We start from the raw sequence: 135,437 nt of genomic DNA on the forward strand, positions 1-135,437 counted from the left end.
CTCTTCCTCCAGACTCTGGGACCGCGATTTCCAAATGAAATGCAAAATTTATTTTCATCTGAAATCTCACCTTGGACCACTGAGCAACAGTCCAGTTCTTTTTCTCCTTGGCCCAGGTAAGATGCTTCTGACGTTGTCTATTGGTCATGAGTGGCTTGACATAAGTACTGCGACAGTTGTAGTCCATGTCCTGGATACATCAGTGTGTGGTGGCTCTTGAAGCACTGACTCCAGCAGTGTCCACTCCTTGTGAATCTCCCTTGAATTTTTGAATGGCCTTTTTTTAACAATCCTATCAAAGCTGCGGTTATCCCAGTTGCTTGTGCACCTTTTTCTACCACACTTTTTCTTTCCACTCAACTTCCCATAATATGCTTGGATACAGCACTCTATAAACAGCCAGCTTCTTTAGCAAAGACCTTTTGTGGCTTACCCTCCTTGTGGAGTGAGTCAATGACTGCCTTCTGGACATCTGTCAAATAAGCAGTCTTCCCCATTATTGTGTAGCCTACTGAACCAGACTAAAGGCCCCGTCACACACAACGAGATTGCTAACGAGATCACTAACGAGATTCTTGCGGCGTCACCATTTTCGTGACGCAGCAGCGATCTCGTTATGTGTGACACCTACCAGCGATCAGGCCCCTGCTGTGAGATCGCTAGTCATTGCTGAATTGTTGGGACCATTTTCTTCAAAGGCGATGTCCTGCTGGGCAGGACGCATCGCTGTGTTTGACGCCTACCAACAACCTCCTAACACAGTCCCAACGCCCGCTGAGATCGTTATACAGGTCGCTGATCGTTACTGCGTCGTTGGTAAGATCTGAGTATGAGACATCTCACCAGCGACCTCCCAGCGACTTACCAGCGATCCTTATCAGGTCACATCATTTTCGGGATTGCTGGTAAGACGTTAAATGTGACGGGGGCTTAAGGGACCATTTGAAACACTTAGGAAGCCTTTGGAGGCATTTTGTGATAATTATTCTAATTTTCTGAGATTATGACTTTTTGGGTTTTCATTGCCTGTAAGCCATAATCAACAATATTAATAGAAATACACAATTGAAATAGACAATTGAAATAGATCACTCTGTGTGTAATGACGCTATATAAAATGTGTTTGCCTTTTTGAATTGAATTACTGAAATAAATTAACTTTTTGATGATAGTCTAATTTTTTGATGTGCACCTGTATTACAATAAGATTGACCATAAAGCATTATGAAATGAGCAATAGCTGTTCAGCTCCTTCATCTTATTTAGGGCTTCATAATATTCTGTATAGTATTTTACAGTTTGTTGGTAGTGAAGCATAGGGGGAGTTGAATTCTACATATTTTTTGTTTAAATTGGTAATTCCACAGATGATATCTGACCCACAGCTCATAGCAGTTTTATGAAGAAACTATCCAGAACAAGCCATACAGACAGCAATGTATTATTCACCACGTTCCACTGATGCACCATTGGCATACTTACTCTTGATTTACTTGTACATCTGGAGAAGTCACTGCAAGAGGAATAATAACTGTAAAGGAATGTTTCTTGGGTGTTCACAGGTTAGTGGGATCATAGACCTGCGAATATTCTCCCTAACAGTCATGTGTCAAATAGATTGTTCAGTTTCTGGGAAGAAAAGTTATAAGATATACAGAAACACTGTTTACCTCTTCGATGCTTTGCCGATCCAGGCAGTAATTACCAATTTTTGTTGATTTGCTTCAAGCATGGGACAACTACAACAATCAGTGGTCACAATGGTCCAGGCTCAGATTGGCCCACATGGGAACAGGGGAATCCCCCGTGGGCCCTGTGCTGGATTGAGCCACTTTTACATTTTCCTTGGGGCTTCATTAGGCCTCATGCACACAGAATACTTTAAAAAAAACTTAAGTCAGATAACAGTCTATGATGTTTCATCATCCAGAGTTAGAAGCTTTCTGCTATAGGAAGCTTCCTCCCAGCTTGAGTTAAAAGTGTCTTTGCCCTGTGCATTTTCTCAACCATATTAGGCTACTTTCACTCTTGCGTTGAACGGCATCCGTTGCATTGCGTTGTGTGACGGCTGCACCGGATGCGTTGTGAGTCGCCCACCACAGCACCGCAGTGGTCGCTTGCAGGACACTGGGGGAACTTCTCTGTAGGGACCCTTCCGGCAACAGGTATGTCAGGTTCACTTTCATAGGAGTCGTGACGCCACTCTCGGTTTTGCGGTCAGGGTGAGGGGTGACCGCCACTGCAGTTTAGCAAGCGTCTGGGGCTGATGGTAATTGTAGTTAGATGGTGTGGCCTCCCGAGAGTGAGGCTGGCCCAAGGGGCTCGGGTATATATGTGTCGAACTACAGGTCGCAGAAGAACGCACACACAGTCCAGAATGTCTTTCACGGTTTTTACTCACGTTCAGTTGTTCACTGTGAGGTAACCCAGGCGATGCTGAGACAAACTGCAGGGAGGACCAGGTATCCTTCAGGCTGGACTGTCAACTCGCCTTCCTAGCCCTTCTTGTTTTACATGATCCCTGACTTGAAGTATTCCGGAAATCATCCAGGGAAGTTGCATCTGCCTTTTCTCCCCTTTCTAGCGTGTTTGCTGTCAGCATGGACCAAGTAAAGATAGCTTCTTGCCCTGTCTCACTTATGGGCCCCCTCGTTGATGCTGATGCTGCGGACTTTGTATTAGTTGGTGAAGCACATCCAGCACCCTCACCGGCAGGTTTAGCAGCTCGAATAAATGGATTGCTGCTCTAGGGACCTGTTTCCCCGTGCGGGCCTGGTCTACCAGGAGTCCCCGTACTCAATCACCTTACTTCTTCCTGAGGTGTCTTTCAGGCTGACTGTGTGGCAACCGAACTCCCCCGCCGACAGCCACCACACGTGCAGGGTCTGACTAGTGACACCGAGCACGTCCTCCTTCTGCGACTGCACACTGCAATTCCTCACTTCAGACTGGTTCACTACTGCTTCCCCTCTGTGCCTGCCACTGCAACCTAGCAACCAGCTTCTCTACCGCACCCCATGAATGGAGATAAAGGCCACGCCCCCTCCTGGGTCTGCCCAGGGATCCCTTCAAGGTATGTGTGAGACCTAGTCACTATGTGTCTGTGTGTCAACACACTATTCCAGCCCTCAGGATTACCTGTTTGCACTCACCCAGCGTGGGTGTAGTACTCTTTGGCGCCTGACCAGGTCAGGGGCGCCACATTCCCCCTTAGTTATCAACAGCATGTCCTCAGGCTGTAAAGACAAGAAAAATTTTAAAGTGCAAACTTTTAAAACAACTTTTCCACATAGAAGAGCATTCACATAAAAACATCATAAAACATTATAAAACATTATAAAACATTATACCAGGTACCATTCTTCACCACCCTCCACCCACAAGTCCGTAACCCACCCAAAAACCTCTCAGAAGGCAGGTCACCGGTCCTTTTAGTGACCAGGTCTGGGCCAGCTCTATCCCAGCCTTTCCTCCAATCTTCCTCTCCTGAGGATGGTGGTTAAACAGGCGTACCCGCTTCCGCATAGTGGAGAGCCGGGCCCCATAAACAGGCATGCTCTTGGCTATTGGACAGCAGGCCCCTTCAACAGGCGTGCTTCCTGGTGGTGCAGAGCCAGGCCCCATAAACAGGCGTGCTCTAGGTAGGTACCTCTGGGGTAACTTCTTACACTGCGAGAGTTTGTGGTTATAGCCAGTTCATAACCTTATGGTCCAATTTCAAAGTGCACAAAAACCAGGTGCTTAAACAGGTGGATTCTTAAAATAGTTCTCACAACAGTTTTTGTGGGTGCATCTTCTTAAACATTTCCAACGTTGCTGTAACTTTAAACAGGTTAACTTTCTTCTTCTCTTTAAGACACTTAAATGGAGTTTCTTCTCTCAAAACTAGGGCTGACACTCTCAGTGTTCTGGATTCCTTCATTTTCAGCTGTCTCTAGTGCTTCATCATGAGCTCCATCAGCATCTTCAGCATCCACTTTTACATTTTTAGCATTCCCTAGTGGCAGTAACTCTGGGGACCTCGTGGAAGCTGTAAGGAAGTAGCTTAGGCTTGCCATTGTAGGCTTCGGGCACTGCATAACGTCTAAGGCATACCAGCCTTTTTCACCCAGGTGTCTGGTGTACTCAACAGCATCTCCCAAGGTGGGACTGCACATCCCGCCGGGACACAAAGATGCCCTCCTTGACTCCAGCCTCCACTATAAAGCTGTACCCCGTTTTGCGGTTGAATTCTTCTACCACTCCACGGTGGAGGGGACCTCTGACCTGGTGCTTGGCTCGTCGCAGGGACTGTTTTTCTTCCAGATCTCGAGCCGCCACCAGCTCCTTCTCAGGGGGGGGTTGCACCGGGTGATGCCTTGTCCTCACGTGGCACTGTCCTCTGCGGGCTGGCCTTCGAATCACCACCACCTGGTCATCTGCAGGCTCCCAGGTCACACGCATGCAGGGCATAAAGGCTTTTAGTTCTTCCTCTTCCTCTGGTTGCGTTGACAGCGGCTCCGGGGATGAGCTCTCATCAGCTGGCCAGGGTGGTGGACTCTTCCCTGACACAGAGGGTGCCGGGACCGCTCCAGGTCCGGATGGCAGCCTGGGGACCAGGTACTTGTCCACCAGGTGCGCCGGGAACTGCGTTTTGAAGTCCTTTTTTAGTTGAGCCGCCTCTTCGGCCGCTTCTGACAGGAACCTATGGGCAGCATCCCCAGTCTGCAACTGGGGCGCTGTGACCGCTTCTGGTCTGCAGGCAGGGGTAGAAGGCATTGCTGCAGCCTGGTCTGGTTTGGCCGGACATGGCATTGCGGCAGGCATCACATCGGCCTCGGGGGACAGCGCCGGCGGGGTCAGCACACCCGATCAGGCAGGGGCAGTGTGAGACTCACTCAAGGGTAGCAGCAAGGGTGTCTTGGTGGTCACCTCTTGGCACGGCGCTGGTCGCCCGGCCCACCTCTCGTGGGCCCGAATCGCCACAGCCATCTCCCGCAGCTCCGAGCGCCACTCCCTCACTTGCTGGAGGGACTGTGCCTGCACCCGGTCACAGAACTGGGCGAGCTCCCAGTCCCACCAGGCGGCAGTACCTGGTTCTGGTGTGGCGCCCCTGACCTGGTCAGGCACCACTGAGTACTGCACCCATGCTGGGTGAGTACAAACAGGTAATCCCAAAGGCTGAGTAGGGTATGTACGCACAGGCACACTTTACCAAGGTCACACACACACATTAGAGGGGACCCCTGGGCAGACCCAGGATGGGGCGTGGCCTCCACATTCCAGCTAGTGGTGCTGTAGTGAAGCTGAAAGAAGGAGTTGTGCAGTGGCAGTCAGAGGAGTAGGAGTGGAGCAGCCGAGTCTGAAGTGTGGGTTAAAAGAGCGGAACACTTTCAGACCCTGCACGTGTAGTGGCTGCTGGCGGGGGAGTACATTGCCACACAGTCAGTCTGAAAAACACCCGAAGAAAGAGAGCAGTAAGGAGTTGAGTACGAGGACTCCTGGTAATGAAAGTACGCACGGGGAACAGGTCCCTAGAGGCAGACATCCATTTAGTGGTCTGCTAAATCCTGCAGGTGGTGGGACTAGAGGTTCCACACCAACCATCACAGAGCCCGAGCATCAACAGCAACGAGAGGGCCCATAAGGAGGATCGAGCCTGGAGCCATCTTTTCCTTGGTCCACGCTGTCAGCAAATGGGTCAGAAAGGGGAGAAAAGGCAGCTGCAACTTCACTGGATGAATCCCACGGTACTTTATGTCAGGAATTGACCGAACCAAAAGTGCTAGGAAAGCGAGTCAGCAGTCACCCCTATATCAGCCTGAAGGATACCTGGTTCACCCAGGTTCATCTCAGCATCGCCCGGGTTGCCTCACTCTACCTGCAAAAAGTGAGTAAACAGCTTGGAAGACACTTTCGACTGAGACTGAGTTATTCTGCGACCTGTGGTTCCACAGACATACACCCGAGCCACTGGGGCCAGCCTCACTCTCGGGAGGCCACACCATCTAACTGCAAGTACCATCAGCCCCAGACGCTCGTTAAACTGCAGTGGTGGTCCCCTATCACCCTGACCGCAAAACCGAGCGTCACGACTCCTATACAAGTGAACCTGACATACCTGTTGCCAGAAGGGGTCCCTACAGAGAAGTCCCCGCAGTGTCCCGCAGGCGACCGCTGCAGCGCTGTGGTGGGCGACTCACTGGCTCACCGCTTGCAGAAGCCATCTTCTCCCCGTCGCTGCTCACCAGGCTCTGGTCACGCTGCAGCCTTTTTTTTTCTTTCTCTCTCCTCTCATAGGACTCGAATATTCCAGCAGTCCAGGCACAGATCCGCCCTCATCTTCTCTGTGCACTCGGTCAGAGCGTTCAAGGGGCCTCTGGGTAGCCAGACCCATTTGTGGGCGGTTCCTTATTTTTGCGCGGGCTGCTGTCGTTTCTTTAGTGCGCTTTCTGCGGTGGCAATATGGCGGCGCTTCAAACTTTTCAATCGGACCGCCAAGGCGCACGGTCACCTGTCTTAACAGGTCTAATCCTTATCCTGTTCATAATGCCAGAAGAGGAGTCGTCCACCACTGTCACCTGCGGGACACTGCAGGGACTTCTCTGTAAGGACCCTTCCGGCAACAGGTATGTCAGGTTCACTTTCATAGGAGTCGTGACGACACTCTCGGTTTTGCGGTCAGGGTGAGGGGTGACCGCCACTGCAGTTTAGCGAGCGTCTGGGGCTGATGGTAATTGCAGTTAGATGGTGTGGCCTCCCGAGAGTGATGCTGGCCCCAGGGGCTGGGGTATATATGTGTGGAACCACAGGTCGAAGAAGAACTCACACACAGTCCAGAATGTCTTTCACGGTTTTTACTCACGTTCAGTTGTTCACTGTGAGGTAACACGGGCGATGCTGAGACAAACTGCAGGGAGGACCAGGTATCCTTTAGGCTGGACTGTCAACTCGCCTGACTAGCCCTTCTTGTTTTACATGACCCCTGACTTGAAGTATTGCGGGAATCATCCAGGGAAGTCGCATCTGCCTTTCCTCCCCTTTCTAGCCCGTTTGCTGGCAGCGTGGACCAAGTAAAGATGGCTTCTTGCCCTGTCTCACTTATAGGCCCCCTCATTGCTGCTGATGCTGCGGACTCTGTATTAGTTGGTGAGGCACATCCAGCACCCTCACCGGCAGGTTTAGCAGCTCGAATAAATGGATTGCTGCTCTAGGGACCTGTTTCCCTGTGCAGGCCTGGTCTACCAGCAGTCCCCGTACTCAATCATCTTGCTTCTTCCTGAGGTGTCTTTCAGGCTGACTGTGTGGCAACCGAACTCCCCCGCCGACAGCCCCCACACGTGCAGGGTCTGACTAGTGACACCGAGCACGTCCTCCTTCTGCGACTGCACACTGCAATTCCTCACTTCAGACTGGTTCACTACTGCCTCCCCTCTGTGCCTGCCACTGCAACCTAGCAACCAGCTTCCCTACCACACCCCTCGAATGGAGATGGAGGCCACGCCCCCTCCTGGGTCTGCCCAGGGGTCCCTTCAAGGTATGTGTGAGACCTAGTCACTATGTGTCTGTGTGTCAACACACTATTCCAGCCATCAGGATTACCTGTTTGCACTCACCCAGTGTGGGGGCAGTACTCAGTGGCGCCTGACCAGGTCAGGGGCGCCACACGTTGCATATAGTGGTACAACGGATGCAACAGATCGTACAAAATAACGCAATCCGTTAGTGTTTTTTTTTCTTGACTTTACACATCTGGGCATGCGCAGTTGTGTAAAGATGGTTGCGTTAACGGAATCAGTCAAATGATGGATTCTAACGGAATCCGCCACCATAGGCGTCCATTATAAAAACAATGGACGCCGACGGAAACCTGCAGGTTTGCGTTTTTTTCACACTCCGCCAAGCGCAGAAAAAAGCTACATGCAGCGTTCTATCTGCCAGGCGGATGCAACGCAGCGTTGGCTAATGGATGCAACGCAAGGCCATCCGTTGCTATCCGTAGCTAATAGAGATCTATGAGGAATCAAACGGTTTCCTGCAATGGTTAACGTAATTCCTCAAGGTGGCGGATAGCAAAGGAAGCCATTCAACGCAAGTGTGAAAGGAGCCTTAGCAGCACCTGTCCATTTTTTTAGATTTATGGTGGGTGCCTAAAAAAGGTCACCAGGCCATTTTTATTGTCCTATTAAGACCTGCAACCGGAGATCACTCAAATGACAATACACTCAAATACTTCAAGTCCGCTAGGGCGACAAAAATATTTAAAAAAATATTTTAAGAACCGTTTGCAAAATATATAATGCACGACATAAAATATTAAATCATGCCGTTTACCATTCTTTATATAAATAAAAGAAACTAAAAGAAAAAAGAAAAGTTGTATGTATTCAAACAAATAGTGTAGCCTTGCAAAAAAAACCTCACAGTTTCATCAACAGAAAGGTAAAAAAAAGTTATGTTGCTTAAAATAAAGAACAAAAATACAATAGTGAAAAAAACTAGCTCCAACAATAAGGAGTTACAGGGGATTTCCACTACACTAATATTGATAACCTATTCCTTGTTTCCACCACTGCTTTCCAAGCGCATCATTATCATTCCTCTTTCTTTACGATACAAGATACTATCATAAACAAGGTCCAGATGCACCAAAATGTTTTCAGGAATTTTGCTATCACTCATAAAAATACATTTGCATGATAATTACCAACATTTTTGCATTGCTACAAACAATGTTGTTGTTTATATTATTTGTATCTTCTTTTCAAATCAAGAACATTCCTCTGCAACTGTATATGCTTTTAAAATAAGTCACGTGATTGGACTGTGTTCATTAAAACACCACTCCAGCATTTTTTATTGCACCACTGGAGTGGGGCTATAAATCTAAGTCCCCTGACTCATGTCTGATACTCACCTTCCGGTGGCTTCAGATTCTATCACCACCACTCTGGACGGTCTTAGCAATTTGTGATCTGCTAGCAGCTCCAGTGTTTCATAGAGCATGCTGAAGGTCACAAATCAATGTAAAAGCTACTTTACACACTGCGATATCGGTCCCGATATCGCTAGTGTGGGTACCCGCCCCCATCTGTTGCGCGACACGGGCAAATCGCTGCCCGTGCCGCACAACATCGCCCAGAGCCGTCACACATACTTACCTGTCCGGCGACGTCGCTGTGACCGGCAAACCGCCTCCTTTCTAAGGGGGCGGTCCGTGCGGCGTCACAGCGACGTCACTGAAGCGTCACTGAACCGCCGCCCAATAGCAGCGGAGGGGCGGAGATGAGCGGGACGTAACATCCTGCCCACCTCCTTCCTTCTGCATAGCAGCCGGGAGGCAGGTAAGGGGAGCTTCCTCGCTCCTGCGGCGTCAAACGCAGCGATGTGTGCTGCCGCAGGAACGAGGAACAACTTTGTTACTGCTGCAGTAACGATTTTGAAGAATGGACCCCCATGTCGCCGATTAGCGATTTTGCACGTTTTTGCAACGATGCAAAATCGCTTATCGGTGTCACACGCAACGGCATCGCTAATGCGGCCGGATGTGCGTCACAAATTTCGTGACCCCAACGACTCCGCATTAGTGATGTCGCAGCGTGTAAAGCCCCCTTAAGTCTATGAGAGCCTCGTTCTGGCCTCATTCTGGCTCTCATAGAGATGCATTGAGTGTTTGTGACGTAACTTCTGACTTATGGCCAGTTAGAAGTTACTGTCACAAGATGGTGCCGCGGGACCAGAGTGATGTCGGTAAATGGTGACGCTGCCGGTAGGTGAGTATGAGACAGGGGATAGAGAAATTAAATTTAAAGCACTACTCCAGTCCAGTACTGAAGCAAAAAAATTGGCTGGAGTGGTGCTTTGACACATCATGAGCACTGGATTTTTCCAGAATTTTGGCCATAACCTACCCTGTTCTTGGGGCAGAATATTAATAACAGATTAGTGTGAGGCAGAAACATGGCACCCAGCTCTGTTAGCTCCTAGCTACATGAATGGAGCGGATCTCTAGTTCCCTAGAGCCATCACTAAACTGTGTGAAGAAGCGCTGGTGTTCTGCTCCATCACACTGTTTACATACAGCCACTGCTGGAGCTGCTAGCAACTAATTGTGTATGACGCCAGGAATCAGCCTCCTGCATCTCTGATATTTATGACCCCATCGATTATTAAAAACTAAAATAAATTGAAATAATATATGTAATTGATCTTAAAGGGAAGCTTACCCTCAGAATATAATCTACTGTTTAAATCAAGTTGTTGTGTTAGACATATTTTTAAAACACTTTAAGCAAATTTTGTTGTTTTTTTTTCATAACATGATCTTTATTTTAAAAAAAAAATAAATAAATAAAATATAGTAGTCCTGCAGTCTTTACACTGGACACAAGAGCTTTTGTAAAGTTTTTTAACAAGGTTCTATAAAGGGAATCTGTCACCAGGTTTTCACTGCTTCAACTGAGAGCAGCATAATGTAGGAAAAGAGACAATGAATCCAATAATGTATCACTTCATTTACCAAATGAAGCAGTTGTGACATAGAGTTCTTAAGGTACCGTCACACTAAGCGACGCTCCAGCGATCCCACAAGCAACCTGACCTGGCAGGGATCGCTGGAGCGTCGCTACACGGGTTGCTGGTGAGCTGTCACACAGGCAGATCTCACCAGCAACCAGTGACCAGCCCCCAGCCAGCAGCGACGCGTGGAAGCGATGCTGCACTTGGTAACCAACCCGATATTTACCTTGGTTACCAGCGCACACCGCTTAGCGTTGGCTCCCTGCACTCTTAGCCAGAGTACACATCGGGTTAATTACCCGATGTGTGCTCTGGCTATGTGTGCAGGGAGCAGGGAGCCGGCACTGACAGCGTGAGAGCGGCGGACGCTGATAACGAAGGTAAATATCGGGTAACCAAGGAAAGGGCTTCTTGGTTACCCGATATTTACATTGGTTACCAGCGTCCGCAGAAGCCGGCTCCCTGCTCACTGTCACACACAGCGATGTGTGCTTCACAGCGGGAGAGCAACAACTAAAAAATGGTCCACGACATTCAACAACAACCGGCGACCGCACAGCAGGGGCTAGGTTGTTGCTGGATGTCACACACAGCAACATCGCTAGCAACATCGCTGCTACGTCACAAAAGTCGTGCCTCAGCAGCAATGTTGCTAGCGATGTTGCTTAGTGAGACGTGGCCTTTAGATGTAGCATGTAACAGAGCTCAAAAATCTAACTCTGACCACATTGCAGCTCTCTGCATACATTGTCTATTGACAGTGAGCTGCTTATCAGAAGAGTGGTGTGGTTGGACCAGGGCTTCTGTGCTCTGTGGTCATGACAGTGATGACATATGACCGAAGCATCAGAAGTTTGGTTCGGAGGGCACAGTTGAACCATAGATAAGGTTCGGTTTTTGACCATGACTTGATCCGAACCTCCATAGAAGTCAGTATTTGGGCAGTTTGTGTCTACACCCATATTCAGGCAGCCATAAGCAGAACACTTCTGGGGGAGGGAGGGCAGAGTTTTTCTTTTTGTTTGTGTGTGTACACATTACATCAGATCACGCTGATTTTACCCTCAGTATGAGCCTTTCAAACAATGCACATGACTCGCACAGGGCCAAGCATCACTCGCACCTAAGCATAGGGCTGCTCATTTGAGTGGTTTGCACTCATAACTCACTCGAACTTCAAACCCGAACTTTGTCTTTTGGTAGTCGGTTTCCAAACCCGTACTTTAAACCTCGAACCTCAGGTTCACGCATCTCTAGTGATAATCGCGTGGTGATAAAACCTTTGTGGCATGGAAATAACAGTACACATCCTAATAAGTGACACACCAATGATTTCAGTGTTTTAACCATTACTTTATGTTGTTCTTAGACTGCATAGTGTGAGATGGCATCTGGCTACATCGCTAACGGGCGGTATGTACCACAGAAGTGGTGGGAGCCTCAGGAATGCTGGCACCTGTAGTGCCAGAGTTTATTCATTGCAGTGTTCAGAGGGTGAGGCTTTCAGGTAACTAAAGAGATGGGTGGGGCTGGTTACCTGCATACCCCGCCCATGGGTGTGTTTGACAAGGGGCTGACAGACCACATGGCTTTAGAATGGAGTCAGTCTATTTGGCACATGGTCTGTGTGTGGAGTTGGGTTGAAACCTCCAGGAATGAACCCATGAGTGAGGGTTTGATATACTGACTGGGGTCAGGGTGCAGAGGTGAGGAAACCTCTTCTGAGAAGTCAGTCTCTGCTGGGACTTATGTGCTGGACTGACTCTGAAGGGCTGATGTTTATAAATGTGCCTGTTTTCCTGCATGTAAATGCCATTAGTTTTCAGTACTGGCGATATGCTTTAGGCAGTCTAAACAAAGCAACCTGAGGTTTTAAGCAAAGTGCCTCCCATGTCTACCTGAACCCGCGTGCTGAGTGAGTACCCCCACGTTGCAGGGTGCAACGTCACAATAGCAAAAACCTGCTGACAGATTCTCTTTAATAGAAGGATTGCAATAAAATCTAACACCTCTTATACAAAGCTGATAAACAAAAGCTCCACAATTGACAACAACAACAACTGATCCTGCTCCCCCTCTTTACACAATGACCTTTGCACATGCTCATTAAATGCTTCAATACAAAAGATAGGCCAGGGGTCTAACAATTGTGGCTTTATACATGTGTTGTTTCCTAAAACAACAAAAAGTTAGACTCTACAAAAGTCCCACTGAGCACTGTGTCAATTGCAATACAGATTGTGATGTGAAAAAATTTTTGTCAAAATGTAAATATTTATTTAACGCAAAAAATCTAGGTCATTTAACAAAAGGAAAGTAATCCCAGCAAGCAGCGAGAACTGTATTGTGATGACGTACCAGGAGAAAGAGTTAAATACACAAAGGAACGCAGCCCGCAGGTGCTGAAGTCCAATCTGTAAATCCTTTGCCTTCAGGATACAGCTTTGCGCTCTTAGCAATTCACACTCCACATTGTTTGCACCTCCTGCAATCTTGGCAGTGGTATAATACTAGGAAGGAATTTGTGAAATGTTCAGAACTATTCGCGATTACTGCTTAAACCGAAGGAGATACATATATCAAGGCTTTTAAAGAATTCATAATCTTCTATATCGGTAAAGCTGTGCGTCTAGTCTTTGACATGCTGTTACCTGTAGACACAGAAATGCTTGCTTGTGCCAGAAACCTTGGGCGGGACATTGAATAACAAGTGGAGGGCACTTCTTCGCCACATAACCTGCCCCCTTCGCTCCTCTTGTCCTCGTCACAGTTGGGTGGAGATTAAGAATTGCTGCTTACCTGAAGTGTTTGTTCCTGTTCTCATTGGAATTCAGGTGGACACAGAATTGCACCGAAAAGAACACAGGAAAACAAGGTGAGACCACTTTATACAAGCCCATGACCACACAATACTGGAAACAAGGCTTCCAAGGTATATAGAACTAGTCTTAAGGTAAGAGGGTCACCTTATAAATATAGATCACTTGCGGCACTAAGTTTTAATGGTGCCTTAGCTTTGCAATTTATGGTCACAGGTGTTTAACATGTTTTAGTGTTACATTATACGTATATCTTTTAGCTTATTTTATTTCATTTTATATTGTATTCATGTTTACCATTCACTTCTATATTTGGTTTTACTATTTACTAATTTCCTCTTAAATTTACAAAGGAGGAAGTATTTTTAGATAATATTTTGATTTGGGTTTTATGAGATATTAGGGTTAATAATGGAAAAAGTGTCAAAAAAAATTAGCAAATCTGGCACAAAAGTGAGGAATGTTGGATCGGTAGGGATCTGAAGTCTGGCAGCTCAGCTGGGTGCAAGAATACAGAATCTTCTGACTGCATTATTAGATTGTATGGAGCAGTCACTATACCATATATCTTAATCAGCGTTGTGGAAACCACCATATTATTACAACTTATACAATGCCTAGGGCAACTCATTTAATTGGATTTTCCTATCTCAATAAGCAGTATCATATCACTAGGATATACCATTATTTCATGATCATTAGACCGTCACTGATCTGGTGAAAGAACGGACCACAGCAATGTCTTACAATATTTCCTCTCCATAGACTCAATTTCCAATTGAAAAGTTTTAGAGCAGCTAAAAGGGTTTGCAAAGGACAGCAATACTGATGGTTCTTTTTTTCCTTACCATAGGTCATCAATTTTAGGATTTGCACAGGACAGGAATACTGATGTTTTTTTTCTTCCTTACCATAGGTCATGAATTTTAAGGTTTGCATAAGACAAGTATACTGACGGTTCTTTTCTTCCTTACCATAGGTCATCAATTTTAGGGTTTGCACAGGACAGGAATACTGATGGTTCTTTTCTTCCTTATCATAGGTCATCAATTTTAGATAGGTGGGGGACCAACAGCCAAAACCCCCACAATAAGACTTTAGCAGATTCTTGGACCACCAAATTTTTACTATGTATGGATCTGGAATACCAGAGGTCCGGACACTGCAGTTGCCGCCTCCAAGTACTACAGATCAGCTCCCATTCACTTCAATAGAAGTTGAGTTGCAGTACCCAATATTGCCCACTCAACAATGTACAGTGATGTGGTTTTCTGGCCCTATATGATGTGTACTTCAAGCGAAAGCAGGATCTCCCAACACCTAATTGGTGGGGGTGTTGTATAGTGGATTCCACCAACCTGATATTGGTAACCTACCCTATGAATAAGTGATCAATGTTGTAGTCCTGACAAACCTTTTAGAAGGAATATGTCAGCAGATTTTTGTACCTCATCTGAGAGCAGCATGATATAGGTACAGAGATTTTGAATCCCCAGAGTTATCACCTAGATTACTGGCTGCAGCCCTTCTGACACAATCTGCATTTTTAGCTTTACTCATGTAGCATGTAGCACAGTCCACAAAGCTGTCCCCACCCACACCAGGCTCCCTATAGAGATTGTACATTGACTGTGAGGTGTCAATAACACCAGGGGGTTTACCAGACAACATGGCATGAGCCAGCTAGCCAAACTAATGAAAAGGGACCTGTTGCTAAAGCAAATAAAGCAGATAAACAAAAGATATGACTGTAACAACACAGGCATGCCTGAACTTTCTGTCTTAACCCTTACCCCATACTGGCATCAGTTTATATGACAAAAACCTGCAGACAGATTCCCTTTAAATTCAAATAAAAACCACAAACTGCAGATCCTTTCACAACTGAGTGGCAAGAAGTGAAGATAAAAAATAGTGAAAATAGTATTGCATAGCGGCCCCATTATCCTCAGGATTAGTGGGGGTCCCGGAGGTTGTAGCCCCATTATTCTCTAAATGAATGAAGATACTAGCCATGGAAGCACCACATTAAGTTTCAGTTTTTACTATTCTGAGTATATTCTCCATTACATATATACACAGTTGTATTGTAGTTCTAGCATATAGTTTTATATTTGTCATTTCATGCTTTCACCTTTAAGGTAGTCACTGACATTGTTGAGGCCTGAGGCTCCCGTTAGCTGAGATATACCAATAAAACATCTGCAATTTTCTACTAATTACGGTATATGGTTAGGAAATGTCTGTAGCAATTGCAGACATGACAATAAGCATTAAATTTGGTATTACCCAACAATATCCTACTTCCAAGTCAGGACCTTGTATGTGCAGCTTACTTTATTACGTAGCTACAGGAAGGATTCTCTAGAGGCCAGAATTTATGGAGTAGCATTGATGACATGAGCATGACACATTGCATTGTGTACTGTGAGATTATACACCCTGTAAGGGCATTTGTACCGGAAACTCATGTTGTGCTATAATTAAATAGTGAAGGACATGGTTGTCTACTGCATTCATTAGGCACTGGGCCTAATCTGCATTTATTAAAGGAACCGTTAAACAGCCGATTGAGACTTTTCACTGTGTTATCAGAAATGTGACAGTAGTCATCCGAACCAGGAAATTCATTAACTTGTAAATACTGTATTTTTCATTTTATAAGATGCACCCCAAATTTGAAGAAAAAAAAGGGGAAAAAAAATATGGGGCACATATTATAATCCGGTGGTGTCTTACCAGGGAGGGGGACCGACACCAAAGCTGGGGTCACAGGAGGCAGAGGCGATACTGGAGTACTGTGATGCTACAAGTGGTACAGAGGGGGGCCTAGATACTCCCCGCAAGTGCTGCTTTGTGCCGGCGCTGTGAACGCGGCTCTGCTCTGTGCGGGGCTGGTCAGTGCAGCACGACGCTGCTCTGTGTGGTTCTTCTCTGCTTTGTGCGGGACTGCTCTGCTCTGTGCGGAGTGGTGAGTCATGGGCCATTCTGAAGATGTCGACGGTGAGTGTTTCTTCAAATAATGGTGGCTGGAGTCGGTGCATACGCAGATGAGAGTTTGAGCAGAGAGCTCCATCTGCGCACATGCCAACCCTAGGCGCCATTATTTGAAGAAACCCTCGCCACCAACATCTTCAGAATGGCCCGTGACTCACCGCACAGCGCAGCCCCCACACAGAGCCCTAGCCTCACCGCACCACACAGAGCCGAGTGAGCCGAACTTCTTCGAAGTAAACAGAAAGATCTTATTTACTCATGCACAACAAAACACAAATGTGCATTTCACGATTTGGTCCGTTTGATAGACATATATTTGGACTCTAGAAAGAATCTGAAATAAATCAAACAGAACACAGGGATAAGATTGCAGATCCACAAACCCATAACTGAAGGTCTAGATATCAATACATACAGGGGCAGACATATCAATGGTAAAACCTGTGTAGCCGCATGGAGGCCCAAGAGGTCAGAGGGCCAGTTCTACCTCGAAAGCAGGTGGAATTGTTTATTATGATGAGCTACTGGGCTAAAAAGTGCCATATGCTGTTCTTGTACAGAGGCCCTTTTCTCTCTTTGTCCACCAGTGAATACATACAATCCAACACTTTAATCAGCACATCTTGTGAAGTGTTGGGTATTTTCTATTTACTCCAACCCAAAAATATTAACATTTGAGAGTTCTCAGTGGTTGATACCTAATAATGGCTAACTGAAAAGATGGCAATAATATCAGGTTTTCGAGACTACTCAGGTCTCTTCATCAGGCTCAGTATAACACAAAATCTGAAGAGTCACATATTTATACACAACAAGACATAGAATAGTGCAGTAATTAACACAGGTGACATCTATGTAGTGTTGTGTATAAATATGTGATCCTTCAGATTTTCTGTTATACCATGCCTGATGAAGACACCTGAGTAGTCTCGAAAGCTGCTATAATTGCCATCTTTTTAGTTAGCCATTAAAAGGTATCAACCACTGAGGACTCTCATATTTTATTATTTTTCTATCTACTGGCTAACATCGTACAAAGATATATTTCCTGTACTCTAACCCAATAACTCTAGAATTGGCCGTTTTCTAACATAGCATTATATCCTTTTTTGGGCTCCAAGAAAATAAAATATGTTTTGGATGATATGACACCATTACGAGACCACAGTACTAACCATTGTCACCCCATATTGCTATGGTATGACAGGCATCAGAAGTAAGTACTTTATGTTATGGTGAAAGTTTATTTTTCTGAAAAGTAAACCTTACGGTCTGGAAACCTTCTAACTTGATTGCCGGCCCCTAACAAGTTCTTGAATCTACAGATTTTGTATTGCAGACACTAACAGAGCTCATCCAGGATATATGTAAATGTAGAATCATGTAATTATTAGAAATTGCAGCAAAATTATAGTCAGGGTAACTTTCCTGCCCAAGGGGCTGCCACTAAACGTTTAAAAGTCATCTAAGGATCAGTGTCCGGGCAAGTTACATAGAGATATTCCTGAGATTGTAAGCCAACCTCATAACTTACATGCCTGTGGACCTAAAATAACAGCTACTGAAAACCTAAACGCTAAGTGTTATCAGTGATTGATGATATACTACGGCCAGCCGGTATAGACAGGTCAAGATCAGCTATTAGAACTGAACTTATTGCGCAATATGTTAATCAACGAGTTGTCTAGTTTGGGTCATAATGGTTTTATTAGGTACAATATTAATAAAGTACTGAATTTGTAACTAGTTGCAATAAAATCAGTAATGTCCATAAAGTATAGATTTATTTAGTTTACTCATTTTTATAACACAACATATTTCACAGCTCTTTACAAACATTATCATCACTTTCCCCATTGGCCTCACAATCTAAATTCACTATTTGTATGTCTATGGAGTATAAGAAGAATCCACAGTACAAAAAGGAAACACACGCAAACAACATACAAACTCTTTGCAGATGTTGACCAGGGTGGGATTTGAACCTAGGACGCCAGTGCTGTAAAGCAACAGTGCTAACCACCAACCTAACAAGCAGATGCTCCATGTTGGAGATCACTCCAACCCAGGTGGTCATACTTGTCCTGGAACCTCCAATTTAACCTTGTGACTTTCATGACAAGAATCACAGTAGGGCAGTTTAGAGACCTATCTCCCTGATATAGGGCCTAAACATGGCCGGGTACACCTTATCAGGTCCTTTATTATAACTAGTTACCGGGTACACCTTATCAGTTAGTTATAGTTAGTTATAACAAAATTAGTTAGCTATAATGAAGGACCTTATCAGGTCCTTTATTAGAACAAGTATTATGTAAAGCAAGAAAATTAAACATGTTTACTTTGGAGCTCTCTTCTTTCAGGAAAGACCAGTAATTCCTTTTTTTTTTTTTCGCTTCAACTATAAAAACCCAACTTAAAAAATTACATGTACTAAGAAACTTATTTAAAGCGTTTTTCAAAAAAAAATAACTTATTCCCTATCTATGTGATAGGAGATAACTTGCTGGTCAACGGGGAGGGTGGGGGGGTACAAGAGATTGTACTTACAGCCATTGTCAGATTGTGGCTTTGGAACTCTGAGAAAAGGGCTCTGGAGTCCATCCTGAATGGAGCAGAGGTGCACATGCTGTGCCTCCGCTCCATTAAGATGTTGTCCATGATTGACATGGAGGTCTGTTCAAACTTATGAATCCTCAGTGTGTACAGTCCGTTCTGTCAGGATTCTCCAGTGTTGGTGGCGGTTAGACTGGACGGTCATGCGATGTTCATACTTCAGGCCTCATTCCTATGACATGTGCATGGCCTCATTCAAATCACTTCAAGGTTCGGCACATCTAGAAAGAATTGGCTCAGGAGTATGCAGATCGCATACTTGCGGTCACATGACACCCACTCCCAACACTGTGATGCCTGACAGCATGCATTATGCGCACTGTGAAGATTCAGCAATCTGTAATTACATAGAGTGACTGCAGACTTTTTTTCCAAACCTGGACAATGCTTTACACCCCTTCACCACTCGGCAATTTCTCGTTTTTTCCTCCCCTTCTTCTGAGAGCAATAACTTTTTGTATTTTTCCTTCAATCTTGCCATATGAGGGCTTTATGTTCTGCGGCACGAGTTGTACTTTTGAATGAAATCAATACTTTTACCATACAGTGTACTGAAAAATATTCCAAGTGCGGTGAAATTATAAAAAAAGTGAAATTACAAGATTGCTTTTTGTTTTTCTTTATTTACCATGTTCACTATTTGGTAACTCTGACCTGGCATTATAATTCCCCAGGTCAGTACGAGTCCATAGATACCAAACACGTATAGTTTTACTTTTATCTAAGTGGTGAACAAAAATACAGAAGTTTGTCCTCTCCAAAAATTGTGCGTTTGTCGCCATTTTCTAAGCCCGTAGCGTTCTCATATTTTGAGATGCGAGTGATGGCTTATTTTTTGTGCATTGAGCTGGCATTTCTAATTATATCATTTTTGCACAGATGTGATGTTTTGATCACCTGTTATTGGATTTTAATGCAATGTTGCAGCAACAAAAAAAATTTAAAAATATTTTCTCACTATGCCGTGTACTGATCATATTAATTGATTTATATATTTTGATCGAGCAATAGCAAATATGTGTATTTTTTATTATTGTTTTATTCTCAAAGGGACAAAAGGTGAGTGATTTGAACTTTTAGGAAAGGTAGTAATTGCAAGCTCACCTGCCTATGAACATAACATGCTCCTTGGGAGGAAGCGCGGGCAACACTTTGCTAGTGGAAATCAGTAATGAAAAAATTCCACCTTCCAAGAGTAAAAAACGCCTTTTTTAGTCTTGTAAGCTGGAATTTTTTCATTACATTTGAACTTTTAGGTTGTTTTGATTTTCTTAATATTTTTTAAAACTCTTTTTTTGAACAGTTTTTATTAGTTCCCTTTATGGCTGTACACTCATGCTTCAGCATCGCTCTGATCAGCAGAAATGCTGATATCCTGTAAGTGTCAGCGCTCAGCCGGAATTGACAGGAAGTGAGTCATAACAGTGACAGGGGTCATCATCTGACACAGCGCTGTCATGGCAACAAAATGGCGCCCTGGAGAATGTCACGGGGCCGCCAATGGTGGCGGGGAACAGTGTAGCTCCTGCTGAAGCGAGTAAGATCACGCTGTAAGGCTATATGCGCACGTCTGCGTTCTGCCGTGACACATATTCCGCAGCATTTTGACACCGCGTGTGCGCTCCAAAACGCAGCTGAAAAGCTGCGTTTTGGATTGCAGAATGGATTCAGAATTCATGTGTTCTGGATGCTTGGTCTGCCATAGTCAGAGTGGGAAAAGCATCCAAAACGCACAAAAGAAGTGACATGTTGCTTTTTAGAACGCAGCGTTTTGGCAAAAAATGTCAGCATCCAAAACGCTGCGCTCTAAAACGCAACGTACGCATGTATCTTGCAAAATTCTCAGTCTTTGCTGGGGACGCAGAACGCATGCGTTTACACAACAATTTAAAATGCTGGAAAAACGCATGACAAATGCACACGTGCGCACACAGCCTAAAGGCCGCTTTACATGCTGCATTCTCGCTAACGAGATCGCTAGCGTGCGTACCCGCCCCCATCATTTGTGCGTCACTGGCAAATCGCTGCCTGTGGCGCACAAAATCGCGCGGACCCGTCACACGTACTTACCTGCCTAGTGACGTCGCTGTGACTGGCGAACTGCCTCCTTTCTAAGGGGGCAGTTCGTTCGGCGTCACAGCAACGTCACTAAGCAGCCACCCAATCAAAGCGGAGGGGCGGAGATGAGCGGGACGAACATCCCACCCACCTCCTTCCTTCCTGATTGCCGGCAGCCGCAGGTAAGGTGAGGTTCCTCGTTCCTGTGGTGTCACACATAGCGATGTGTGCTGCCGCAGGAACGTACCTGCAGCAGCAACAATAATTGGGAATAGAGGAGCATGTCAACGATTAGCGATTTTGCACGTGTTTGCAACGCTATTCGATCACACATAGGTGTCACACGCAACGACATCGCTAACTCGGCCGGATGTGCGTCACGATTTCCGTGACCCCAACGACATCACTTTAGATGATGATTTCGCAGCGTGTAAAGCAGCCTTAAGAGCTTGACAGCTCAATGCCATTTCTATTTTGAAATCGAGTAACATACCATGTGGAACACCTTTACAACCAAAGATGTACTGGTACGTCCTTGGTCGCCTCCCTCTGGTTACCGCGGGCTCCGCACTAAGAATATTGCCAATACCCAGAAACTGAGCTGCCAAGAAAAATGAAAATGTTATGGCTCTCAGAAAAAAAAGGGGGGGGTATGAAAAATGGAAAATCGCGACGGGTGAAGGGGTTAAGCAGAACGGTGGTAGCCCATGGGATGCTAGTTTACATTATCATCTATAGTTTTTTTGGGGGAGGGTTAACCAAAGATTTTATTATTATACATCAGGAATACATAACAACCATCAAGGAATATTTCAACATTATATAGCTTTACAGTGTCATATTTTTGTATTCTTCCTACTTTATTATATAACAAACTCTACTTAAAACCCCCTCCTCTCCCCTCCTCACACACACACCCAACATTACGCATTTGTTTGAGGCTCAGATACATTAGTTTACTTTTTTTGCTGTATTTTCTCTGCAGTGCGCACATCTTTTCTCAGTGCTGTGGTTTTCCAGAGTCTCTATTCTCAGAACTACCTATAGCTGCAAGGCCCCTGGTTTGGCTGCTTACAAAAACAAGCACAGACACGCTTCCCTAGAAGACTGAGCACACAGTGCTTGCCCTCAGGAAAGTGATATTAACTGGAATGTAGATAAACTTGATGGATTCCTTTCGTGCATAATTTAGCTGTAAATTCCAGATTGCATGATGTCAGTAGCCGTAACAATATTTCCCTTCAGTAATCTGGTATTTAGAATAGCGTGTATGCAGTTAATGTTATCGCACTTCATTTTAATGAAAATGAAAATAACAGTCAATGATCAACTTTATTAGAAATGCAAGTATATAATAGACATAACCACTCGTGGCATAGGCCTCGATACCTGTCTTAAATGCAGAGCTGCCGTTGAGAACATTTTCCCAGTGGGATGTAAAAATTGTTTAAAAGAACTGTAGAGTCCTCAGTGGTTGAAACCTTTTAATACCTTCTACCTTTTAAGACACTGCCACGATGGGCTCCAGCCAATCCCGGATCCGTCGACGGTTACCACTGGTGCCCGTGAAAGTTTTTAGTGAAGTGTCCCTCGGTTGCTATCCGGAACCCAGGCCGAGCCTCCTGCTCCAAACTACGGGCCCACGGAGAGAGAGGAAGACTAAGGCTACTTTCACACATCAGTTTTTTCCCATCAGGTACAATCCGGAAAAAAACGGGTAAACCGGATCCGGTATCGCATCCGGTTTATCCCCATAGACTTGCATTGTAACCGGATTGTACCTGATGGCTTTGCGGTGCATCCGTTTTTTTCCAGATGCGGCAAAATAAATAAATGCGGCGGCCGGATAGAACATTCCCTGCAACGTTTTTTGCTACGGCAAAAAAAAAACCGCATCGCGCCGCATCCGGCCGCTGCGGCGCATTTTCAATGCATGCCTATGGATGCCGGATGCGGCGCGATGCGGAAAAAAACGCATCCGGCCGCCGCATGCGGTTTTTTCCACTGCGCATGCTCAGTAGCGTGCCGCAACCGGAAAAAAACGGACCGGCCGCATGTAACAACTTATGCAAACGATGCGGTGTTTTCACCGCATCCGTTGCATAGGTTTCACAGCCGGATTGAGCCGCACGGCTCAAACCGGATGTGTGAAAGTAGCCTAACTCCTGTTGTCAGTGCTAGATGTTATCTCAAGCTGTGCCCAGGAAGGTTCTGTCTAAAGTGTGTTGGTTGCTCCTACTTCTACCCCACGTGGTGCCCACCTAGCGACTGGAGAAGTCCCATCCTTCGTGATGGCTGGCTACCCTGTCTGCCCTAGTACACCCCCCTGTGAGTAAGCACCTGCTGTTGTTTGTGTGTGTTTTGTGAAGGCAGCGGCAGGTTAACTCCCTCCTGACCCGGGATAGATATTACCCCTGAAAAGTGGTGTAATACCCTGAAGCCCAAAGGGGCCACACATAGCTTGTCTTCTTTAATGCTCCATTCTATGTCCTGTTGTGTATAAATATGTGACTCTTCATATATGTGTTATACTGAGCCTGATGAAGAGAACTGCATAGTCTCGAAAGCTTGCTATTATTACCATCTTTTCAGTTAGCCGTTAAAAGGTATCAACCACTGAGGACTCTCTGTTCTTTTAAACTTTTTTTTTTATCCCTACTGGCTAACACGGTACAAAGATACTGTATATTTTACCTGTATCCCTGTGAGATGTGAAACTCATGTATTGTCTCCAGTCATAGTTGCTGCTCCAGGTATCTATAGTGCACTTTGGTGCTCAAAGACAAGTCTAGAGAGGGGCCTATGTGTGACGCCCTGGGCAAGCCAGGGGTCACAGGTCATGACACCACCACACCCTACACCCCGGATAGGTACACCGAAGCTACACCAGAAATCCTTGTTGCCTTCCTCCAGGGGCTGATGTCCACACCAGGGGGTGGGCCAGGCGGTTGGCTCCGCCCACCGAGGGGTACACAGTCCTGGAGGCGGGAAAACCAGGCAGTTAGTTGAAGTCAGAGTTTGAAGTGAGAGTGAAGTGGTAGAGGAGCAAGTGAGAGGAGTTAAAGTGGAAGGGAAAGTGACAGTTGAGAAAGCCTGAAGTTGGTCCGGGTGTGTGCCCCGGACTGAGACAGCAAGGTCAGCAGACGGCGGTGACCGTCTGCAGGAGAGGTTGATCGGAGGTTGCCGAAAGGACCGTGGACGGGTGGTGGCCCGGCGGTACCGGAACGGTATACGAAGAGAAGCCAGCACCATTGGCAGGGGCCTTTCGGATCCCGGCAAGGCTAGGAGTCGCCGTGAATTTGCCAAATCCGTCAGTGAAGGGGACCTCTGGGTTTCCCAACAACTAAGTCCCGAATGAAGGCAACAGTCCAACCGTAGGAGAGAGACACCGCCACCGCCAAGGTACCAGTTTCTCAGGGCCAGCGCCTGCGGGCAAAGAGGTGCTCCTCCGGCCCATATCCAAGCCGGGGAGCGGGTTACCGGTGGGAACCCATCGCTACCAACATTTCACTAGGTGCAGGGACAGAGACCGTCAACGTCAACTACCGGGGAAAAGCAACAGCAGCCATCCGTGGGAACCGTCTTTCCAGTCGTGTGTTTTACCGAGAACTGTGTCACCATCTCAGGCTGAGTGAGTACCACCGTGCCGTGAGGCACAGCGCTGCCCCCGTGACCCTGCACCTCACCAGGCCCCGCACCTGGCCTGCCATCCCTCATCCTCCACCCCATCACTGGGCCCCGGGACAACCAACCCCTACCCACGGAGGGAGGAATAACAACAAAGCTGCTCCCTGTCACCGCTCCCGGGATCCCCATACAGAGCAGCGGTGGTGTTCACACAATCACCACAACCATGGGTGGCGTCACGGACAATAAATCCCCAAAAACCAATCCCCTTTTCACTCACGGGCGAGGAGCGCCACTTGAGTCCCCGGGATCTGACCCATCGCTCGAGCCACCGAGCAGCAGAGGCCGCAGCAGCAGCGGCAGCCGGACCCGAGCAGTGGGAGAGCGCGGCGTCCCCTCCTCCGCCCGCGACATATGTTCTTTTGTATGTAAACATGGAGACAGAGCACCCCTTTCTGCAAGAACTAATGGCAGTTTGGTATCTTCCATTGAGGCAGAAGGTCTGTCATCATTTCTCAAAAGGCAGCAGAATTCACAAGCTGGTAAGACCAGCACCACCAAACAACTTGATAAGATGTGAGTTTAGGACATGTCATCCACACTAGGCTGGGGAGAAGGCCACAGAGAGGAGGCGTCGTACCGGAGACCAGCAATGCCCATCAGACTGGATCGGCTCCCTAGGTAAGTATTCTAAAAGTTTTTTTACGTTATGCACAGCGGCCTGAGCTCTTATATACAGTATTCTAGAATGCTGTATATAAGGGCTCACTGGTGTGGCCACTTATAGGGACCAAATCTGGAGACAGGTTCCCTTTAACATACATCCAATTTTTAGCTTAAAATTCTCCCAACCTTGACAAAAAAAGCTTAATTCCAAGAAGATAGGTCACTACGAAAGTACAAATATGATAATTTGCAGCAACCAGCAGTATTATTTTGGCACCTACAATTATTAAATGTGACTAGTCAAAAAGTTATAAAACGTTAACCTCTTGTTTCTGTTGTTTTTTAAGTAATAAGTTGCTACATGTAGGTTCACAATCGATAACAAATATGTGGCAACAAAGGCAGTATGGCTGTAGGGTGAAGTGAACGATATCTAGAGAAGAAAATTAAACATGTATTCCAAAAATAAACTAGACCTTTTATCCTTAAGGCCCCGTTACACGCTACGATATATCTGACGATATGTCGTCAGGGTCACGGTTTTCGTGATGCACTTCCATCGTCGTTAGCGACGTCGTTGCGTGTGACATCTACGTGCGACTCCGAACGATCTTAAAAATAGCGAAAATCGTTGATCATTGACACATCGTTCAGTTTCAAAACATTGTTCGTCGTTTAAAACGCAGCAGATATATTGCTACATTTGACACCCTGCCAACGACGAACAACATCGTTAGTGCGTCCGTCATCAGCGACGCGGGCATGTCGTTACGAGCAATGCTCCACGCCTCCTCCGCTCTTATTGGTGGTACCAACTGCGTTCTGATTTGGCAGGCATGGTCGATAAGGCAGACACAATTATACGCCTCTGTCGTTGCCGGAATCGTTGGGAAGATTGCTGTGTGACGATGTCCACATGACCACCTTGGACAAACAATATATCGCTGAACGATGTTGCATCGTTTGTGAGATGGATACATGTGACTGCTACAAAATGACCTATGAGCGATCTCGGCAAATCGTAGCAACGATTTGGGGGTGTCACATCGCTAACTTGATCGCTAGCAATATCGTTGTGTGCAAAGCGGCCTTAACCCCTTAACAATCACCGATATGCATAAAAACAGCGGCTGTTAAGGGGCCTTATTCCCTTATCACAGTTTTATGCCAGCAATCAGTAAATAGCTCCTTCTAACCTCCGCAGCTCTCCCTCATGGGAGGTTTTCGCCTTTTCAATATTCCTAACCTGCTCTCTCAAATGGACCTTAAGTTGGAGGTGGTTAAGCCAACATAGTATATGCCACAGGGATATTCTTCCTGGTAGATAACCGATTTCCATCAGCAGATAAGGAAAGGTGTAATGATGTATTCTTTGGCCCTCCTTGTTCCTTTGGATTATTTAGTTTTAATTAAATTAGCACAGGCCTTACAAGGATAAAACCAGAAAGGTGATTTTGATCTTGTCAGGTCTGTGTACCCTGGTAATAGCTATGGACTAAAAGTCCTTGAAATTTCTAGAACTTCTTGCTGTCCCAGATGGAAATTGTGGGAGACAATTACGTAAAATAGGATCCACGAGAAGGACCTTTCAATGTTTTCTTATAATGTCTTTAAAATCCCTCAATTGATTGTTCTAAATAGTTATTAATCTCACTTGTTCAATGGTTTTGTCTCGTTGTGTTGATTGATTTGGATATAGTAGGGAGTTTCTGGATGAGGTGGAAGCTCTTTAGTAATCCCTATGAAACATTCTGATACTATACACTCTATCCAAGAATCTACTGGTGAGCTCTGCATCCCGTGTTTTAAAATTTTTCTCTGAAGAGCAAATACATTTGATCCTGAGGAATTGAGCAACCAGAATATTCTTAATGGTGGCTGTCAGATGAAAAGATCTATCGTGCAATAGTGTATTTGTTACAGTCTGTTTACTAAAGACATCCATCTGCAGTAAACCATTATCAGATACTTTGATATTTAAATCCATGAAGTTCACCTATTTCCCAGATTTGAAAGTGAGGTTGATGTTGATGTTATTGGCATTCAGTCTCTGAATTAATCCATTTAAATCTTGGGTGTTACCGTTCCATACAAAGCAAATATCATCTATGAAGCGCATCCAGTTATGCACCTTATGGATGTAAATATCTAGATTTGTCAGAAATATCTCCCACTACCAAGCCTCAAGAAATAAGTTAGCATATTAGGGGGCACACGAGGCCCCCATTACAGTGCCTTAAGTCTGCAAATATATATTTTTGAAAATGAAACAGTTGTGGATCAGTACATACTTCAGCAAAATGAGAAGTAATGTACTAGTTGATGGTTCAAGTTACTTGATCTTAGAAAATGAGATGTTGCATGTATTCTGTCCTTGTGTTATACAGAGGTATGAGTGCCTCTACATCCACCTTGACCATCACTGTTTCACTTTTAAGATAGAGGTTATACAATCTCTGTAATGCCAATGTTGTATCTATTAAATGATGGTAAGGTGGCCACTATTAGATTGAAATAAAAATCTATCATATTGCACAGCCCCTTCTTTCCAGACACGATGGGTCATACTAGAGGGTTGTTTTTGTGATAAGGGATAGGATACCATGTAGACATTTTAGGATTTTTCTTAATTAAGGCTCCTATCATTTTGGGGGGGGATCGTCCAATCTTGAAATGCTTGCTCCAAGACATCTACTAACTTCGATTGAAAGGCAGGGACAAGGCTGTAAACAAGCTTCCTGTAACAGGATTGATTATTGAGGAGTTTTTCCACTTCCCTTTCATACATACAATTAGGCCAGATGTTATTATTATTATTTTCACGAATAATTAACCTAATGCATGTCAATAGGAAACTTAAATCATTTTCTGGAAGATCTTCAAAGTTGGTCTAGGATGGTTGTAAAAATATTGCAATGGATGGAAAAGTGCTGAAACTGAATGGAAACAGTATGGGTAAGATGTCTGGATGCATTTTTGATTCACAGTTGGTTTCTGGGACTAATGCTGTCAGAGTATTACAGAGAATAAAGCTAGAAAATTATACTTACTGAGTTTTGAGCAGCTGTCACACTGCTTACGGGTCCAATCATTAAAGTTCATGAATATGCACTGCTTCACCCACCCTCTGTAACAGTGTCTATGATTGGTTGCAGTCCTGCTTCCCCCACCACCCTCTGTGACAGTGTCTGTGATTGGTTGTCCTCACACTAGCTGTTTGGGTTCCCAAAGTGGAGTGTAAAATAAAAAATTGGAAAAAATGGAGTACGGTCCCCTGTATTTTGATGCCGAGCACAGATAAAGTAAACAGCTACAGGCTGCAGCCCCAGCTATGTGCATTATCTTGGCTGTGAATGAAAATACAAGTGACCCCATAATTAAAAGAAATGTTGGGAGGTTCCCTCAATTTAGATAGCGAGCCAAGATAAAGCAGACAGCTGGGAACTGGTATTCTCAGGCTGTGGAGGCCCATTATTATTGGGCCCTTCCAAGCATGAATACAGCAGCCTGCAGCCACCCCGGAATTGTCACTTCCATTAGATGCGTCCATTCCAGTGCTTTACTCAGCTCATCCGGATTTCTCTAGTTCAGTGGCAATCGAGATAATATAAGGGGTTAATGACAAATGTGATTTGTCAAAAAAATCACAGCTGTCATCAAGCCCAAGGTTAGTAATGGATAGGGGTTTATGAGTCCCCCCATTACTAACCCTGTAAGTGAAAATAATAAACACAAAACAGAGAAAAATCCTTTACTTAAAAAAACACCCTCTTTCGCCAATTTGTTAACTCCCAAACCACCCCTGTAGATCCAACTTAATCCTTACCACGATGGCCCACTATGATCCTGTCTCTGCTACATCTACGGTCACAGTGCACGGTCAAATTATAAAATGTGACCGCTCACTGCTGCCTCTGGGATACACTGAAGGAGTCGCTGATGTGAGCGGTGATGTCGGTGAGTTCACCTGATGTCACAACTGGAGGTGCATATGGTACCACCTCAGGTGGACTCATTAAACTCAGTGCCCTCATCTCAGGTGACCTCCTTGAAGTCAATGTCGGATTACCGGATAAGGCAATGTGCGCACTTTAAGTATTTGGTTGCAGACATTTCTGTACCAAATGTGAATCTCCTGGCAGAAAAATAGATGCAGTTTTTGTGCATTTGTTTTGCCTTGTGATGCAGATTTGGTGCAGAAATGTCTGCAACCAAATACTCAATGTGTACACATTTCCTGATCGGTAATACGGCATTGAGTTCAATGAGTTCGAAATCGGTGCAAAATCAGATGGGACCAGAAAAAGTAGGTAGAATCACTTGCAACAAACAAGTTTGTGCAACTGGACTCTGGTGGTGTCTATACAGGTCTAATATTAGACTAAATGAAGTATTTGTTGAGTACACTCCATTGCTTAGATGCTTTAGCAGTTCACTCTATATTATTTGAATCTTGGATTTCTACTCACAGACTGAGGATGCCATATTCAGTCTGGTGCATCTAGTATATCAGCACTAAACTAGTACACCACAACCACATTAGGCATTTATCTATACTTATCCTGTGTGCTCTGAGTGCTCCTATCACTACACAGTACAGGCATAAAATGACATCCCTTGACTGGTCCCTCTGTTTTATACTGCCTGAGATACCTCCCCAAATTGGCTGTGCTACATGATTACTGCAGGGCATTATAGTGAAACCCACATTTACACCCAGACGCAACAAGCCCTTGCACTACCTGTGAAGTATGTATGAAATAACGCTGGGCATTTATATTTTTAATTGCAAACTGCAAATCACATCACAGATTTTCAAATTCATATGAAAACACAGATATATGAATTTTGGCTCTTACTCCATCCTCCGTGGTTCTATCCACTGATCTCTACCCTTAAGGTCCTTATACACAGTACAATAAAGTTAGTCAAACTGATACAATTCTGTGGGACTAGGTAATTCTGATAGTTATGGGGGCTTCCTGACTCTCACTAACAGAGATCAGACTTCAGAGATATCTGGTGGTAGCTTACTGCCCTCTCCCTATACAAAACAAAAGCAGGCTTGGCCAGTGTGTATGTAAATGGGGAGCTGGGAGGGATAGCTGTAAGCCGAACGCTGAGGTGTGTATCAGCACCTTTATATGATGCTAAATAACTATTAACATTGGGCCTTGTTTATCTAAGTAAGTTCACATTCACAAATCTGGGCTACAATGTAGCCATAAAAATTGGATACTACATAGATAGTCAATTCGGATTTTGATTTATGTTTTGTTGCACACCCATAGATTTGTATAGGTAAGGCTAATCTGATATTCAGAAGTGACTAGAGCATGCGGCAATGTTTCTCAAATGGACTCTCGGCCCGTGTGGGAAAAAAAACTGTCATCTAAACAGACTTACTGAACTACATTGGATGGTTTGCTATCTGATTTGATCTCAGGCAGCACGTGTCCATGTAATCGCTCATCTGAATAAGCTTTAAATTCACCACAGTGAAATGTTTTACTCATCAATAAGGTTTTCAGCCTAACATTCGCCCCACGTTGGGCGCCAACTGATTTAAGGGTACACTCTAAGGTGTGTACAACCCTTACTTGTCTGTAGCCAAATTATCTGCATGCATCCAAAATTATCCACATCAGACCGAAGAGCTTTAATCAAAAGCGGAAGAATACTGTTTTAATCGCAGAACTTCAAACACCTTAGGATAGAATGCAAGAGTGCATATTCTTTACTATTGGTCCAGTTGCAGAAAGAACCTTTATATATATATATATATATATATATATATATATATATATATATATATATATATATATATATATATATATAAATATATATATACTAGAAGGTGGCCCGATTCTACGCATCGGGTATTCTAGAATTTACGTATTGTGTAGTTCATGTATGATTTTTGTTATATATATATATATATATATATATAGATGTTGTTGTGTGCAGTTACCAAGTGTTTGTGTAGGCGCTGTACATGTTCTGGGTGTTGTCTGGGTGTGGCGGGGGGTGAGAGCGGTGTTGTTTGTGTGTTGCGTTGTTTGTAGAGCGCAGTGTGTCTGTATCATTGTGTATGTGTGTTGCGCGGTTTGTGTGGGTGTGTGTGTGTGTTTTGGGGGGAGGTATGTTTTGTGCAATGTGTGTGTTGTGCGGTATGTGCGTATATTTGTGTGTGCCGCGGTGTTTGTGTGTTGGGTGTTGTGTGTTTGCGGCGTTGTGTGTGTGTGGGTGTCTGTGTAGGGCAGTGTTTGTGGTTCCCAGTGTGTGTGTGGTGTGTTGTGCAGTGCGTGTGTGGCAGTGTGTGTGTGTTTTGGGGGGAGATGTGCACCCCCCATCGTGCTCCATCCCCCATGCTGCGCACCCCCATCATGCTCCATCCCCCATGCTGCGCACCCCCCATCGTGCTCCATCCCCACTCCCCATTGTGCTCCATCCCCCATGCTGCGCATTCCCCATCGTGCTCCATCCCCCATGCTGCGCATTCCCCATCGTGCTCCATCCCCCATGCTGCGCATTCCCCATCGTGCTCTATCCCCCATGCTGCGCATTCCCCATCGTGCTCCATCCCCCATGCTACGCACCCCCCATCGTGCTCTATCCCCCATGCTGCGCACTCCCCATCGTGCTCCATCCCCATGCTGCGCACTCCCCATCGTGCTCCATCCCCCATGCTGCGCACCCCCATCGTGCTCTATCCCCCATGCTGCGCACTCCCCATCGTGCTCCATCCCCATGCTGCGCACTCCCCATCGTGCTCCATCCCCCATGCTGCGCACCCCCCATCGTGCTCCATCCCCCATGCTGCGCACTCCCCATAGTGCTCCATCCCCCATGCTGTGCACTCCCCATCGTGCTCCATCCCCCATGCTGCGCACCCCCCATCGTGCTCCATCCCCCATGCTGCGCACTCCCCATCGTGCTCCATCCCCCATGCTGCACACCCCCCATCGTGCTCCATCCCCCATGCTGCGCACTCCCCATCGTGCTCCATCCCCTATGCTGCGCACTTCCCCATCGTGCTCCATCCCCCATCCTGCGCACTCCCCATCGTGCTCCATCCCCTATGCTGCGCACTCCCAAACGTGCTCCATCTCCCATGCTGCGCACTCCCCATCGTGCTCCATCCCCCATGCTGCGCACCCCCCATCGTGCTCTATCCTCCATGCTGCGCACTCCCCATCGTGCTCCATCCCCATGCTGCGCACTCCCCATCGTGCTCCAACCCCCATGCTGCGCACCCCCCATCGTGCTCCATCCCCCATGCTGCGCACTCCCCATCGTGCTCCATCCCCCATGCTGCGCACTCCCCATCGTGCTCCATCCCCCATGCTGCGCACTCCCCATCGTGCTCCATCCCCCATGCTGCGCACTCCCCATCGTGCTCCATCCCCTATGCTGCGCACTCCCCATCGTGCTCCATCCCCCATGCTGCGCACTCCCCATCGTGCTCCATCCTCTATGCTGCTCACTCCCAAACGTGCTCCATCTCCCATGCTGCGCACCCCCCATCGTGCTCCATCCCCCATGCTGCGCACCCCCCATCGTGCTCCATCCCCCATGCTGCGCACCCCCCATCGTGCTCCATCCCCCATGCTGCGCACTCCCAAACGTGCTCCATCTCCCATGCTGCGCACTCCCCATCGTGCTCCATCCCCCATGCTGTACACCCCCCATCGTGCTCTATCCCCCATGCTGCGCACTCCCCATCGTGCTCCATCCCCTTTGCTGCGCACTCCCCATCGTGCTCCATCCCCTTTGCTGCGCACTCCCCATCGTGCTCCATCCCCCATGCTGCGCACCCCCCATCGTGCTCCATCCCCCATGCTGCGCACTCCCCATCGTGCTCCATCCCCATGCTGCGCACTCCCCATCGTGCTCCATCCCCCATGCTGCGCACCCCCCATCGTGCTCCATCCCCCATGCTGCGCACTCCCCATCGTGCTCCATCCCCCATGCTGCGCACTCCCCATCGTGCTCCATCCCCCATGCTGCGCACCCCGAATCGTGCTCCATCCCCCATGCTGCGCACCCCCCATCGTGCTCCATCCCCCATGCTGCGCATCCCCCATCGTGCTCCATCCCCCATGCTGCGCACCCCCCATCGTGCTCCATCCCCCATGCTGCGCACTCCCCATCGTGCTCCATCCCCCATGCTGCACACCCCCCATCGTGCTCCATCCCCCATGCTGCGCACTCCCCATCGTGCTCCATCCCCTATGCTGCGCACTCCCCATCGTGCTCCATCCCCCATGCTGCGCACTCCCCATCGTGCTCCATCCCCTATGCTGCGCACTCCCAAACGTGCTCCATCTCCCATGCTGCGCACTCCCCATCGTGCTCCATCCCCCATGCTGCGCACCCCCCATCGTGCTCTATCCTCCATGCTGCGCACTCCCCATCGTGCTCCATCCCCATGCTGCGCACTCCCCATCGTGCTCCAACCCCCATGCTGCGCACCCCCCATCGTGCTCCATCCCCCATGCTGCGCACTCCCCATCGTGCTCCATCCCCCATGCTGCGCACTCCCCATCGTGCTCCATCCCCCATGCTGCGCACTCCCCATCGTGCTCCATCCCCCATGCTGCGCACTCCCCATCGTGCTCCATCCCCTATGCTGCGCACTCCCCATCGTGCTCCATCCCCCATGCTGCGCACTCCCCATCGTGCTCCATCCTCTATGCTGCTCACTCCCAAACGTGCTCCATCTCCCATGCTGCGCACCCCCCATCGTGCTCCATCCCCCATGCTGCGCACCCCCCATCGTGCTCCATCCCCCATGCTGCGCACCCCCCATCGTGCTCCATCCCCCATGCTGCGCACTCCCAAACGTGCTCCATCTCCCATGCTGCGCACTCCCCATCGTGCTCCATCCCCCATGCTGTACACCCCCCATCGTGCTCTATCCCCCATGCTGCGCACTCCCCATCGTGCTCCATCCCCTTTGCTGCGCACTCCCCATCGTGCTCCATCCCCTTTGCTGCGCACTCCCCATCGTGCTCCATCCCCCATGCTGCGCACCCCCCATCGTGCTCCATCCCCCATGCTGCGCACTCCCCATCGTGCTCCATCCCCATGCTGCGCACTCCCCATCGTGCTCCATCCCCCATGCTGCGCACCCCCCATCGTGCTCCATCCCCCATGCTGCGCACTCCCCATCGTGCTCCATCCCCCATGCTGCGCACTCCCCATCGTGCTCCATCCCCCATGCTGCACACCCCGAATCGTGCTCCATCCCCCATGCTGCGCACCCCCCATCGTGCTCCATCCCCCATGCTGCGCATCCCCCATCGTGCTCCATCCCCCATGCTGCGCACCCCCCCATCGTGCTCCATCCCCCATGCTGCGCACTCCCCATCGTGCTCCATCCCCCATGCTGCGCACTCCCCATCGTGCTCCACAGTCACACATCAGACATTAAACACGCACACATCTGATCGCATACACTCACACACACACCTCACTTCTCCCTGTGCCCACCGGTGGGTGGTCCCAGCAGCTGTGCTGCACGCCGTGCTCCTCTGCCGACACTCACAGATCCGATCGCATACACTCACACACACACTCACACACATCCGATCGCATACACTCACACACACTCACACACATCCGATCGAATACACTCACACACATCCGATCGCATACACTCACACACATCCGATCGCATACACGCGCTGACACAATCACAACATCCGGAGATACCACATGCTTCCGGCCATGTGATCCTCTGGCAGGTCTTGGAAGATCACTACACAGTATCGCTGCCGAGAAGCAAGCGATATCACGGGATGTTGTGAGTATGTGGATGCAATCTGGTGTGTGTGTGTGTGTGTGTGTGTGGTGTGTGTGGTGTGTTCGTTCCGCCGCAGGACCTTGATGCGCTCACCTCGTGTGGGGGGCGGAGCCTGGGCGATCGGCCAATCCGTGCGGGGGGGGTGGGGCGGAGCCTGGGCGAGGAGAGCGGCCAATCCGTGTGGGGGGGAGGAGCCGAGGTGAGCGCCCAATCCGTGCGGGGGGGCGGGGCCATGGCGAATCCGTGAAGCCGAGCGGCCAATCCGTGCGGGGGGCGGGGCCATGGCGAGCCCAGCGGCCAATCCGCTGTTTGTCACCGTAACGACATGGCCAATCCGTGCGAGGGGGGGCGGACCCGAGGCGAGGCGAGCGGCCAATCCGTGCGGGGGGAGGAGCCAAGGCGAGGCGAGCGGCCAATCCGTGCAGGGGGGCGGGGACATGGCGAGGCCAGCAGCCAATCCGCTGTTTGTCACCGTAAGGACATGTCCCGGGACACAATTTTGGAGCAAGACAGACAGACAGACAGACAGAATAAGGCAATTATATATATATAGATATATATACATATATATATATATATATATCATAATTTTCTAATAAGCTGAATCCTCTAAATCACAGAAAAGTCCCAGAATGTCTTATAATGTCTGAGTGCAGACATGGGTGCAGTATACAATGCAAGTGCCATTTAGAGTACTGTTATTTTTGAATATCTTCATATCTTCTTATCCATAACAGTATTGTGCCTCCATGTTACAACCCTTCAGGTCTCTATGTGGCCTAAGGCTTTTCTCAAGGTAGACATACAGCTTATAAAACTTTTTTTTCTATCTCCTATTATAGGTGTTTACGTTTTCCACTATGACTCACACAGCCGCTGTTGGACCTGCATCATGGGAGCTATGTGTGACCGTAGATCAGCAGAACGAGTCCGAGAATCTAGGTGTCACAATAAGAGTGTCTGGAGATCTTCATATTGGTGGAGTTATGTTCAAACTGGTAGAACAAATTGGTAAGAGTTGTATTGTTATACATTTACTTCTACTGAATAACACCAATGATGGTTACTGTCCATAATTTCTAAAAAAATAATAAAATAAGACCAATGCTGTCCATTAAAGGAAATCTGTCACCAGGTTTTTGCTACCTCATCTGAAAGCAGTATAATGTAGTAAAAGATACCCTGAATCACTTAGTTTACTGGGTGCCACAGTTGTGACCAAATCAGAGTATTTAATTGTATTATTTAGCAGAGGAGCTGAGAAAGTTAACCAAACCCACACCAGGCTCTCTTTTACATAGTCTATTGACAGTGAGCTACTTATCACAGGATGGAGCATGGTCAGGCTAACTAGACTTGTGATCTCCAGACTTGCCAGTGATTATCAACTAGTGATAAATGCTTCATTATAAGTAAACAACAGTACACACTGTGATAAGGGACACATTGCTGAATTCTGTTTTTCATACGCTATCTCATGCTGTTTTCAATTTACATAACAAAAACCTGCTGACTTGATTTGTCAATTTAATTTTTTACTTTTTTCATTGTAAAAAAATTGTTTTTGTGATACTCATAGGAAGAGTAAATGGGGTATTCCCATCTCCAAGATCCTATCACAATATGTAGTAGGTTTAATAATAAGAAATTTGGCAAATACCTCCAATTAGGAATGTAGTACAGTTCTCCTGAAAAGCTATGTCACTTACATCATGTGCAAGGAATTACAATAGCTTAGGTATCCAAGATATGGCCATGCATATAGGAACAGTTAGTTGCTTAGTGGTCATAACCATGGATACCTAAACTACTGCAATGCCCTGCACACAAGGTAAGTGACATAGCTAATCAGGAGAACTATACTACATTTGTAATTGGGGTATTAGTAAAAAAACAACAAAACATAGGTAACTCCAGCACCAGATAGGATACCATACAAAAATGAAAATATAAAAACTTTTTTATTAGATCTTCATTTTAAAAAACACACAGTTAAAAGGCCATGAATAACACCTGATGCATTTCGGATCTGTAAATAAGATCCTTACTCATACTCATCACCTATGAGTAAGGATCTTATTTACAGATCCGAAACGCGTCAGTGTTATTCGTGGACTTTTTACTGTGTGTTTTTTAACATGAAGATCTAATAAAGAAGTTTTTTTATTTTAATTTTTGGAGGGTATCCTATCTGGTGCTGGAATTTACCTATTTTTTGTTGTTGCTCTTTCCTGGGAGCCCAATCCTGTTGTTATCTGTGCATCATATTGGACTTACATTACAGGCATTACGGTAAGCTGAAAATATTTTTTCTCTTTTCTTGATTTTTAAAAAAATAATTGGTTTTGCATCATTATATTCTATAGATTTTTTTATTTTTTTCACAATGAAGCTGGGTGGGGGATTATTTTTTGCAGGATTAGCTGACATTTTTTATTTACAAATGGACAATAACAATTTACACGTTGAGTGTCTCAATTGTTTACGCATTTTTAGCATTGTTTTACCAAAAGAAATCAATGGCCTCAAGGTAATTTTTTTCACACAGTGAAAACTGTTTTTAATACCATTTTGTATTTTAGAAGATAGTTACCTCTCTGTGCCGTCGGCATGTAAGGAAATGACTTGTAAACCCTGTAAATGTCAGATACTATTATATGTTATGTATACCTCAGCCAGGTGCTTGGTTGTGTTTTTTTATGTTGGACACTCAATGTTCATTTTGAGCTTTTACTATCTTCTACAGCGTATGCTACAGATGTAATTAAAAAAATAATAATTTTATTTCTATAGCACCAACATATTCCTGATACAAACAGCATATGACATTACAAAGAAACATATTGAACAATTCAAACAATAAGAGGGCCCTACTCACAAAACTTTGCTGTCTATAAGGAACTAGCAGTGATGTACCGTGTTTCTCCAAAAATAAGACAGGGTCTTATTATTTTATTTTTTTTTAACCCAGGAAGATGGGCTAGGGCTATTTTCAGGGGATGCCTTATTTTTTTCCCATGAACAACAATCCACATTTATTCTAGAACAAAGAAAATCAACATTTATTGAAATAGTCATATTGCATTCTGGAACATCAACATAACTCTCCAATCCCTGTATGTAACACATCTGTCTATCTAGCTAGCTATGTGTGTGTGTGTGTGTGTGTGTGTGTGTGTGTGCGTGTGTGTGTGTGTGTGTGTGCGTGTGTGTGTGTGCGTGTGTGTGTGTGCGTGTGTGTGTGTGCGTGTGTGTGTGCGTGTGTGTGTGTGCGTGTGTGTGTGCGTGTGTGTGTGTGCGTGTGTGTGTGTGTGTGTGTGTCTCTGTCTGTCTGTCTGTCTGTCTATGTATCCTTCCATCTAACATCTATCTATCCTTCCATCTATCTCTTATCAGGGGTCCCTGAGAGAGTGGGGCCCTGAGAAATTGTGCAGTTTGACTCCCCCTAACACCATCCCTGACTATAACTAGGGCTTAGTTTTGGAGTAGGCATACTCCAAAAATCCTGTAAAATAATGCTAGTCCTTATTTTTGGGGTAGGTCTTATTTTTGGAACAACAGAGTAAGGTAAAAAGTGTTTGTGGAGTGTGGTCAAACCATCTTTTTTTATAGATAAGAATATCTATGCATGTACTGAAAGTAAGGGGTACTTTACATGTTGCGACATCGCTAGCATCGGCTAGCGATGCCGAGCGCGATAGTTCCCGCCCCCGTCGCACATGCGATATGTGGTGATTGCTGCCCTAGCGAACATTATCACTACGGCAGCGTCACACGCACATACCTGGTCGGCGACGTCACAGCGACGTCACTAATCAGCCAGCCAATTGAATGCGGAGGGTCGGAGATGAGCGGGACATATCATCCCGCCCAACTTCTCCCTTCTGCATTGCCGTCGGGACGCAGGTAAGGAGATGTTTGTCGCTCCTGCGGGTTTACACACAGCGATGTGTGGAGCTGCAGGAACGACAAACAACATCGTATCTGCGGTCGACCCGACATTATGGAAATGAACGACGCTACACAGATCAACGATTTTCAATGCTTTTGCGATCATTTATCGTCGCACCTAGGTTTTATACGTTGCGATGTCGCTACCGGCGCCGGACGTAACCCCAACGATATTTCGGAAGCGATGTCGCAACGTTTAAAATCCCCCCTAACTGTCTAGGGATAATGTTTTCAAAAGAAATAATGCAGCACATGAAAAGTTTTGGAGACAGTAGTGAGAGGTTTGGAGTTTTGAGGATTTTATTCTTAGATTATTAGCAGAATGAAAGGCAGATATTTTATAGTAAACAGGAATGTGAGAGAAGATTTAGGACACTACAGAATTGTGGAGAACTTTGTGGGTAATATCTTTAAATTGTATTCTATAGCAGATAGGCAACCAGTGCAATGACTGACCCATAGTGGAGGCATAAGTGTACTGGCTGGATAGAAATATGGGCTATGCTACTCATTTCAAGCTAAATTGGAGAGGGGTTCCTAGTGAAAGGAAGACTGATTAATTTTGATTTTCAGTAGTCAAGATAAGAATAAATCAGTGTAAGGCCTCAGTTCCACTTGCACTTTGCAGGGCTGAATGCAATACAATAAAACATTGCATTGTAGTCGCACCAGTACAAAACTATGGGGCAGTGTCCATCTGCGAATGTTTTCTCATGCCATATCAGCAGGAGAAATTAAACACAGCATGATGTCTTGGGCAGCGAGTCTCGGCTCACACACACCCATACAAGTCTATGGGTGCGTGTGAAACATCGCACTGCACTAGAATGTAATCTTATCGCAGTGCACTGTACAGAGGGACAGGCCAAGGAAGAGATGGGGAGAAAGTGCTCCCTGCCTCTACTTTTTCCACTGCTGTGATCCGATCGCAAGATCACATTACAGTTGCATGACCCTTGGCTCACACTCGCAGCAGAGGGTCATTAACTTATCCCTTCGAATGCTCTCGCATCAGGGGCTATACGCTAGTGGAACTGAGACCTTACAGTAAGCGTGTTTGCAATGTAGAAGATACAAAAATAGTAGATTGTAGAGAGGTTTTTCAAGTGCAAGTAAAGTAAAAATCTGGATCAAATATAATTAAAAAAAAAAACGGTCAGCTGCCGTCGGAGTACCGCTCAAATGAAAATATCAGGTTTAATTAAGTTACAAGAAGGAAGAAACAAGAAGTTCAGAAGATGTGAATAATTGAGTGTCATCAGCGTACAGATAATTACGAATGTCAAATCTGCTGATAGTTTGCCCAATAGGAGCTGTGAAGAGAAAAGAGAAAGGACCAACTTTTATTGCTGTTATATTACTTTTTTTGTGGTGGGAGGAACTTGGAAGGTGACCCAATAGTAGCAATTCTAGTATTTTCCCTTTTTTATGCAGTTAACTGTGCGACATAGATAATATAATATTTAAATAGTTTGCCCTTTTAAAGATGAAGTAGTACCAATTGTTAACTTTTTATTTTTTTAGTTTTTTTAATCAACAAATGGAAAAACAGGATTATTTAATCTTTTATATCTTCTTGTGTGTGGGGGGGGTTATAATTTAAAAAATGTAACCTTTTTGGTATTTTTACTCCCCTATGAGACATTGAGGTCACAGAGAGGTTTAAAGAGCAGCTGCCGTTTTAATTTTTATTTCATAAATCAGTAGTACACGTGAAAATAAACAATTTTGTAATATATCTTAGACAGATTTGCTTCTCTCTCTGCTACAATTGATCAGTCATTATCAAAATTCCCAATTTTGAGTTAAAATCTGTATTCAGTGAAGACTTTACTGAGATGGGAGATGGTAGCTGTTACTGATGATATTCTATGTAGATAGAAGAGGGTGGAGGTAGCGGAGCTCGGCCTCTAGCTCCTCCCTCTGCCACAAGCTTCTCCCTCTGCCTCTAGCTCCTCCTTCCTTCCGTCATCATAGGATCTCATCAGTGACAGCTGCCATCTATTATCTCAGTATTGGGAAAGTCTTCACTGATTACAGATTTTACATCAGAATTGGGAATTTTGATAATAACTGATCAATTCTGGCAGAGAAGGAAGCAGATCTCTCTGACAAGATATACTACAAAGTTGCTTATAATAATGTGTTAATTTTTATTTCATAAATCAATAAAAAACTATGGTAGCACTTTAAATACTGTGATCTCTATTGACCAAATATAATATAGCCGATTCCCATAGAACGTTCCTTAAGGTGGCTTTACATGCTACGATATCGCTTAAGCGATCTCGTTGGTTTCACGGAATTTGTGACGCACATCCGGCCGCTTTAGCGATGTCGTTGTGTGTGACACCTATGAGCGATTTTAAATAGTCGCAAAAACGTTCAAAATCGCTCCTCAGTGACATGCCCCCCTCTTCCCAATTATCGTTGCTGCTGCAGTAACGATTTTGTTTGTCGTTCCTGCGGCAGCACACATCGCTATGTGTGACGCCGCTGGAACGACAAACATCTCCTTACCTGCGTCCACCGGAAAAGGAGGAAGGAAGGAGGTGGGCGGCATGTTCCGGCCGCTCATCTCCGCCCCTCCTTTTCTATTGGTCGGCGGTTTAGTGAAGCTACTGTGACGTCGCTGTGACGCCGAACGAACCGCCCCCTTAGAAAGGAGGTTGTTCGCCGGTCACAGCAACGTCGCAGTGCAGGTATGTGCATGTGACGCTGCCGTAGCCATAATGTTCGCTACAGTAGTGATCACCACATATCGGCCGTACGATGGGGGCAGGTGCTATCACGCTCGACATCTCTAGCATCGGCTAGCGATGTTGCAGCGTGTAAAGCGGCCTTTAGTCTATGCTATACACGTCAGACCTGCAAATAATACGTTTGTCAAATTCTGTTGAGTAAGCTATTGTGCATTTAGATGGTTAATTGTGTGTGTTTGAGTGTTCCAATGCTTATTCCCAACTATACACCAAGGAAAAATTTGGCAATCAAATGATGAATCAGCAACATAAAAAAGTAAGCATTACCACATTATATTGTCCCATGTGAACAGGGGCTGTGCTTTCCATATCATGATACTGTATGGAGACAGAACTAATGTATTAACAATCTTTACGTTCCCATCTGTGTTTGTTGTCCATTGTAAACAGGTCAGTAAACCAATGCTGATCGAGTCATATGCAATGGATTGTCACTCATTAATGTGCATTGACTGGATGAAATCTAAAATTCTCCACTAGACTCTGTTCTTTAAGCCCGCTTTACACGCTGCAATATCATTACCGATATCGCTAGCAAGCGTCCCGCCCCCATCGTTTGTGCGACACAGGCAAATCGCTGCCCGTGGCGCACAAAATTGCGAGGACCCATCACATTACTTACCTGCCTAGCGACGTCACTGTGACCGGCGAACCGCCTCCTTTCTAAGGGGGAGGTGCGTTCGGCCTCACAGCGACATCACTAAACGGCCTCCCAATAAAAGCAGAGGGGCGGAGATGAGCGGGACGTAACATCCTGCCCACCTCCTTCCTTCCTCATTGCGGGCGGCCGCAGGTAAGGTGAGTTTCGTCATTCCTGCGGTGTCACACGTAGCGATGTGTGCTGCCACAGGAACGACGAACTACATCGTTACTGCAGCAGCAACGATAATTTGGAAGAGGGGGGATGTCACCGATGAGCGATTTTGAACGGATGTGCGTCACAAATTCCGTGACCCCAACAAGATCGCTTTAGCGATATCGTAGCGTGTAAAGCCACCCTTAGTCTTATATCAAGCCTATTAGAAACCCTATAGGTTCACCATATCTCTGCTAACCAAAGTTTCATAAATAAAGTGTTCCGACAAGCCTACAACCTGCCGTAACCCTCAGTCTGATGCAGCGCCGCACAACCAGCTCTACCCTCACCCACTGTATCCTCACCTATCCCTTGTAGACTGTGAGCCCTCGCGGGCAGGGACTTATATCCTCCTGTACCTGTCTGTGTCTTGTATTGTTTATGATTATTGTACTTGCCCTATTATGTATACCCCTTTCACATGTAAAGCGCCATGGAATTGATGGCGCTATAATAATAAATAATAAGTTGGTAGATCATTAATGGCAAGTTACAAAAACACTGACCTAAGTCATTGAAGGCATAATAAACAGCGCAAAAAATGCTTGGAAATATATGACAAAATCTTGTTTTCTATTTTAGAGTTTTTTGCTTCATTTCTTGTGTTTGTCTAGGTGTGGCCAGGGACTGGTCAGACTACGCACTATGGTGGGAGCAAAAAAATAGCTGGCTACTAAAGACTCACTGGACTCTGGACAAATGTGGAGTACAAGCAAATGCAAAGCTTTTCTTCACCCCGCAGCACAAGGTTTTGCGTCTCCGACTACCAAATATGAAAACTGTAAGACTTAAAGTCAGCTTCTCAGCTCTGGTCTTCAAAGCAGTTACTGAAGTCTGTAGAACACTAAGTAAGTATTAATAAATACATTTTGTGCAAATTCATTTTATAAGAGGGGATATGCTGATTAAATGTGGACGAAGATACTAAAACTCAGGCTAAACTCTACTTTCTTACATTGTATCTGAAATAATAGATATTGCCTTTTAAATTTCACAATAGGGTCCAGTGCCCACGCTGTGTAGTTTTGATGCGTATTTTCAGAAATATGCAGCAAAATCTGCATGTCCTTTGTGAAGTCAGCAAAGTCTATGAGAATTCAGAAGTGCTGTGCCCACGTTGCTTATTTTTCCCTTGCGTATTTGATGCAGATTTGGTGCAGAAAAAAAGAAATGTGCACCAAATACGCAAGGGAAAAATACTCAACGTGGGCACAGCATTTCTGAATTCTCATAGACTTTGCTGGCTTCACAAATCTTAATTTTATAACCTTGGCTAATCTTTATGAGGCATTAACCCATCCACAAATTTCTTGTGGTAATATCTCTTAAATGTTGTGCTCTTGTCTAGCTAATTCCTTTGTTGCTGAAGAACGAGCCTCTGTGCTCTCAAAAATTGCACACATCATTTTTCTAGTTAGCCAATAAAGGTATCACTCCTAGAATACTTTTGTCTTTTTTGGCATAAAATTATTTACATTGATTTTTGTGGCTAAAGCCTGCTTTACACGTTACGATTAAGCATACGACCACTTCCTGGAGTGGGAGGGACATTCGGCGTCACAGCGACGTCACGCGGCAGCCGGCCAATAGAAGCGGAGGGGCGGAGATGAGCGGGACGTAAACATCCCGCCCACCTCCTTTCTTCCGCATTGCCGGCGGGAGCCGCGGAACGCAGGTAGGCTGCTGTTCATCGTTCCCGGGGTGTCACACACTGCGATGTGTGCTGCCTCGGGAACATTGAACAACCTCACGTTCAATTTTTAGGAATTGAACGACGTGCGTGCGATGAATGTTTTAACGTTCAATCGCAATCGCACGTAGGTTTCACACGCTACAATATAACTTACGATGCCGGATGTGCATCACTTACGGCGTGACCCCGCCGACACATCGTAAGATATATTGTAGCGTGTAATGCCCGCTTTACATGGTACTCCAATATCCTTTTTGGGACCTCAAAACTGACAGTGTGTAGTGAGGTCCTGTTCTCCCTGTAGTGGTGTCTGCGGGCAATCAGGATGTTATAATTTAAAGAGGAACCTTCACAGTTTATCAACTGTACACATTCCAGCTATATCTTGAATATACCGTTTATAAGGTCAAAAATTGTGAAAGAGCTTCTTTAATTCTATGTTTGTGCAAATTTGTATCACGATTACGAACAACAGAAGAAATAAAGTTATATTCAGAAATGAATCAGCACAAAATTTTAGACCTTAAAAAAGTATTTTGTCATATGAAAATTAGATAATATACACGTTAGATTCCTTGTGGCAGCTTATTGCTTTTGCAATACTGTTATAAATCAACAAAAGCTAATTCTTCAAAGCTAGGATTGCAATAAAAACTACCGTAGCGTGCAGACAATATAAAATGGCTCATGGTTTCATATAATATTATCTATTGTTTTGCGTGCCAGCTTAAGCTTATGATGAAGGCATATAACCATAGCATAGCAGAGTCTGGCAGATAATATAGATACCCTGGGGGATCAGGAATGCCATTCAGTATAGTATAGTAGCTATAACTCCAGCATTACCATGCATGTCTATGCTTGTTCTATTCCAAGCAATGCAGTCAATTACATGTCCTATGTTCTGCGGAAGATAAATACTCAGCTTTTATTTCTAGTTTCCCAATTGTATGCTCAACCTTAAATGCATACCTCCCAACATTTAAAGATGAGAAAGAGCCACGCCCCCTAACCACACCCATTTTGCAATCTGACACGCCCACATCCAATCCTTTTCAGCACTGCTGATCACATTGTTTAAGGCTGCGTGCCCACAATCAGTATTTGCAGCATTTTGGATGTAGCGTGTTTTTGCTGTGTCCAAAACGCTGCGTTGTACATACAGTACAAGCACAGTGGAGGGATTTCTAGAAATCCCATGCCCACTGTGCTTGTTTTTTCTGCAGCAAACACTGACCTGCGGAGCGTCTTTCCAGACTGCAGCATATCAATTGTTTGCTGCAGTTGCATGCGTCCTCCGTAGGGAGAACACAGCAGGAGACCACAACGCACTGAACCCTGATTGTGGGCACAGGCAGCTGCGTTCTCCTGCGGAGGAGACGTGCAGCCCCGCAGGTCAGGACCCGCTACCTCCAGGACACAGCGAGTCCTGATTGTGGGCACAGGCAGCTGTGGTCTCCTGCGTAGGAGACGAGCAGCCCCGCAGGTCAGGACCCGCTGCCTCCAGGACACAGTGAGTCCTGATCGTGGGCACAGGCATAGGCACATATACGGTACATATTTGAAGACAAATTCCCTAAAATACATATAAACAGACAAATCTATACACAGTCATCTACACTGACATACATAGATATATACATCATACATATACACACATTGGAGGTAATAATATGGGGAAGCCGGCAGCAGCCGCACTCACCTACCCCGATTGTCTCTATCCAGCTCCTCCTCGGCATGTGATCACTTGGCATCACTTTAACAGACCTAGCCACGCACAGTGCACACTGACACCGCTGTGTATGTATCACAAGGGAGGATGGGGGTTTATATACTAATATATAAAACCCCCATCCTCCCTTGTGATACATACATAGCATATATATATATATATATATATATATATATATACACTGTATATCTATACAGTATATACAGCACAGGAGGGGCTGGGGGCTACAGTATACACAGCACAGGAGGGGCTGGGTGCTACAGTATATACAGCACAGGAGGGGCTGGGGGCTACAGTATATACAGCACAGGAGGGGCTGGGGGCTACAGTATATACAGCACAGGAGGGGCTGGGGGCATAGACAGTACTTGGAGGGGCATCCATATTAGGCCTGTTTCAGATGTCAGTGATTCTGGTATGTATGTACTAGTTTTTATACGTACCAGAATCACTGACCTATGCAGACCCATCATAATCAATGGGTCTGCACACACATCAGTGATTTTTCACTGACCGTGTCTCCGTGCGGCGTACATGCATATCCGTGAATACCGCACAGAAACATGTCCAGTTTTTTTCTGGCATGACTGATGTCCCACAGACCACACTATGGTGTGATCTGTGAAACACGTACCAGAAAAACACGGACATTTAAAATAAAAAGCTTTTTCAACTCACCCTTCTCCAGCGATGCTGAGTTCGGCAGCTGCTCTCTGCTTCTTCCTGGCCGGTTCATTATGGCATGCATATTCATTTATGCAGCCAGAGCCAACCCGGAAGTAGCTGCAGAGGTGAGAGAGCGGTGGCTGGATGCTGAATCGCGGGACTCTTCCTCACCACGGGGAGCAGGAGCGGGGGCAGGTGAGTATATGTCCATGTGCAATCACGGCGTACGGATCACGGATCATGGATTGCACATGGACAACCACTGTGTACCGTGAATCACGGAGTATGAAGGACTATATGCGTGTTTAACACGTCAGTGAAGAGCGTCTGTGTTTTTCACTGAGGGGCATACACGTTACTAAGGGGTACACACATTACTGGGGTAAATACACTTTACTGTGGGGCATACAAATTACTGGTAACATAGATATTACTAAGGGGCATATAGCTCTGGTGTTGGGGCTGATACAGCTCTGGGGCACATACAGCTCCGATGGGGGGGATGGGGGCATACAAATTTGGTGTGGGGGCTGGGGGGCACACAGATCTGGTGGGGGGGTGGCTGGAGGCATATAGCTCTGGTGAGGAAGGGGCTGCTGGGGCATGCATATCTGGTGAGGGGGGGCTGGGATACATATCTGGTGGGAGGGGGCTGGAGGCATACAGAGCTGGGGGTTGCTGGGGAGCATATAGATCTGGTGTGGGGGCTGGGGGGCACACAGATCTGGTGGGGGGGGTGGCTGGAGGCATATAGCTCTGGTGAGGAGGGGGCTGCTGGGGCATACAGATCTGGGGAGGGGGGGCTTGGATACATATCTGATGGGAGGGGCCTGGAGGCATACAGAGCTGGGGGGCATATAGATCTGGTGGGGGGGCTGGGGGGCATACAAATCTGGTGTGGGGGCTAAAGGGCATACAGATCTGGTGAGGGGGGGCTGGGGCATACAGCTCTGGGTAGGTGGGGGGTCACATACAGCGTTCCTTGGTGCTGCAGCTCCTTTACCTCCAGTCTCTTCATCTGTGGACAGAGCTCAGCATGTTGCTCGGTAGCTCCGCCCACAGATGAACGTCCATAGACAAGCAGCTCAACTGAGAGCAGTGAGTGCACGCTGAGCTGCATGTGCCGATTTAAAGCACTGGCAGCCAGGGAAATGCTGCTGCCGCCCACCCATAACAGCGGCACCACAGAGCCAGAGCAGTGAAGCAGCGCTCGGCTCTGCTCATGTGCATTAGGAGGGGGAGAAAGTCAGATGGGGAGAGAGCGGGTGAGCGGAGCCACAGGACAAAAGCCTCACGATCGTGACACCGGGACACCCGCTGAAATCCGGTACAGTCCCGCTGTATCCGGGATGGTTGGGAGGTACATCATGTTAGAATGTGTATATAAGAGTCCACTGGTGGTGGCCGCAGCTTATAGGCCCCAAATCTGGTGACAGGTTCCCTTTAAAGTGAACCTGTCAGGTGCAATATGCACTCAGAGCCAGGAGCAGTTCTGGGTGAATATTGCAAATCCCTGCCTAACTGTCCCTGTATACACTAGCATAGATAAAGAGATCATTAGAACAAATATTTTTAAAGATCTTATATCTTATGCTAATGAGCGGGGGACTAGTCACAAGGGCGTTACTTCACTTGGCTAGTCGGCTCACATAGCATGTTAGCATGTTATTACGCCCCTGTGTGAGTACTAACACGCTATGTGAGCCGACTAGCCAAGTGAAGTAACGCCCTTGGGACTAGTCCCCGCGCTAATTAGCATAAGATATAAGCTCTTTAAAAATACTTTTTCTATAGATGCCTTTATCTATGCTAGTGTATACAGGGACCGTTAGGCAGGGAATAGCAATATACACCCAGAACTGCTTCTGTGCATATTGCACCTGATAGGTTCCCTTTAAAGGGAACCTGTCAGCAGAAATTTAGCAAAAAAAATAAGATTCCCCTCTGCAGCTCCTGGGCTGCATTCTGGAAAGGTTCCTGTTGCTATTGTGCCCCCTTTGAGACCTAAAAAAATACTTTATGAAGTCTTACCTTTTTGTATGCAAATCTGTTTTTATGGTCACGGGGGCGGGCTGTCTGGCGTCCGTTATTCCCCCTCCTGCCGCTGTACGCCGTCCCCCATTGCTCATTTCCATACATGAGGACGCCTTCCTCATGTAACTGTCCTCCCGAAGTTTTGCGCATGCCCAGTGCCACTCTCGCGGGACTGAGCACTGTTCAGAGTGTGAAAAGGGAGCCAGCACGATCTGAAAATGGCATGCATCATATAAAAAGTGCAAATTCACAGATTTATTCCAACTGTACTGTAATATAAATGAGATTTTTAGCAAATAATTGATCAATTCTTTGAGCCACCCCTGCCAATGTCACGGCAAATCTCAATAGGGGGGTCCTACTCTATATTCTGTATTTCATGTGCCATGCGGCCTCCTAGATAAAGTTAAAAGCAGAACCATAATGGAGCACACATACCTGTAACCTGTATATAGCCGCTTCTATGTTGCAAAAGAGGCAATTGTGGATAGAGGCCAGCCCAGGTCCCAGCATGTGGAGCAAGCTCTACACATACCAGGACTATATCAGAACTGACCCTCCCAGTGCCAGAGAGCAACCATTGATAAAGGCGGACCAGCAGGGCCGGCGTCAGCACCCGGCAAACCCGGGCAAATGCCGGGGCCCTGGAGAGCCGGGGGGGCCCACTCGGCCTCGTCAGTTCTCCTGTCCCTTGGCCGGGGCCCACTCGCCTTTACAGTTCTGCGGTCCCTGGCCGAGTTCCGGGGACCGCAGTCCTCGCCAGCAATCTGCGGCGCCGTCACTTTAAGGCGCGCAGACATCCTCGTTTGAATTTCACCTGTGGGCGGAGCTACCGCCTTCTCAGTCCCACAGATGAAGGAGGCGAGCTTCTGTCCGGCGCTGTGTGGGCCCCCTCTCCACCGTGACCTAATCGGGTAAGTGCCCTCCCCGCCTCCCCATTATAGGCCCCGGTGAGCTGCTTCTACCGCCTGGATGTATGCCCTGGCCCCTGCCAATGCCCCCACCCGCCGATTCCGCGGGTGTGGGCCCCGCCGAGCCGCGGGTGCTGGCCCCGCCGAGCCGCGGGTGTGGGCCCTGCCGAGCCGCGGGTGCTGCCAGTGCCGCGGGTGTGGGCCCTGCCGAGCCGCGGGTGTGGGCCCTGCCGAGCCGCGGGTGCTGCCAGTGCCGCGGGTGCTGTACCCGCCAAGCCGCGGGTGTGGGCCCCACAGAGCAGCAGAGTTGTGTGCATTTGTCTGAATATAGCAGAGTTGTATGTGTTTGTCTGAATGTAGCAGAGTTGTATGTGTTTGTATGTAGCAGAGTTGTATGTGTTTGTATGTAGCAGAGTTGTGTGTGTTTGTCTGAATGTAGCAGAGTTGTGTGTGTTTGTCTGTATGTAGCAGAGTTGTATGTGTTTGTCTGTATGTAGCAGAGTTGTATGTGTTTGTCTGTATGTAGCAGAGTTGTATGTGTTTGTCTGTATGTAGCAGAGTTGTATGTGTTTGTATGTAGCAGAGTTGTATGTGTTTGTATGTAGCAGAGTTGTATGTGTTTGTATGTAGCAGAGTTGTGTGTGTTTGTCTGTATGTAGCAGAGTTGTATGTGTTTGTCTGTATGTAGCAGAGTTGTATGTGTTTGTATGTAGCAGAGTTGTGTGTGTTTGTCTGTATGTAGCAGAGTTGTATGTGTTTGTCTGTATGTAGCAGAGTTGTATGTGTTTGTATGTAGCAGAGTTGTGTGTGTTTGTCTGTATGTAGCAGAGTTGTATGTGTTTGTCTGTATGTAGCAGAGTTGTATGTGTTTGTCTGTATGTAGCAGAGTTGTATGTGTTTGTCTGTATGTAGCAGAGTTGTATGTGTTTGTCTGTATGTAGCAGAGTTGTATGTGTTTGTCTGTATGTAGCAGAGTTGTATGTGTTTGTCTGTATGTAGCAGAGTTGTATGTGTTTGTATGTAGCAGAGTTGTATGTGTTTGTCTGTATGTAGCAGAGTTGTATGTGTTTGTCTGTATGTAGCAGAGTTGTATGTGTTTGTCTGTATGTAGCAGAGTTGTATGTGTTTGTCTGTATGTAGCAGAGTTGTATGTGTTTGTCTGTATGTAGCAGAGTTGTATGTGTTTGTCTGTATGTAGCAGAGTTGTATGTGTTTGTCTGTATGTAGCAGAGTTGTATGTGTTTGTCTGTATGTAGCAGAGTTGTATGTGTTTGTATGTAGCAGAGTTGTATGTGTTTGTATGTAGCAGAGTTGTATGTGTTTGTCTGTATGTAGCAGAGTTGTATGTGTTTGTCTGTATGTAGCAGAGTTGTGTGTGTTTGTCTGTATGTAGCAGAGTTGTATGTGTTTGTCTGTATGTAGCAGAGTTGTATGTGTTTGTCTGTATGTAGCAGAGTTGTATGTGTTTGTATGTAGCAGAGTTGTATGTGTTTGTATGTAGCAGAGTTGTATGTGTTTGTCTGTATGTAGCAGAGTTGTATGTGTTTGTCTGTATGTAGCAAAGTTGTGTTTGTCTGAATGTAGCAGAGTTGTGTGCATTTGTCTGAATGTAGCAGAGTTGTATGTGTTTGTATGTAGCAGAGTTGTATGTGTTTGTATGTAGCAGAGTTGTGTGTGTTTGTCTGTATGTAGCAGAGTTGTGTGTGTGTGTGTCTGTCTGTATGCAGCAGACTTGTGTGTGTGTGTGTGTGTCTGTAAGTGTATATGACTGTATATATTTGTCTGTTTATATGTATTTTTGTGAGTTTGTCTTTAAATATGTATATGTTCGTATCGGTGTCTGTGTGTGGATGGGGCCCACTGGGACTCTTCCGCCCGGGGCCCACAAAAACCTGGAGCCGGCCCTGCGGACCAGATCCAAGTATGGTGCTTAATTAGCAATGCCTGTGGAAAGGGTGAGGCAACTGAATGTGTACAGCTACCAACAGGAGGAATATATTGCAAACCAAGATCAGGCGTGCATAGCATGGTGGTGACCAGCCACCAGACATTTGTAGCATAACTACAACCAAACAGAGAGAGAGGGGAGCCAGCACGATCTGAAAATGGCATGCATCATATAAAAAGTGCAAATTCACAGATTTATTCCAACTGTACTGTAATATAAATGAGATTTTTAGCAAATAATTGATCAAAGACCAGGTGAGTGCTGCTAAGAGCAGTTCTACTATTCATATGTGAGGCCGTATGGCACATTTTATAAAAATATTTTAGTGTAGGACTTCCCCAAATGAGATTTGCCGTGACGTGGCGAGGCAGCTCAAGAAATTGCAATTTTTTGCCAAAAATCTCAAAATTTTTATAATAAGTACAGTTTGGAATGTTTAGTGCTGAAGTGCACATTTGGTGCTGGCTTTTTGTTTTTTCTTCACTATTCAAAGTGTGAACGCTTTTGAGGTGATTGCGCAGGCGCGAGATTATGGGCGGCGCAGTGATTGTCATCAGCAGCATCATCCAAGTACCCGCCCATAATCTCGTGCCTGCGCTTCTCACTCTGCCTCCACCGTTATGCGCAAGCGCTGGCCATATGAACCACGTTACCTATTACCGCAGGCGCAAGATTATGGGCGGCGCTGTGATTGTCATCAGCAAAGTCATCCAAGTACCCGCCCATAATCTCGTGCAAGCGGTACTAGGTAACATGGTTCATATGGCCAGCGCTTGCGCATAACAGTGGAGTCAGAGGGAAAAGTGCGGGCACGAGATTATGGGCGAGTACTTGGATGACGCTGCTGATGACAATCACTGCGCTGCCCATAATCTCGTGCCCACGGTAATAGGTAATATGGTTCATATGGCCAGCGCTTGCGCATAACAGTGGAGTCAGAGGGAAAAGTGCGGGCACGAGATTATGGGCGGGTACTTGGATTACGCTGCTGATGACAATCACTGCGTCGCCCATAATCTCGCACCTGCGCAATCACCTCAAAAGTGTTCACACTTTGCACAGTGCTCAGTCCCGCGAGAGTGGCACTGGGCATGCGCAAAACTTCGGGAGGACAGTTACATGAGAAAGGCGTCCTCATGTATGTAAATGAGCAATGGGGGATGGCGTACAGCGGCAGAAGGGGGAATAACGGACGCCAGACAGCCCGCCCCCGTGACCATAAAAAACATTTGCATACAAAAAGGTAAGGCTTTATAAAGTACTTTTTTAGGTTTCAAAGGGGGCACAATAGCAACAGGAACCTTTCTAGAATGCAGCCCAGGAGCTGCAGAGGGGGAATCTTTTAGTTTTATTGCGAAATTTCTGCTGACAGGTTCCCTTTAACTGGTAGGGGAGCCAGGATAAAGCAGAGCTGAACCTGTTGGACAACTAGGACCCAGCAGCTCCACAGGCAGGAGACCACTGATCGGTAAGCTAATAGAAGTCTGCAGATGTAACTCTGCATAGGTTATTGCTATTGTCAGTGCTATCTGCAGGAGAGAGAAGTGTTGGTCGCACTTTCTCCTCAGTTTCCTGATTCCCCGTGTGTCTGCAGCAGTGAGAAGCCACACACGGGGGAATCAGAGAGAACAGCTGCAGGGAAGCGCAGGCACCGGGGCTGGGGATGTCCGCTCTGGGGGAGGGGGGGTCGGCTCTGGTGCAGGGGATCCGCTCCGGGGCTGGAGATGTCCGCTCTGGGGGAGGGGGGGTCGGCTCTGGTGCAGGAGATCCGCTCCGGGGCTGGAGATGTCCGCTCTGGGGGAGGGGGGGTCGGCTCTGGTGCAGGGGATCCGCTCCGGGGCTGGAGATGTCCGCTCTGGGGGAGGGGGGGTCGGCTCTGGTGCAGGGGATCCGCTCCGGGGCTGGAGATGTCCGCTCTGGGGGAGGGGGGGTCGGCTCTTGTGCAGGGGATCCGCTCCGGGGCTGGGGATGTCCGCTCTGGGGGAGGGGGGGTCGGCTCTGCTGCAGGGGATCCGCTCCGGGGCTGGGGATGTCGGCTCTGCTGCAGGGGGTGATTCATACCTCAGCAGCAGTCACAGGAGTTTCAAGGTGCGCGCTCGGCTCTGTAATGAATAGAAGGGAGAAACAGCGAGGCGGGGCTACAGTGGGTGGGTGGAGCCACGGGATACACAGGCTCACGGGCGGGACTCGGGATCAAAGGCTCAAAAGCGTGAGAGTCCCGCTGTATCCGGGACGGTTGGGAGGTATGTTAAATGAGACATGAGAGGCAACTGTACTGCAAGTAAAAAAGATGTCAGTGACTGAAATAGGATAGCAGCTGGAAATGCATAAAATTAAAATTATTGGGATATGATAAAAATTATTAATTACTACAGTGTGGTAGGTTTTAAAAAATCATCTAAAAATATCTATAGTAAATATCATCAGTATAAATGTGTCTCAAAAAGACCCTCATGGATAGTAAGAAAGACCCCTCAACCAATGGGGGTCAAAGCAACATGAAAGAAAACTGCTACAGGGGGGAAGTCACATGCGACAAAACGCGCGTCGGGAACAGAGGCACATGAGATTATTTGCCTACTACCAGCTAACACCTTTATACCCTGTACCTGATTACTGCCATTGCAACCACTGTTGGTCTGTAATAAGTATCATATATTCTATTCACACATATTTGATAACTATTGTGCTTATTATTTCACTATAACATTAATTCATGGCCCTTAATAAACCAATTTTTTGTCCTATATCCTGGTTTCAGACATTACCTTACTTATATACATTGGCTATCTTTTGGTAATTTGTCACTTGTACGGTCCTTTATTTTCATAGCCTGTGCTGCCTTCTCATAAGGAAACCCTGTCTGTTAATGCACTTTATATATTAAAACTACTGTAAAGGAGAATATATTTAATCTAGTTAATAAAATATTTTCTTTTTAATAAAAAAAATTACAGTTTTTTCATGTTGCTTTGACCCCCATTGGTTGAGGGTTCCTTCTCGCTATCCATAAGGGTCTCTGAGACACTCAGTGTGTTAGGTTTTGTATATATCTTGTCTTGCCCTCTATATCCCATCAAAGTCATACATTTGTAACATTTCTCATTATTTAGGTATGACAGAAGGATGTACGTTCAAGCACACCTAGGAACCATGTAGCATGGCCTTAGGGAGTAGGACATCACATAATCCAAGAGGAGAACATTGTGTTAAGCGGGCTTTACACGCTACAACATATCTATCGATGTGTCGGTGGGGCCACGTCGTAAGTGACGCACATCCGGCATCGTTATTGGTGTTGTAGCGTGTGACAGCTACGTGCGATTGCGATTGAATGTAAAATCGTTCATCGCATACACGTCGTTCATTTGCTAAAAATTGCACGTCGGGTTGTTCAATGTTCCCGAGGCAGCACACATCGCAGTGTGTGACACCCCGGGAACGATGAACAGATCTTACCTGCATCTCGCCGGCTATGCGGAAGGAAGGAGGTGGGCGGGATGTTTACGTCCAGCTCATCTTCGCCCCTCCGCTTCAATTGGCCGGCCGCATTGTGACGTCGCTGTGACGCCGAACGTCCCTCCCACTCCAGGAAGTGGATGTTCGCCGCCCACATCGAGGTCGTATGGAAGGGTAAGTACACGTGACGGCAATTAATCGTTTGTGCGACACGGTCAACAAATTGAACGTATCGCACATACGATGGGGGCGGGACACATCGCATACGATATCGTATGCTTAATCGTAAGGTGTAAAGCAGGCTTTAGGATTAAATTTGGTTTTCTAGCAATATTCAGTAGTACTAATTTTGATGAAGTAGTAAATGCCACCCCAGCTTAGTTAAAGGTTAGGAATTGAGTATTTTAAGGGGAAAAAAGCCAATCAGTGCCCATGCACTTTACAGGGTATAGAGACCCCTTCATATCGATTGATCAGTCAATAAACCCAGTAGTCACATTCTTTCCCTCATTATCTTACTCCATGTTCACTATGACCACCAGTTAAAAGTGTTAATTATTGAGCTTATTAAACTGTTTTTGTCATCTTAGATATTAGAAGACCTGAAGAACTTTCTTTGTTAAAACCTTTGGAAGATTTTGTGAAGAAGAAAAAGAAAAAAGATGTCAAGGAAACAATGCTGGAAGAAGTTATAAACTTAGACTGTCCAACAAGTAACTCCGGATCATTAGGTAATGACAATGAACATTTCAACATCATCATAATCAATCTCTGTAAAGAAATTGGGTTTGTAGCTATGTCCTGTAAGATAATATGTATTCTACATTGTATTAAAGGGAAACTGTCATATAAAAAACCAAACCACTATTAATCTACAGATATGGTGTTAATCTGCAGGTTTATAGCGTTCTGACATAGTGCAGCGGCCATACTGTGAGCCACAGTGCCGGAAGAAAATGACATTTATTCCTCCTGGCAGCCTCCAGCTTTCAGTCATAGAGGTGCGGCCAATGACATGCCATCCCATCTGGTTTACACTTATTGGGATAAAACAAAACACATCTAGGCTATACAATGGTTAAAGATGAGAGATATGTAGTGTTGCATCAGATGACATGGCCTCCACAATTACCTGACCTTAACCTAATTGGGATGATTGGAAATGAGTTGGACAGAGGCTGAATTCAAAGCCACCAACAGTTCCTCAGCACCTCTGGGTGGGTCTTCTAGGCTGTTGGAAAGTAATTCCAGTTGACTACCTAATGATGCTACTTAAAGGGAACCTGTGAGGTGCAATATGCACCTAGAACCACGAGCAGTTCTGGGTGCATCTTACTAATCCCTAACTCTCCCTGTATACACTAGCGTAGATAAAAAGATCTTTAGAAAAAGTATTTCTAAAGATCTTTTATCGTATGCTAATGAGCTCGGGGACTAGTCCCCTGGGCGTTAGTTCCCCTGGCTAGTCGGCTCCATTAGCATGTTAGTACGCCCCTGTGGGTGTACCAACATGCTATTGAATGTGCAGCGTCAGAGGATGATCACACTCACCTCTCCACCGCCAGCGCATCTGACGCGGGGTGTATGCGTCCTGGCTTCAAACTGAAGTAGTGCGCATGACCCAAACTTAGGGGTCATGCGCATTGAGCCAAAATCCAGCGTCTGACGCTATGGCGGCGGAGAGGTGAGTGAGATCATCCTGTGACGCTGCGTATTCATTAGCATGTTATAACACCCACAGGGGCGTACTAACATGCTAATGAGGGTGACTAGCAAGGGAAACAACGCCCTTGGGGCTAGTGCCCTCGCTCATTAGCATACGATAAAAGTTCTTTAGAAATGCTTTTTCTAAAGATCTCTTTATCTATGCTAGTGTATACAGGGATGGTTAGGCAGGGATTAGCAATATGCACCAGAACTGCTCGTGGTTCTGGGTGCATAGTGCACCTGACAGGTTCCCTTGAAACGAATGCCAACGAAATGTAAAGCTGCGATCAAAGTAAAAGAAGGGTTCTTTGAGGCATCTAAGATTTAACATATATTCTTCATTGTACAAAGGTTATGAAAAAATTATAATGTAAAAGAAACACCCATTAATTAAAATTGGTCAAGACATTAAGCCAACTAATAAATAATAATAATAATAAACAAATTCAAGTTTAAATCTTTTACTAATCATTTAAACATGAAGTATGGTATTCTACTAGATGTCTTTAGTTTATAGTCTACACTTTAAGTTTTTATTTCAGGTATAAATATATATACGGTGGAACCTTGGTTTACATGCATAATCTGTTCTGGGAGTGTGCTTGTAAACCAAGTTACTCGTCTAGCAAAGCTAATTTTCCCATAGGAAATAATGTAAGCTCGCACAATTCGTTCCACAACTTGTTAAATTGTCCCATATTGTGCCATTCCACACACGCACAAACACGCACACACACGCACAGACACACATATTATGCTCACTTTACCTTCCATTCAATTGCTGGCCTCATGGTTCCTGTAATTCGCCTGTACAGGATGTGTGACGGGTAACCATCACGACTGATGCTGGAGCTTCCACTGCCAGAGCGCTGACGTCAAAGCAGGAGCCGCTTGCCTCTGATTGGCCAGCGCGCTGCCTTTGAGTAGCGGCTGACAGCGGAAGGTCCTCCAATCTTCCATCGTTGCAATGGTTACCCGATACACATCCTGTACGGGCGAACTACAAGAACCATGAGGCCGGTAATGGAACGGAAGGTAAGGTGAGCATAATATGTGTTTGTGCGTGCGTGTTTGTGTGTCTTTGTGAGGACTGCAAGAGCGGTTCAGAGTGCAGTTAAAGTACGGAACCAGAAGTGTGTGCGGTGAGTACAGCAAAGCTTGCTCGTAAACTGAGTTACAAATTTACAGCAAGCTCTGCTTGTATAGCAAATGCTCGCAAACTGGGTTACTCATAAATCGAGGTTCCACTGTATATACTAAATATATATTTATTTGAGTAAATCTGTTCTGATGGCTGACTAACTTCTCGTTCCTTAGGTAGTCCTGGATTATACAGCAAGACAATGACACCCATGTATGATCCTGTCAATGGTACCCCTGCCTCTTCCACAATCACATGGTTTAATGATAGTCCACTAGCCGATCAAAACTGCAATATCTTAGCTCATAGTCAGCCAATCTCATCTCCAGAAATCCTCACTCACTTGCATCAGCCCAGGACATTGATTGATAAGGCACGACTTAATACAGGGTAAGTGTCCAGCCATCATACGCAAATTTTACTGAATATACATTTGGAGGGGTAGTTTAGCTTACTTGATTTTTATACATGATCTGCTTAATATGGTTTACACGACTTTTAGGTTATTCCCTTTTGCAAGATCCTATCCTAATATATAGTAGGTGTAATAGTAAAGGGGGCTTTACACGCTACGACATCGCTAATGCGAACTCGTTGGGGTCACGGAATTGGTGACGCACATCTGGCCGCATTAGCGATGCCGTTGCGTGTGACACCTATGAGCGATTTTGCATCGTTGCAAAAACGTGCAAAATCGCTCATCAGTGACATGGGGGTCCATTCTCAAAAATCGTTACTGCAGCAGTAACGAGGTTGTTCCTCGTTCCTGCGGCAGCACACATCGCTCCGTGTGACACCGCAGGAACGAGGAAGCTCTCCTTACCTGCCTCCCGGCCGCTATGCGGAAGGAAGGAGGTAGGCGGGATGTTACGTCCCGCTCAGCTCCGCCCCTCTGCTGCTATTGGGCGGCCGCTCAGTGACGTCGCTGTGACGCCGCACGGACCGCCCCCTTAGAAAGTAGGCGGTTCGCCGGTCACAGTGTGACGCCCTGGGCAAGCCAGGGGTCACAGGTCATCACACTACCACGCCCTACACCCCAGTTAGGAACATCACAGCTAACCAAAATCCTTGTTGCCTTCCTCCAGGGGCTGATGTTCACACCAGGGGGTGGGCCAGGCGGTTGGCTCCACCCACCGAGGAGTTCACAGCCCTGGAGGCGGGAGGAACCAGGCAGATAGGGGTTGGACAAGAAGGAGTAAACAGTGAAGTGAAAGTGAAGTAGTAGTGGAGCAAAGAAGAAACGAGTAAAAGTGAGAGTAGAAAAGCCTGAAGTTGGTCCAGCTGTGTGCAGGACAGAGTCAGCAAGGTCAGCAACGGCGGTGATTGTCCGGAGGGGTGACCGTTTGGAAGTTCCTGGAAGGACCGCGGACGGGTGGTGGCCCGGCGGTCTGGAGCAGTGTACAAAGGACAGTCAGCACCAGGGCAGGGGCCTCTCGGACCCCGGCAAGGCTAGGAGTCGCCATAATTTGCCAAATCCATCAGTGAAGGGGACGTCTGTCTCCCAACAACCAAGTCCCGATTGAAGGCAACAGCCCAACCATTACAGTAGAGACACCGCCACCGCCAGGGCACCAGTTTCTAAGGGCCAGCGCCTGCGCCTGCGCCTAAGTAGAGCTCCTCCGGTCCAGCTTGAAGCCGGGGAGCGGGTTACCGGTGGGAACCCATCGAGACCATCAACAACATTAGGTGCAGGAAAAGGGACATCACCGTCACCTACTGGGGAAAGCAAGTGCAGCCGTCCATGGGAACCGTCTTTCCAGCCGTGTGTTTTACCGAGAACTGTGTCAACGTCTCAGGCTGAGTGAGTACCACAGTGCCGCAAGGCACAGCGCTGCCCCCGCGTCCCTGCGCCCACCAAGCCCTGCATCTACCCACCTCAACACTGGGCCCCGGGATCACCAACCCCTACCCACGGAGGGGCAACACAACAACTTGCTGCTTCACACCATCACTCCCGGGATCCCCACACCGAGCAGCGGTGGTGCTAACAGATCACCACAACCGTGGGTGGCGTCACGGATAATAGACTATATCCCAAAACCCAATCCCCTTTCACTCATGGGCGAGGAGCGCCGCTCGAGAACCCCCGGGATCCGGCCCACTGCTCGAGCCACCACTGAGCAGCAGCAGCCGGACCCGAGCAGAGGGGTGAGCACAGTGCTGACACCCTCCTCCCTGCCCGCGACAACAGCGACGTCGCCGGGCAGGTAAGTATGTGTGACGGGTCTGGGCGATGTTGTGCGATTTGCCCGTGTCGCGCAACAGATGGGGGCGGGTACCCACACTAGCGATATCAGGACCGATATCGCAGTGTGTAAAGCCCGCTTAATGATATTAAAAAATACCTCCAAATAGAAATGTAGTATAATACTCCTGATATAGCCATGTCTCTTACCTCATGTGCAGGACATTGCAGTTTAGGTATCCATAGTTACATCCACATAGTGACAGTTAGCTGCTTGTGATTGTAACCATAGATACCTAAGTTGCAATGCCCTGCACATATGGCTATATCAGGAAAACTATACTACAGTTTAAATTAGAGGTATTTGCTGATATTTGTTATTATTATTATTATTATTATTATTATTATTATTATTACATCTACTACATATTGGGAAAGGGTCTTGGAGATGGAAATACCCTTTAAGGCCAATAGTGCATCTAAAAAGAAAATGTTTAATGAACATAAGTAGAGTGGTGAGGGGTGATAGTCGTGGATGAGGTTTTTTTCCTGACACTCCGGCACACTACATGATGAGCTTGGTCCTGACTTGATGTGTGGACTTGTGTAATGTAGGCCTTACAATCATGAAGGCCACATGTTTCTGATGGCTTTTACTGACGAGAACCAGCTGTTGACTCATTACAACAAGCAGACCACTAGTGATGAGCGAGTGCTAAAAAGATCGGGTGCTTGAGGCTCGGGCCGAGCATCCCAAGATACTCGTGTACTCGGCCCGAGCACCGAGCCCAATGTTATCCTATGGGAGACCCGAGTATTTTTATGAAATGACCCCCGGCAGCATGTAGAAACCCTAAAAATGGCACAAAAGTCTCAGAAGAGTGCTCAAATGACATGGCAACAGCATGGGGAAGACCCCCTGAAGCATTTATCACTCAAAAGTCACAGCTGTGAACAATTTTGTCCGCGTTTTACGCCATTTTTACGGACTCACCAGAAAACCTTCAAAAATGACACCAAAATGAATTTTCATGGCGGAAATGTTAAGGGCACATACCCAATAGTGAGATAGAGCTGGTGTATGTTACTTTTGGAGATTACATGAAAGATTTTACGTGAAAACATTGTGTGGCACTCCGATGTCCCTGAGAAGAGACGTACATGAAGGCCTCTTGAGTCTAATGTGCCCATTTTGAGGAAGTGAGTCTTTGTAGTATTTTCCTTTGCCAGGGAAATCCAAAATTGTGAGGTTCACCAATGCCCCTGCATACAGATGTGCATGATGGCCTGTAAACCTGAAGTGCCCATTGTAAGGAAGTGGGTCTATTGTAGTATAGCCCTTTGGCAGGGCAGCCAAAAATTGGGAGGCTCCACATTGCCCCTGGATAGAGACGTGCATGAGGTCCTGTAAACCTGAAGTGCCCATTGTAAGGAAGTGGGTCTATTGTAGAATAGCCCTTTGGCAGGGCAGCCAAAAATTGGGAGGCTCCACGTTGTCCCTGGATAGAGACGTGCATGAGGGCCTGTAAACCTGAAGTGCCCATTGTAAGGAAGTGGGTCTATTGTAGTATAGCCCTTTGGCAGGGCAGCCAAAAATTGGGAGGCTCCACATTGTCCCTGGATAGAGGCGTGCATGAGGGCCTGTAAACCTGAAGTGCCCATTGTAAGGAAGTGGGTCTATTGTAGTATAGCCCTTTGGCAGGGCAGCCAAAAATTGGGAGGCTCCACATTGTCCCTGGATAGAGGTGTGCATGAGGGCCTCAAAACATTGTTCCCATTGCAAAGGAGCGGGTCTCCTGTCGTTGTAATGTCCATTCTGAAAGAATGGGCGAAAAAATTTACCACTGGGGGTATACCTGAAACAACGGCCTAACTATTCTAACGGTCATCATGGTGGCGCATGAGGAGAAGGAGGAGCAGTCCAGCGATTATCCAAAGTCCAGAAGTGTGTACCCATGGGTGAGTGGAGGTACATGGCAAATTCCCGTTACAAACTTTAAATTCCGCTCTCATTTGCTGGTGGTGTGGTGAAGTCTGGCCCAATCCAACCCTTGTTCATCTTGATCAGAGTCAGCCTGTCAGCATTTTCAGTTGACAGGCGGGTGCGTTTATCTGTAATGATTCCACCTGCGGCACTAAAAACACGCTCTGACAAAACGCTAGCGGCAGGGCAGGCCAGGACTTCCAAGGCGTAGAGAGCCAATTCATGCCACGTGTCCAGCTTGGATACCCCATAATTGTAAGGCACAGAGGAATGTCGGAGTACAGTTGTTCGATCTGCAAGGTACTCCTTGAGCATCTGGGCAAACTTAGGATTTCTTGTGGCACTACCCCGCACCTCAGGGGCTGTGGTACGTGAGGAGCTGAGAAAACTGTCCCACATCTTAAAGACTGTTCCCCTACCTCTGGCGGATTGGACTTGTGCCCCTCTCGGCTGTACGCCTTGGTTGTCCACTGATTCCTGACCTATGCCGCTAGCGTGGGTGAAACCCTGACTGAGGTAGGGCCTGCAAACCTTGGTGTGGGAAGGACGTGTTCCGTCCCTCGCTCAGACTGGGTCTCAGCTTCCACAATATTAACCCAGTGTGCCGTCAACGAGATGTAGCGGCCTTGCCCACAAGCACTTGTCCACTTGTCTGTGGTTAGGTGGACTTTGGCTGAAACAGGGCACGTGTGATGTTTTGTGACACGTGGTTATACAATGCGGGGACGGCACACCGGGAGAAATAGTGGCGGCTGGTGACAGAGTAACATGGGACAGCTGCCGCCATCAGGTCGCGGAATGCTTCTGTCTCCACCAACCTAAAAGGCAACATTTCCAGCGCAAGCAGTCACGAAATGTTAGCATTTAGAACTGTGGCATGTGGGGCGTTGGCAGTGTATTTGCGCCTGCGTTCAAAGGTTTGCTGAATGGATAACTGAACGCTGCACTGGGACAAGGACGTGCTTGATGATGGTGTTATTTCTGCGTAGGCAACTGCAGGTGCAGGGCCGGAGGAGGCTTGTTCGCAGGCAGCATGGACAGGGGATTGGCTCGCATGCACAACAAGCGAAGACGTAGCAGTGACATCAGCAAGCACTGCTCCTCGACTCTGTTGTACATCGCACAATGTCGGGTGCTTGGCTGACATGTGCCTGATCATGCTGGTGGTGGTCAGGCTGCTAGTTTTGGTACCCCTGCTGATGCTGGCATGGCAGGTGTTGCAAATGGCCTTTTTAGAATCATCTGGAGCCAACTTAAAAAACTGCCAGACTCGCGAAGACCTAACATTTGTACAGGCACCTTGTGTCGTGTTGTTGTTCCGGGGAACGGTTGCCTGACTTCTGCCTGGGGCCACCACCCTGCTTCTTTCTGCCTATTGGGATGCTACGCCTCCCTCCCCCTGTGCACTGCTGTCCTCGCTCTGCATATCCTCCTGTCAGGTTGGGTCAGTTACTGGATCATCCACCACGTCATCTTCCTCTTCTGCACCCTGCTCCTCCTCCTGACTTCCTGACAATTGTGTCTCATCATCGTCCACCCCTTGTTGAGACACGTTGCCAACTTCGTGAGAACGTGGCTGCTCAAATATTTGGGCATCTGTACATACGATCTCCTCATGACCCACTTCAACAGGAGCTGGCGAGAGGCCAGAATGTGCGAATGGAAACGTGAACAGCTCTTCCGAGTGTCCAAGTGTGGGATCAGTAATGTCCGTGAACGTGTACTCAGCCTGGTGGTAGGAAGGAGGATCAGGTTCTGAAATGTGTGGTGCAGTATCACGGCTACTGACACTTGACCGTGTGGAAGACAGAGTGTTTGTGGTGGTGCCAATCTGACTGGAAGCATTATCCGCTATCCAACTAACAACCTGTTGACACTGGTCTTGGTTCAAGAGCGGTGTACTGCTGCGGTCCCCAAGAATTTGGGACAGGACATGCGAGCGAGTAGATGTGGCTCTTTGTTGTGGCGAAATTAGAGCTTGCCCACGACCTTGGCCTCTGCCTGCACCACCATCACGTCCACTTCCTTGTTCGTTGCCAACGCCCTTGCGCATTTTGCAATGCTGTGCTGACGTGTATTCACTAGACTTGTGCGTTATATCCAAGTTTGTGCAAAACGCACACAAGTGCACCTGTACGCTGCCACCGACAGGCACACACGTGCGGTTTTTAAATGCAAGCACGGACGCACTAAGAACCTAACAGCTTTTTAGGAGCGACAATTACTGAGACGTTTGACACTATCAGACACTGCTGACTGACGTGTATTATTCACTAGACTTGTGCGTTATATACTAGTTTGTGCAAAACGTGCACCTGTACGCTGCCACCGACAGGCACACACGTGCGTTTTTTAAATGGAAGCACGGACGCACTAAGAACCTAACAGCTTTTTAGGAGCGACAATTACTGAGAAGTTTGACACTATCAGACACTGCTTAAGCAAGCATTGTTGACCTTAGGGAAATCAACATATCCACTGCGGAGACACCATCACGTGTTTCTCAACGCAGTGATTCTAGAGTATTGCCCCCTGGGAAGTATGCAAATAAGAAAGCCGCGGAGACACCATCACGTGTTTCTCAACGCTGGCAGGAAACTAGCCAGGTCTTTCACCGGGAAGGAACAACCACGGGAAGGGCAGTCTCCAGTCAAGGAGACCACCTATACCAAACATGGTATCCATCCACAGACAGCCGTTTCGGGGTATTTGCCCCTCATCAGTGTGGAGTAGGAATCTGGCTAGTGGGGGCAATGCCTAGTATAAGACTACTTAAGCAAGCATTGTTGACCTTAGGGAGATCAACATATCCACTGCGGAGACACCATCACGTGTTTCTCAACGCAGTGATTCTAGAGCATTGCCCCCTGGGAAGTATGCAAATAAGAAAGCCGCGGAGACACCATCACGTGTTTCTCAACGCTGGCAGGAAACTAGCCAGGTCTTTCACCGGGAAGGAACAACCACGGGAAGGGCAGTCTCCAGTCAAGGAGACCACCTATACCAAACATGGTATCCATCCACAGACAGCCGTTTCGGGGGCAATGCTCTAGAATCACTGCGTTGAGAAACACGTGATGGTGTCTCCGCAGTGGATATGTTGATCTCCCTAAGGTCAACAATGCTTGCTTAAGTAGTCTTATACTAGGCATTGCCCCCACTAGCCAGATTCCTACTCCACACTGATGAGGGGCAAATACCCCGAAACGGCTGTCTGTGGATGGATACCATGTTTGGTATAGGTGGTCTCCTTGACTGGAGACTGCCCTTCCCGTGGTTGTTCCTTCCCGGTGAAAGACCTGGCTAGTTTCCTGCCAGCGTTGAGAAACACGTGATGGTGTCTCCGCGGCTTTCTTATTATCAGACACTGCTGACTGACGTGTATTATTCACTAGACTTGTGCGTTATATACTAGTTTGTGCAAAACCCACACAAGTGCACCTGTACGCTGCCACCGACAGGCACACACGTGCGGTTTTTAAATGCACGCACGGACGCACTAAGAACCTAATTGCTTTTTAGGAGCGACAATTACTGAGAAGTCTGACACTATCAGGACTGTTTTAGACTGTGTACACCAGCCCCAGATATGATGAAGGCTGGTACACAGTCACCACTAGGAATGGCTATATACCCTGCCTGCCTGCCTGTATACAGCTACAATAGTCCTGAGAAGGACTCTTCTGGTCACTAGCCTGTATTCCGACCTGGCTATACCCTGCCTGCCCTGCCTGTATACAGCAACAATAGTCCTGAGAAGGACTCTGCTCTTGTACTCCGACCTGGCTATACCCTGCCTGCCTGTATGCAACTACAATAGTCCTGAGAAGGACTTCTGGTTACACTGTTTGCAGCCCTGCTACGGAAATAACTATAAAGGGCCGCAAACCTTTCCCTGAAGCAGCAACACTCTCCCTGCACTGACTGTCTGGATGGCTGTGTGCAGAGCACAGCGCGCCCACCGGTATAAAGGCTCGGTCACGCTGTGCAGGCCGGCCAATCACTGCAATTCCACAACTAACAGGGCTGTGGCATTGCAGTGGTCTGCCAGCCAATCCCTGCATGAGGGCTGGCTCTCAAAAGAGCGCCAACATGCAGGGATGAAGACCATGAGTACAGCACAAATATCGCGAGATTACTCGGTCCCCGCCGAGTAGCCCGAGTACAGTGATACTCGTGCGAGTACCGAGTAGTGACAAGCATACTCGCTCAACACTACAGACCACCAGTTGATTCAGTTAAAACAATAACATTTTATTTAGCAGTTCTTCATCTTCAACTTTATATATGAGATAGCGGGCATATACAGTAACTTGTAGCCCGTTTCAGTTACACAGAGCATATTCAAACACACTTTCAGGTCCATCTAGATTGTTCCTTTTCTTTCTTGTCTTATGAGTTTCAGCTCAACCCAGCCTAGCACCACATTACAATCCATGACAGTCACGTGGGTTTGCCGATATGACGAAAGTTGAGTCTTTAGGTCTCAGATGCTTAGGGAGACTCCTCTCTGAAAGGTCAACTCAGTTTACGTACTAGTTCATCTCAGTCCATTATCTTCGAGTTGTACGCGACTTAGGGCCCTGCTACTAGAGTTCTGACCTCGGGACCCTTCTGTCTGTGGGCCACGCCGTTGGAAGGTCGATCACTAGATTTAGCGTAGTCCTGCTCTCTTTGTCTCAGTCAACACTTTGGATCACGCGAGCTCAACTCAGGTCTCCTTTCTACTTCTCTTGCCACGGGTCACTCACTGCATGTGGCATTGTTTCACGCTGGGTCTTCACTAACTTCTAGAAGGAAACTGACTCTTTCCCTATGAACTAACCACTCCCATTGTGTGCTAGTCTCAAATCTTAACTACTTATTACCCTATGGTCTGGCAACCATATATGATACTACTATGCAATATACATGAAAACAATATAGCATATTAAATTATTACATATAGACTTGTAGACTATTACACATCACACCACAATTCACATACAGTATCTCATTATTTACAGAGATACAGGACACAATTCACATGACATTACAACAATGCGATTGGTGTCTTCAAGGAAAAGATATCAGAGCATGGGAAAGCTGGGTGCTGAGGGAAAGATGTATAGCAGAGCATGGGAAAGATCCTCTTTCCCTCAGCACAAAACTTTCCCATCCCAGGCTTTTATGTTTGACCCCCCTCATATATAGCTCTCCAAATACTATAATGGCCCCACATACAGTATAATGGGTCCCATATAATCCTTCATATATTATAGTGCAGCCCCCAGAGCCCTTCATATTAGATCGCACTGTCAAACTCTGGCACCGCAATCAAATGCGCTCCTGTGGGGATTGTGTGCCGCCCCCGCGTCAGCAGCAGGGCTGCTCGAATCCAGATCCGCGGTGGCTTGAGGGATCTCCGGACCCGGGGGTCGGGGTGGTGCGGCCACTCAGAATAAAGGGGGAATATTTACACGGGGTGTTATGTTTAAAGTTCGTGACGCCACCCGTGGTGTGTGGTAAGGTGGATGCCCCGGGACTCTAAGAGGGCGACGGGGAGGTGCCATTGGGATGGTAAGGGTCACTTGTGTACTCACTCAGTCCAATAACGCTGACACCGACAACTATGGTAAACCAAAGTTCTTGACACCGCTGCCGCTGGGAGGGATCACGCCTGGATCCCGTGCCCATTGGTGTTGCCTGTTAGTCTGTGACCTTTGCCTTGGCACCTCGTTTTCTAATTGGTCCCTTTAGTGTGAAACTAATTGGGTCCCGCTCACCAGTATGGCTAACTGGGTGAGCTTGCTCTCAGGGTTCATGCTTGAGATTTTCTGGACTGTGTAGTGGGAAAGTACTATCCCCCTCATTGTGCTAGTACCCCGATTTTGGAGCGGGTGGGGAACGAATCTTGAAGGCTTCGTCCTTGTCGGGTGAATTATCAGGTCACCTGATGTTCCTTCCTGACCTAGGGTCTACGTACCCCGTCGTGCCCTGGCCCCTGCCCAGAGATGGCACAAGGCCGCCGGCTGCCCTCCTCGCCAGTTCCGTGCCCCTTGTCACCATCCCCTGCGACCGGTGTTCCAGCTCCTACCAGGTCTAGACCAACGTCTGCCACCTAGTAGTAACAAGGAGCCCAGCTCCTGACCTCCTCCAACTGACTTGTGACCTCTCCTCACGAGAGTCACCACACAACTGACTGCTCCTGACACTCCTGACCCTCCCTAACCAACCCCCCAAGTGGGCGGCACTATTCCCTTCAGGCTACTCATTGGTGTGTCTGGTGGGTGTGGTGCAGAGTGTTTCTAGGATTTTGATTAGCTCGTTCTTAGCAACACCAAAGGCCAGGGACCCATAACCAAAGAGGATGTGGATACTGCGCAGAAGGGTAGATTGCACAATACCTTGTGACGACCTGATAGGCCAGGGCGTCACACTTGCAGTGTTTTATCGGCTCACTCTGGGGTAACAACAGCGTGATCAGATGTGGTGTGTGCCAAACAGATAAAACAAATGGAAAAACTCTGCCCAACCAACCCCCGAAAGTGATCTGTTTATGGCTGTCTGTATGTGGACAGAGACTTTCATTGGGGTTCAGGTCACGTTCGGGTCCCAAAGCGAACTTTAAAGTCTGACTGAACCCGCCGAACTTCATGGGTCTACTCATCTCTACATTGAATCCCTTCACGCCGCACCCAATTTCCTCCTCTTCTTCCAAGAGAATTCACTGGCTGTGTGGACAGTATAATAAAATATAACTTTTATTAATCAATCCTTAAAAACTTTAATGAACGATTCCACACTTATTTTTGAAGCCTATCTGAAACACACAGTTAGAAATAACCAGGTTCAGATACTAGAATAGCAGGTAGACTGGCAAATGTCACCTCAGTCAAACCTGCTATAGTTTATTATAAAAAGGGTGTCCAAACCTAAATGAGTAATTACTCTTATGCAGACTTATATATACCACCGCATTTCAATCAGGGCACATAAATCTAAATTCTGTCCCATTAATATAGGAAGAACCATATGTGCCCCCAGTTTCAGGCTACACAGATCCTTGTAGCCTGTAACTGGGGGCACATATGGTTCTTTACACCTGTCGACCTAAGACCCATAATGTTTTCAATTTTCAGGATATTGGGCTGCATGAGGGCTTGCTTTTTGGGCCCTGAGATGACGATTTTACTGATACTATTTCGAGTACATACAGTGTTTTGGTTGCTACTTATTGCATTTTATTGGCCAATAAACCCTAATTCTGGTATTTTGATTATTTTTCTTTTGTCATTACTCTGTTTATCGATCAAATACTGAGGTAAAAAGCTCACCAAATACTCAACATGTGCATCACTTCTAATGAACGTTTCAGCAATATTGATAGCATGACTTAAATCCTCCATTTCATCTATTTGGCTTTTATTTACCACAGCCCTGTTCCATGCGGTACCTGCCAAGTCCAGTATCTCGTCACTACACTCCCTGGCCTACATGTTGCCTCTTCAACTGTAGCGCTAGAGTTTGTGATTTAAAATTCTATCTACTGTATAACAATATGTTTGTGTCTCCCAGAGCTATGGGGTACTCGGTCAGGGGCGGTGTGTAACTGGGAAATGTCACTCTGGTGGCCGTTGCCCGGTTCCGTGCCCTGGGTGCTTTTTTAAAAGGGGTATATTTACAGGGGAATTAAATGAAAGTTTATCACGTGACTCCACTTGCGGGTTGCGGCTATGTGGATGAAGCCACCGCTGCACAGTTCTCACTACTGGGGCTGGTGTTAGTGGAAGCCTGGATGTTAGGCCCTCCGCAAGCAGGGCCAGGCCCCAGAGGATACATGATGTAGATAGGTGTTGAAAGAAAGTAGGCCACACAAGGGGTTATAATAATAATAATAGTTGCAGTGTAACAGTGTAACTGGTTCCTTTACTCACGGTAAAGGCCACTTAACACAGAGAGATAAATCTTTGGCAGATCTGTGGTTGCAGTGAAATCATGGACATATTGTTCCATTTGTACACAGCCACAAACCTGGCACTGATTGTCCACAATTTCACTGCAACCACAGATCTGCCAAAGATTTATCTCTGTGTGTAAATTGGCTTAAGATGTAAACTGGTCACACGAGGAAGGCTGGTGTTGACCGCAGGTCCCCTTAGTCCCAGTGCTGGTTTAGTGACCTGGTGGCTTCTTTCCCCTGCACCTGTCTTTGGTTGTTGGGTCCTTGTGGCTTGAAGCAGCTGGGGGTCCCCTCCTGGTAGTCTCTTAACGGCAGTCCGTATGACGGTAGCATAAACCCTTTGGGGTCGGAGTCTCTGGTCCTGTTCCCCGGTTCACCCGTTGCTACTGAGTCCTGAACTTCAAGGTAAGTGAGGTCATTGATGGTCCCCTCACTGTGTAGATTTTATCAGGTCTGCTTGGAGCGTTTGCCTAACCTACGATTCTGTACCCCGTCAGTGCTGTGGTTCCGGGAGTACTCCACCGTACTCTACTGGCAACCAACCGCCTGGGTTCTCAGGTCACTGTCACACTCCTGTCAGTGCGACCACTCACTTTCTCTCTCTGTCACCGACTCCTGCAGACTGCTGTCTGACTGTCCACTGTCTGCCCCTCCCACCTGGTCGTCGAGTGGACTGGATCGGCTCCATCTCTAAGTGGCCATCCATGGGTCTGGTATCAGTCTTATGGGGAATTTGGGGAAAAACAGGAATTAAATGGAATGTTTTTGTTGTTACCGGTATTGGTCTTCCAGGTCCCTGGGGGTAGTCCCTGTATTCTGGTGGAGATGCAGTACCTTGTAGCTTCCTGATGGCTTCAGGGGCACTACATGCCTGTTTTATAATCTGCCATTATCATCAAAATTGCATTTTGATTATTGAAACTGTAAACAGTTAATAAATCTCCATCTTGTTCCATTGTTATCCCTAAGTCTGCATTCTCTATCCTGCTGCATCCATGCACCTGTTTACACTATAAGTCATGGTTGTACGATAACCACAGACAGAAGTACACTCCTTTATTCTTCCCTTGTCTTCCATCTTTTGCAGGTGGTTGGATTCCTCTAGGTCTCTGATGGAACAAGGCATTCAGGAAGATGAGCTGCTATTACTGAGATTTAAGTATTACTGCTTCTATGACTTGAATCCAAAGGTAGGGAAGAAGATGGTTAGAACCTCTAGGCACATGTAACCATACTCCGAGATTTATCTAGACCAGGGGTGGGCAATTAATTTTCCCATGGGGCCGCATGAGAAATTGGGATTGGTTTAGAGGGCCGGACTAATATAATTACCTCAGTTCTACCCAATATATTACATCACTACACCCCCTCCATATACTACACCTGTAATAAACTACACCACTACACCCCTATATACTACACCTGTATTATACTACACCCCCCATATACACCTGTATTATACTACACTCCCTCCATATACCTGTAATATACTACACCCCCATATACACCTGTATTATACTACATCACTATATAATACACCTCCGATATACTACATCATTACACCCCTATATACTACACCTGTAATATAGTACATCACTACACCCCATTTACTACACCTGTAATATAGTACACCTCCATATAGCACACCTGTAATATACTACACCTCCATATAGCACACCTGTAATATACTACATCACTACACCCCATATACTACACCTGTAATATAGTACACCCCCATATAGTACACCTGTAATATACTACACCTCCATATAGCACACCTGTAATATACTACATCACTACACACCATATACTACACCTGTAATATAGTACACCTCCATATAGCACACCTGTAATATACTACATCACTACACCCCATATACTACACCTGTAATATACTACACCTCCATATAGCACACCTGTAATATACTACACCTCCATATAGCACACCTGTAATATACTACATCACTACACCCCATATACTACACCTGTAATATAGTACACCCCCATATAGCACACCTGTAATATACTACAACTCCATATAGTACACCTGTAATATACTACATCACTACACCCCTATATACACCTGTAATATACTACATCACTACACCCCATATACTACACCTGTAATATACTACACCTCCATATAGCACACCTGTAATATACTACACCTCCATATAGCACACCTGTAATATACTACACCTCCATATAGCACACCTGTAATATACTACACCTCCATATAGCACACCTGTAATATACTACACCTCCAGATAGCACACCTGTAATATACTACGCCTCCATATAGTACACCTGTATTATACTACACCTCCATATAGTACACCTGTAATATACTACACCTCCATATAGCACACCTGTAATATACTACACCCCCATATGTCACACACCCTGCTCCCCATACAGCCTGCACCCCCATATCACACACACTACACCCCCATATGTCACACACCCTGCCCACATATTTCACCCTGCCTGTACCCCAACTTACCCCTCTCAAACACTCTGCACCCCTTCACATCCTTCTGTCAGTCTGCAGCCCTCATATGCCACTCACCCTGCAACTCCATCTTCCCACATATGCCACTCACCATGCAACTCCATCTTCCCACATATGCCACTCACCCTACAACTCCATCTTCCCACATATGCACTCACCCTGCAGCTCCATGTTCCCACATATGCCACTCACCCTACAACTCCATCTTCCCACATATGCACTCACCCTGCAGCTCCATGTTCCCACATATGCCACTCACCCTGCAGCTCCATGTTCCCACATATGCCACTCACCCTGCAGCTCCATGTTCCCACATATGCCACTCACCCTGCAGCTCCATGTTCCCACATATGCCACTCACCCTGCAGCTCCATGTTCCCACATATGCACTCACCCTGCAACTCCATGTTCCCACATATGCACTCACCCTGCAACTCCATGTTCCCACATATGCACTCACCCTGCAACTCCATGTTCCCACATATGCACTCACCCTGCAGCTCCATGTTCCCACATATGCCACTCACCCTGCAGCTCCATGTTCCCACATATGCCACTCACCCTGCAGCTCCATGTTCCCACATATGCCACTCACCCTGCAGCTCCATGTTCCCACATATGCCACTCACCCTGCAGCTCCATGTTCCCACATATGCCACTCACCCTGCAGCTCCATGTTCCCACATATGCCACTCACCCTGCAGCTCCATGTTCCCACATATGCCACTCACCCTGCAGCTCCATGTTCCCACATATGCACTCACCCTGCAACTCCATCTTCCCTCATATGCACTCACCCTGCAGCTCCATGTTCCCACATATGCCACTCACCCTGCAGCTCCATGTTCCCACATATGCACTCACCCTGCAGCTCCATGTTCCCACATATGCCACTCACCCTGCAGCTCCATGTTCCCACATATGCACTCACCCTGCAGCTCCATGTTCCCACATATGCACTCACCCTGCAGCTCCATGTTCCCACATATGCACTCACCCTGCAGCTCCATGTTCCCACATATGCACTCACCCTGCAGCTCCATGTTCCCACATATGCCACTCACCCTGCAACTCCATCTTCCCACATATGCCACTCACCCTACAACTCCATCTTCCCACATATGCCACTCACCCTGCAACTCCATGTTCCCACATATGCCCCTCACCCTGCAGCTCCATGTTCCCACATATGCACTCACCCTGCAGCTCCATGTTCCCACATATGCACTCACCCTGCAGCTCCATGTTCCCACATATGCACTTACCCTGCAGCTCCATGTTCCCACATATGCCCCTCACCCTGCAGCTCCATGTTCCCACATATGCACTCACCCTGCAGCTCCATGTTCCCACATATGCACTCACCCTGCAGCTCCATGTTCCCACATATGCACTCACCCTGCAGCTCCATGTTCCCTCATATGCACTCACCCTGCAGCTCCATCTTCCCACATATGCCACTCACCCTGCAGCTCCATGTTCCCACATATGCACTCACCCTGCAGCTCCATGTTCCCTCATATGCACTCACCCTGCAGCTCCATGTTCCCACATATGCACTCACCCTGCAGCTCCATGTTCCCACATATGCACTCACCCTGCAGCTCCATGTTCCCTCATATGCACTCACCCTGCAGCTCCATCTTCCCACATATGCCACTCACCCTGCAGCTCCATGTTCCCACATATGCACTCACCCTGCAGCTCCATGTTCCCTCATATGCACTCACCCTGCAGCTCCATCTTCCCACATATGCCACTCACCCTGCAGCTCCATGTTCCCACATATGCACTCACCCTGCAGCTCCATGTTCCCTCATATGCACTCACCCTGCAGCTCCATGTTCCCACATATGCACTCACCCTGCAGCTCCATGTTCCCACATATGCACTCACCCTGCAGCTCCATGTTCCCACATATGCACTCACCCTGCAGCTCCATGTTCCCACATATGCCCCTCACCCTGCAACCCCCCTCACCCTCATGTCCCCTCTTTTCTTATTACCAGTCATCATGTGTCCACATCTCCTTCAGGATTCAGTATCTTTGCTTTCTGCCCGGCATCCTGTGTCTCCTCCCACACAGTCACATGGGCGTGACATCATCGCAGGTCCTACAGTGCAGGATGAATTATTTCGTCTGCTGTGCTGCTTCTTCTCCTGCAGGGCGGGCGGGAACTTTTGAAATGACACACGCAGCGCAGTACTGACAACGTCAGAGCGCGCGCGTGTGTCACTGACAATTAGTGCCGGCAGGGAACAGAGGAAAGACTCCTGCGTTCCGCTGCCTGCACTGACTGTGCGGAGTGCGGACCTGTACAGGATCTCTCCTTGCTCTGCACGCTGCAGCCCGGCTCCACTGCACCGGCTGAAGACGGGCGGGCCGGTCACAGAGAGCAGGCGGGCCGGATGTGGCCCGCGGGCCGCCTCTTGCCCAGGTCTGATCTAGACAATGGCAATGTAGATAATGTTGCCTACAATGATATTTACAGTTACCATCTGAATATATTTGGCAGAATAATACACCAAAAAACTGTGTGTTTTTGCTGCGTTTTGGGTGAGTTTTTCCCATGCATTTTTCATAATGAAGTCAGTGGGTGGAAGATCTGAAAAACACAGGCAAAAACACCCCAAGAAACCAAGAATTGACATGCTGCAGATTATTTTCTGCAAATCTGCAAGAGAAAAATAAGCAACATGTGCACAACACTTCGGACTTATTGACTTTGCTGGCAAAAGGATAGACATGCAAACTTGTGACAAATCTACACCCAAAAATGCATGAAAAACGCACATTGTCTTATAGTGGTTTTGATCAGGTGGAATGTTGTAATCAGACACTACTGATACATTAAAATGTTTATCTTAATTAGTCACGAGCCTCTGATAAGTGGCCTGTGTCTCACCACAAATCTCACTCCAGTCAGGGACTGGAGTAAGATTTCTAGCATAAGGTACTCCACAGCTTTCCATGAAGTAGATGAGCTGTGGCATTATGCCCTCTCCTGCCCCCATCCCGCTCCTACTCTGCCCATTTTGGCAGAGCTAGTCAAAAATATTGTGGCTTTTCAAAGTGATTTCCGCCAGAGCACTGTATATTTAATTTCTGAAATAGAAAATATTTACAAGAATTATTATTACAGCTTCTTACGATCTCCTTTTTTGAAGTAGAACTTTGTATAATTCTAATATAACCTTTCCAATCTTTCAGTATGACGCTGTACGTATAAACCAGCTGTTTGAGCAAGCACGTTGGGCTATCCTCTTAGGAGAAATTGATTGCACTGAGGAGGAAATGTTAATGTTTGCAGCACTACAAGTAAGTATTACATTTTACATCAATCGTTTTCTTTGTTTCTTTCAAACATTTAGGAACCCCCCCAACCCTTATACACATGCATGCTCATCTTAGACAAGTGTGCATGCGTTTTCAGTAAGAAGAGGTGAATAAGCTGCTTGTGCCACAAAAAAGTGATAAAAAACAAATGGAAAAAATGTACTCAAAAATGCAATGAAAAATCCAAGTAACCTAATTTATATAATAGCTACATAATTGCCGTAGAAAATCTGTAACCTCAAAAACTAAGCAAACACTCATCATGGGGACTTAAGCGGGCTTTACACGCTAAGACATCGCTCAAGCGATCTCGTTGGGGTCACAGAATCCGGCCGCTTTAGCGATGTCGTGGCGTGTGACACCTATGAGCGATTTTGAATCATCACAAAAACGTGCAAAATCGCTAATCGGTGACATGCCCCCCTATTCCCAATTATCATTGCTGGTGCATGCACGATGTAGTTCGTCGTTCCTGCGCCAGCACACATCGCTATGTGTGACACCACAGGAACGAGGAACCTCACCTTACCTGCGGCCGCCGGCAATGCGGAAGGAAGGAGGTGGGCGGGATGTTACGTCCCGCTCATCTCCGCCCCTCCGCTTCTATTGGGCGCCCGCTTAGTGACATCGCTGTGACGCCAAATGAACCACCCCCTTAGAAAGGAGGCAGTTTGCCGGCAACAGCGACGTCGCTAGGCAGGTAAGTAGTGTGACTGGTCTGAGCGATGTTGACGGGCAGCGATTTGCCCATGTTGCGCAATTGATGGGGGCAGGTACGCACGCTAGCGATATCAGTAATGATATCGCAGCGTGTAAAGCGGCCTTTAGCCTTCAAAAAATGTGGCATCTCTTACATCAGCGCTTTCCAGTTTTAATAAATCTTTCTCTATGAATACAATTCAACATTTACAATATATTGAAGTCACTTTTCTTTTTTGTCTTATGGTATTTCCGGAAGTACACCAAGGAGCAAAAGGGTAATAATGTTGTGATATTTATATATTTTTTTTCTTTCAGGCTCCATATCTCACCATCCACTACAGCTTTTAGCATGAGGCTACCTTCATTTTAGAGACAATCTTGGCTATCTTGTATATAAATTTGACTTGTAGCTATTTAGCAATTTATTAGTTATGCAGATTCTTGTCATGTCACTGCATTGTTAGTGTTTTGCTTATAAAAATCTACATTTTCATTTTTATTAATTTGTTAGCATGTTGTAAATCCATCTTTGGCTTTCAACACTGCCTGAATCCTTCTGGGAATACTCTTGATCAGATTCAAGCATGTCTCAAACAAAATCAGATCCCCAGTCTCTTCTACACATCCCCAATGTTGGTGCATACTGGTTGACTCACTTGAGTATGTATACAGCTTTTTTTTCAATTCTAGCCACAAGTGTTCGATTGGGTTGAGGTCTTTGGAATGTGAAGTGGCCAATCCAACACCTCTACTTCATTGTCATTGAACCATTTCTTCACCAGTCTCATGTTATTATTCAGGTCCTTGTCATACCCATAGTACTTGAGTGTACAAAGTAACTCATCTTGTAGGATACTCACATATAGCTCAGCATTGAGACCACCATCAATCCTGGTAAAGTATCCAATGCCTTTGGCTGTGCATTGCAACAGCCCCATATCATCAGGCTTACTCCACCGAACTTGACAGTTTCTTCAATTTCTCGATCTGTTAGACACTTTTTACCTTGTTTCTTCTAGACCTATTTGCACCCACCAAAGAATAGTTTATTGACTTTTCTCTCATCACTCCAAATCACCCATTTCTAATCTTCTATTGTTCAATTTTCGTACTTTTTGGAAAACTCGAGTCAATGCTTATGACAATACTAAAGTCAAGGTTTCTTCACCTTTTTTCAGGCCACCATTCCAGACTTGTGTAATGTGCATCACACGGTGTTTGAATGGACATCTGTGATCTCACCATTACGAAGCATAAGAGCCACCTCTACTGCTGTGTTTGTCACGCCAGAACTGATAGACCTTGTAATGAGTCAACTTGTTGACTCTGATTTTTTTGCCTGGGCGTACACTTGTTGGCTTTTGAATGGAAGGGAGGACTTTTATTTAATATTCTTCCAACTGTCATGGCACTCACATGATGCAGTGTGGTATTTTTTTGGCCAAGAGACCGCTATCCATGACCTTGATGATGCTGTTTCTCTTTCCTTGGGATATCTTCTTTATGGCTGCTCCTCAATTTGAACCAGTGACCTTTCACTTGGGAAGCAATCTAATATTACACTGAGCTATTAGGGAATGGGATAACAGGTTGTAATTTGTAGTATACAGGAAGAAAAAGATTTTTCCACCACCAGGAGCAAAACGGTAACAATGCAATGACCTGACAAGATAACTAATCATATGCTAAATAGTTGCAAGTAAGATTTATGTATGAGATAGCGAAGATGATTGTTTATAAAATGATGGTATCACACATTTGAAGCTGTAGTGGATACGGAGATATGGAGCCTGAAATTCAAACGCTCAATACATTGTTACCCTTTTGCTTGTGTTCTGTCCCCACTTAAAGGTGATTGAAGGTGCGTAGTTGTGGGATGGCGTGAGAATCTTACCTTCATTTTTCCTATAAGTGAGGCAGACATGACCAGAGCGCTCCAAAGTTAAACATGCACATGCTGAGATGAAACAATTGTGATTTATTTTCTCCAAAGGTTAAGGACATGCAGTAGTACAATGGTCCAAGTACGAGGCATTGTGGTTATCTTGTGATGCTTGTTTCTGGAGCCACTAAGGTCAGAAGACTTTGCTTCCAGCAGCTCAAATAAGGGGTGTTATTCTCACAATCTCTGGCTGGTAACTGAATATGCCAGGAAGTGATATAAGAGGAGCAGCAGACACTCCCATGGGCTGGACAAAAGAAACAGAGGAGGCGAAAGGTCTGACCAGTAGATGGCAGCAGAGACAAGCATGAACAACATTAAATATCAGTTTTAAATAAAACAAGTAGGAACAGCACAGCTCGTCAGTGTATTTTTGCACAAAAATTCTTCAAAATGGTTCACACAATTCATGAATTTTTGTTTTTCCCCAACTTTTGCAAAATTGCACTATCCTTAAAACTCCTTCTTAAACCTTGCTACAGATAGCTCATGGTGTGAGATGCACGAAAATAAGGCTAAATGTCGCATCTCATCTAAATAAGCAAAGTTGTCACGAAAATTTCACTATGTGAAAGACTTAATAAGAAAAAAAAACGTAAAAAAATGGCATAGAACGTATAAATACTAAGGCGCAAATGCTAAAGCCACTAACAGAGTAAATTACTCCTGAAAAATGGAGAAACAACAACGATGATTCAATGCCTATAACTTTCAGGAGGTTGTAACAGCCTATTATTATTATTTATTATTATAGCGCCATTTATTCCATGGCACTTACATATGAAAAGGAGTATAATATTAGGGACAAATACAATAATCACGAGCAATACAAGGCAGAGACTGGAACAGGATGAAAGAGGACTCTGCCCGCGAGGCTCACAGTCTACAGGGCACAGGTGAGGATACAGTAGGTGAGGTTGGAGATTAGAGATGAGCGAACCGGTCGTGGTTCGGCTCGAGTTCGGTTCGTCGAACGAAGGTCCCGTTCGAGTTCGGTTCGGCGAACATTTGACGAACCGAGCTCGAACCGCATAGGAAACAATGGCAGGCATTCACAAACACATAAAAACACCTAGAAAACACCCTCAAAGGTGTCCAAAAGGTGACAAACAACTCACAACACAAACACATGGGAAAGTGACAAGGACATATACTCATGCGAAAACAAAAGACCTGGACAAGGAAAAAGAGGACACACAGATATATGAGTATATGCAAGGAAACGTCGATGCCATTATTGTGCAACTTGAGCCCTGCTCATTTTAGGCTTCCAATCTCGATAAATTGCCTGAGCTTGCCACGTACGCCTTGGGGATCTTGTCGTGTCCTGCAGCCAGCGTTCTCTCGGAACCTGTCTTCAGTGCTGCTGGGGGTCTGCTGGCAGATAAGCACACGTGTCTGTCCACTGACAATGTGGACATGGCTCTCAGAGGACTTTTCTTCCCCTGGGTCAGCCAGGGGAGGCGAAAGGCACGCGTATTTTTGAGAGTGCTTCATGCAAAGCATCTGTTTCATTTTGAAAAGGGGGATCAAGTGATGCCAGTCAAGTGGGGTGTGTGTGGCCCAATTAGTGGAAACGAGGGAGACTGTGGTTGGAGTCCCCTCGCTGTGTTTCTAAAAGAACCAAAATGAACAAATCATGGCTCTCAGAGGACTTTTCTTCCCCTGGGTCATCCAGGGGAGGCGAAAGGCACACGTATTTTTGAGAGTGCTTCATGCAAAGCATCTGTTTCATTTTGAAAAGGGGGATCAAGTGATGCCAGTCAAGTGAGGTGTGTGTGGCCCAATTAGTGGAAACGAGGGAGACTGTGGTTGGAGTCCCCTCGCTTTTGAAAAAAGAACCAAGATGAACAAGTCATGGCTCTCAGAGGACTTTTCTTCCCCTGGGTCAGCCAGGGGAGGCGAAAGGCACGCGTATTTTTGAGAGTGCTTCATGCAAAGCATCTGTTTCATTTTGAAAAGGGGGATCAAGTGATGCCAGTCAAGTGGGGTGTGTGTGGCCCAATTAGTGGAAACGAGGGAGACTGTGGTTGGAGTCCCCTCGCTTTTGAAAAAAGAACCAAGATGAACAAGTCATGGCTCTCAGAGGACTTTTCTTCCCCTGGGTCAGCCAGGGGAGGCGAAAGGCATGCGTATTTTTGAGAGTGCTTCATGCAAAGCATCTGTTTCATTTTGAAAAGGGGGATCAAGTGATGCCAGTCAAGTGGGGTGTGTGTGGCCCAATTAGTGGAAACGAGGGAGACTGTGGTTGGAGTCCCCTCGCTTTTCAAAAAAGAACCAAGATGAACAAGTCATGGCTCTCAGAGGACTTTTCTTCCCCTGGCTCAGCCAGGGGAGGCGAAAGGCACGCGTATTTTTGAGATTGCTTCATGCAAAGCATCTGTTTCATTTTGAAAAGGGGGATCAAGTGATGCCAGTCAAGTGGGGTGTGTGTGGCCCAACTAGTGAAAAAGAGGGAGACTGTGGTTGGAGTCCCCTCGCTGTGTTTCTAAAAGAACCAAAATGAACAAATCATGGCTCTCAGAGGACTTTTCTTCCCCTGGGTCATCCAGGGGAGGCGAAAGGCACACGTATTTTTGAGAGTGCTTCATGCAAAGCATCTGTTTCATTTTGAAAAGGGGGATCAAGTGATGCCAGTCAAGTGGGGTGTGTGTGGCCCAATTAGTGGAAACGAGGGAGACTGTGGTTGGAGTCCCCTCGCTTTTGAAAAAAGAACCAAGATGAACAAGTCATGGCTCTCAGAGGACTTTTCTTCCCCTGGGTCAGCCAGGGGAGGCGAAAGGCATGCGTATTTTTGAGAGTGCTTCATGCAAAGCATCTGTTTCATTTTGAAAAGGGGGATCAAGTGATGCCAGTCAAGTGGGGTGTGTGTGGCCCAACTAGTGGAAAAGAGGGAGACTGTGGTTGGAGTCCCCTCGCTGTGTTTCTAAAAGAACCAAAATGAACAAATCATGGCTCTCAGAGGACTTTTCTTCCCCTGGGTCATCCAGGGGAGGCGAAAGGCACACGTATTTTTGAGAGTGCTTCATGCAAAGCATCTGTTTCATTTTGAAAAGGGGGATCAAGTGATGCCAGTCAAGTGGGGTGTGTGTGGCCCAATTAGTGGAAACGAGGGAGACTGTGGTTGGAGTCCCCTCGCTTTTGAAAAAAGAACCAAGATGAACAAGTCATGGCTCTCAGAGGACTTTTCTTCCCCTAAGCCAGGGGAGGCGAAAGGCACGCGTATTTTTGAGAGTGCTTCATGCAAAGCATCTGTTTCATTTTGAAAAGGGGGATCAAGTGATGCCAGTCAAGTGGGGTGTGTGTGGCCCAATTAGTGGAAACGAGGGAGACTGTGGTTGGAGTCCCCTCACTGTGTTTTACATGATTTTCGAAGGGCATGACATGCCTAAGAGGTTGAGTTTCATCATCTGCAACTTGTTGGCAACAGAAAGGCTGCCTTTACACCCTTTTGAGACCGAGGATTTTCGAGACCTTATGCCCATTGCAGTGCCCCAAGAGCCGATGGCCAGTTGTCACTCCTTCTCCAAGAAAGGCGTGCCCGCGCAACCACAGTAGGTCGCACACAACCTCACCGATTCCTTGAGAAACTCTGTGTGTGACAGGGTGCATTTCACCACAGATACTTGGACCAGTAAGCATGGACAGGGGAGTTACATGTTGCTGACTGGGCACTGAGTAACTATGGTGAGAGATGGAGAAGGGTTTGCTGTACAAGTCTTGCCGTCCCCACGACTTGTGTGTCAATCCTTCCTCTGTATGTACAAGTTCCTCCACTGCTTCTGCCTCCTCAACCTCGCGTGGGTCCTCCACCTCGGCCCAAACCCTGTGTGGTCAGTCCACCCTTCCTTGTAACTGCGCCCAAGGAATCCCACACACCTCCTTACTATGCTGGCAGCAGAGCTCAAGGCCATCAGGCGGTCAAATGTTTACTTTGAAATGTAGGGGAAATGTGAGACACCGCTGAGGAATTGTGGACGGTTAGCTCTGGAGAGTGAGATCGAGTTTCATCAATGGTTGTCTCCACTCAACCAGCAGCCAGGGAAGGTCGGGTGCGACAATGATGCAAACCAGTCTGCGACCCTTCTTCAGGGCAATGTAACACACGTGCCTTGTATGGCTCACGTGTTGAACCTGGTTGTCCAGCAATTTTTAAAACACTATCCCGGCCTACATGGCCTTCTGACCAGGGCACGGTGTAACGCCTGCCTGGATCGACACACTAAGATGGGCTGTAAAGGATAGGCTAGAGGGAAGCCACTCACCATGCTGGACATCCAGAACCCTGAAACCCTTTAACCCCTATACAGTGATTTGGAATTAGACAGGGCCCAAGTTGATCAATACCTGTGGAAGGCTGCAGTTCCAGAGAATAGTAGTCAGGCAGGGTCAAAACATTAATTGAGGATGAGGAACAGAATGGGATGGCCAGGACTTAATCAGAAAACAAGCAGAGGTGAAATGCGGATCGGCCAACGAGGTACATAAACAGCAAGCAGGAAAAGTAGTCACAGGTAACAAGCACACAAAATCATAAAACTGAACTGGGGGTAACAGTAACAAGAGGTTCATAGCTTTGTCTGGCAGTGGTCTGCAGACAGGAGGGGCCTAAAAAAGGGTGTGGTGTCTTCCCATTGGTTGTAGCTGAATGATGGTACTTCATCTGTGAGATACCCACCACCTACATTCAGCCTGTGGTTCTGCATCTGTCAAGGTAACGCAGCCCAGTGGGTGAGCATAACCTGCATCCACCTGCGCCGCTGGCATCAACTCCTTTCCCATCATCAGCACTATGCACGAAAGGAACACGTTGTCACCTGGCGACCGGAGTACAAATTGATTGTGTGGACTACGTTGGTGACTTAACAGCCGTGTGCGGCAATGTTGCAAACCTGTCTGCGGCCCTTCATCAGGGCAATGTGACACACGTGCCTTGTATGGCTCACGTGTTGAATCTGATTCTCAAGCAATTTTTAAAATACCATCCCGGCCTACATGGTCTTGTGCAGCGGGCCCGCTGCTATGTGCTCACTTTCATCCTTCGCACCCAGCAGCTCAACAACTTTCATCGCTCCTGAAGTCTTAGGGTCTGGCGGTTAAACGCCTGAAATGCGATGTTCCGACACGCAGGAATTTGAATCTGCACATGTTGCAGCGTCTGTGGCAGCACCGCAGATCCCTGCTGAAATATGGTATGATGTATACCCTGGGCTAACTTGATCCAGAGGTGGTGCAGATCACGCTGCTGGAGTGGTGTCAGATCAAGGACCTATGCACCCTTCTACACAGTTTACAAATATCGACGAAGATCTTTAGCACTGGCGATGCCATTCTCAGCATGACAATTCTGGTCATCTACAAGATGGAGCACACTGTATGCATTATTCGCAGTCAGGTGTTGGTCCAAGAGGAAGGGGAGGAAGTACAGGAGGAGTCATATGCAGAAGGGATAATAAGATCTACAAGGTCCAGACGGTGAGCGGCACCTAGGCGGAAGTCAAGGGACGGTGGGGGAGAGGGATTAACAAGGGCGCATACGGTAGTATCAGCAAAAATTGTTGAGGAAGGTGCAGGGACCCATGAAGAAATGGAGGATGAACTGGCGATGGGCATGGAAGACTCAGCAGATGAGTGAGAGCTTCCTCACATTTTGGTTGTGCGAGGTTGGGGGGAGAGGGCAGAGGAAGGAGGCACGATTCTCACCTCTCTGCCACCAACACACCAAGGACTTGGTCCTCCTGGATGCACAAGACAGATGAGCGCCTTCTTGCTGCACTACCTACAACATGACCCTCGGATTGTACGAATTCGAAGTAATGCTAACTACTGGGTTGCCACACTGTTAGATTCCCGGTACAAGACAAAATTTGGCGAAATAATTCCTGCCATAGAAAGGGACGCACGTATACAGGAGTATCTGCAGAAGGTGGTACGGATTCTTAGATCTGCTTTTCCAGTAAACACCAGTGCTGCACAGAGTGAATCTCAACGCTTTGTCATGGATAGGAGGAAATGGACTTTTACTTGTCCACATCTGAGGGACCGAGGGCTGGCTGCTGTGCTGAGATGGCATTGAGTACGGTGTCCCTGCAGAGTTGCACTTTTGGTCATATACCAAATGAGTTGAAAAAGGACAAATACTGGTGGAAAGGGGAACAGGTGTGTTGGAAAGGGGAAAAAAGTTTTTGTCCGTGGGTTTGTTGGTTAAGCAAAAGTAACATTTGATGAAGAAACACCATCTGTTACGGTGGGACTGGCAGATTTGGATAAGGTGGTATATGCTATGTTAACGCTATATAACGAAAATTAATAAGAAAAGAAAGAGAAAGGTATATATCCCCATCAGCAGTCAATGTCCACCGTGCTCCCAGATGGAAAAGGAGAGGTTGGCAAATGGAAGGTTAGGTGGAGGATACAGAGCTGTGTGGCTATGAAACTAATAGTTGCCTGAACCGAGTTAGACGCCACTCGGATCTTGAGACTGGGAGCCCTGTTAGCGTCACAGGGTCCACACGCCCACCCAGCCCAGGAACTCCCTGTTAACATCACAGGGGCCATTCAGTACGCTGACCGTGTGCATTGGGGCCACACCTGTGGACAGCAGGCGCATCAGCAGCAGCAGGCCTGTTAATGCCACTGGGCTGCACAAGCAGGACTTGTAGGACAGGAGCTGGTCTTAACCGTTCTGCGTTACCAACTGTGGTGGCGGCCTGCATCGACGCCCTATCCCTGCCTACCTCTGGCCTAAAGCCGCAATGGGTTCAACACATGGAGGTGTGCTCTTTCGGAGCATAATAGAAAACTGCGCACCTCCTTGTTGGCTCCAGCCCGTTTTATAACCTGGGTCCACCCCAAACCAGGGAGGACCACAATGCACCTCCTGGAGACAAAAGCAGAGTGACACGTCATGAGTGGCATAACTAGCGTCCTATTTGGAACCGCAACTTCAATAATGACCTCATGGCTGCCACGACACAAACACCTCACCAGTCATCGTCTGACCATCAATAATGAGGTGACAAGTCATAGGGGCGGGCCTCTGCAAGCCATTTGGTAGTGGCCTGGCCACATCGTCAGGACACCTGATGCCCTGTGGTCTATATGGGCCCCCCCACATCAGGGGCAGGGCCAAAGAGTTCATTACCGGACCTAGTCTCTGATGCAGTAAGTGCCTGAGCATGGTCAGTTGCATGAAATAGAGTCTCTGAAAAAAGACTATCAGCTTTAGCATGGTGTCTCGGCACAAAACAGGACTTAGACCCGGCACGGAATGCAAGTACCTGTGCAAAGAGGCTTTTCACACTAAGTGTGGGAACATGCGCTGTATCCCGAGATGAAGACTTAGCCTCAGGAATGGCACAGTCAGGCTGAGCATACTCACTAGGCGAAACACTGTAGTTAGGCTGCAGCTGGGGTAAATCGGCACACGCATGCGCACTAGCTGCCTCTCCACACTTACACGTGGAGGAGAAATTGCTCTTCGGGTGTGGACTTGGAGATGCTGTCTATGAACAGAAGGAAAAGCTAAAGGAAGCCTCACTTTCTATATCTCCGAATTATCAAATGCAGCAATGAATTCCCTGAGTTTGCTATAACATTAGCGTAGCAAAATGTGCATGAGGGTGTCATGCAGAGGTGCTAGATATAGCTTGGCACCAGTGGGACAATAATGAAATACAACAGCCAGTTCTATGATGCCACTAAATGACAATATTTTTTGCTATCATTATAGCTTATTAAAAACAGAGCAGGAGGGTGTCCTGCACAGGTGCTAGAAATAGCTTGGCACCAGTGGGGCACTAATGGAGTACAACAGCCACTTCTTGTATGCCACTAAGTTTACTCAATTTTTGGTATTATAATGTCTTAGTAAGTAACAATGAGTTTGAGTGTGCAATGCAGGCAGAGGTGCTGCAAATATCTTTGCACTAGTGGGACGATACAGAAGTCCAACAGCCACTTTTATGATGCCACTAAGTTCACTCAGTGTTTGCTAGTATAATGGCTTAGTAACAATGAGTTTGAGTGTGCAATGCAGGTAGACGTGCTGCAAATATCTTTGCACTTGTGGGACGATACAGAAGTCCAACAACCACGTTTAGGATGCCACTAAGTTCACTCAGTGTTTGCTAGTATAATGGCTTAGTAACAATGAGTTTGAGTGTGCAATGCAGGCAGAGGTGCTGCAAATATCTTTGCACTAGTGGGACAATACAGAAGTCCAACAGCCACTTTTATGATGCCACTAAGTTCACTCAGTGTTTGCTAGTATAATGGCTTAGTAACAATGAGTTTGAGTGTGCAATGCAGGCAGAGGTGCTGCAAATATCTTTGCACTTGTGGGACGATACAGAAGTCTAACAGCCACGTTTAGGATGCCACTAAGTTCACTCAGTGTTTGCTAGTATAATGGTTTAGTAACAATGAGTTTGAGTGTGCAATGCAGGCAGAGGTGCTGCAAATATCTTTGCACTTGTGGGACGATACAGAAGTCCAACAGCCATGTTTAGGATGCCACTAAGTTCACTCAGTGTTTGCTAGTATAATGGTTTAGTAACAATGAGTTTGAGTGTGCAATGCAGGTAGATGTGCTGCAAATATCTTTGCACTTGTGGGACAATACAGAAGTCCAACAGCCACTTTTATGATGCCACTAAGTTCACTCAGTGTTTGCTAGTATAATGGCTTAGTAACAACGAGTTTGAGTGTGCAATGCAGGAAGACGTGCTGCAAATATCTTTGCACTACTGGGACTATACAGAAGTCCAACAGCCACGTTTAGGATGCCACTAAGTTCACTCACTGTTTGCTAGTATAATGGCTTAGTAACAATGAGTTTGAATGTGAAAAGGGCAGGAGGGTACAGTGGCAGGGTTGTGGGTCTCTGGGTAGAGGAAAGGAAGCCTGCCTTTCTATCCCTCCTAATGGGGAAATGCAGTGAGGAAATCCCTGACCTTAGCTACACAGACGCTGTCATCTTTTGTAGCTGTTAAACTCGGTTTTCACGGACCTGTCACCTATGGCCCTGACCCTGCCGGTATGAGCCCTTAAAAGGACTGATAGAAAGTGCTATACCTAAGCTGTCCAGCGCTGTGTATGGAGCGTACACAGCAGTATCGGCGATAGGAGCTGCGCCAGTGATGACTGACACCAAGGACGCAGAAGGCAGATAATGGTGTGCTGGAGGAAAATGTCCGGTTTTATAATGCAGGGACATGTGACATGGACATCCTATCACACATGCCGTTGCTTCTCTGGCTAAAAGTCCACTTAGCTGTGTGTCTGGGATTGGCTGACATGCTGGCCCGCCCCACTACACGCGCGCGCTTAGGGAAGGAAGACAAGGGAAAAAAAAAATGGCGATCGCCATTATCCATACAGCAGTGATCTGAATGCGCTGTTCCCGCACACTATACACTGAAATGTCATAATAGTGTGAGTCACAGAGTGACTTACACTATTACAGCGGAAAGCCAGCTAGGGATTAGCTGGTCTTTTTGCTGCTAGAACCGTTCTCGAACGTATCTAGAACTATCGAGCTTTAGCAAAAAGCTCGAGTTCTAGTTCGATCTAGAACAGGCCCCAAAATCACTCGAGCCGCGAACTGGAGAACCACGAACCGCGCTCAACTCTAGTGGAGATGTCGTGCGGTGCTGTAGTAGACTGACGGGGTTATTGTAGATTGTAGGCTATTAATGTTTGTCTATTGATGTAGATCTGTCTAATACCTCTATTTGATTGAAACTACACACATTTATATGTTGCTATATATTCAATGGCATAATATAGAAAGTATGTTTCCCTAATCTACAACTTCTACATCTTTAATAGTACCACATAAGCAAATTATCACTATCATCAGAGTCCATCGAGTTAACAACAGATGGAGAAACGGATGAAGTTGAAGCAGCCCTTTCTAACTTAGAAGTAGCCCTGGAAGGAGGAAAATCCAACAAAATTTTGGTAGGTTTTGATGTTGATGCATGTGGTATCTTCTTATACTGTATGTGTAAAAGCTAGAAAGTCTTGTAACTATGGGATGTAGACACCAAAGCCACTTAAGCCTTAATGCATTCTATCTGCAGTATAGACACCATCACTACCTATGGCATTATATCAATGATAATTACTAAACATGTTTTATTTGTCCAGCACCTTCAATCTTGCATAGCAAACACTTCATACACACTGTCACTGACATATAGCTGCATGATGGGTCAGTTAAATAGTATTTTAGAAGCTTCAGGTAAACGTAACTGGCACTTATGATGTCAAACAGGTATTACATGTGAAACCACTGAAACACTATAATTTTTGGACTCCTTCTTCCGTCTTTTTCTCTACTTTAACTTGTAATCTGGGAAATAAATATAATTAAAGAGGACTTGTCACTAGGTCAATAGTGGACAGTTTTTGCTCTTAATTTGTTCTTGCTGTTCCTCTTAGTTTGTTTTTTTTTATTAAATCCACTATATGGTTTTAGAGATATGGACCTTTTTATGTAATGCTAATTTGTATGTTACAAGGGGATGGTGTCCATGGGGTCATAAAGACACGCCCGCAGAGAACCTTGTGAACCATGCCCTCTTATATAGACCATAAGAATTAGCGCTAAATAAAAAGATACATCTACATACATCCGGAGCCATAGTTCATGATTGAAAAAAAAAAAAAAAAAAAAAATTAAGACTTGGGGAGGAGCAGGAATAAAATGAGAGAAAAAAGTGGCCCTTACTGATCTGGTGACAGGACCACTTACTTCAACTTTTCAAGGGAGATTAGCAGTGGTCCATGTTGAAATCTTGACTAATTTGGCAGATTCTTTGGGCTGGTCGATTTTGTGTTAAAGACTTTGTAAGTGTCTCATCTTATTATAATGGGATCTGATGATCTGAGCTGCTATGCCAGGCCGTGCGACAACCACATATACATACATATATAAACAGGGTGGTCCAAAACTAGGTGGACAGTATGTGTAATAGGGTTATCAAACATGGTGTAAAGTGAAATTGACTTAGTTGGTCTTATCAACCAATCAGATTCCACTTTTCATTCTTTACAGACTCTTTGGAAAATGAAAGGTGGAATCTGATTGGTTGCTAAGGGCAACTGAGTCCGTTTCACTTTACACCATGTTTGATAACCCTATTACACATACTGTCAATAACATACAATAACATACAACCCTATTACAACATACTGCCAATGTATGTAAAGTGCTATGGAATTAATAGCGCTATATAAATGAATAAAATTATTATTATTATTATTATTATTATTATTATTACTGTCCACCTACTTTCGGACCACCGTGTATATATATATATATATTTCAGATATTATTGCCATATCCTGGGGTTATGTCATACTTAGCTAATGTGAGAATTTAACTTTAAAGGGGTATTCCCATCTCCAAGATCCTAGCCCAATATGTAGCAGGTGTAGTAATAATAATAAGAATAAGAATATTAGCAAATACCTCCAATTAGAAATGTAATATAGTTCTTCTGAGATTCACTATTTTGTTTACCTCATGTGCAGGGCATTCCAGGACCTTAGGTATCCATGGTTATGACCACTAGCAACTAACTAATAATAATAATAATGTTTATTTCTATAGCGCCAACACATTCCGCAGTGCTTTACAATTCAGGAGGATCATATACAAACAAATAACAGTTATAGAAAATAAAATATTTAGAGGGGGGAAAAAAAGACAACCCTACTCCTGAGAGCTTACAATCTACAATGAGATGGGGGGAGGGGCAAGGTACAAGTGCTTATTTACAATGACAATCCAGCCTTCTCATGGAAATGAGGATAGATAGTGGTTTCCTGGACCAGTTGGCCAGAGCCTTGAGATGCATTTGGGTGCCATGGAGTTTTATGTGGAGTTATGTTGTGAGAAGTTGTAGAGGGACTATGTGAATATGCATGGTTACGACCATCTTTTCAGTTAGCCATTAAAAGGTATAAACCATTGACGACTCTCAGTTCTTTTAAACAAACTTTTTTTATCTCTACTGGCTAACACGGGACAAAGATATATTTTACCTGTAGCAAAATGTATGAAGACGTGTAATTGTGCCTTTAACTATTTTACAGGAGGATATCACAGACATTCCAAAACTTGCTGATAATCTTAAACTTTTCAGGTTTGTATTCACATCCTCAAGCCTTTCGTCTCTCCATCCATTTCATACTTTCCCAACTTTCATAATCTTTACAGAACAATAGTTCCATCAGTCACTTCCCCACATCTAGCAATTCTCTGCAAACTTCAAAGCTTTGCCCCCCACTCCCCCGTTTTAATCATTAACCTAAGTAAACATTTGTGCTTCCTGACCAAGCCCAGTTTCATACTAATGTTATGCAGTCAGGCATGGGATGGTTTATCAGTAGTGTAAGCAGAATTTTCAATCATAATTTAACATTTATTGTCATGCACAATGTATTATGAGTGTATTATTAAAAACATTTCATTATTTTGATAACTTATTGAGCCGATATTCAACCACTGTATGATGAAAAGTTCTGCAACTATTTATTAATATACTTTGTTATCACTTCATTATTTGCAATTTTTTGCAATCGTTTGTCTTTTGCAGTAGTGAGTAATGAGTGTTTTTAAGCCAAATTTTTCAAAATGACGAACGTGGATCACAAAATTGGCACAAAATGAAAAATGCTCTTTATTTTTGTCTTTAACTGTTTTTTGAGACTTTAGCGTAAAAATGTGCATATTTTTTTAAGTGTTACACAACAGTCTTTAAATGTGACAAAAGAATAACTCCACCGGAAGCCTAACTCCAGGCGGGGACTTGGAATGAAATGCGCCACATTTGGAAAAAGTCACATTTCATTCATCTGTCTAAAACATCTGGATAAGCAAATGGGGATGAAAGTTTCATGTTTCAGTGCAGGTCCCGGCTGTTGGATCCACCAACCTATAAGTTATCATCTATGCCGAAAATAGGCAATAACATCTTCACTGGACAACCTTTTAAAAAAACAATCATACCGTAACTTAATTTATCTCTCAACATTTTCATATAATAATATTATCATTCTTCTGAAACATTTGTCAGTGTAGACTAATCTCATGCAAAGACTGCTGGCAGTTGCCACAAATGGGAGCTTGCTGCCCATCTACTTATATTCCTCCCATTGTCTTCAGTATATAAATATGTATGTAGTGAGCCCCCCCTGGTGTCGGCCATAGGCCGCAAAAATGTTTAGATTGGATTCCATAACTATCTTTAAGGAGGTATTATGCGAACACTGATTATGAGGAGACACTTTGCTGGCACCAGAAAGCATATTTCTAAAGGGAGGGCTTGAGGTCATGCACATGGAAATTTACACACTTCCATAGAACAAGATTACATTTTTGCAAAAAAACTATACAAGTACACAAATATATATCATACATTCATAATCAAATGTACACACTGAGGCTGATGTACACACGCCTTAAATCCAAGGCCCCTGCCTCCTGTCTTGTACTTACCCTTCGGCATCTTCATCTGTTTCCAAAATTTGATGTATTTCTGTGCAAAGTTAGCAAACTGATAGATGGTGTAAGTTTAGACAAAATGACATTGACATCTTTTGTCACTTCTTTTAACCGCTTCAGGCTTTAAAAACTGTGAAGCAACTAAAATAAGAAACCAGTCTACTCTCCCGGTAGCGTACACAATTATTTTATATAAAGAAAGTAAAAAAAAAAGCCTTCTCAAAATACTTCCGAAAAGACGTCACTGAAGAAACTTTAGTCAATCCAGTAGAGAAGGATATTAGGTATATGCCACGCTAACACTCCATTTAATATTAATAAAATTATTCCTTTATTGTTTGTTTGACGCCCCTGACCTAATCAGGGTGTCATAGGGAACTGCACTCCTTTCTCTTATGCTGCAGAACTCAGCTTCCATGATTCTGGGATCCTAACTATTGGTATTTCTTCCATCAGCATTCAAATCCTAGCCACACCTCACACCACACCCTGTCAGGCACACCAGTGGGTGGTCTAGCTGGAAAAGAGTCACCCGCCTAGGGGTCAGGCAGACTGGTGGGAGGGACATAGTCAGTTGAGTAGTAGCCCTCAGAGAGTGAGGAGCTGAGGGAGTTGGAGATCCCTGGGAGACTTTGGCTAGGTCGCAGACGGTGGAGAACGGTCGGCACCGGAAAATCTAGTAACCGGACTGGTACCGAGCACGGCACGGTACTGGACCCTAGATCAGGGAGTAGCTTCACGCAACCTGATAATTAACCTGTGGAGGATAGTCTCTTTATGAACTTTCCCCAAGGGCTCAGAGATCGAAGGCATCAACACAACGAGGGGGATAGGGCTTTCCAGCTTATGTGGCGCTCTGAAATTCCAATTGTCAGCTATCGAGAGCACAGCTCCTCTATTTAAAAGGGTGGTTCACCCATATTTTTTATTGTCTAGTTCGATATTATAGAGAAACAATGTTTCTCTCAAATACCTTGTGTTGCCAATAGTGCCTGTGAGAGTCGCTATTGCAGACCACTGTTCCCCGCTCCGGTGACATCACGTCAAGTTCCGCACACGTCACATCCATGCGGCCAGCTGCAGTTTTTCTGACTCACTGAGCTGTGAGCGGTGTTTCACCGCTTGTCACAGCCCATCTGCTCCCTGCTCCCTCCTCCCTCCTCCCTCACAGCACAGCACGTCTCCTGCTTGCAGCGTTCTGCTGTGAGGGAGGAGGGAGCAGGGATATAGGCCACTTCTAGAGGTGTGTGCCAACGGATTTCTACTCTCTCCCCATTGAAAATACATAAAGTCTCAGCCAAGCCATATATATGGGCTACCGGGAGAGTTAGCTATTGGCTAAATGAGCAGTTAACCTTCATCAATCACATGTATAGGACCACCTTAAGCAATTTTGTTATCTCAAAAATTATGTAACCTGAAAAAGATTTGACTGATATATTAGATCTTTATCTTTATCGAAGAGCTAATTATATTGATTCATATAATTCATTGGGCAAAAAAAGAACAATATATAACAACTACAAAAAGGGACAATATTAAAACTAATTGATTGCGTGATGATGACGGTCAATCAATAGCTGAGGTCTGGCAAACTATTATTGCTCATATAAAGAGCTGATAACCTGTTTCTCTTTGTCTTTCAGGCCTAAAAAACTGACGCTCAAAGCTTACAAACAATATTGGTTTGTTTTTAAAGATACATCCATATCTTATTTTAAGAATAAAGAAGCTGCTCATGGAGAACCTGCTGAAAAACTGAACCTGAGAGGTAAGAAAACACAAAAGAAATGTCCATAATGGAGGTATGGAGCTGCTGTACCTGAGCTGTGTGCACTAGGAGTCCCAGCAGTCCTCTACAATAAAACCATGATATGCGTCCATAAACACAAAAGGGTCACCAGTACCACAGACAGAAGTACAAAAGCACCCTGGTGTTCACCCTTTTACTATTGTACAGGGATATGGCCTTTGGTGCAGCGCCTCCCAGGTTGTATTTGCATAGTAGCTACTTGCTGGTGAAGTGAGTTTAGATAAGAAGAGTCAGCTATCCAAGTAAAGGTACTGTCACGGTTTCTGTGACGCAGTAGCGATCCCGTTAGCGATCTCATTACGTGTGACACCTACCAGCGATCAGGCCCCTGCTGTGAGATCTCTAGTCATTGCCGAATGGTCCAGGCCATTTTCTTCAAAGGCGATGTCCTGCTGGGTAGGACACATCGCTGTGTTTGACACTGTGTGACAGGGTCACAGTGACTGCAGAGATCGTTATACAGGTCGCTACTGCGACCTGTTTCGTTCCTGCATCGTTGGTAAGGTCTGACTGTGTGACATCTCACCAGCGACCTCCCAGCGACTTACCAGCGACTTACCAGCAATCCCTATCGGGTCGCATCGTTTTCGGGATCGCTGGTAAGTCGTTGTGTGTGTGACTGGGCCTTTATAACCAGAGAGGTGCGGACAATAAGAAAATTATAAAAGCTTAGTCAATGGATAGCTGAAATCAAGACTAGAAGGTCAGAGACGGAAGGCAAAAGAGATAAAAGGCCATTCATTGGGTTAATTCAGAAGGGCATTCAACGGTTTAGCAAAAGAGAATATATGGCCCAAAGATAGGTCAGAATCCAGAGAGTAAATCCAATATAAGCATACCAATAGCTGTATACAATGCAGTAGTGACAATGGGTGTATAAATAGCCGAAGTGTATTCACTGTTCATTGGTACAAGCAGTGCAGCTGCACAGAGGCCCAAGAGGTGAAGGACCCACTTCTGCCTCCAAAGCAGCTGGAACAGGGCATTATAATGACCTATTGGACTGCAATGGGGCCATATTTGTTATTCTTGCCGTTAGGCCCTTTTCTGGTTGTCTTGGCTCCTAATAGATAGGATGCCTTGCTTTTCTCTTGGTCACGTTAAATCACTGATCGTCCATTCTTACCAGTTCTGCAGACAACACCAAGATACTGTAATATGCAAACTATATTCCCAACAAAATCCAGCAATTGTCCATACAGTTTTTGTCTTTTAATGTATATTTACACAATGTTGGAATTCAGGAATCTCCTGTGTGTGATCCCACCTTCACCCAAATGTCCTTCACAGGAGGTTGTGTCAGTCAGAAACATTTAAAGGGAATCTGTCAACACATTTGAGATACCTAACCTATTATTATTGACATACAGGTTATAGAATACGGAAAAAAAGTTATCCCTCGCTCTCTGCCTCAAACCAGATGGCTTCTTGATGAAAAATTATCTTTTATTCATTTATGTTAATGAGCTCTTCCAGGCTATGGGGTGGATGCTGACCGGAAGATAATGCTGTCTCCGCACTTCATTAGTGTAACTATCTTCTCCCATCAGCATCACTCTGTCCCTGTGCCATCTGCTTCCTGTCCCAAAATCCTGTACCCTATAGTTTATGATGTTAGACTTTATGGGTATAGACCTATGGGTATAGGTTTCATATTCCTTCAAGTGCCGGAGATCGGTGCTACTTCCGCTTCCAGTAGCAGTGATCTCCAGCACCTCCACAGAAGGAATGTAAAGCCTATACCCGTAAGAGGGAGGAACAATAAAGTTTAATATTGGAAACTGCAGGGTGCAGGTGCGGGATTTTAGGACAAGAAGCAGACGCCACAGGGACACAGTAACGCTGATGGGAGGAGATAGCTAGGCTAATGAAGTGCGGAAGTGGAGTTATCTTCCAGGCCACGTTCTCCTCATATCCTAGAAGAGCTCATTATCATAAAGGAATAAAAGATGACTTTTCAACAAGAAGCCATCTGATATGAGGCAGACAGGTATGACTATTTTCAGCTGTCCATAACCTGTATGCCCATATTAATAGATGAGATAGCGCAAATGGGGTGACAGATTCCCTTTAAGGTGCTAAACTAAAAATATTTGCTCTCATCTCCAACTGGAAAAACAAAGCCTGATGTTCTGTATCTACAAAAATATACACGAGGAGTCACTAAAATAAACAGCACATCTTGAGATTCACACAACTCCCACAAGAAGACAGCATTCCTCACAAATGACTGCCGACCTGTAACCTATTGACCATGACGTGTTTGTACTAATCACTTGTTCTGCAAAAATAGCTGACAAGCAATGTAAGCCTCCTAGTGTACTAAAATTAGTTCTCAGTAATGGCGGCCATAGACACAAAACATGTGGTCAGTATCAGACATCCTCTCTGATATTGGTACAGTCAAAATATTTTTTATATCAAAAGAAAGTTTTCTATTATGGTAAAAATCATTGGGGATTCTAAGGAGTAGCGTTTATCTTTAAGGAGCTCAATAAGCAGGTATAGGGAGGCCAATAAGCCATGCAGTGCTCCTCAGGAAATACAATATGCAAATATCCTTTTCACAATGGAAGAGAGTAGGGTTTCTAGTGTCACCTAGTGGAGGAGCTAATGCTCTAAGTCAATATACTTTACCACATGACTAAAGTCCACTTTACACGCAACAACATCGCTAACGAGAGGTCGTTGGGGTCACGGAATTCGTTAGCGATGTCGTTGCGTGTGAAACACAGGAACGACCGTTAACGATCAAAAATACTCACCATATCAGTGATCGTTGACACGTCGTTCTAATCTCAAATATCGTTGCTGCTTTTGGACGCAGGTTGTTCGTCGTTCCTGAGGCAGCACACATCGCTATGTGTGACACCACAGGAACGAGGAACAACATCGTACCTACGGCCGCCGTCAATGAGGAAGGAAGGAGGTGGGCGGGATATTCCGGCCGCTCATCTCCGCCCCTCCGCTACTATTGGGCGGTTGCTTAGTGACGCCGCACGAACCGCCCCCTTAGAAAGGAGGGGGTTCGCCAGCCACAGCGACGTCGCTAGGAAGTTAAAGTATGTGGGACGGGTGTTAGCGATGTTGTGCGCCACGGGCAGCGATTTGCCCGTGACACACAACTGACGGGTTTGGGTGCTTTCACCAGCGACAGCGCTAGCGATGTTGCTGTGTGTAAAGTGGCCTTTAGAATACAAAGTCAAACCAGAATCTGCAGACAGCTGTGCTGGGTTTTTTTGCCCCTCATCAGTGCAAAATATGAGGCTGGTTAGTTGTGTGAGGGGGTGAAGGTCTAAAGTTTTCCTTAAAGGGAATCTGTCGCCAGGTTTCTGCTATGTAATCTGAAGACAGCATGCTGTAAGGGTTAAGATTTCAGCCATACATCTCTTATCGTACTGTGTGGTTTACCTGCAATGTTTATTTTCACACCAGTTCACACCAGTATCATTGCTGTGACTAGCTGGCATGCCGGGACTTGTCCTGCACGACCTCTTTTGTGACTAGCACCTCACTGTCTATAGCATTGTACATTGAGAGCCTAATGTGGATAGGGCAGCTCTCAATGTACAGGAAGACAGACCCCTTCTGAGGAAGACAGATGAAACAGACTTTAAGGGGGTCCTGTGGCAGTTATGTAAGACAATTGTAATTACAATGTTATACTCACTGTGCTAATTTATTTATAGCAATGTTAATGGGGATAGGGATTTAACCCTTGATAGCGTGGATTCATTCACCGTAATTATCCTACTGCTATTTAAAACTATACATTTGCACTTTAGCTGGTGACTTGATGAATGTCTTTGTATGCTTATTGGGGCTTGTGGAATAGGTTCTGTTGGTTAAAAGGATTATAAGAAGTGTTATTAGTGTTAGTGTTTATTGTTCGTTAACCCCTGGTATTTGTGCATGATTTCAGTGATCTCTTGGATTAATTATGCACTAAGTATTTAATTTATACGTATTGACACTTTGATTTATTTTGATATTCTATGAGACCACTGTAATAGCACAGATATTATTAGGGATTGAATAAGAAATTTTGTAATGTTCAGGAGACCAACTATTTATAACACTGATATGTACCTTTTTGGACGTTGTCTTTTTGTGAATTTTGTAAGAATTTTTCTGCCCTGGAATTTTTAGCATTATCCATCTCTGTTCTAATTTTATTTTGATATATGTTTGTGTCTAATAAAATGATTTATTTTTTGATGTTTCGGGTCAATTGTTTTAGGAATTTCTAGTATTTGTTGCCCTATAGTCTGGTTTGATAAATTGGAGATTTACCTTCGTTACCAGTCATCACTGCAGTCTATAAGAGGTGGGCATTTTCCTAAACAAAGGAGACAGAGTTGCAAAAAAGTGCCCTATTTTTACAGATGGTCCTGAAATTTCTAGACAGTTGGCAATCCTGTAAATAGAGAAGTGCTTTCAATCTTTTTCTTTACAGCTTGCAAGCGCTGCCCTTCAGACATTGCACTACTTGGATTCTGTAGAGGCAAAATCACCTCTGCCAGCAGCATTTTTATTATTATTATTATTTATTTATTTATAGAGCACCATTAGTTCCATGGTGCTGTACATGAGAAGGGGGTTACATACAAAATACATATACAAGTTACAGTAGACAGTCTAGTACAGAGGGAAGAGGGCCCTGCCCTTGCGGGCTTACATTCTATAGGATTATGGGGAGGAAACAGTAGGTGGGGTGTAGATGGGGCGGCAGCTCCGCAGAGTGGTGGGGCGGCAGCTCCGCAGGGTGGTGGGGCGGCAGCTCCGCACGGTGGTGGGGCGGCAGCTCCGCACGGTGGTGGGGCAGTGAGGTCATTCAAGGTTATAGGCATTTCTGAACAGATGAGTCTTTAGGTTCCGTTTGAAGTTTGCAAGTGTAGTAGATAATCTGACGTGTTGAGGCAGTGAGTTCCAGAAGACTGGGGATGTTCGGGAGAAGTCTTGGAGGCGGTTGCATGAGGAGCGAATGAGAGAGGAAGATAGAAGGAGATCTTGGGAGGACCGGAGATTACGTTTTGGAGTGTAGCGAGAGATTAGTTCAGAGATATATGGAGGAGACAATTTGTGGATGGCTTTGTAAGTCAGTATTAGTAGTTTGAATAAAAATATGGAACGCTTCACGAATTTGCGTGTCATCCTTGCGCAGCATCTGAGAGGACATACAGTCAGGGCCAGAAATATTTGGACAGTGACACAAGTTTTGTTATTTTAGCTGTTTACAAAAACATGTTCAGAAATACAATTATATATATATAATATGGGCTGAAAGTGCACACTCCCAGCTGCAATATGAGAGTTTTCACATCCAAATCGGAGAAAGGGTTTAGGAATCATAGCTCTGTAATGCATAGCCTCCTCATTTTCAAGGGACCAAAAGTAATTGGACAAGGGACTCTAAGGGCTGCAATTAACTCTGAAGGCGTCTCCCTCGTTAACCTGTAATCAATGAAGTAGTTAAAAGGTCTGGGGTTGATTACAGGTGTGTGGTTTTGCATTTGGAAGCTGTTGCTGTGAACAGACAACATGCGGTCTAAGGAACTCTCAATTGAGGTGAAGCAGAACATCCTGAGGCTGAAAAAAAATAAAAAATCCATCAGAGAGATAGCAGACATGCTTGGAGTAGCAAAATCAACAGTCGGGTACATTCTGAGAAAAAAGGAATTGACTGGTGAGCTTGGGAACTCAAAAAGGCCTGGGCGTCCACGGATGACAACAGTGGTGGATGATCGCCGCATACTTTCTTTGGTGAAGAAGAACCCGTTCACAACATCAACTGAAGTCCAGAACACTCTCAGTGAAGTACGTGTATCTGTCTCTAAGTCAACAGTAAAGAGAAGACTCCATGAAAGTAAATACAAAGGGTTCACATCTAGATGCAAACCATTCATCAATTCCAAAAATAGACAGGCCAGAGTTAAATTTGCTGAAAAACACCTCATGAAGCCAGCTCAGTTCTGGAAAAGTATTCTATGGACAGATGAGACCAAGATCAACCTGTACCAGAATGATGGGAAGAAAAAAGTTTGGAGAAGAAAGGGAACGGCACATGATCCAAGGCACACCACATCCTCTGTAAAACATGGTGAAGGCAACGTGATGGCATGGGCATACATGGCTTTCAATGGCACTGGGTCACTTGTGTTTATTGATGACATAACAGCAGACAAGAGTAGCCGGATGAATTCTGAAGTGTACCGGGATATACTTTCAGCCAAATGCCGCAAAGTTGATCGGACGGCGCTTCATAGTACAGATGGACAATGACCCCAAGCATACAGCCAAAGCTACCCAGGAGTTCATGAGTGCAAAAAAGTGGAACATTCTGCAATGGCCAAGTCAATCACCAGATCTTAACCCAATTGAGCATGCATTTCACTTGCTCAAATCAAGACTTAAGACGGAAAGACCCACAAACAAGCAAGACCTGAAGACTGCGGCTGTAAAGGCCTGGCAAAGCATTAAGAAGGAGGAAACCCAGCGTTTGGTGATGTCCATGGGTTCCAGACTTAAGGCAGTGATTGCCTCCAAAGGATTCGCAACAAAATATTGAAAATAAAAATATTTTGTTTGGGTTTGGTTTATTTGTCCAATTACTTTTGACCTCCTAAAATGTGGAGTGTTTGTAAAGAAATGTGTACAATTCCTACAATTTCTATCAGATATTTTTGTTCAAACCTTCAAATTAAACGTTACAATCTGCACTTGAATTCTGTTGTAGAGATTTCATTTCAAATCCAATGTGGTGGCATGCAGAGCCCAACTCGCGAAAATTGTGTCACTGTCCAAATATTTCTGTACCTAACTGTAGTTTAGGCCATTGGCACAGTCATGTCCAGACTGTCAATCATGAGTAGTGCACCACCTTCTGGCAAGCAGGAAAATGGGCGGCAGGGAAGTGATGTGCTCTTGAAGATGGAAGAAGAAAATACCCTTTTAAAATGTTCATAGTCTATACAGTGTACCCGAGAGAGCAACCAAAGTTATAAAGTTATAACTGAACTGAATGAATACATGCAAGTCACAAACTTATGCTAGCACAATAGTACAAACCACTGGCGGATATATTATTAGAGCATTTATAAACTTCTGCTCACCATGAATTGCAGCAGCGATCCCTCCTTTTCCAAGTCTGCAGTCACCTGTTGGTTAGGTGTATCCAATAATTTTTCAAAAAATGCTCCAATACTGCAATTCAGGAATCCATAAAAATTCTCTCATTTATTCCAGATTTTATAACATCAGATGAGTCTGTACAGGTACGTTGACGCATTTCAACTCTGCATGAGTCTTAAGGGTACTTTACACGCTGTGATATCAGTACCGATATCGCTAGCGAGCGTACCCGCCCCTGTCGGTTGTGTGACACGGGCAAATTGCTTCCCGTGGTGCACAACATCGCTAACACCCGTCACACGGACTTACCTTCCCTGCGACGTCGCTCTGGCCAGCGATCCGCCTCCTTTCTAAGGGGGCAGTTCGTGCAGCATCACAGCGACGTCACACGACAGCCATCCAATAGCAGAGGAGGGAAGGAGATGAGCGGCCGGAACATGCCGCCCTCCTGCTTCCTTCCTCATTGCCGGTGGACGCAGGTAAGGAGATGTTCGTCGTTCCTGCAGTGTCACACATAGCGATGTGTGCTACCGCAGGAACGATGAACAACATTGTACCTGCAGCAGCAACGATATTAAGGAAATGAACGATGTGTCAACGAGCAAGGATTTTTCACGTTTTTGCGCTCATTGATCGTCGCTCATTGGTGTCACACGCTGCGATGACGCTGACAGCGCCAGATGTGCGTCACTAATGACGTGACCCTGACCCCGACGATATATCGTTAGCGATGTCGCAGCGTGTAAAGCACCCTTTAGTCTTAGGCCTAAGCCACACGGCATGAAAATCGGACCAAGTGGAATGCGATAAAACATCACATTCTACTTGGACCAATATTAACCTATGTCCCAGCACCCATGAGCAATTATTTTCTTGGCTCCAATCGGACCGAGAAAACAATCACATCATGCTGCAATTGTAATGTAAGACTCTTTCTCTTGCACCCATTCAAGTCTATGGGGTGAGAGAAAGATCGCACTGCACTTGCGGTACGCCGGTGTACTGCGAGTGCAGGGCGAGAATGGCAATAGCTGGCAATGGAGGAGAGAGGGAGATAAATCCCTCCCTCTCCTCCTCAGCGCCGGCCCTCCCATCCTCAGCGCTGGTCCTCCCCTCCACAGAGCCAGCCCACACCTCCTCAGCTGAGGTCTGATCACATGATCATACCTCAGTCGCAATGACACTCGCATGACACTCTGCTCCTGCTGTACTGCCAGTGTGAGCAGTGTCATGCGAGGATCGCATTGGTGCCCGTGTGGCCCCGGCCTTAATGATATATCATTGTGTAAATTGTGCAGTCACTCAGGGGCCCAAGAGGAAAAAGAGCGACATCTATCTCCAAACCAAGTGGAATTGTGCATTATGATGAGCTATTAGACTGCAGAGGGCCCACACATTGTTCTTGCACATGGATCCTCATCTTTCTGTGTCTGCCAGTGGTACAAATGTACTTTTGTAGGCTAAAAAATAAATTAATTCCAAGTGGGTTGAAGGATTTCATGTGTATTTATTCTCAGGTTGTGAAGTTGTACCAGATGTCAATGTGTCACAGAAAAGATTTGGGATAAAGCTATTAATACCATTTGCAGAAGGAATGAATGAAGTACATCTAAGATGTGATACCGTAAGTATAAATGTCATTAAAAGGTAACATAACTGGGGGTGAATGCAGGAACAAGATGGGCCAAATTTCTCAAGAGAAGCACACAATTTACTTATTCTTATCAATGGCGTGCACCTCTGTGTGCCTCAGCAGAATAATAATAATAATAATAGAATATTTATTCATTTATATAGCGCTATTAATTCCACTGCAATTTACATACATTGGCAACACTGTCCCCATTGGGGCTCACAATCTAGGTTCCCTTTGAGTATGTTTTTGGCGTGTGGGAGGAAACCGGAGTACCCAGAGGAAACCCACGCAAACACGGGGAGAACATACAAACTCCTTGCAGATAGTGTCCTTGGTGGGATTTGAACCCAGGACTCCAGCAAGGCTGCAGTACTAACCACTGAGCCACCGTACCGCCCATCAGCTGAAGTGTTACTCTAGTCAGGGAAGGACTGGAGTAACATTCATGGCATAAAAAAACGCCCCTACTTTTGATGAATTTGATGGGCAGAAATAGTCACCCCCTCTGTCCCACCCCAGCCCCACACAGAATATTGAAAGCTTTATGTCAGTATCTTGGCCTGCTAGTCTGATGCTGTACCCAACTGACTTCTCTTAAGGCAGCTTTACACACTGCGATATCGGTACCGATATCGCCAGCGTGCGTACCCACCCCCATCGGTTGTGCGACACTGGCAAATCTCTGCCCGTGTCGCACAACATCGCCCGGACCCATCACACGGACTTACCTTCCCTGTGACGTCGCTGTGACCGGCGAACCGCCTCCTTTCTAAGGGGGCGGTTTGTTTAGCGTCACAGCGACGTCACTGAACCGCCGCCCAATAGAATTGGAGGGGCGGAGATGAGCGGGACGTAACATCCCGCCCACCTCCTTCCTTCCGCATTGCGGGCGGGAAGCAGGTAAGGAGAGCTTCCTCGTTCCTGCGGTGTCACACGGAGCGATGTGTGCTGCCGCAGGAACGAGGAACAACTTCGATACTGCTGCAGTACCGATATTTGAGAATGGACCCCCATGTCACCGATGATCGATTTTGCACGTTTTTGCGATGATGCAAAATCGCTCATAGGTGTCACACACAACAGCATCGCTAAAGCGACCGGATGTGCGTCACAAATTCCGTGACCCCAACGAGATCACTTGAGCGATGTCGTGTAAAGCCTGCTTAAGCCTCCTAGCCTTTGATTGATAGGTCACTACATATACACATACATAGGGAAAGACCTGTCAGTGAGAACTGAAATGGGTAGGAAATAGAAAAATACAATATAATGCTGAAAAACAAAGACATTTTATGAAGACTAGTTTGGTATGTTGTTATAGGCCTTAAAGAAATAGCCATCCACAGAATTGTTAATTTGGGGAGGAAAAAAACTGGAAGCATTAGTAAAACATTTTAAAAAAAAATCAGTGTCAATCCAGTCTTAGACTAAACCTTTTTCGTTCTCCATTGTTGAATTCAGAGGGTCACAATCAATTTTTACTTTGTATTAAAGGGGATATTTCATTATTTTCATCAGGAACGCATTGCTCCCCTGTGTGCAATCTTTCTGTTTGCCAGTTAGAGGAGGGGGGTAATATGCTCTTGTTTGAGTGATGGTTCAGACCAGTGGCAACGCTGGCCCAGACTTTATTTCTGCAACATCAGTGGAGTACAGTGGCACTGAAGCCTCAGTGCAGTTCACAAGCTGTATTGGACAGAGCTTGTAGACGCTGAGCTCCTTTACTAGGAGATCGGCCACATACTGCATTGATGGCCAGTAAGCCTGGGTAATAAGCAATAAACAATAGACAAAAAAATCCCTTTGCTCTTGAGTAGAGATGACGAGCAATCCTGAATTGTAAAGTTTGGGGTTCATACCAAACAGTGGGTGTCCGACTCTCAGACTCAAACATGGACTTAAATGTCTGTGTCTGAGTTCGGAGTTCTGGTGTTGTTCATATACTAATAAAGTTTGTTGAAAGGCTGTAGCACAACCAATTAACAAGCTTAATTGCCTGTATGCTGCTGTTAACAATACATTTACAAAAAAAAATTATATGGTCTGCTGCCTATTTTTGATAACTAGTGCATGTAAAGCAGACATATGCGGGCTGCATACCTCAGCTGTTTGCTTTCCCTTGGCAAGTTATCAAAAATAGAGGCGGATTAGTGATGGGCAAATAGTGAAATATTCATGATCGGATTATGTGTGCTAAATACCATGTACTATTTCAGTACTCGTCACGAATAACAAACCTAATGGAAGTCAATGGGGAACCCGAGCATGTTTCTGAGAAATTTTCCAGAAAAATGCTCGGGTTCACCATTGTCTTGCATTAGGTTCGTTATTCATGATGAATAATGAAATAGTACTTGGTATTCCGTACACATAATCCGATCATGAATATTTCACAATTTGCCCTAGAAGGGATCAGTTTTAATAATTTTTTTTAAAAAAAGGTATAGAGTCTCCTGTATTTTTGATACTTAGCCAAAGTAAAGCAGACAGCTGGGGGCTGGTATTATCAGGGTGGGAATGGTAATTGTTATTGGGTCCTTCCCAGCCTAAACATAGTAGCCCGCAGCTGACCAAGAAGTGGTTCATGCATCCATTAGGTGCGCCAATTCTGGCATTTTGCCCACCTCTTCTCAAGTGCCCTGGTGCAGTGGCAGTCAAGGTAATACTTTTGGAGTTAATATCAGCTAGCTGACATCACAAGCCCAGGGGTTAGTAATGGATAGGCGTCTATCAGACACCCCCATTACTAACCCGGTAAGTATATAGTTGAAAAAAACACACACACAAAAACTCCCCCACATGCCCCTGTTCACCAATTTATTGACTAAAAAGAATCCTCAATGTTCCAACTTAATCCAGTTGGTGAATAAACTCTTTCACCAATTTATTAATTAAAAAGAAATTCTGTAAGTTCCGAAGTGATCCAAAGAGTTATGTCCCATCACGCCCATCGATTCCTATGGAGCTACATTCTGAGAACGTTCTCAAAACGAGGCTGTATAGGTCACTCCCTGTATAGGTCACTCCCTTACTGACGTCACCGCTTGTGATAAATTCCACATGTGTCTGCTTTAACTGTGCTGGTTATCAAAAATAGGCGGGAGCCTACGTCATTTTAAAAAAATATATATTCTCTATTCACATTTGTTTGCAGGGCAATAGCCCCCATTTTGCTTCCTCTTGCAGCCCTGTAACCCTTAATACGACCATTTTACAGCACAGAATTTCGGGTATCCATTAACTTATATTGGATTCGAGGTCAAGTTTGCGTCCTGAACCAAATTTTTAACTAAAGTCTGGTCGAACCCAGCGAACCCAAACATCCACGTATACTTTGGAAAGTAAAGCATTATTACATGTCAGTAATAGAGGGACATGGAATCTATTAGGTCTTCATTTGTCTCATCCCCTAGCCATTATAACTGATTGGTTATGGGACATCGATGGGGTGACCATAAAGTCAAGGCACCAACCAGATGTCAAGTTGTACCATATAATGTACTACATACCTCAAGCCAGAAGTGACAGCAGATTGTTTAGTATTTTGGGATGTATTTTAATGTTGTACTGAAAATCAGTTAATCTTAATGGGTCTTGTAGAAATCCATACTCTTGCCACCAAAATAACCCAATTCAGATGAACTGAACTAATTTTCAGTTCCAAAAATTTCCATGAGAATATCCCTTTAAACTATAGATGATTTGTCAGATTTAATCAAGTGGACATACGGTATAGTTTAATCTACTCTTTCTACCATGGATTGCTAGGAATCCCAGTACTCCAAATGGATGGCTGCATGTATACTGGCATCAAAAGGAAAGACAATGGCCGACAGCTCCTATCGATCAGAAGTACAAAGCATCCTCTCATTTCTGAGGCTGAAGAACACCAATACTACAACTCAAATAAATACCAACATCGAAAACGTGGACATGAAGCCTGAGTGCTTTGTTTCACCGAAGTATGCAAAGAAATACAAAACTAAACAGGTATCTCTCATGACCACCGGTGGAGACTTGTGAATGTTCTTGTCGGACACTTATTGTGTGTGCTTCTATGTCCATCCAGATATTCTGTTTGTTCCATCTAGGGTCTACAACTTCTCCAATATACTTCAGATTTTAATTTCTCACTTTAAAACTTGCAAGGTATATGTTAGCTGTCAAGGAATGAGATTATTTTGGTCTCCATTCAGGCCTTGCACATAGCTAATACTGTTATATTGAGGCAATCCTCTGTCAGCTAATTACTGTTCATCCGGAGAAGCTAGACAAAGCTCTCTTCTAGTTTGACACATTATATCAGTTTCTGTTTCTGGTTTTTTAATATCATTCAATGAAAATCTTGATGAAAATCTTTGTCTTCAAATATTGAGCTTCAATTTATTAATCTGGACAATCTGCATCACAGGTTGCCCAAACCAGGCAAGGTCACCTGTCGCTACAGGAGCTCTGGTTTGTTACAGGCCTGAAGTCGCTTTGTATCAGACTAACATTTTTTTACGGATCATACTATACAGCTAGAGGATATTAACACCCTTTTTTCTTTTCAGTTAGCTTCCCGCATTTTGGAGGCACAGCAGAATATATCACAGATGCCTCTTATTGAAGCAAAAATGAGATTTATTCAGGCATGGCAATCGCTTCCAGAATTTGGTATAGCCTACTATATTGTCCGGTAAGTACATCCACATCTAGAATAGTGCTGCATTCATAATCCAATTTAGAACCATAGTGGCGCAATCGTTAAATGGTACCTATCTTATTATTATTTTATATTTACTACCTTCCTATAATGAGTACTAGATCATGCTCTGCAGTGTGCTGCCCAGCAGATAGAATAGCTCGGCTTCTGTTTGAGGGTAAACATGTATGGCCCAATAGAATGTTCTGAGTCTGAATGCGGAGTGGAGTATCGGCTCATGACTTTCTATTGAGTTGAACACCGTTCCTTGCACGCACTCAGGAGCTCAGGTTTGTGATGTGTGGCTATTGCACTAGAGTGTTCTTTTGTGTGATCTCTGGACTTCTGCTTCATGTGTTAGAAAGGGCTAGATATTAAATAAAAAGAAAACTATAAGTACTCTTTTAAAATCTATTGTAATGCTTGCTGGGCGAGCAAGGGGTAATTGGATCCACTGGAGTAAAAGGAATTGATCACTGACCTGGAGGAGCATACCTGAATGGCTACCGAGTCTTCACTAAAGCCACTGGAGGTGGAGATAGGCAAAAACACAGGTAGGTAGCCGACATGGGCAGCCTCAAGGGATCACGGTGCCCCAGCAGCTGGTGGCACGGGTATATGGACAAACAGTCTCTGATAGTAGGGGCCATCATTAGCCATCATCATTTGTAGTTTCCAGTACTCTCCTCTGTACATACAGAACGCATGAAAAAGCTGCTCATTCCTTAGTAAATCATATTCTCATGCTTACTGTGTGTAAATAAAGGTGGCCATACATATAGCAGTTGGTTGATCGTTAATCCACCATTGACCAAATTGTGAAATGTTCACACAGCTGGGGCAGTGACTTTCACATTCCATATCTCACCATACACTACAGCTACCATTATTTTATGGACCTTACTCTTGGCTACTGCATTCATAAATTTGACTTGTAGCTATTTAGCATATGACTAATTATGCAGATTCTTATCATGTCACTGCACTGTTACTGTTTTCCTCCTCCTGGTGGTGGAAAAATCTTGTTCTTCCTGTATACTGAAAATTAGAACCTATTCTCACATTTCACAATAGCTCAGTGTGTTATTAGGTTCATTCCCAAGCAAAAAGTCACTTGTTCGAATCAAGGAGCAGCCATGAAGAAGATTTCCCAAGAAATATAATGACATCATCCAGCTCATCGATAATGGGTTTTTTGGCCAAGAAATTGTGAAAATGCATCATGTCAGTGCCATGACAGTTGGAAGAATACAAAATCAAGTCTGACCATCCATTTAAAAGCCAAGAGGTAGACGTCCAGGCAAAATATCGGTGCAAACAAGCCGACCCATCACAAGGTCTATTAGTTCTGGCATGACAAACATATCAGTAGCTTTTATGCTTCATAGTAGTGAGATCACAGACATCCTTGCAAGAACTGTGCGATGCACATTACACAAATCTGGAATGGTGGACCAAAAATTGGTGAAGAAGCCATGACTCAATATCGTCATAAGAAGCATCATCTTGAGGTTGCAGAAAAGTGGACAGTAGAAGATTGGAAATGGGTGATTTAGAGAGATAAGTAGAAAATCAACAGACTAAGCTCTGATAGGTGCAAATGGATCTGGAAGAAATAAGAAAAAAAAGGGCTAATGGATTGAGAAATTGAAGGAACTGTCAAATTTTATTTAGGAAGCCTGTTAATAGAGGTTGTTTTACAGTCAAACGCGTTGGATATTTACCAGGATGAAGCTGCTGAGCTACATATGAATATCCTACAAGACGTGTTACTTCATACACTCAAGTACTATAGGTATGAAAAGGATGGCATAGTGTTTCAGCAGGACAATGCCACGAAGCATACGTCGAGATTGGCGAAGAAATGGTTCACTGTCCTGACAATGAAGTAGAAGTGCTGGATTGGCTCCTACCGTCCCGGGACCTCAATCCAATTCTTAAACCTATTTCTGGGTAGGATTAAGTCAACCAGTATGAACCACCATTGGGAATGTGTACAATGTGATCGATAGCATGCCCAGAAGGATTCAGGCAGTGTTGAAAGTCAAAAGTGAATTTACAAAATACTAACTAAAAATACAGATTTAGATTTTTAGGAACAAAACAGTAACAATGCAGCAACATGACAAGAATCTCCATAACTAATCATATGCTAAATAGCTACAAGTCAAATTAATATATGAGATTGCCAAGATGATTGTCTATACAATGATGGTAGTCTCATGTCTGAAGCTGTAGTGGATGGTGAGATATGGAGCCTGAAAGTTAAAAGTTCAAAACATTGTTACCCTTTTGCTCATCAGTGTAATTGTGTCGGTTAGAGCTTTTGAAAGCAGTAATACCTGGACAGTGACAACTGGTAATTAATGGTCAATATATCGCAGGAAGCGAGATTCTTTACAGAAGGGTGGAGGATCTTTCACAGGAAAGAAAGATGTTTCTTAAATGATTGTTGATATCTATAATGTAAATTTGTTCTCCATGAGCTGATTTTCTGGTGGCGAGTTTGTGTATAGAAACAGCAGTCAATCTAACAAGGTGGATCTACAGTGCTAAAACACAGGAGAATGAGCAAGAGTTGGAAATTAGATAGGCTCAGGAAACTCAATTGACAATACAACAGTTATAAATCATAGATGTGTCCTATCGAGAGAAAAAAGCAGTCAAAGGCCACGAGATAATACACATACATATTCATATACAGTAGGTGTAACAATAATTTACAAGCTTGAAAATTGTTTTCATCTTTATTTCCAGATTTCGAGATGGCAAGAAAGAGGAACTGCTTGGAGTCTCTTACAACAGACTGATCAGAATAGACATTGCGACTGGAGATCCTGTTACAACTTGGAGATTTTCGAATATGAAACAATGGAACGTCAACTGGGAAATACAACAGGTACAACAACCATTATCGAATTTTTTGGACCATAAGACGCACTTTTTTTCCCCCAAATGTTGGGGGAAAGTTGGGGGTGCGTCTTATGGTCTGACTATAGGGCTGCGGCCGGGAATGAGGGTGCTGCGGTGGAGCGGGTCATCGTGGGCACGAACAGGCTGTAGCAGCCGGCTGTGACCACGTGGGCCCGCTCATTACATATGCACGTCGATCCTCCCGCCCATTTCTCAGCGCAGAAGCCGGCGCTACAGGTGGGCGGGAGGACTAGCTGGGACGTGCGCATAGTAAAGAGCCGGTCCGCATGATCACCCCTGGCAATTACAGCCTGGAGTGATCATGTGCGGCTGTATTCACTGCTCCCCGTGCATCATCATCAGCGCGGGGTGCAGTGAATCAGTACACTCACCCGTCCCCGTGTGTGGAGCCGTCCCCCTGCAGCACGCGATGTCTTCCTGTCTGTGCCGGTCAGCTGATCTGTGCTGATCAGCTGATCGGCACAGACAGGAAGACATCGCGATGCTGCAGGGGAACGGCTCCACACACACAGGTCAGTGGCGCAGAGAGGAAGATGATCGGTGCTGCAGGGAGTGAGGAACAGGTGAGTATAAACGTTTATTTTTTTTCTCTGTGCTATAGGATACAGGCCATATACCAGGATGGTATATGAGCACGATGGGGGCATATAGCAGGATGGGAGTATATGAGCAGGATGGATGGGGGGTATATGAACAGGATGGGGGGTATATGAACAGGATGGGGGGTATATGAACAGGATGGGGGGTATATGAACAGGATGGGGGGTATATGAACAGGATGGGGGTATATGAACAGGATGGGGGGTATATGAACAGGATGGGGGTATATGAACAGGATGGATGGGGGGTATATGAACAGGATGAGGGGTATATGAACAGGATGGGGGTATATGAACAGGATGTATGGGGGGTATATGAACAGGATGGGGGTATATGAACAGGATGGGAGTATATGAGCAGGATGGATGGGGGGTATATGAACAGGATGGGGGTATATGAACAGGATGGGGTATATGAACAGGATGGGTGTATATGAGCAGGATGGATGGGGGAATATGAGCAGGATGGATGGGGGTATATCAATAGGATGGGGGTATATGAACAGGATGGGGTATATGAACAGGATGGGAGTATATGAGCAGGATGGATGGGGGAATATGAGCAGGATGGATGGGGGGTATATCAATAGGATGGGGGTATATGAACAGGATAGGGTATATGAACAGGATGGGAGTATATGAGCAGGATGAATGGGGGGTATACGAACAGGATGGGGGGTATATGAACAGGATGGGGGTATATGAACAGGATGGGGGTATATGAACAGGATGGGGTATATGAACAGGATGGGGGTATATGAGCAGGATGGATGGGGGAATATGAGCAGGATGGATGGGGGGTGTATCAATAGGATGGGGGTATATGAACAGGATGGGGTATATGAACAGGATGGGAGTCTATGAGCAGGATGGGGGAATATGAGCAGGATGCTGGTATATGAGCAGGATAGGGGTATATGAGCAGGATGGGGGTATATGAGCAGGATCATATACAAGGCAGGAGGATCATTACCAGGATGGGGCACCTTGGTAGAGAATTTGGGGACATTACCCCCATAACAGTGTCAGCAGCAGATCCTCGCCCCATAACAGTGTGTCATGACCACATTTTTTTGCTTAAAATTTTATTTTCCTATTTTCCTCCTCTAAAACCAGGGTGCGTCTTATAGTCCAATGTTACATCTCGTGGCTCTCCTGAGGCAGTCTCCCATTCCTTGCCTGCCACGAGCACTCCTGCTCAGCAGCGCCGAAGGTCTGCCAGACTGCAGGAGATACCTTCTCAGAGAGGCAGCAGAAGGGTGACACCTAGTGGTTCTCCTGTTACAAGGAGTGAAGCGGTCTCCCATTCCTGGCCTGCCGCAGACTCTCCTGCTCAGCGGCCCCGAAGGTCTGCGAGGCTGCGCAATGTGCAGAGGTTTACTGCTCAGGGAAGCAGTGAGATTCCCGTTATCTCTGCACATTGTGAGACCGAGGATCCCGCCTCTATTTCCCAGAGGCAGGAGGGTGAGCACGTGCAATGCGTGGTGGGTCCTGATTCGCTCACTGACGTCACACGGCTTGATGACAAGGCTGGTGACGTGGTGAATCCTGACTGGCCAGGCTGGGACGTCGTGGACCCTGATTGGGTCAAGTCCGTCATCTCCGCCTCGCGCCCGCCCTCGGGTGGAGCTGCACCTCCTTAAAAGCTCCCCCTGCCATCATGGCGGCGCGCGACCGTCCTTCTATGTTTGGATGTCTGGCAGCGTGCTGCCACGCCACTGCTCAGGCATTACTGTCTCTTGTAGGCTTGGCCCTTGCTGCTCCGGCAGTACCTCGTTTGCAGGCCGTGTTCCTGCCTTGCTGCTCCGGCAGTACCCCCGTCAACAGGCCGTGTTCCTGTCCCAGGTGAGCTCCTCAAGTCTCCATTGGACTCACCTGGTTATTGAAAGCACACGTGCGTGGGCACCTCTGTGCTACCCTCGTGCCATATTCTCGTGACTTCCACTGGCACACGTGCGTGGGCACCTCTGTGCTTCCCCGTGCAACAGGTACACCGAGCCGTGAGATCTGTGCCATACAACCCTCAGGGGTTAGGGCAGATCGGTGTACATAGATCGTCTGTGACATTCCAGACGATCGCTAGCAGCAACCCGCTCACTCTTCACCCACCATAGCGGCGGTCCCTTACACCGCACAGTGGACCTTGACCGGCGGAAGCAGTCCATTTCGCATCTTGGCACGCTTCCCCGGGTCCCCCTCGTAACATTACGGTCGCGCCAAAGGTCTGGCTATGGCTGAAGAGCAGCAGCAGTTGCTGCGTTATGTGCAGCAGTTGGAGTCACGATTGGCAGCAGTGGAGCAGTCTTCCTCCGATAAGACTACTCTGACGACAGTCGCCACCCAGGCGGCTACCCAGGCTGTGCTATTGGGCGGAAGGTCTCCTCGCCTTGCGCTTCCAGAGCGCTTTAGCGGCAACAGCTCTGAGTGCCGTGGGTTTATAAACCAGGTTACCACCTACTTAGAGCTGTCCGCGACTCTTTACGCTACCGAGAAGGCGAAGGTAGCCTTCGTCCAGTCCCTGCTCACAGGGAGAGCGCTGAAGTGGTCCACGCCGTTGTGGGAGCGCGGAGATCGTGTGGTGAATAACTTAGCAGCTTATCTTGGGGCCATGAGAATGGTGTTCCTCGGGCCTCAAGTCACCCACGATTCCGCGCTGCGCCTCCTACGACTTCGGCAAGGGTCTGCTTCAGTCGGGGACTTTGCTGTACACTTTAGGACACTGGCCGCAGAGCTGGACTGGCCGGATAAGGTCCTTGTCTCTGTGTTTTGGGAGGGCCTGGCAGGGTTTGTCAAAGACGCACTGGCCACACGTGAGGTGCCTGCCACTTTAGAGTCCTTGATTCAGGTTGCCTCTCGCATAGACATCCGCCAGGCGGAGCGAAGGCTCGAGGTCTCTTCAGCACCCACGTCTTCTCGGCCTAAAAAGCGTCTGACTCCCGTCTTCCATCAGACAGGTCCCCCAGCCAGTCCTGTAGGCGACTCCGTGGAGTCAATGGAAGTGTCCAAGGTGGTCTCCTCTGCCCCAGGTTCTCGGTCTTGTGTCATCTGCTTTTCCTGTGGGCAGAGGGGACACATAGCTACCCTATGTCCCAAACCATCGGGAAAAGACAGCGTCTAGTTTCTATCAGAGGGGGGACTCTAGACGCTACTTCTCCCTCTAGGTTGACTATCAGCGCCCAGTTGCAGTTCGGCACTACTCTCTTCTCTGCCCTGGCTTGCTTGGACTCAGGCGCTGAAGGCAATTTCATCTCGACCTCCCTGGCAACCCGATACTCAGTTCCCCTGGTTCTGTTGCCCAAGCCACTCAGGGTCCGGGTAGTCGACGGGTCCATACTACTCGATCCTATCACCCAGATCACCATCCCTCTCAGGATGGATGTACCACCGGGACACCATGAGCAGGTGTCCTTCCTGGTGCTTCCAGGGGGGACGGATGAGATCCTACTGGGTCTTCCCTGGTTGAGACAGCATGCTCCTATACTCAACTGGGCAACAGGGGAGATCTCATCCTGGGCAGGATCCTGTAGAGAGCACCTCGTGACTACCGAACCACCCGCTACCATTAGGTCGGTTGGGTCCTCAGGGAATACTGAGGAGCCGGGTTTACCGACACCTTATGAGGCCTACAGGGATGTCTTTTCCAAAAGGGCCGCAGATACTCTTCCTCCCCACCGGCCATATGATTGCCGAATAGACCTGAAGCCAGGCTCCGAGCCCCCTAGGGGCAGAGTGTATCCACTCTCTGCTCCAGAGACGGAGGCTATGTCCAAATATATTCAGGACAGCCTGTCGAAGGGGTTCATTCGCAAGTCTATTTCACCGGCTGGTGCAGGGTTCTTTTTTGTGCAGAAGAAGGAAGGGGATCTGCGCCCCTGTATCGATTACAGGGGATTAAATGCAATCACAATCAAGAACAAATACCCTTTGCCCCTCATTACTGAGCTATTTGATCGATTCCGCGGGGCAAAGGTCTTCACAAAGCTGGATCTACGCGGGGCGTATAATCTAGTGCGAGTCCGAAAGGGCGATGAGTGGAAGACCGCCTTTAACACCAGGGACGGTCACTACGAGTATCTAGTAATGCCCTTCGGACTCTGCAATGCCCCCGCCGTATTTCAAGACTTTGTGAATGACATTTTCCGGGATTTGTATCTTTCCGTGGTTGCATACCTGGATGACATTCTTATCTTCTCCCCCGATCTTACCACCCATCGGAGGGATGTCATCCGAGTACTTAAGAGGCTCCGCACCCATTCGTTATATGCTAAGCTGGAAAAGTGCGTTTTTGAACAGGAATCCTTGCCGTTCCTGGGGTACATAGTGTCCAGTCAGGGGTTAGCAATGGATCCGGGGAAGTTGGAGACAGTGATGAACTGGCCTGAGCCCCGCTCGCTGAAGGCGATCCAGCGATTCTTGGGGTTTATCAATTATTATCGCCAGTTCATTCCCAACTTCTCGACGGTGGCAGCACCCATCATTGCCCTTACCCGCAAGGGCGCTAATCCCAAAGCATGGACACGGGAAACGGTAGAGGCATTTCACACTCTCAAAACTCACTTCTCCAGAGCTCCCATCCTTCATCGTCCAGACATCTCCAAACCCTTCCTACTGGAGGTAGACGCCTCTTCGGTCGGTGCAGGTGCAGTCCTGTACCAGAAAAACGAACGAGGAAGGAAACATCCGTGTTTCTTTTTCTCCAAGACCTTTTCTCCGGCCGAGAGGAACTACTCCATAGGGGATAGGGAGTTACTGGCGATGAAACTAGCATTCCAGGAATGGCGGCATCTCCTGGAGGGTGCGAAGCATCCATTTGAGGTTTTTTCTGACCACAAAAACCTCACATACCTCCAGACAGCACAACGGCTGAACCCAAGGCAGGCCCGTTGGTCTTTATTCTTCTCCCGGTTCCGCTTTATTATCCGCCACCTGGCCGGTGAGAAGAACGTACGGGCCGATGCCTTGTCACGTTGTATGGTTGTGTTGGAGGAGGACAAGGAGGAGCCTCGTCTTATACTACCCCCGGACAGCTTGAGGATGGTCACTCCCACTTCTTTGGACCAGGTGCCACCTGGCAAAACCCTCGTTCCCCCTGAACTACGGAACGAGGTGCTATCGTGGGCCCATGCCTCCAAGGTCGGGGGTCACTTCGGGGTCAAAAGGACCAGAGACCTGGTGACCAGGCATTATTGGTGGCCGAGACTACCCCAGGACATACAGGAATATGTGGGAGCCTGTATGTCGTGTGCTCGGAATAAGCCGTCCCGGCAGAGACCGGCAGGTCTTCTTCACCCACTGCCAGTGCCGGATCGTCCCTGGGAAGTGGTAGGGATGGATTTCCTGGGAGATCTGCCCAAGTCAGCAGGGCACAGGGTCGTATGGGTCATCACGGACCACTTCTCTAAAATGGTCCACTTGGTGCCTCTCCCACGACTCCCGACGTCACGTGCTCTCGCCACCTTGTTCATTCGGCATGTATTTAGGTTGCATGGCATGCCTGACAAGGTGGTGAGCGACCGGGGTCCCCAGTTCGCGTCTCGCTTCTGGAGAGAGCTCTGTAAGCTCCTGCAGATAGAGCTGAACATCTCCTCCGCATACCATCCCGAGACCAATGGACTAGTGGAGAGGACTAATCAGACCTTGGTAACTTACCTCCGCCATTTTATCTCCGCGCACCACGACAACTGGGCTAACCTCCTTCCTTGGGCCGAATTTGCCATTAACAATTCGGTCCATGAATCCTCTGGCCAGACTCCGTTCCTACTCAATAACGGACAACATCCCAGAATCCCGGTTCCGATGCCCATTACGTCACCCGATACTAGAGTGGAGGATTGGGCGACCAAGGCCCGGGAGATCTGGGATGACACCCAAGAGGCTCTTAAAAGGGCCAAAGACCGGATGGTGACAACGGCTGATGTTCGCCGCCGCCCTGCACCATCCTTCGCCCCTGGTGACCTAGTATGGCTGTCCTCTAAGAATGTTAACCTACGGGTACAGGCAGCCAAATTCGCCCCTAGGTATCTGGGTCCGTTTAAAGTACTACAGCAGGTAAACCCAGTGGCATATCGACTCCAGCTCCCTCCACGCTGGGCTATAGCCAACACCTTTCACGTGTCCCTCCTGAAACCCGTACGACTTAATAAATTCTCGGGGTCCCTGCCGGCTCAAACCGACTCCCCGTCCGACGACCCTGAGGTGGCAAAACTTGTGGAGACAAAAGTCATACAGGGCAAGAGGTACTACCTCGTGGAGTGGGCCGGCCGTGGTCCGGAGCATAGATCCTGGGAGTTGGAGGATCATATCCGCACCCCGGGTTTGATAGCGGCCTTTGAGCACGGACAGGGGGGGGGGCCTAGACGGGGGGGTAATGTTACATCTCGTGGCTCTCCTGAGGCAAGGACTGAGGCAGTCTCCCATTCCTTGCCTGCCACGAGCACTCCTGCTCAGCAGCGCCGAAGGTCTGCCAGACTGCAGGAGATACCTTCTCAGAGAGGCAGCAGAAGGGTGACACCTAGTGGTTCTCCTGTTACAAGGAGTGAAGCGGTCTCCCATTCCTGGCCTGCCGCAGACTCTCCTGCTCAGCGGCCCCGAAGGTCTGCGAGGCTGCGCAATGTGCAGAGGTTTACTGCTCAGGGAAGCAGTGAGATTCCCGTTATCTCTGCACATTGTGAGACCCGAGGATCCCGCCTCTATTTCCCAGAGGCAGGAGGGTGAGCATGTGCAATGCGTGGTGGGTCCTGATTCGCTCACTGACGTCACACGGCTTGATGACAAGGCTGGTGACGTGGTGAATGCTGACTGGCCAGGCTGGGACGTCGTGGACCCTGATTGGGTCAAGTCCGTCATCTCCGCCTCGCGCCCGCCCTCGGGTGGAGCTGCACCTCCTTAAAAGCTCCCCCTGCCATCATGGCGGCGCGCGACCGTCCTTCTATGTTTGGATGTCTGGCAGCGTGCTGCCACGCCACTGCTCAGGCATTACTGTCTCTTGTGGGCTTGGCCCTTGCTGCTCCGGCAGTACCTCGTTTGCAGGCCGTGTTCCTGCCTTGCTGCTCCGGCAGTACCCCCGTCAACAGGCCGTGTTCCTGTCCCAGGTGAGCTCCTCAAGTCTCCATTGGACTCACCTGGTTATTGAAAGCACACGTGCGTGGGCACCTCTGTGCTACCCTCGTGCCATATTCTCGTGACTTCCACTGGCACACGTGCGTGGGCACCTCTGTGCTTCCCCGTGCAACAGGTACACCGAGCCGTGAGATCTGTGCCATACAACCCTCAGGGGTTAGGGCAGATCGGTGTACATAGATCGTCTGTGACATTCCAGACGATCGCTAGCAGCAACCCGCTCACTCTTCACCCACCATAGCGGCGGTCCCTTACACCGCACAGTGGACCTTGACCGGCGGAAGCAGTCCATTTCGCATCTTGGCACGCTTCCCCGGGTCCCCCTCGTAACAGTCCGGTGCGTCTTATAGTCCGAAAAATACGGTATATTAAAGAATGGAAGCAACATTTTGCTTCTCAGTTAATCTGAATACTGTATGCCGGGCTCTGCAGACTGACAACTGATCCAAAAAATAAAGTTATCATTTTAAATGAAATCTGTCAGTGGGATCAACCCTCCTAAGCTGTCTACACGGGCACGGCAGTTATAGAAAGTTGAATAAGGGTACCTTGATATCTATGTTCTAATGTCCTATTTGGGAGAAAACCCTATTTTTTTTTTAATATTTAAATGAGATGTGAAGATGTATGGGTCAGACCTAGATCTCCCAGAGAATCCCAGAGCTTATTTTATATGAATTGGGACATTACTAATGTGAGACATGTAGATCAGGAGAGCAGACTGTCTGTCATTACATGTCTTATACTGGTGGTAACAACTCCTTTTGTGCCCTGGAGGCAGTTTCTCATGGAGATCTATGTCTGGCCCATAGATCTTAACAGTTTATTTACATATTTAAAAAAAATGTGGATTTCTCTGGAATAAACCACTGGATCACAGATATCAAGTTATCATTTTACTTTTCTATGAATATATATATTTTTTTATTATGAGTGCTTTTGGTTTTCTCTTCATCTTCAACTTTATAATCATTTGATTCAATTTTTTTATGACCTGCATGCCAATATAGCTGGGTTAAGACGATTGATCCTACTGACAGGTTCCCTTTAAAATCTTGATTATATTTCCATTCTATGCCTCCGGGGCTTCATTTACAACTGAGCTTTTTATCTATATTCTGCCTTTTAAAGCATTAAAGGAATATTAAATCTAGAAATCAATGATTAAATTAACCAGACAAATCGTTTCCCTCACTTTTGTTAAGTTGTCAATCTGTCTTGTAGATATTCTGAAAAAAACAAATGAGAAATTCTCTGTCTGATCTGTTCTAGTCTTGTGGTTAGCTAAAGCCATGACTCCTTCACAAAAGGACCAATCTTTTGTTCTACTTTAGACAGTGCAGAGAGGGATGAGGCTTCAGCTGCAACAGTTGTCTTACAGCCAGATACAGGGCAGTGATGAGGAGGGGGACATGGCTGAGCTTCATAGAAACTCAGTATATGTATAACCAAAAAAGAAATGACTGCAAAGCATTTCTTAGGAACTTAAGCAGAAACTAAATAGGTCATTAAGCCAAATTTTAATGAAATAGTATAATAGTATACAAATAAAGTATGGGTTATAGATTAGTCAAAGTCATACTGGTGTTAGTGTGACTAATGCTCCTACAAATGTCCAGAAGAGTTGTATTGTCACTGAAATTACAAACATAGCTATTTCCTCTTTAAAGGGATTGTCCGTTCAAAAATGACAAGTCTGCAGTCACTCTGTGTCACTCTAGGTGTCACTGCAGACTTGTGAATCCACACATTGCGCACACTGTGCACTGTGATGATTCTCCCTTGTCAGAGCTGGGAACAGAGGTCACGTGGCCGCAAGTATGCAATATGCACACTCCTGGCCAGAATCTGACTAGACTGTTTCCAGCCTCACTCCGTGCAACTGTATTAGAGGCCGGAAACAGTCTAAGCGGCTTTGGGCCGGGAGTCTGCATATACGTGACCGCCAATTCCGGCTCTGACACCGGAAAATCTTGACAGCACACAGTGCCTGAGATGTGAGGATTCACAAGTCTGCATTCATATAGAGCGACTGCAGACTGGCTATTTTAGACCGTACAACCCATTTAACAATACAAAATTGTGTATAATTCACAGGAGATCATCATATTTCTTTTTATCTGATTTGGATGTCTTTCAGGTTGCTATTGAGTTTGATCCCAACATTGCTATCGCATTTACATGTAATAGCGCAAGCTGCAAAGTCGTTCATGAATACATTGGAGGCTACATCTTTCTTTCTACTCGCTCAAAGGACCAGAATGAAACTTTGGATGAAGACCTATTCCACAAACTCACCGGAGGCCAAGAATAACTACACGTGTTTACAAGTGTTTGTGTCTGTGCGGGTGTGAATGTGTGCGGTTGTACGTGTATAGTTATGTGACTTTTGAGAAAACCAATAAGACAATTATTTCAGACTCACTTGGTAAAAGACTTTTAAACAGCTGAACATGGACTTCTCCGGCTATTGACATAATATGGCATCATGGCTTCTTCTCCAGCTACGTGTTGTACATAACAGCAATAATTAGCAAATCTCTAGTTGTATTTCACTACATCTTAATCATTTCTCCTGATGTTACTTTTCCTACATCATCTGACATTCAATAAACTGATTTTTTTGCTATTTCGGGGTTTTATTTTACTGGCGATAATGCTACGAGCCAACAACAACAATAATAATAATTTTCCGCCAAAGAATTATAATCATGGATAAAAGTTAGAAGATAAGATAAATTTCTTAGAAGACTCAATACAAGATATATCTCATCGTAACAACAACAACAGAACATTACATGGTAAAAGTTAATGAAGAAAAAAATAATTATATATTCTGCTACCAACATAAAGCAAGAGTGCTCAACTGTCCCTTTATGGCAATATCAAAACATCACTAATTGTCCACTGCCTACACATCAAACCCTGGCAAATCCTCTCTTCCTGCTCTATCTAAGCCAGGCCAGCTGTAAATCCTCTCCCTGGAACTTCAGGTCATGGTTAGCTGTGCTTCCATGTCATATCCAAGGAATTTAAAGGGGTGGTTCACCCATATTTTTTATTGTCTAGATCAATATTATATTGAGAAACAATGTTTCTCTCAAATACCTTGTGTTGGCAATAGTGCCTGTGAGAGGCGCTATTGCAGACCGCTGCTCCCCGTCCAGTGACGTACCCGTCCAATGCTGCCTCTTCACATCCGTGCAGCCGGCTACATTCTGAGCCCATCTGCTCCCTGCTCCTCCTCCCTCCTCCCTCACAGCACGTCTCTTGCTTGCAGCGTTCTGTGAGGAGGGAGGGGGGAGCAGGAGACGCGCCGTGCTGTGCTAGGAGGGAGGAGGGAGGAGGAGGGGGGAGCAAATGGGCTGTGACAGCAGTGAAACACCGCTCACAGCTCAGAGTCTGGAAGACTGTAGCCGGCTGCACGGATGTGACGAGGCAGCATTGGACGGGTACGTCACTGGACGGGGAACAGCGGTCTGCAATAGCGCCTCTCACAGGCACTATTGACAACACAAGGTATTTGAGAGAAACATTGTTTCTCAATATAATATCGATCTAGACAATAAAAAATATGGGTGAACCACCCCTCTAAAGGGAATCTGTCAGTAGGATAAAGCCTTCTAATCCATCTATATGGGCATGCAGGTCATAGGAAGCTAAATAAAATGATACCTTGATCTCTGTGGTACGATGTCTTATTCCAGAGAAATCTACGTTTCTCTTATATATACAGGCATATGAAAAAGTTTGGGCACCCCTATTAATGTTAACCTTTTTTCTTTATAAAAATTTTGTTTTTTGCAACAGCTATTTCAGTTTCATATATCTAATAACTGATGGACTCAGTAATATTTCTGGATTGAAATGAGGTGTATTGTACTAACAGAAAATGTGCAATCCGCATTTAAACAAAATTTGACCGCTGCAAAAGTATGGGCACCCTTATCAATTTCTTGATTTGAACACTCTCAACTACTTTTTACAGACTTACTAAAGCACTAAATTGGTTTTGTAACCTCATTCAGCTTTAAACTTCATAGGCAGGTGTATCCAATCATGAGAAAAGGTATTTAAGGTGGCCACTTTCAAGTTGTTCTCCTATTTGAATCTCCTATGAAGAGTGGCATCATGGGCTCCTCAAAACAACTCTCAAATGATATGAAAACAAAGATTATTAATATAGTTGTTCAGCGGATGGATACAAAAAGTTGTCTCAGAGATTTAAACTGTCAGTTTCCACTGTGAGGAACATAGTAAAGAAATGGAAGAACACAGGTACAGTTCTTGTTAAGCCCAGAAGTGGCGGGCCAACAAAAATATCAGAAAGGCAGAGAAGAATGGTGAGAACAGTCACGCACAATCCACAGACCACCTCCAAAGACCTGCAGCATCATCTTGCTGCAGATGGTGTCAATGTACATCGGTCAACAATACAGCGCACTTTGCACAAGGAGAAGCTGTATGGGAGAGTGATGCGAAAGAAGCCGTTTCTGCAAGCACGCCACAAACAGAGTCGCCTGAGGTATGCAAAAGCACATTTGGACAAGCCAGTTACATTTTTGAAGAAGGTCCTGTGGACTGATGAAACAAAGATTGAGTTGTTTGGTCATACAAAAAGGCGTTATGCATGGAGGCAAAAAAACACGGCATTCCATGAAAAGCACTTGCTACCCACAGTAAAATTTGGTGGAGGTTCCATCATGCTTTGAGGCTGTGTGGCCAATGCCGTCACCGGGAATCTTTTTAAAGTTGAGAGTCGCATGGATTCAACTCAGTATCAAACAGATTCTTGACAATAATGTGCAAGAATCAGTGACGAAGTTGAAGTTACGCAGGGGATGGATATTTCAGCAAGACAATGATCCAAAACACCGCTCCAAATCAACTCAGGCATTCATGCAGAGGAACAATTGCAATGTTCTGGAATGGCCATCCCAGTCCCCAGACCTGAATATCATTGAAAATCTGTGGGATGATTTGAAGCGAGCTGTCCATGCTCGGCGACCATCAAACTTAACTGAACTGGAATTGTTTTGTAAACAGGAATAGCCAAATATACCTTCATCCAGGATCCAGGAACTCCTTAAAAGCTACAGGAAGCGACTAGAGGCTGTTATTTTTGCAAAAGGAGGAGGAGAACATTAACACGGGTGCCCAAACTTTTTCATATGACTGTAAATGAGCTGTTCTAGGCTTTGGGCTGGACACTGATCTGCATAAGTCTGGCTCCAGAGCTCATTTTACATTAAAAAGTGTGTAATATGTGATGGTTACCAGTGTAATATGTGATGGTTACCAGTGTGATGTGTGATGGTTACCAGTGTGATGTGTGATGGCCACTCTCTGCTGTCCTGATCTCACTGCAGAGCTGTGTGTGATTATAACGGACACATCCTCAAGTTCCTCTCAGCTTCAGCTTCCATCTCACAGGTAGCCAGTGTTGCAATTTTGTTTCAATACAGCAGAGCTGTGAGAGCTGCAGCAAATGTGTTTGTAAGAAGACAAATTTCAGTTCTACTGTTCTACATGGCTCATACTTGTAACACCTCCTTTTATTAAAGCAATCTCTGGAGGCAGATTCTCATGTAGATCAGTGTTGGGCCAATAGCCTGGAACAGCTCATTTACATATAAGAAAAACATGGATAAAGACATTGTATCACAGATATCAAGATATAATTTTATTCAGCTTCCTATGACCTACATGCCCATTTAGATGGCTTAGGAGGGTTGATCCTACTGACAGATTCCTTTTAAGTCTGCACCACATTCAAGTCATGTCTTCATTCAATGTTCTACAGATTAAGTTGTAAACCTATGGTATTTGTACCTCAGGGGGTACATGCCATGTTCCCTGGTGGGTAATCGCTCTGTACTTACAATAAACAGCAGTGTATAATCATAGCCTTGGTGACAGTGCTGGATTGGCTCCTAGACAAAATCTTTGGGACCCTTCAGCAAATTATTTCCTATTAAATTTAAAAATGTATTAACACCAATTTAAATACACAAATTTTCTTAAGCATAACAAAAATTAAATTAATCAACTTAACTATAACCCAGCAAATGTAATTAACTATTGTGGGCATCGGGTGTAGAACTATACATACTTGTCTGTGTTCCTGAAGCTTCTACGCATTCATTTTCTATTATCCCCCATAGTCAGTGAGAAGCTGAGGCCACTTACCTTTCACTTCCAATTTTGACTAACCACACAGTTGTCATGTCTGATAGCATAGATAATAGGGATGATCGAATACCTCAAATATTCGGCTTCGTGAATATCTGACAAATAGGTTGCTCCTATGCGAATATTCAATGCGCAATGTAAGTCTATGGGAAGCCCGAATAGTTCCGAATAGTTGTTATTCGGGTTTCCCATAGACTTACATTGCACATCGAATATTCGCGAATAGTCGAATAGCGGCGATCTATTCGGAAAATATTCGTGAAGCCAAATATTTGACGTATTCGATCATCCCTAATAGATATCCCTTCTCTACTACTCGTGAGATCTCAAATAGACCCGATAACACCCAAAACATCATTTCATTGTCGCTTTCCTTAATGTTTACATCAAAGCTCCATTCCTCCAGCTGTACTACAATGTGAGCCAGCAGGGTCGGCAATCTGATTGTATATTAATTTCAATATGAAATCAATATTATTTTTCATTTGATGCGGTGGCCCACAAAAGATGTGGACTCCATACGTTGATGCCTAATTTGAAATCTGGCACTGAGTCCGATATACAGTAATGTTGAGAAAGACTGCTTTACAGTATTAGGAAAACTTTGTGTCCCTTAGCTTCCCTTTATCCCTTTAACCTCATGTAAATGCCCCTATACACATTAGGTTAACCTGGACTGAACCCACTAATTTCAGTGGGATTGCCTGACCATCTGTTTCCATGAAAATAAGACCTAGCCCACAAGAAAACCCTAACATGATTTTTAAGGATTTTGGGAGTATGATTGAAAATACTCCCAAAATAAGCCCTAGTTACAATTCAGTAAAAAAAAGTGTCCTGGCAGCTATCGCAATACATGTAAAAAAGCAGATAGAATACAGCAGGACAGATATAGTAGACCTTCTATCAAGGAAAGCAGACACCTCCAAGATAATCGCATTCAATAAACCGCACAACAATAAGGGTTGGCTACTGCCAGGCTCTCACACACAGATCGGTTAGTACTGCTGGTATAACTCCATGCCCAAGAATTGTGGCTTCTTCCAGTCACAAGGGGAAGCCACTATAGTCAAACGCAGCTGGAATGACAAGGGACCTGACAATGACGTGCCTTTGACAGGAGTGATGCAGATCTGTGTGTGAGGGCCCATCCACCATTGGCACATGCCAACTCTGGCTGTCTGGTGAGTGTGATTTTTTTTTTGGGGGGTGACTGCTTTCCTTGATAAAGGGTCTACTGTACTACTGTATATGCCCCGCTATATTCTAGTTATATTTTTACATTTCTGGAGTGATCATAACAAAAATTAAGCCAGCGGAGAGGTTCATTAGAGAGACACAAAGTCATATATATATATATATATATACACATACACACACACACACACATACATTTTAGGTATTGTATACAGTATTATCAATCATGGCCCCTTCGAAACTTTTTTCATACCGTAACTATATATAAATATGGCTTTAAATCAAATAGCTTTGAAAAAAGCCTATTCACAAATCTACAGCAATGCATAAATTTTAAAACTATCTTTATTACTTATATCAAATATCACAAAAGTTTAACAACAATTAAAAAACTAGAGGAGTACTCCTCTTGTTTTTTACCTTTTTGTGATATTTAATACAAGTAATAAAGATATACTTTTATAATTTACATCATAGGAAACACTTGTTGCCAGAAAAGCAATGAATACACAAAATGTCCACACAGAGGCAAATTGTTTAGCACCAGGACAGCAACTTAACCTGATTGGCTCAGTGGAGAGGGAAACTGACCACAACACAGGAGACTGTTTGATCAATTCCGAGGCATGACAGTACCCCTCTTTCCACGATGGATCACTGGACCCTCCGAAATACTTATCCTCCGACTTTGCTGGTTATACTATTTTACTAAATTATCAGCATGCAGATCTTCCACATTAACCCTGGGGTTATGCTATGAACTGTAACCTTTCCATTTAATAAGATACTGCAACCAGTGTCTGGCAACTAGTACTCGCTCTACCTTATTCTCCCGATCCTCATCCAAATACACCTCAATTATATCCTGAGGACTAGGCATTCCTCAAAACTTTTAAGGAGAGGGGAATGGAAGGAATTATTGATCCTCCATGTCACTGGGAGTTGGAGTTTGACCATCACTGGATTAAAGGGGTTTTCCCACCAACAAAGTTAATTTTAAAATTTATTTTTAATTAATCAAAAAATCTTGGAATAATAATAATTTCAACAATTGGATGTGATTAAAAAAATTGTTCCTGTGCTGAGATTATCTTATATCTGTGTCTCAGCTCTGTACTGTGTAATGGCCATGTCTGACTGTACAGGACGTAAGGCCCAGTCACACAAAATGACTTACCAGTGATCCCGACAACGATACAACCTTATAAGGATCGCTGGTAAGTTGCTGGGAGGTCGCAGGTGAGATGTCACACAGTCAGACCTTACCAACGACGCAGTAATGATACAGGTCGCAGTAGCGACCTGTATAACGATCTCGGCAGTCAAACACAGCGATGTGTCCTGCCCAGCAGGACATTGCCTTTGAAGAAAATGATCGGGACCATTCGGCAACGACTAGCGATCTCACAGCAGGGACCTGATCGCTGGTAGGTGTCACACATAACGAGATCGCTGGCGAGATCGCTGCTGCGTCACAGAAACCGTGACTCAGCAATGATCTCATTAGCGATCTCGTTTGTGTGACGGGGCCTATAGTCTGATCATATCACATCTCCTGTGCTGGGGAAGATGTAAAAGAGTATACAGAGATTACAGCACAGGATCATAGATTATTTACTTTTGTGGAGTAAAACATTTCCCAGCCTGTTTTTAAAAAATGTTTCACCTCAAAGAAAAAACGTTTGCTATCTTGTGCTGAAATGAAAACTGGAGAGTGGGGTTACAGGAGCAGTTGGGTTGTGGGGCTCTGTGATTCGTTAGGGGCTGGGAAGTTTTAGGGCAATATATAGGGCAGGGCTCTGGGGTGGGTGGGTAATTCGGTATCTGGCAGGAGTCTAGAATCATCCCGCCCACTCACTTTAATTTTGATTTTGGAGGTTGATGCGGAGGAACAGGTACGAGTTTGCTTTGTCGCAGCAGTAGGCGCAAAGGAGGGGGTATTTGAAGTTGGTGGATTGCACAAAAGAGTGAAGGGGAGAAACCGGTGTAGGAACAGGTTAACACTGGTGGTGCAATAGTATAGTTGGTTTTAATATGGGTCCATGCTGGGCTAGGGTCTCAGCAGAACATTGGTTGGGCAATATTCGGCTAGGTGCCTTCAAGAAGATGTGTTGCAGCTGAGGGCAGGCGGTGGAGTTGGTGTTGCATTCGAGCATAATGAGAACCTTCATTTACCCCTCCTTTCGGGTGGTTATGTTGTTATTATATTGATGTATAAAATGTTATTTACTGTTTGTTGTTATTTAATAACCAGGGCTGCTGTGGCCTTTTACATCCACCATCATGCAGTCTTTGTGTCTTAAGTTTAGGTAAGGATTCAGGAAATTGGGTGGGGTGGCGGTCGTATGGTAAGGTAAGGCCTTTAGTCAGACTTTCCAGAGTCATGATTTATAGTATAAGGTTTGGTTTACCAGAGACTCTGTCAGTGATTGTCTGAGTGAGTACACCAGTGCCGCCCGGCACCGCGCCGCGCTGCCCATGCAACCTTGCACCTCACCAACCCTGCCTCCCCGTTACACCATCGGGCCCCGGGATCACCAACCCCTGCCCACGGAGGGGACAACATCTCAGCTGCACCCTACCATCTCTCCCGGGATCCCCGTTACCAGCAGCGGTGGTGCCATTATCACCACGACCCATGGGTGGTGTCACGAACAATCTCCCTAACCAAACCACGCCCCTTTCACTCACGGGTGAGGAGCGTTGCTCGAGTCCCCGGGTCCGGTCCACCGTTCGGGCCACCGAGCAGCAGCAGCAGAAGCCCCGGACCCGAGCGTGGCAATCGCCTCCCCTACGCCCGCAACACTGTACACCTACGTCCCCAAACCGCAAACCCCTTTCAGATCTGAGTGACTGTGGGACCCCCGGGTCCGGAGACCCTCGAGTCACCCACTGAAGGTCCGGACCCGAGCGGCTCGGCTGCCGCCGAGCACGGGGCGGCACACACCTTCATAGAATGCAGCACAGGAGCTGCTTAATGTGCTAGTTTTAGTTTAGAAGGCCTAAACCTGGTGACAGGTTCCCTTTAAAAGAGGGTGATATTCTCCACAGGAAGTATGATAAAAAGGTGAAACAAGGCACCATAGAAGTACAAAACATAGGCACTGCAAAATAATAAGAATGATGTCATACAAAGAAGAGTGACGGATATACACATATTAAGTACTATTCCAGTAAAAATCAATTATACATACTGCTAACTGTTGGAGACAAGCCTGATGTTGTCCATCCCAATAGGTAGAAGAAAAATATACTAAGCTGATGAGCTAAGTAAAAACATGATGCCTGTGGCTATAACAGCCATCAATCATGAATATGGTGTGTGTGTGTGTGTGTGTGTGTGTGTGTGTGTGTATATAGTGTATTACCTTGTGGTGCCCAAGCCAATGTTTTCTGCTTTATTGTGCCTTGTTTTACCTTTTTGTCATACTTTCTCTGAAAATATCACCCGCTTTTAATATTTGTCTGTGTTTTTTAAATAATGTAATTAAGATTATTATCTTTTAATGTATGTGTGGTCATATTGGTAGGTTACATGTTCATATGCTGTTTATGACCGCTTTGATCCAAATCTTATCTATATATATCGGCCCATTGGCTAGCTGCCATCTTTGTAGGATATACAATAAAAACCATGTACAAGTGCACATTATATCTGAAAATGCACTTGGCTCTGATTACTCATGGGGGATTCCAGACTGGAGATGCTAAAACCTGGTACCATTCACACAAATGTTTCATATCAGGCTCTGCTTATCCTTGCTGTCAGTCGGGAATGCTCGGATCATCCTTAACATTCCACAGATTCAGCTTTCCTTAAATGTACGTGTCACAGTGCATCAACCCACAAACACCAGTAAGATGAATCACAGAACACTAAACACCTTGCTTTCAACCTAAACACTATCAGGTTTAAAGAATGGGAAACAGGCATGTAAATGGTTAAGGTGCTTCTTACAAACACTTATGTATCAAATAAAAGTATGTGCCACCATATTCTATAGATCTACATTCAAAAAACTGTAATATAGGTGGAAAAAATAGGATTTGAGCTTTGGTATCTAATTAATTGTTAAATGGAACCTTTCACCAGATTTGGTGACTATAAGCTGCGTCCACCACCAGTGGGCTCTTATATACAGTGTTCTAACACTATAAGTGGTTTAAAAAGCTGAAAAAACAGTAATTTCTCCATTGGTTTTGGGCGTTTAGACTTTATAATGTGCAGTAGAAATGACCGGTCATAATGATTCTGGAGGTCAGTATAATTACGGTGACAGCAAACTTGTAATTTGTTTGTTTGTAAGATAAAAAAAATTAACTCCATAAACAAAACAATTGCTTTGTGCTGCCAATTTTATTAGATCCATACTGTTTCTACTTTTCCACCCATGGAGCTGTCTGAAGACTTGCTTTTGTATGCAAATAAACTGATCCTAAACATAATTATCAATCTTATAAAGTGCTTTGCCAAACCAAACAGAAGCTCCATTTGCAGAAACAAAGTTTGGGGTTGTTTGCCACTCATCAGGGCAAAGCAGGAGATCTGATTTAGCTGGATGAGAGGCCGCTTGCAGAGGATCTAAGGGGTAAAGTTTCTTTTTATAGTGAGTGTAGACGGTCATTGTATGGCTTAATAGACTCCTTATGACATCTTGGCAGACTCCACAAAGAGAAACTTTACCCTTTATAACCTTTTTTTGTGCGTTGAGCTATAGTTTTAATTTGTATCATTTTGAAGACTATACAATATTTTGTTTGAAATTATTGTATTTTTGGCCGACCTATGACCAGTCTGTTATTAGAATTTTTTTAGGACATTTACTATATTGATTAAATCATTTTCTATTTTGATCAGAGTTTTGCAGACATGGTTACATGTGACTTATTTAAACTTTTCTGTTTGTTTTGTAGATTTTATACATGGTTTTGTCTTTTTTTTATTCTATCTTTAGAACTTGATCCTAAAATCATTTGATTGCTTGTACAATATATTGCAATAAATAAGTAAATATTGCAAATTATAAAATGAACAGCGGCACTACAGGAATAATGGAGCCGCTGGTGATCGAGTGGTTCTGTGTTGTTTACCACCTAATTGAAATGTGATTCAGTAGATGCGCGGTGTTCTATATCTTATCTTAAATAAATATTGCAATATATAGGGAATTGAACAATCTTCCATGAGGCCTGGTGTCTGGCTAGGTCTTATAGGAGCTAGGAAATGGTAGTTACAAGAGCCTTTAGTAGGCACCCAGCTGCCATAGATACCCAATGACATCCAACGATCAAGTCACATGGGGGTTGTGACAGCCACATCACTGGTGTTATGGGCAGCGGTTTTGGTGCATAGCTCACTCCATGTACCTGCGCTGTACATATACTGTAGGTGAGGGGACTGGATTAATATACTGTCTGTCTCTAATATTATTGTCTTCATTTTGTTTGAAGCTGAATATTCCAAAAATGAACTACTTGTATTTATTTCCTTTACTAAACCACCTTAACTTAATATTTCCATGTCTGTGTGTAAAACTAAAATAGCTCCCAGGCAGCACACGCACTATCTTGGAGTAATAGTTGATTCTTACCATTCTTTCATGTACTTTTACCAATCGCTCACACACACATCTAACCTGCCCTCAAAACCATCAGCACAATCCGTCCTTTCCCGACTAGCACCGCCTATACTCTTCCTGTTGCTCTGGCTCATTCTTCTCTTGACTATTGCAACTGTCCCGTCTCCAGTCTAATCTGAATCAAGCAGTCAGGTTCATATTTCTGTCCAGTTATTGCATGGGTTGTCCAGCTACTGAATAAGACCCGCAACACACATCCGTTTAATTTGTACGTGTGTGGTACGTATTTGCACGTACCGGAGACACGTACACACGGAGACCCATGTTATTCAATGGTAGATGGCGCACACACAAGTAAAATCACACGGAACATGTGACCGTGTGGTAAGTACGTGTGTGCGCTTTTCTACACAGACAACATGTCCGTTTTTGGCCGGCAGCACGCAGGCACGGACCCGCTTTAGACCCGCAACACACATCCGTTTAATTTGTACGTGTGCGGTACGTATTTGCACATACCGGAGACACGTACACACGGAGACCCATGTTATTCAATGGTAGATGGCACACACACGTAAAATCACACGGAACGTGTGTCCGTGTGATAAGTACGTGTGTGCGCTTTTCTACCCAGACGACATGTCCGTTTTTGGCCGGCAGCACGCAGGCACGGACCCGCTTTAGTCTATAGGGTCGTGCGTTTGTGTTTTTACACTAGCGATCTTATTTTTTGGGGTTTTTTTAAATTAAATTCATTTTTTTCTGCTGTTCTCAGTCCTATTTACATTGGCGCTCGTTTTTTCCTTCCCCCGGCTCATACCGCTCCCCGACCACCAGCGCGGCGAGGAACAGCTGTGCAGAGAATACGCGGCAACAATTACTTTGAATATGCCGGCCGCTCATTAATCAATCTCGTATTCCCTGCTTTCCCCACCCACAGACGCCTGTGATTGGTTGCAGTCAGACACGCCCCCCACGCTGAGTGACAGCTGTCTCACAGCACCCAATCACAGCAGCCGGTGGGCGTGTCTATACTGTGCAGTAAAATAAATAAATAAATAATTAAAAAAAACGGTGTGCGGTCCCCCCCAATTTTAATACCAGCCAGATAAAGCCATACGGCTGAAGGCTGGTATTCTCAGGATGGGGAGCCCCACGTTATGGGGAGCCCCCCAGCCTAACAATATCAGTCAGCAGCCGCCCAGAATTGCCGCATACATTATATGCAACAGTTCTGGGACTGTACCCGGCTGTTCCCGATTTGCCCTGGTGCGTTGGCAAATCGGGGTAATAAGTAGTTATTGGCAGCCCATAGCTGCCAATAAGTCCTAGATTAATCATGTCAGGCGTCTCCCCGAGATACCTTCCATGATTAATCTGTAAATTACAGTAAATAAACACACACACCCGAACAATCCTTTATTAGAAAAAAAAACACTAACAAATTGCCTTGTTCACCAATTTAATCAGCCCCAAAAAGCCCTCCATGTCCGGCGTACTCCAGGATGGTCCAGCGTCGCTTCCAGCTGTGCTGCATGGAGGTGACCGGAGCTGCAGAATACACCGCCGCTCCTGTCACCTCCACGCAGGTAATGAAGGGAATAGCGCGATTAGCTGTATTCAGCGTTGGCCGCGAGTAACCTCCGTGACAGCTCAGCTGATCGCGCTATTCCCTTTATTAGCTGCGTGGAGCTGACCGGAGCGGTGGTGTTTTCTGCAGCTCCGGTCACCTTCATGCAGCACAGCTGGATGCGACGCTGGACCATCCTGGAGTACGCCGGACATGCAGGGCTTTTTCGGGCTTATTAAATTGGTGAACAAGGCAATTTGTTAGTGTTTTTTTTTCTAATAAAGGATTGTTCGGGTGTGTGTGTTTATTTACTGTAATTTACAGATTAATCATGGAAGGTATCTCGGGGAGATGCCTGACATGATTAATCTAGGACTTATTGGCAGCTATGGGCTGCCAATAACTACTTATTACCCCGATTTGCCAACGCACCAGGGCAAATCGGGAACAGCCGGGTACAGTCCCAGAACTGTCACATATAATGTATGCGGCAATTCTGCGCGGCTGCTAACTGATATTGTTAGGCTGGGGGGCTCCCCATAACGTGGGGCTCCCCATCCTGAGAATACCAGCCTTCAGCCGTATGGCTTTATCTGGCTGGTATTAAAATTGGGGGGGAACCGCACGCCGTTTTTTTTAATTATTTATTTATTTATTTTACTGCACAGTATAGACACGCCCACCGGCTGCTGTGATTGGGTGCTGTGAGACAGCTGTCACTCAGCGTGGGGGGCGTGTCTGACTGCAACCAATCACAGGCGTCTGTGGGTGGGGAAAGCAGGGAATACGAGATTGATTAATGAGCGGCCGGCATATTCAAAGTAATTGTTGCCGCGTATTCTCTGCACAGCTGTTCCTCGCCGCGCTGGTGATCGGGGAGCGGTAAGTATGAGAGAGGGATGCTCACTTCAGTCACTCGGGGGATTAGCGGTCACTGGTGAATCCTTCACAGGTGACCGCTAATCAGTACGCGGCACACAGACAGAGCCGCGGCATGACAATGAAGTCGGGTGAAGTTCACCCGAGTTTATTCTCATCGCGCAACTCTGTCTGCTGTCAGCCGACATGTATCAACGACATTGTGCAACACACAAACGGACATTCCACATGGACATTCCACGTACGCATACACGGGCATTTTACACATAAACACGGACATTTTACACGTACACACGCCTCGCATACGCCATCACACGGATGCCATACGTACCGGAGAAACGCCCCAAAAAAACGGAACATGGACCCGAAAAACGGACCGTGTCACACGGACGTTTTTTTTGCGGAAGTGTGTTTTAGGCCTAAAACAAACTTATCACCCACAAAACTCTCTACGATTCTGCACCATCATTCTTCCCTCTCCTTATCTGTGTCTGCCACCCTACCGTGCTCCCTGTTTTCTTAATAATCTAAGACCATTATCTTTTACAGTGTGACCCTCCCATTCCCATTTCCAAGAATTTTCTTGTGCTGCACCAGTTCTCTGGCATGCACTACTCTATTCAATCAGGTTAATTTTCAGTGTCCATAGTTTTAAGCTCAAAATAACAACACATCTTTTTAAATGGGCCTATCACATCAGCTAACTAATATAAGTTCTCAGTTCTCCCTTCCTACATTTTGTTACGGTCACCGAGGGGCGGCGAGTGTCCGGGAGTGGACCAACTGGGACTCCCCCTGGGGGAGCTAACCAGTAGCAAATCCCTATACAGGGATTGTCTGGTGCAGCCCTAGGGTGCTTAAATGCATGACTGACAGGAACCAGTGGAGGTCGGCTCCTACGGACTGGTAAAGTTTCTTACCGTCCGATGCTGGTGTGCTCAGATATGGCAGCACAGAGATGGTCTCTTGGACTTGGCAGCATGGAGATCGTGGCTCAGACATGGCAGCACAGAGGTGGTGGCTCAGATGTGACAGAGATATGGCAGCACGGAGATGGTCTCTTTGACTTGGCAGAATGGAGATCGTGGCTCAGACATGGAAGCATAGAGGTGGTGGCTCAGATGTGGCAGCACAGAGGTGATGGCTCAGATGTGGCAGCACGGAGGTGGTGGCTCTAACGTGGCAGCATGGAAGTGGTGGCTCGGATGTGGCAGCATGGAGGTGGTGGCTCAGATGTGGTAGAACGGAGGTTGTGGTAGAGAGTGGGCTCTAGGACAAGACACAGGTTAGGAACACGAGACTGGTACTAGGACATAATTAGCAGAACTATACACAGTGGAGTATTGGGCCCTGATAACTAGCAACACACTAACTAGTAGGCAATGATGCTCAGGTGCCTACTCTAAGGGGAGGCGGTCTTAAATACCTTTCAGGGTGAGATGACCTCTAGGAACACATTTGTGTAACGGGACGCTGGCCCTTTAAGAAAGGGACATGGCCGCATGTGCACCCTATGGGCACTCCCAGAAGGCCTGCGTGTGGCCTTGAAGTGGGAGGAGGCCGTGGCAGAGCTCGGGGCAGGAATGGAGCACATGGAGCCGGGAGGCAGGTGAGGGGAAGGGCATTCCTGCCTGGGCCTCGGAGCAGGGGCGTACAGGGGTGCTGCGCTGGGACCGAAACCTGGTGCTATACATTTTCTATCTTTCCCCTACAATCGGTGCACTTTCTTTTTGTATCTAGACAAGTTTTGCCTGGTGAAAGGTTTCTGCAACTTAACATGAATGCTTTTATTATAAACCATTTTTTGTGCAATTTTTTGCAAGAGATGCGGATTTGGTGTTAAAATTTATATAACATATTCCTGCACTAAATCTGCATCTCCTGGCAAAAAACAACACATCAAAACTGCATCATAATGTTTCAGCACCAAATTTGAACCTCCTGCCAGAAAAACGTGATTTTCGGCCAGGAGATGCATGTCTGTGAACTCAGTGATCTCTCCAGAGGTGAGGTTACTAAGTTAAATGAGGTCCCCT

General features: G+C 45.9%; 1 protein-coding gene across 2 annotated transcripts; it reads left to right on the plus strand.

Annotated features, from left to right (window-relative positions):
• The first annotated feature begins 13,275 nt into the window (after positions 1–13,275).
• On the plus strand, positions 13,276–120,634 carry FERMT1 (FERM domain containing kindlin 1). 2 transcript variants are annotated; one of them, XM_075339310.1, is made up of 15 exons: positions 13,276–13,372; positions 35,931–36,099; positions 43,272–43,505; positions 55,691–55,831; positions 58,125–58,338; positions 71,147–71,249; positions 75,783–75,890; positions 88,384–88,515; positions 90,658–90,707; positions 93,715–93,839; positions 102,530–102,636; positions 106,417–106,638; positions 107,202–107,326; positions 110,090–110,231; positions 120,125–120,633. In XM_075339310.1, exons 2-15 carry the CDS (start codon positions 35,949–35,951, stop codon positions 120,296–120,298), a joined length of 2,028 nt encoding a protein of 675 aa, XP_075195425.1. In that variant the 5' UTR covers positions 13,276–13,372; positions 35,931–35,948; the 3' UTR covers positions 120,299–120,633. The 2 variants fall into 2 exon arrangements, with proteins under 2 accessions (XP_075195425.1, XP_075195426.1); XM_075339311.1 differs by having other exon boundaries at positions 13,366–13,450; positions 120,125–120,634.
• The last annotated feature ends 14,803 nt before the right edge of the window (positions 120,635–135,437 follow it).

Source organism: Anomaloglossus baeobatrachus, chromosome 3 (genome assembly GCF_048569485.1).
Source record: "Anomaloglossus baeobatrachus isolate aAnoBae1 chromosome 3, aAnoBae1.hap1, whole genome shotgun sequence".
In the NCBI taxonomy this organism is placed as follows: Eukaryota; Metazoa; Chordata; class Amphibia; order Anura; family Aromobatidae; genus Anomaloglossus; species Anomaloglossus baeobatrachus.

Excerpts from the sequence above, each read along its gene's own strand:
- FERMT1 (XM_075339310.1), top strand. The coding sequence starts at position 35,949 with ATGACTCACACAGCCGCTGTTGGACCTGCATCATGGGAGCTATGTGTG. Across the intron at positions 71,250-75,782 it reads TCTATGACTTGAATCCAAAG|TATGACGCTGTACGTATAAA; the intron begins GTAGGGAAGAAG and ends CCAATCTTTCAG. Across the intron at positions 107,327-110,089 it reads ATAGCCTACTATATTGTCCG|ATTTCGAGATGGCAAGAAAG; the intron begins GTAAGTACATCC and ends CTTTATTTCCAG.